Here is a 144,179-nt window from a genome sequence, read left to right as displayed (position 1 = left end):
TAAGAATATTATGATCAAATAGATAACATCTGAGTTTCCTCACAAAATTGATCTTTTGAGTAATGATTTATTTTTTCAACAAATATTTATTGAGTGTTAGCTATGTAGAACATCCTGTTTAAATTCTAGGTAGTTGGAGAGACTAAACTTCTGTCCTTATGTACCATATATTCTAGATGGTGAGGCAGGAAATAAATAAGTATATAATATTATGGGTAGCAATAAATGAAAAGAAAGTAGAATGGAGTGATGGGATAGTGAGTGATGGGGCTGCTATTTCAGATAAGTTAATGAGAGAAAGTTTTTCCCTGAGAGGTGCCTTTTGAGGAGAGGTGTAGATGAATATTTAGGGTGAGAGTGTTCAGGGAAGAAGGCACAGAAAGTCCAAAGACTCAGAGATTAGAATGTGCAAGGAGGCCAGGATGGCTCGAGGGGAATGGGCAGGGAGAAGGTGGTAGGAAATTAGGTCAGAGAGGCAGTCTGGGGTAAGCTGATCAAAAGCCTTTTAGGTCAGGATCACACAGACACATGCACTTTCAACTGCCTTGCCTCTCTTTTGTTTGTTTGTTTGTTATTGTTTGGAAAAAACATATTTCAGTTAAATAAAAATCTATGTCTACTTCAAGCCTGAATTGCTTTAGCTGAAATCTGGAGAAAAACATGAGCATTATTCTGACTGATCTCATTTTAAATCCATGGTCACCAGCTTCAGGTGAGTGGGATCAAGAATTCTGACATGAACTTGTTAACTATGAGATGCTTATTATAAATTCAGGTGGAGGTGTAGGATTGGATAAAAAGTGAGGAGTGTGGGGTGGGAGATGTGTGGTGATGGTAAAAAGTTGAAAGTTACTTCTGTGCAAATGGCATGTGAGGGAATAAACATGGCTAGAAAATAGTCCAAAGACCGAGTCCTCAGGGACACCAAAATTTAGAATGTAAACAGAAGATGCAGCAAAGGAGCCTAAGAGGGTGATGAGCTGAGTAAGAAGTAAATCAGGGGTTTCGGGCATCCTAGAAGTCAAGTGAAGACAGTGTTTCAAGTAAAATGAAGCGATCAACTATGTCAAATACTGTCGGGAGAGTTGGGTAAGAAGGGATTGATCATTAGATTTGGCAGTGTGGACATCTTTGCAGGGGCAAGTCTAATTGGGACAGGTTTGAGAGGATATGGGAAGTCGATAGGTGGAGTTTGCAAGTTTGAACAACGCTTTCAAGGAATATTGTTACAAAGGGGATCAAAAATAGAGTGGTAGTTAGAACAACATATAGAATCTAGGGAGGATGTTTTTTAATGGGAAATATTATAGCATGTTTGTATGATGATTGTAATAAGCCAGTAGAGAGTGTGAAAAAAGTGATGATGAGAGAGAGAGGGTATAACTTCAGAAGCAAGTTCTTTGAGTAGGTGAGAGGAAGTGGGATCCAGTGCCCAAGTGGAGAAGTTGGCCTTGGACAGGATCCCAGAGAGTTGCCTTTGTAATTGGACATTCCTGATAAAGGGAATAGCATGAGCAAAGACCTTGTGTAGTGGGAATGAACATGACCTGTTTGAGAAACTGAGACAAGAGCTATGTGGAAGGAACACAGAGAGAAAGGGGGCAAGTGGTTGGCACTGAACTTGGACTGGTAGGTACGGGACAGGCTATACAGGGTCCAGGTGTCTAGGCTGAGCTTATTGGTCATAATTCTAACATCAATGGATGCCATCAAAGGGTATTAACCATGGCAGAAGTATGTGTGACATGGTCAGCTTTGGCTGTATTGTGAACAGATTGGAAGCGGAGGAGTAAATGAATGCAATAAGAAGCAGTGGTGTGCTGTTGCTTTGGTTTAGGTGAGAGATCATGGTAACCTGAGAGAGTGGTCAGACTGGAGATGGTGAGAAGTGAAATATTCCAAATATATTTAGGAGGTAAAAGTCAAGACTTGTTGATGGATTGGATATGGAAAATGTCAGAGAAGAAGGAAAATTCCTTCTTCCTTTTAGGTCAAACTGCTTCTTACCTGTTAAAACTCAGTTCAGATATCCCCATTCAGGTTAGCATTTTCTAACTATTTCAGTAACATTAAAACGAGGTTCATGTCCTTCAGGTTCTTTTGGCACAATATTCAGATCTCTTTATGGCACATAAGGTAATTTCTCTGCTGAAGTAAGAGAAACTGTATCTTCAATTAACAGCAGGCTTCTTAAAAGCAGTGACCACACTTCATTCTTTGTATTCCAGCATGTGACATCATATCTTTCAAATAACAGATGTTTATTGAAATTTCTTATTGACTAGATGATAGAATAAATTAAAATGTCATAGGTAAATAAAATCAACATTCATTAAGTAAGCACAAATATTTCAATAACTAATGCAGATTCATTTTTTTGGTAGACATATCTACAAAGATAGGCTTACTCCACTGAAGGAATCAGGAGATCTTTAAATCTGAACTCTTAGAAAAAAATTTTAGTAGTGTGTACACTTTCTATAATTATGGAAGACAGCAAATTCACAATTTTCAGTTTTCATTCATTATCCCATATTTTTTCCAGTTCTTCTCAAAGATCTTTTTGGTTAACTGCACAAACAATACATTAGCAAATATAATAAAACAATTTTTTTTGGAAATGTATTTAAAAGTATTTATTCCACTGAAAAGTGATGTATTTCAAAGTCTTGAAACTGCTTTGGAAATCCTATTAAAACTATGAAAATGATATACATGAATGAATATGTTGTAATGGTGTTTAATTTTTCCAATATTCATATTCCATTTAATTGTTTTCCATATAAAGTAATTATATTCCCTTTAAGTATTAAATATTTTTATACTTAGGATTTTTGTGAGGAATTTACATACTTTTGTCTATTTTTCCATGCCATGTAAAATACAAGTTATTGAATATATTATGTTAGATATTTTGTTATTTGATATTTATTATTTTGAATTTTATTTACTAAAATTTATTGAGTGCCTGTTGTGTGCAAGGTGCTATTTAGGTGCTAGAGGTTCAAAAGTTTGGAGTCTCCAGGGGTAGGAAATAGAGCCTTCCCATTCAAAGGTCAAATATTAGCGCAAAGCATGAAGAAAAAGCTGTAGGAACATGGAGGAGGGCCTGGCTGTCTTACTCTTTCTGGGGAAATCAGAGCAGCTGTCACAAAGAGGTAACTCTTGAAATGTCATGAAGGAATAGAGGTCTATGAGGCGGAAGGAGCAGCATGGTCAAAGGCCTGTGTCATGAACTGTATATGCCCAAGTAATTAGGAAATGCTAAGTATGACGAGAACAAAACGTTCATATCGCTTAGTGTCAGAAGATGAGGCTGTGTATTCTTTTGGTCTTCTCAATAAAATAAGCAACACAGAAAAGAAAAATACTTATTATTTAATGAAATAGGATTAGTCTTTATCATTCAAAGAATTAACAGTAATGACAAAGATAGTCTCAACTCCAAACCATCGCCCATCAGCTGAACACTGAAAATAATTAAGATGTTATAGGTAGAATATGACAACATTAATTAAATATGCAGTCTTATTTTTAGTATTAGTGAATGTGGGCCTATATGAGAGAAGATGCAAAGAGATTATTCATAACTTCTTAGATCCCAGGTATGGTGATGTCTCTAAAAGTAAGTGCTTCAGTTCTGAAAGATTTCTTTAATACTTCTTTTCTTAGTTTAGAGTAACAAGATCTGAAGTGTAAAAGGGCTCTGGAAACATGGTAATGTCTCTAAAGAGACTTAGCTCTACACCATAGAAACCACAACATGGTTAGGGATCTACAGGGAGGGACCATGTCACCAACACACAATTGCTATCATCTTTAATGTAGCCTTCCACTGAAGAAGGATAAACAGCATCACTAGATTCAATATGAAAAGAGTGTGATTTAAGGAGCTTCCGTTAGATCGATCTCCTAAATTCTGAAAAGCAAGGTAAGTCATTCCCCTAGGAAGAGGATGAAAGAAGTTTGGTAGTAGGACATTCCTGACTACAAAAAAGAAATGTAGTTGTAAACCTTTCCAGGCAGTTCACTCTTCCTGTGCCAATCCCACATTTGTGGAAATAGCCAAACAGATGTCTAGATGGAGCGGGACATATTCAAAGAAAAATAAGATGAAATATAAGCAGGAAGGAATCCACAGAGGATCTACAAAAACGAAAGGGAAAGTGAAATGAAGGAAGAAACATAAGCAGAAGGGATGTTGACATTTAAAGGTAGTGATTTTATTGTCTAGTTTTTAAAAAATGATATACTGTAAGTGGGTCTCATTAACAGTGCTTGTGTGTTGAGATTAGACTTTAGGGTAGGGAAGATTGTTTTTGCTAGTTGTTCTCAGGTGTTAACTAATAGTCCATATTTTTTATATAAAAAGACAAGTCCTATCTAAATTGAAACCTCAATCTCTCTTCCATTTCCAACCCCCACTGTGTCCCCACCTCAGCTCAGGCCAGACCTTGCAGTCCTGCGGAGAAAGAGGGTGTGATCTGTCCTTTCCCTCTTTTCCACCTGTTCTTCCACTCCCTCCTCACCTCACCACATCCTTTCACCTCCAGCGTTGGGACAGGGAGGGGCCTAAGAGGAAATGGTACTGTTGTTATTTGGCTTTAGGCCCTCTGTCTGCCAGATGCATAAAAGTTAGCTTGCTTTTGTGGGACCTTTTTGTGGGTTCTTGAAGAACTCTATCTACTCAGCTTGGACCTTGGATCCTCTACTTCCTGATGCATTGACTTCTACCAGCTTCTCATGGCTCTTGCTCAACAGCTGTTGAGGTGGCATAGACCATGCTGCTTCTTTCTGCAGGTTATTATCCACAGCCGATTAGTATCCTGGAAGGACGTCCTTTAAAAACTGATCAAGCCTGGCTAAATTCCAGGGTATCCCTTTTGGTTTGTGGAAATTATGCATTTTCATGCTCCTCTGCCAAGCTCTGGAAGTTCAAGCCTCTCCCCTATACAAGGGAATATTTGTTGGAGAGGATAGTATTAGGCCTGGGACTTTGAAAATTGCAATATATTAAAGTTATCATATCTATTATATTTCATAATTATGCTTTTTTATGATTCAAGAAACATTTTCTCTTGGTTTGTGAGATGTACGATTAGACTATTCGAAGCATCCACTACAGAAAGTAAATAACTTCAAATGAGGGCAGTACTAAGGAACAAAGTCCTTCTTTCACACACATGGGAGAAGAGAATGCAATTTAGGAACAGTCATGGAAGTTTGCAATTCTTATTAAAACTAAGTTCGAATATGTACTAAACTGCAGAGCAGAGGATATAAAAAGCAGAGTAGGAAAACATTTTCTGTTGTACTTAGCAAAACTTAAGGAGAAAGATAGAATTTGGTGAACAACAGAAGAAAACATCTTGACCTATAGGAGTGCATACTGGGTCACATAATTAATTATCAAGCCAGCAAATATGTAGATAAGTGGCAGTCCCAATTTATGATCCACTTAGGAACAATTAATGATAAAAAGAGAGAATTAATTGAACTATGTGTTTCTGTAATTACAGGCTTAATTCTTTGTTATATCTTTGGGCATTATGTGCTTGCAGCAGGCTTTGCATTTTTTGGAAGGCAATTGAAGGGTGCCAGAAAGACATCTCCAAAATCTCTCTACCACCCAGATCCTATAATGCTTAGCATTTCACTATTGTGTAGTTGCTCCTTTTGGATTGAAGGCTTGCTCTCTCCAGGGAGAGGGAGTGGAACTCTTTTTAAAATAAACATATTAAATCACAATATCTTTAGCTGGATTTTAGCATATTGCTGACTTCTTTCATGGGGACTAAGAATAGCAAAAGAATACTGTGAATTCACAAGGGAAGCACCTCTGCAAGGGGAGATGATATAAAAAAGAAAGTTGGAAATTACTGACAACTTTGCCTTCTTTCTTACAAGTGGGGGGGACAGTGCCCTGCTCTCCTAGCCATTCAGATTTTCTCATCACTCAAGACTCAGAGCCACTCCAGGGAGTGTAGAATCTACCAGTCTCCATGTTCTTTCCTAAAGCTGGAAAAGTACTGGGATATGGGGCATTGTACAGGACTGGAAAGTATACCCAAATACTGGCTGAAACAAATATGGAATATGAATAGAGATGGAGAATTTATAACATGACATTTTCCCAACTATTTAAAATATGAATGCATGTGGACAAGGACAAGATCATAATATGGGAAAAAGAAAGGTATTAAGATAGAGGTAATAATTTTACTTTTTAAAAACAGTTTAATTTTTTTTTTTTTACAATAAAACAAAAAATGTCTGGGGGATGCATAAGAAAAACTGAAATTCTCAACAAACTCAGTTTTCAGAGCAAAAAAATCACCTGTATTAAATTCACTTGTATAAAGGAAAAGGCAGAAGGACAATTAAGGAGTTCTCAATAAAATTTGAATCTTGTTTTTCCTGAAGTGTAAGAGCATAAATATGAAAAATCAAAAAGACTGTTTCAGTGTAGGTCATGATTTCTTATAGAAATACTTAGAAAAATAAATATTTTGGAATATCTGCTCCTGGAGTTCAATTTTACTTTGTAGTATTGTTCCAACTCAGATATGTTAAAGTACATAATAATTTATTTATTAAAATTTTTTATTGGAGTATAGTTGATTTACAATGTTGTGTTACTTTCTGCTGTACAGCAGAATAAATCAGTTATACATATACATATAGCCACTCTTTTTTAGATTCTTTTCCCATATAGGTCATTACAGAGTATTGAGAAGAGTTCCCTGTGCTATATATAGGTCCTTATTAATCATCTATTTTACTTTATTTTATTTTTTATATATAGTAGTGTGTATATGTCAGTCTCAATCTCCCAATTTATCCCTCCCCACCCCTGCTGTCCCCTCTGGTAACCATAGGCTTGTTTTCTACATCTGTGACTCTGTTTTTGTTTTGTAAATAAGTTCGTTTGTAAAGTACATAATAATTTAAATTCTGATTTCCAGTATATGGGTTGCTATGGTTACACGTAAGAAAGAGTCTTAAAAATAGTCTGTATAGGAGAAGTGAATTCAAGTTTTCTTCCAAAACATAGAAGCATTTCCTCCAACAATGAATGAGAGTCCTGCTGCTCTGTAGCTTCACTAGTGATTATGTTGTCAGTTTGGGGGATCATAGCCATTTTATTATTAATTAATTAATTTATTTGATTATAGAGCAATTACAATATTAAGTATCAAATTGTATTATACAATTCTATATTTCTGTCATCTGAATTATTTTTTCAAATCGAAATTGGTTTTGGTCTTTTCACTGCTAAGGAAATTTATATTACCTCATGCTTAGTAGTAATTTAATATATACATGTCAGTTTAAATCCTCACAGTCACCATCATGTGAAGTCCTTTTTTCTCTTTCCCTATCACTTCATGGAGGGTCTTCATCTTCCATTAGATTATATTTTTTTTAACATCTTTACTGGAGTATAATTGCTTTACAATGGTGTGTTAGTTTCTGCTGTATAGCCATTTTAATAGATGTGTGCGTAGCTGTATCTCATTGTTGTTCTCCTTTGCAGTTCCTAATGACAAATAATAGTGAGCATCTTTTAATATGTTTGTTTGTTGTATGTGTATCTTCTTTGATGAAGTGTCTGCTCAGAACTTTTGCCTATTTTTAAATTCGGTTGTTTGTGTGTTGTTGAGTTTTAAGAGTTTTTTTGTATATTTTGGATACAAGAGTTCTTTGCAATTTTGGATATAACTCCTTTATCAGATATGTGTTTTGAAAATATTTTCTTCCAGCCTGCGGCTTATTTTCTCATTCTCCTTACAGTGTCTTTTGCAGGGTAGACTTTTAAACTTGATAAAATCTAAAGTCAATTTTTTCTTTCATGGATCATGTTTTTGGTATATGCAAAACTCATCACCAAACCCAGGGTTATGTAGATTTTCTTCTATGTTTTCTTCTAGAAGTTTTATAGTTGCACATTCAACATTTAAACCTAAGATTGATTTGGGGTTAATTTTTGTGTACAGTGTAGACTTATAAGTTTTTGACTTGGGCAACTAGGTATGTAATGGTAACATTTACTAAGATGGGGAAGACTGAGAGAAAAGTCAGTTTGGGGGTTGGAGATCAGAATCAAGAAATTCAGGTATGTACATGTTATATGACCCCGTTTGACAAACATTTGGTTATATCAAGTAGGAAGTTGCATAGAGAAGAGTCTAATTCTCAGTTGTCCATTCTCAGATGTCCATTCCTAATATCAGGAGGTTCAGGAATCTGGTTTATACCTTAACCAGCACCTTGAACTCCATTCTTCCTCACCTCTTCTCCTTCCTAATGTAATTGAGACAAGGTTCCAACTTTCTGTTTTCAGAAATTTTATTGCTTATATAAAGTATGCATAAGTTAGAGTCTCTCCCATCTGAGTCCTATTTTGGTGCTTAGTATGTGCTAGAGAAGCACTGACTAGTTGGTGAAATTTGACCTTGATGAGACCTATGGGATAAGAGCAAACCTTCCAGATACTGGGACAGGTTTAACCCAGAGGCATAAATCTTTGAAGGTTTGCTGTTTCATCTGCTGGTGAGGGGACAAGAGTGGAAGGATACCCAGTCAAACTTGTCAGGTGCTTTTGGATTACAGTTCTTTTAACCCATGAGATTTGCTCTGAGGAATAAAGAGATAACACGTGTAGAGCACGTGGTAAGCTCGTACTAACTGGTTGGTTCTCTCTCCTTCCCCATACATGCAACAATGTGTGCTCAACATCTGAAGAGCAGTTGTTCAAGTGGAAAAGAGTGGCATAATAGATTTCAGATCAATCTTATGAGTACAGTGGGAAATACGAGAAGTGCTAAAAGCTTAGCTGCAAAGATACAATGAAAGACGTTTGCTGTAGGCAGCAACTGAATATATGAGGACAATATTTTGGTACAATCATGGGATTCCTGTGGCTCAATTATAAGTTAGAAGTAAAGTATAATTTCTGTTTCTATTTATATATTAAAGTAGAAGGATACTATTATTTAATTAAGAAACTTGTAGTAGATATTTGTATAGTTGTACTAATGGCTTGGTTTGTCACAGCTTCTATTTTTGAGGGGTTATTGGGACAATACAGGTACTTTAACTACAACTTACATTGTTCCAGATATACCCATTAGTAGAAATAGTTTGAGAATGAAAAGGTAAATTTCTTTTTACCACTCAGTGAAAGAGCATTTAACTGTAAGAGCTCATCTCATGTATCCCTGTGGCTTCAATTTTCTTTTATATCTACCACATTCATATTTTTATTTCCAGCTGAAATCTCCTTTCTGAGTTCCATACCTGTATAGCTATGTACCACTAAACATCTCCACTTGAATTATTCACAGCCATCTTAAACTCAATCTGTGCAAAGTGGAACTAATGTTCTTGATGTTTAAATTTGCTCCTCAGTGTTCCCTATTTTGCAAATTGCACGACCATTTCCATTCAGTAGCTCCAACTGGACACTTATGATATATCACTGACTGTTCCCTCTTCTTTATATCCATCAATTGTTTCCAGTTCTTATTATGCTCTACAAGATTCTGCATAAAATATCCCTTTCTCACTTTTCCAGTTAGAGTAAACTAAACCACTATAACAGGTAGATCTCCAAAAGTAAGGCAGTGGAAATTTATTTCTCAGTCTTATAACAGTCCAGGATTTGTATTCCAGGTGAATTCTGCTCCACACTGGGACCCATGCTGATGAACTCAGCAATCTCTAATGCTTGACTTCCAAGGTTGTTCTGAACATTGCCTGGCAATGATGACTCCTGAGAACAAAGAGTGTAGAAAAGCATGCATGGGGTGTTTTATGGGTAAGGCATGGAAGTGGGACACCATTAGAAAGAATGTAGCTACATACCACACTTCATTCCAAGGGAAGATGGGAAATCTAATGCAGTTGGACATTCATATATCCAGAAACTATGGGGAAAAAGTGGAGAATAGCCTTGGTGAATCACTAGCAGTCTCAGCTCCATTTGTTGTTCTCCCCTTCTTCATTCCTTGTGGTCCAGAGACACTGTTTTAGTTCCTTGATTGTTCTTTCCTTCCCTGAGGGTTTAGCGTATGCCATTCTTTCTGCTTCATAAACCTTTCATCCTCTTCTTCACAAGCTGAAAAATATTCAGAATTAAGAGTACTTTATGTACCTGCAGAAAGTTGGTGTCTCCTTTGTAACACTAGGAGAACTTTAGTAACTGGTTCAATGACTGTCTGCCATGATGGAGTGTAAGATTCAGGAGTAAAAGAACTCTCAGTCTTGTTCTCCACTGAATCCCCAGCATCTGGCGCATAGCAGTTGCTTGATAAGTATTTCTCGAATACATACATGGATGGATGAATAGATGGATGGATCAGTGCAAACACAGGTAAGTTTAGGGATAAATGGGAAATAAGCTAACACAACTCCAGTGGGACATCTTTGGTTTTTGCCTATGAATGATAACTGCAAAGGAAGCGTAGGTGGTGCTGGAAGAAAAATTGAGAAGACTGGTAAAATTTTATGTAGTTACAAAGAAAAATGATGAAGGAAGATTAATGAGTAAAACAAAAACTAGTTGGCCAATAATGTTGAGTATTTAATTGTGGTTGAAAATCACAGCTCTGTAGTAGTAACTAACCATTACAATTTTCTCCAGCATTGTATAGTTTCAGAGACAATGCATTTTAAAGACAATATGGTTAGTAACGGCTACAATATATTGATTCAGGTATGAACTTAGCACTTTATATGTAATGTTTCATGTAATATTTTCAACATTTTCCTTATTTTATAGATGAGAACACTGAAAATCAGGAAATTTAAGGCCTAAGCACATGCAATTATCAATTAGAGAAGGTTTGATTTGTACTCAAATCTATCAGTCCTCCAGGATAGAGATTTACAAAGCAGGCTGGCAGAGGTGTGACTGTCACAGGAAAGTAACAACAGTGCTGTGAGGATGTCCTTGAAGGGCTGGTTCCTAGGGTCAGTTTGAGTAAAGAAGGTATAAGTTCTCATGGATTCTTAGTGGGAAGAGATAGTGGTAGAGGTGTAAACATAGGTGTGCCAATTATATTTTCAAACTGCAGATCATAAAATGAATTTGGGAAGATGACAAGGCCCGAAATATAGACCTTAATAATGTTTTGTCAGAGGGGAATGGGAGTGAAGTTTGTTAGATGGTTGTCCACGTGGACATTGTCTTTCAGAATAATGACAGGAGTTGGTAGAATAAAAGACTATAATCAGGATACTAAAGGTGATAAAAGAAAGTGGAGGCTAGTTAATGGCTGGGATGAAAGTGAGAAGCACAGGGTATAGCTGAATTATTAGGGTCTCAAATAAGGAGAGATTTTTGGATGAATATCAAATGTAATAAGAATGTAATTGCAGTGGGTAAACAGGAGAAAGATGAATGTATCTTCTCACTGTGAAATACAAGGAGAATTAACAGCTTCTGTGGAGGACCTTTATATCATTAGAGGAGAGCCAGGTTATAGTTAGGGCAAGAGGCAGAGGGAATTGTCAAGATGTTGTGTATTATAGAGGAGTTTCTTTAAAATAAGATGGGATTCCATGTAGTTCCAGTAAAGAGAGGTGGAAGTAGAATCAGCAAGATAATGATAGCTCTGGGAGGGAGAATATATACATTAGATGGAGGGGTTTGCAATGTGGACTATAGATCAAAGGCACTAGAAAGGCAAGGAATACAGAGGAAGTATTCCTCTGTATTGAAAGTAACTAACTAGCCTCAGGGTTCCAGCTGGGGCTTTGATGGCAAGTTGTTTTGTTGCCACTGTAAATTCAGATCCAAGCATCCTGGGGGAGCTAAAGAACAAGAGGCGAATTGCAAAATAATATGAAGGGCTACTAGAGTGACAAGAAACTAGGATAAAAATAGAGATTAACATTTATCTAGGCTGAATACTTTTGAAAAGGGCGTGGCAATTTGAGGGAAAAACGAGAAAAATAACACAATTTTGGTAGCTCTTATTAAGCACAATGTGTTTCTCATAATGTATCACCCATTCTCTCCAGCTTTGAGGCATTAGCTGAAATTTTGAGAAAACAGGAAAAATTCTATTTTCTTCAACTGCAAATTTGATTGTAAATTTGTTCTTCATTATCTTCTAAATATACAAACATGCTTAATTTTCATTTAAGTGTAAATAACTCACAAAGGGAAAAATTGGAAAAGATAAAAGAGAGATTAGAAGACAAACTCACATTAAAACAAAACAAACTTGGAATTCCCTGGTGGCATGGTGGTTAAGAATCCGCCTGCCAATACAGGGGACACGCATTCCAGCCCTGGTCCGGGAAGATCCCACATGCCGCAGAGCAACTAAGCCCGTGCACCACAACTAGTGAGCCTGTACTCTAGAGCCCACGGGCCACAACTACTGAGCCCACATGCTGCAACTACTGAAGCCCACATGCCTAGAGCCTGTGCTCCACAGCAAGAGAAGCCACTACAATGAGAAGCCCGTGCACCTCAACGAAGAGTAGCCCCCGCTTGCCACAACTAGAGAAAGCCTGTGCGCAGCAACAAAGACCCAAAGCAGCCAAAAATAAATAATTAAATTTATTTTTAAAAAAAACAAATTTAAAACTTAGTCTGCTGCTCTGCTTGAATAAAATGTCACAGAACTGGATAAATGTCTAAGAATCAAGGATTAGGTTATATAATCTCTACAAGGCATTCAAATATTACATTAATTACCTTTAAATCCTTTTTATTTCACAAGGGTTGAGTTTCATAGAATTCTTCTACAAATCAGAGAGGTTAATGTACTCAGAGAAGCTAAAAAATCAAACTCTGGGTGTGATCACCCTAGGACACCATTTGGAGCAAGCTAATGGTCTGCTCTGCCCTAACTAAGAGTTTGTTTTGCAGGGAAACACATCACTAGGGTCCATTTCTAAACCAAATCTGATTTAAAACCTATTTGAAAGTTGATATTTCTTGAGAGCCCACTGTGTGTCAGGCTTTGGCCTGCCTGTAAGGAGACAGCAGCAGAATGAGACCACCAACAGCAACTGGCTGAGAGGAGCAAAACACTGATGGGGAAACTAAGCATGACACTAAGCAACCGTGTGGCTGACAGGGTCTTGGTGCTCCAGCCGAGTGTCAGGCCTGAGCCTCTGAGGTGGGAGAGCCAAGTTCAGGACATTGGATCACCTCCCAGCCCCATGTAATATCAATCGGCTAGAGCTCTCCCAGAGATCTCCATCTCAACGCTAAGACCCAGCTCCACTCAACGACCAGCAAGCTCCAGTGCTGGACACCCCATGGCAAACAACTAGCAAGACAGGAACACAACACCACCCATTAGCAGAGAGGCTGCCTAAAATCATACTAAGTTCCAAGACACCCTAAAACACACCAGCGGATGCAGTTCTGCCCACCAGAAAAACAAGATCCAGCCTCATCCACCAGAACACAGGCACCAGTCCTGTCCACCAGGAAGTGTCTACACCCCACTGAACCAACCTTACCCACTGGGGGCAGATGCCAAAAACAACGAGAACTGCAAACCTGCAGCCTGTGAAAAGGAGACCCCAAACACAGCAAGTTAAGCAAAATGAGAAGACAGAGAAATATACAGCAGATGAAGGAGCAAGGTAAAAACCCACCAGACCAAACAAATGAAGAGGAAATAGGCAGTCTACCTGAAAAATAATTCAGAGTAATGATAGTAAAGATGATCCAAAATCTTGGAAATAGAATGGAGAAAATACAAGAAACGTTTAACAAGGACCTAGAAGAAATAAAGAGCAAAGAAACAATGATGAACAACACAATAAATGAAATTAAAAATTCTCTAGAAGGAATCAGTAGCAGAATAACTGAGGCAGAAGAACGGATAAGTGACCGGGAAGATAAAACAGTAGAAATAACTACTGTAGAACAGAATAAAGAAAAAAGAATGAAAAGAATTGAGGACCATCTCGGAGACCTCTGGGGCAACATTAAATGCACCAAAATTCAAATTATAGGGGTCCCAGAAGAAGAAGAGAAAAAGAAGGGACTGAGAAAATATTTGAAGAGATTATAGTTGTAAACTTCCCTAATATGGGAAGGGAAATAGTCAATCAAGTCCCGGAAGTGCAGAGTCCCATACAGGATAAATCCAAGGAGAAACACGACAAGACACATATTAGTCAAACTATCAAAAATTAAATACAAAGAAAAAATATTAAAAGCAACAAGGGAAAAGCAGCAAATAACATACAAGGGAATCCCCATAAGGTTAGCAGCTAATCTTTCAGCAGAAACTCTGCAAGCCAGAAGGGAGTGGCAGGACATATTTAAAGTGATGAAAGGGAAAAACCTACAACCAAGATTACTCTAACCAGCAAGTATCTCATTCCTATTTGATGGAGAAATTAAAACCTTTACAGACAAGCAAAAGCTAAGAGATTTCACACCACCAAACCAGCTTTACAACAAATGCTAAAGGAACTTTTCTAGGCAGGAAACACTAGAGAAGGAAAAGACCTACAATAACAAACCCAAACAATTAAAAAAATGGTAATAGGAACATACATATCAATAATTACCTTAAATGTAAATGGATTAAATGCTTCAAAAAAAACATAGACTGGCTAAATGAATACAAAAACAAGACCCATATATATGCTGTCTACAAGAGACCCACTTCAGACCTAGGGACACATACAGACTGAAAGTGAGGGGATGGAAAAAGATATTCCATGCAAATGGAAATCAAAAGAAAGCTGGAGTAGCAATTCGCATATCAGATAAAATAGACTTTAAAATAAAGACTGTTACAAGAGACAAAGAAGGACACTACATAGTGATCAAGGGATCAATAAAAGAAGGAGATATAACAATTGTAAATATTTATTCATCCAACATAGGAGCACCTCAAAACATAAGGCAAATGCTAACAGCCATAAACGGGGAAATCGGCAATAACACAATAATAGTAGGGGACTTTAACACCCCAATTTCACCAATGGAGAGATCATCCAAAATGAAAGTAAATAAGGAAACACAATCTTTAAATGATACATTAAACAGGATGGACTTAATTCATATTTATAGGACATTCCATCCAAAAACAACAGAATACACTTTCTTCTCAAGTGCTCATGGAGCATTCTCCAGGATAGATCATATCTTGGGTCACAAATCAAGCCTCGGTAATTTTAAGAAAATTGAAATCGTATCAAGTATCTTTTCCGACCACAACGCTATGAGACGAGATATCAATTACAGGAAAAATCTGTAAAAAATACAAACACATGGAGGCTAAACAATACACTACTAAATAACCAAGAGATCACGCAAGAAATCAAAGAGGAAATCAAAAAATACCTAGAAACAAATGACAATGAAAAAACGGCAACCCAAAACCTATGGGTTGCAGCAAAAGCAGTTCTAAGAGGGAAGTTTATAGCAATACAATCCTACCTTTAGAAACAAGAAACATCTCAAATAAACAACCTAACCTTACACCTAAAGCAATTAGAGAAAGAAGAACCAAAAAACCCCAAAGTTAGCAGAAGGAAAGAAATCATAAAGATCAGATCAGGAATAAATGAAAAAGAAATGAAGGAAACGATAGCAAAGATTGATAAAACTAAAAGCTGGTTCTTTGAGAAGATAAACAAAATTGATAAACCATTAGCCAGATTCATCAAGAAAAAGAGGGAGAGGACTAAAATCAATAAAATTAGAAATGAAAAAGGGGAAGTAACAACTGACACTGCAGAAATAAAAGTATCCTAAGAGATTACTACAAGCAACTATGTGCCAATAAAATGGACAACCTGGAAGAAATGGACAAATTCTTAGAAAAGCACAACCTTCCAAGACTGAACCAGGAAGAAATAGAAAATATAAATAGACCAATCACAAGCACTGAAATTGAAACTGTAATTAAAAATCTTCCAACAAACAAAAGCCCAGGACCAGATGGCTTCACAGGTGAATTCTATCAAACATTTACAGAAGAGCTAACCCCTATCCTTCTCAAACTATTCCAAAATATAACAGAGGGAGGAATACTACCAAACTCATTCTACCAGGCCACCATCACCCTGATACCAAAACCAGACAAAGATGTCACAAAGAAAGAAAACTACAGGCTAATATCACTGATGAACATAGACGCAAAAATCCTCAACAAAATACTAGCAAACAGAATCCAACAGCACATTAAAAGGGTCATACACCATGATCAAGTGGGGTTAATCCCAGTAATGCAAGGATTCTTCAATATATGCAAATCAATCAATGTGATACACCATATTAACAAATTGAAGGAGAAAAACCATATGATCATCTCAATAGATGCAGAGAAAGCTTTCGACAAAATTCAACACCCATTTATGATGAAAACCCTCCAGAAAGTAGGCATAGAGGGAACTTACCTCAACATAATAAAGGCCATATATGACAAACCCACAGCCAACATCATCAATGGTGAAAACCTGAAACCATTTCCACTAAGATCAGGAACAAGACAAGGTTACCCACTCTCACCACTATTATTCAACATAGTTTTGAAAGTTTTAGCCACAGCAATCAGAGAAGAAAAAGAAATAAAAGGAATCCAAATCAGAAAAGAAGAAGTAAAGCTGTCACTGTTTGCAGATGACATGATACTATACATAGAGAATCCTAAAGATGCTACCAGAAAACTACTAGAGCTAATCAATGAATTTGGTAAAGTAGCAGGATACAAAATTAATGCACAGAAATCTCTTGCATTCCTATACACTAATGATGAAAAATCTGAAAGTGAAATTAAGAAAATACTCCCATTTACCATTGCCACAAAAAGAATAAAATACCTAGGAATAGACCTACCTAAGGAGACTAAAGACCTGTATGCAGAAAACTATAAGACACTGATGAAAGAAATTAAAGATGATACAAATAGTTGGAGAGATATACCATGTTCTTGGATTGGAAGAATCAACATTGTGAAAATGACTATACTACCCAAAGCAATCTACAGATTCATTGCAATCCCTATCAAACTACCACTGGCATTTTTCACAGAACTAGAACAAAAAATTTCACAATTTGTGTGGAAACACAAAAGACCCTGAAACACAAAATACTAGCCAAAGCAATCTTGAGAAAGAAAAATGGAGCTGGAGGAATCAGGCTCCCTGACTTCAGACTATACTACAAAGTTACAGTAATCAAGACAGTATGGTACTGGCACAAAAACAGAAATATAGATCAGTGGAACAGGATAGAAAGCCCAGAGATAAACCCACGCACATATGGTCACCTTATCTTTGATAAAGGAGGCAAGAATATACAGTGGAGAAAGACAGCATCTTCAATAAGTGTTGCTGGGAAAACTGGACTGCTACATGTAAAAGAATGAAATTAGAACACTCCCTAACACCGTACACAAAAATAAACTCAAAGTGGATTAAAGACCTAAATGTAAGGCCAGACACTATCAAACTCTTAGAGGAAAACATAGGCAGAACACTCTATGACATAAATCACAGCAAGATCCTTTTTGATCCACCTCCTAGAGAAATAGAAATAAAAACAAAAATAAACAAATGGGACCTAATGAAACTTAAAAGCTTTTGCACAGCAAAGGAAACCATAAACAAGACCAAAAGACAACCCTCAGAATGGGAGAAAATATTTGCAAGTGAAGCAACTGACAAAGGATTAATCTCCAAAATTTACAAGCAGCTCATGCAGCTCAATATCAAAAAAACAACCCAATCCAAAAATGGGCAGAAGGCCTAAATAGACATTTCTCCAAAGAAGATATACAGATTGCCAACAAACACATGAAAGAATGCTCAACATCATTAATCATTAGAGAAATGCAAATCAAAACTACAGTGCGATATCATCTCACACCAGTCAGAATGGCCATCATCAAAAAAATCTAGAAACAATAAATGCTGAAGAGGGTGTGGAGAAAAGGGAACCCTCATACACTGTTGGTGGGAATGTAAATTTTTACAGCCACTATGGAGAACAGTATGGAGGTTCCTTAAAAAACTAAAAATAGAACTACCATACGACCCAGCAATCCCACTACTGGGCATATACCCTGAGAAAACCAAAATTCAAAAAGAGTCATGTACCACAATGTTCATTGCACCACATATATACAATGGAATATTACTCAGCCCTAAAAAGAAACTAAATTGAGTTATTTGTAGTGAGGTGGATGGACTTAGTGTCTGTCATACAGAGTGAAGTAAGTCAGAAAGAGAAAAACAAATACCGTATGCTAACTCATATATATGGAATCTAAAAAAAAAATAATAATGGTTCTGAAGAACTAGGGGCATGACAAGAATAAAGACGCAGATGTAGAGAATGGACTTGAGGACATGGGAAGGAGGAAGGATAAGCTCGGACGAAGTAAGAGAGTGGCATTTACATATATACACTACCAAATGTAAAATAGATAGCTAGTGGGAAGCAACTGCATAGCACAGGGAGACCAGCTAGGTGCTTTGTGACCACCTATTGGGGTGGGATAGGGAGGGTGGGAGGGAGACGCAAGAGGGAGGGGATATCGGGATATATGTATACGGATAGCTGATTCCCTTTGTTATACATAAGAAACTAACACAACATTGTAAAGCAATTATACTCCAATAAAGGTGTTAAAAAAAGAAAAAAAAAACCTCTTTGAGAACATTAGCTGCTTTCTGAGTCTCTTAAGACTCAAACAAACTAGAAGCCATATTTATTTTCTCTTTAACTTCCAATAAGCTTATGATATTTCTATTCTGGTCTTTCCAGTGTCCTGTGAGCTTGAGAACTCTGAGCAATGGACCCCAATTAGGACTTCATGAAACTGATTTCTGCATGCATTTAGGATGAGATTTTGACCTGTGTGGGTGTGTGTGTGAACTTAAGTTTATTTCTCTTGCATAAAGAGCCAGGAGAGGGATTTTTGAGTCATACAGTGTGTTTTAACTTTATAAGAAACTCACAACTGTTTTCCAGAGTGACTATGCCTCATGCATATTCTCCTTCACTTGGATTTTTTTCTCTATACCAATCATATGCTGATAACGAGGACCTCACAAGAATAAGAGAATTATGATAATGAGGACAGTGCTGTCTGCAGGATAGGATTAGAAGGGAAAACAGCCTTCCAGAGGTGGGTTCCTGGAGCTGCAAGCAGTATAGCAGTGGAAAATATATGCCCCTCACTTCCAGGTTAGTTCAGACTTCAAGCACGGACATAGCCACTGGTTTTTGGCATCCAAAAGAACTCTGCTAAATTTTCTTTTATAACAATAAGTAGCACAAGAATTATTATCAAGTTATGTACATTGGATTTTTTGTGGTGGAAGACTATATTATTTTTTAACTTAACATCTTGAGGCCTGGTTCAAGATCCTGCAATACGCATTTAGCCGTAATGAGGGTTTATCTTGGGACTTATTAACTCGAAGTACTCAAAATTTGTAATTATATAAGTATGCTTCATCTATACTAGAGTTCCATTGCATGGAGCTCCTTTAACTCGAATTAATGAACATTTACATAATGCTTAACAGTTTCACCCTTCAAAATAATCATTTTTGTTATTATCTCTTCTTGTAGGAAAAGTAAAATTTTGGCTCAAGGTAACTTCTGCTTGGAAGTCTAGCTGCAGGGGTCTAAGGAGGGCTAAAAGGAGGCCCTGATAAATGAGAGCTAAAGTGTCAGTTGTTCACATTGTGCTCTCATTTATTTGATCTTTAAGGGGAAAAGGATGATAATGATCTCTGCTAGATCCAACCAAGGTCATCCATGTAAGACATCAGATTAGGGTCTAAGGCACAAAATCAAGTCCATCCCCATGCTTAAACCCTTTACTCAAAGAAAGCAAGCTTTTATTGCAATTTTCTTAAAATTCTCCATGTTCATTTGGGGGTTCAAATCACCTTGTTCTTGCTGTGGTGCTGCCTTCCCCTCTTCTCTCTGGCTAATTCCTTATTTACCATGTTTCAGAGCAGAGCCCAAGTTAAGCTTCACGATGAAGCCGTAGCTCCTCTGCAACCTGACCATGTGCTGATTCATATTGTGATCTAACTTTGATTTCTACTTGGTGAGATTAAGATTCTATGTAGTATTGAGCACAAAATAGCTAGTCATTACATGTACGTTGAGTTCAAGAAAAAAATACCACTTCCAAGACAGTCTTCAGCCCTTCCTCCTTTGCTGAATAACATCAACTTTAAGTTGCAAGAAAACAAACAAACAAACAACAACAACAAAAGAAAAGGTTGGGGATAGAGTCTATGTCATTTCTACTTTCAAGCTTTGGTGAATGATAAGGGTATTTAAGTTTAACAGCTTTCTATAATTTGACTCATTATACTTCATAAATATCCCTATTGTATCTTTGAATATCTATGATTAGTCTAGAAAAGGTACTGACTAGAAATGAGATAGTATTTGAATCTTTATTCCAACTTCAGGTTTACTATGGCCCCCTTGGCTGCCTAGTTTTTCTCTCTGCCAAAGACTGCTGGTAAACTATTGAATACATCTTTCCCTCAATCTCTTTAGATTTACACTAAGTTAAAAAATGGCAAAAACTTATTTTCCTTAGCAATTATCTTCTCATCTTAAAATTACGACTTTTGCAGAATGAAGTTATCCAGGGAAGCACAAGGTAATACGTATCAGCTCATCAATATGTAGGCTTATTAGTAACTTTACTAAAAGTTTTAATTTCCTAAATTAAAGTAATAACTTTTAGCTTTCTGTGAAGGAAATAATTATTGAATTAAATTCATTAAATACAAAGAAATAATTGTGTCTACAGTTACTAAAATTTTAATTTTAAAATGTTAATATCCATGTAGTAAAACTATAATCGACCAAATCTGCTTAAGAGGCTGTCATATAATTCTTTCTCTTTTAGTAGAAATTGCTTTAGTATATATTTAGTATAATACTGATCCTAGTGAAATGCAATAAATTAATCTGCAAAGATCATAAAGTCTTAATTCAGTTTGGAGGCATCCTCAGTTAGATGACTTTGATTAATTAGTATCAGGTCATTGGAGTGAGGAGCTCTGGAATTCAATGCTCTGAATTTTACATGCCTATAATTTTGTGAATTTTGAAACACCTATTTTCTCTGAAACTACTTACTCTAACTTTTATTTCAGATGTTTTTCTGGAGGATAAATTAATTGATATGTTGATAATCTTTGAATATTATTTTCTCCAATAAAACCATTCCCCTGCACTGAAATGAGAGATTGATATTATCATTTTTGCTATTTCAGACATAGATTTCTATCAGAGTTTTCAAAATTTAATGCCCAGATCTCTCAGGAAAGAAAAACAGGAATGGTTGTATATCAGTTATGATACATTTGGCTTCAAATAACAGAGAACCTGGTTAGTAGTGTCTTAAAACATAAGGATCATTTTAAGTCTCTTTAATCAGAAGCTCATACATAGATGGTCCTAAGGTTGGTTCAAAGGTATATATGTCTTTCTCTGTGTGACTTATTTTCACTAAGCATAATACCCTCTAGGTCCATCCACGTTGTTAGTGGCAGAATTTCATTCTTTTTTAAAGACTGAGTAATATTTCATTGTATACATATATACACATCTTCTTTACCCAGCAGTGCTCAACCTGCTGATGAGCACCCAGGTTGCTTCCATGTCTTGGCTATTGTAAATAATGCTGCTGTGAACACTGGGGTTCATGTATCTTTTTGAAGTAGTGTCTTTGTTTTCTTTGGATATATTCCCAGGAGTAGAATTACTGGATCATATGGTAGTTCTATTTTTAGTTTTTGAGGAGCCTCCGTACTGTTTTCCATTGCAGCTGCACCAATTTACTTCCCCACCAACAGTACAAGTGTTCCCTTTTCTCTACATCCTCACCAGCATTTGTTATTTGTGCTCTTTTTGATGATAGCCATTCTGACAGGTGAGAGGTGATATCTCACTGCGGTTTTGATTTGCACTTCTCTGATGATTAGTGATGTTGAGCATCTTTTCATGTGCCTGTTGGCCATCTGTATGTCTTCTTCGAAAAAATGTCTATTCAGGTCTTCTGACCACTTTTTAATGATTTGTTTTTGATATTGAGATGTATGAGCTGTTCACATATTAACCCCTTATCAGTCATATCATTTGCAAAGATTTTCTCCCTTTCCCTAGGTTGTCTTTTCATTTTGTCGATGGTTTCCTTTGTGGTGCAAGAGCTTTTAAGTTTAATTAGGTTTCACTTGTTTATTTTTGCTTTTGTTTCCTTTTGTCTTAGGAGAGAGATCCAAAAGAATATTGCCGTGATTTATGTCAGAGTGTTCTGCCTATGTTTTCCTTTAGGGGTTTTGAACAAAAGACTCAAGCCAGCATTTCATAAAAGAACAGACCTGTATGACCAATACATTTTTTAAAAGGTACTCAACTTCATTGGTCATTACTAAAATACAAATTAAAACAATAAAGGACAGCTAATGTGAAAAACAGACAATCCCTAAGTGGTTGAGGATGTGGAGCAAATGGGACTTTTGTAGACTGCCAGTGAGAATATAAATTACTGCCACCACTTTTGAAAACTGTTTGGCAGTACCTACTAAAGCTGAACTTACATATGTCCTACAACTTTATGATCAAGGCACCTAGAGACAAATATAAGAATATTTCTTACATTCTTACTCTTTGTAATTACTCTTTGTAATGCCTCAACACTGGAAATACCCCAATGTTCAACCATAGGACAATGGAGTACTACATATACAGCATTAACCAATTTCAAATCTCATGCAGCAAAAGAAGGTCAGTGGTTGCTTTCAAATGTTACTTAAAGTCTTGAATCCACTGTTGGGTTTTATTTTTGGTGGTGAGCTATTGGACTTGACATAGTCTTATAACCTAAAATAGAACACCTTCTATCATCATATAGTACATCATATGTTATATGTTGGAGATGGTGTGAAGGAGAATAATTTGGGGGAAAATGCTCAACATCTGACACATGTTCGGTTTAAGTGTTATATATAAATCCATAGAGACAATCATGTTTCATGATAAAATTAATTTCCTTATTAACAAATTTTGTCAAATACATATTATGGTCATTTCTCAAGAATGTGAAATACATAGCATTTGCAGCTCAAAAGAGTGAGGCAAGTTAAATTGTCTTTCAGCTTTTTAAAACTGTGTGTTAGTTTGCTTCACTCTTGTGATCCCAAGCATCTATATAAATTTTCAATGTGGCACTACAGCACTATGACTTTTGTATATTTCTACACAATTGCACTGAGGCTTAAACATAGTTTGAGAGACACGATTTAAAATAAACAAGATTACAATTCAGTCAAATAAAGTGTAAAGGGAACACTGCCTCTCTTACATGCTTCTTATTTACACCTTACTTATTTTGCTATAATTTGAAGAATAGATTTTAACTAGAAGCTAAGGAAGTTATACAATTTCTATTCAATCCTCTTTAAAAAACTGTCTAGTAATTGAGTAATCTGAGTGAATTAGAATTTTGTAATTCTGATTTTACTTCCTTCTTCTGTGTGTTGTCTCAAGATTTGTTAGAAGCTGACTGAAGCCGACCATGTCTGTTTCATAACGGTTTTTATTATTATGTAGGTCCTACATTATAGGAATTGTTTAGAAACATAAAACTCCTGATATCTAATTTAATTCCCAGGAAACCCCTGTGAAACAGTTATTATTCACATTCTACGGATGAAAACTAAGATTCAGAAGGATCACACAGCTAGTGGGATTGGAACAAAGGCCTGTATTAAGCCGAACTTTATGCTTTAACAACTGCTTTCCTTTGCTTCATTCATTTGTTCTTTTAACCATTATCTATTAATTTCCCATTATGTATCAGGCAAGGCCCTGGATACTGAGATTACGCTGGTAAATAAGCCAGTCAAGGTACTTGCTCTCATCAGCTTCCAATCTGGTACAGGAGACAGATATCAAGTAAATGAGGAAATAAATAAACAAGAAAGATATCAGATAGTAGATGTATGAAGAAAATTAAAATAAGGTGATATGGTGGAGACTGAGAGATCAGGGAATATATCTAAGAAGAAATGTTTTAACTGAGATCTGATTGACAATAATTAGCCAGCCATGACAAGATCAGAAGGAAACTCTTTCCAGACAGAAAGAACAACTAATTTTATTTATTTATTTATTTATTTAGGCTGCGTTGGGTCTTCGTTGCTGCACGTGGGCTTTCTCTAGTTGCGGCGAGCGGGGGCTACTCTTCGTTGCGGTGTGCAGGCTTCTCGTTGTGGTGACTTCTACTGTTGTGGAGCATGGGCTCTAGGTGCACTGGCTTCAGTAGTTGCGGCACATGGGCTCAGTTGTTGTGGCTCACGGGCTCTAGGGCGCAGGCTCAGTAGTTGTGGCACACGGGCTTAGTTGCTCCGTGGCATGTGGGATCTTCCTGGACCAGGGCTGGAACCCATGTCCCCTGTATTGGCAGGCGGATTCTTAAACACTGCGCCACCAGGGGAGCCCAGAACAACTAATTTAAAAGCCCAAAAGCAAGAATTCTAGGGAGAGATGAAGAATTTAGTTCTGTGGTTGAAAGAGAGTGGATGATGCATAGCATAAGACAAGATGAATCAAGGAAGTGAGCAGAATCAAATAATTTAAGACTTTGTAAGCCAGGAAAAGAATTTATATTTTGTTTTAAGTGTGATGGAAAACTACTAGAATTTTTTTAAACTGGCTATTGTGTGAATAATGAATTTTTCATAGTAAGAGTAAAGGCTAAGAGTCCAGATAGGGGGTCACTGTGATGATATAGGTGAGAGATAATATTAGCTAAATATAGGAGGTAATGCAGATGGAAAGAAACAGACAGTTTTGGGTTACATTTTTGAGGCAGAGTTGACAGGACTTTCAAACTGATTAAATGTGGGTAAGAGGGAAAGAAAAGAGTAAAAGATAGCTTATTGACTTAAGCAACTTGTTGGATGGTAGCACTATATATTGAAATGTAGATCAGAAGGAGTTAGTTTTGGGGGTATTATGATGACTGCCTATCCATCCCGTGGCTGAAGGAGAGATCCTATGCCCTAAGTCATAGAAGGTGGTCAAATATACAACACTGACACTAGACAGATGAGATCGACAATTTATTAGTCATGTATTCTCACAGCCCAGGGGAAGAGGATAGCACATGCCATGCCAGGTCTAACAGGTGTTTCAGTCAGGGGCACAGTGAACCAGAAGGGGCTGTGGAAGGCAGGTCTTGTAGTAACAGGAGGGTCAATTGCCCCCTGGTTCCTGCAGGAGGATATGATTGCTTGCTTAAATAATTTCAGGGGTTGGCAGCCAGGTGAATTTGTTAGCTTGAGGACCAGGGTGTGGCAGCTAGTTCAGCTGATAGGGAACTAGTCAGGTGGGAAACATTTTCCACTGGGTAGGAGCATTTCTGGCAAGAGCAGGGAACTCACACCTAGACCTTTGGGCCCTGTGAAACTCAAAGATGTCAAGGCAGCACTTGAAATGTTAGATCTTATAATACAGCAGGAAAGTCAAGTTCCCTTTGGTCATATTATTTTTAAGATGCTTATGTGAAGATTCCATCAAAGTGTAGATGTCAAATTGTATATACACTTCTAGAACTATGAGAGGTCAAAGTTGGAAGTAATGATTTAGGAGATACGGGTATTTAAAGTGATGGGTCTGGATGGGAGAGTATATTGATGGAGAAGAGAAGGGGGCCCAGGACTTAGCTTTGGATACATTTCCACACTGAGAGAAGGAGTGTCAAGTAGACTAGGAAGAGTAGCTGATGAGATAGGAAGAAAACCAGGAGGCTGAAGTTTCTTGATCCAAGAGAAGCATTCCAAGAAGGAAGGGATCTCTGTGACAAACGCTCCTGAGTTGTCTTGTTTGTAGTGAGGTTATCATGTTTTAAATCTGATGATTACTTATCGTACAAGACAACTCAGGAGCGTTTGTCACAGAGATCCGTTCCTTCTTGGAATATGACGAGAGTCTCTGTGGAGTTGTGGGAAATGGAGATGGCATTGGATATTCTTTGTTGGTCCTCATTTAGAGTTTAGTGAAACTGGTAGTGTCTACTGTTCTCTAGCCTCTAGTTATTGTTTAATGTTGACAACAACAACAAATTCCCTGTGGAATCTAAGGCACACAGATACAGTAGATAAGCATGGAGTTTCCTTCCATAGGAAGTTAGTCTCATCTCTCTTTCAGAGATCGATGTAAGAATTTGTGGGTTGGGTCTTATCTTATAAGGTAAGTACTTATCACCTGAGAAGTCACAACAGGCAGAGGTATAGCAGCCAGCACATGGCCTTGCTTTCCTTTCATGTCATACTCCCTCAATGTTTACTCTGGAGCCTTGATAACCTTCTTTTAGTTTCACAAGCAAGACAAGTTCCTGCTTCAGAGTGTTTGTATACACTTTTTTCTCTGCTTGAAAAAAGAATCTCCCATTTTCTTCTGGATAATCTCAACAGGATCACCTTAGGTTTCTGTTTAAATGTCTCCTTTTCGGGAATCCTCCTGCCCCTCTCAAATGAGGTTTCTCTGCTATGCATTCTCACTGTGAATTTTTCCTTCACTACTCTTCCATGGTAATAATTAAATGCATATCCATGTAATTATTTGAGCACTATCTCCTCCACTTGACTCTAAGTTCTATGATGTCCTAGTCTCTGTTTTGTTCTTAATGATATTTGAAGTGCTTGGCACAAGTGCTGGTATAATGTGAATGAAAAATAAGTATTTTGATTATGGTCTTCTCAGTCTTAAGTGGAAATGGAAGCGATTCATTCAACAGTAAGGATAAGGACAAAACCCATTCTAAATATTTTTTTCATTTCACCTTATGCCTAGGATAGCTTTTTAAAAAATTGAAGTTTAATTTACAACGTTGTGTTAGTTTCAAGTATACAGCAAAGTGATTCAGTTGTATGTATATATCTATTCTTTTTCAGATTCTATTCCATTATATGTTATTACAAGACATTGAGTATAGTTCCCTGTGCTATACAGTAGGTCCTTGTTGTTTATCTACTTTATATATAGTAGTGTATATATGTTAATCCCAAACTCCTAATTTTAGGATAGCTTACTGGAATAATTTTATTGAAAATATTAATATGTACTGCTGAACTTCTGTGTTGAACTTCACCCTTTAAAAAAATCTATTTAAAGTTTGAACTGTAGTATTGAATTAAAAAATAATAATTCCAAGGAAGACTACCCTAGTTAATATAGTTCTTTATCAAAGTTATTTTATCTATCTATCTATCATCTCCCATCTCTCTATCTTTGTAGCTATTTTTATATTGCATCTATCTGCTAAATATTAATAAATGACAAATATAGGGAAATTTTATTGGTGTTGGAATAGTGCCTCAGAATTATTTCTTTTGTTATCCCATGGACATGAGTATTAGTAATCTACTCTTGAGCAGTAGAAAAGGTTCTGAGGAAGGGCACTTTGACCCTGGGTCCATTACCTTTACTCCATACATGGTCCTCACTCCAAATTTAACTCATTCTGAACTTGATGTCATTCCATTCTTGATCTCTGTACCTTTATTGCCTCCACCTTAAGCCCTTTATCTCTTTATTCATACCTGACTCTCATCTTTTCCTTCATTTCATCCCTGAGCTTAAGTAGTTAGTCTTAGACATGGTGTAAGCACATCTGTTTTAGATATTAAATGGCAATAAAAGAAAGCTGAATATTTTATATTAAAGTCTTCCTGAAACTAAAATGATTGTGTTAATGTTGTTGGGTTAAAATAAAATGTTATGTATCCAGTAGCTCCAACAGCTTGTACAAATAGTGTAAAATAATTAAAACTTTTTTTCATTACTTGTATTGATTTAGGGAATACACTGCACACTGAGTTTGATCTGAAATGTTACAGACAGGAAATGCCTTGATCATTTGTAATCAGATTAGTGTCCGTTCTTATGACTTTGATGCATGGTTGGAAGAACCTAAAGAGGATGTGAGGAGGGTGATTTGTGTGAATCTAAATTGATGTTATAAAAGGTAACTGGCTCTGCCCGGCAGAAGTAATTTATTATTTGACATTGTCAAGCCTCGAGATAATTTTAGTGTTGCCTAATGATGTACCATTAGCTTTTTTTACTTTTAACTTTGAAAATAATTTAGCAGTTAGTGGGGGAAAATGTGGATTTTTTAGGTCTCCTTGGCCCTTACACTCTGTTCTCTATGCATGACTTTTTCTTCTCTTTGGAAAAGACATTTATCCTTCGGGATTCAGTTCAAGCCTCACTTCTCCTGTGAAAGTTATTCTCTATACATCTCTTTTTTCCTCCCAATTTTCCCTGGCAGATAGAGGTGCTCTCCCCAGTCTGTTCCCAAGGCACCTTATACATATATTCTTTAATCATTTGCTATATTGTAGTGAAATTATTTGTTCACAAATGTAACTGGGGCTCAGCATTTTGAGGATTCAACAAGATAGATTCAAAAGAATAGATGCTATATTCATCAACAGTGTCTTAGTCATGGATAAGAATTGTCCAAGGAAAAACATATAGAGAAAACTAACAAAAGAAAATGACTGTATTATAACCCTTGTCCAGATTCCATGCTCAATCAATTTCCTGAATAATTGTTTTTCCATATAGGAAGCTAATATGCTAGTTAGCCAATATTATGATATCTTCTCCAGTTGCCTGTGAGATTTACTAATATTACTTAACTAATCTGATTTAGAGTCAACTCTGGGACACCACAGGCTTAGGATAAGAACCAGTACTGACATTTATTCCTTGGAATAACTAGACCTCAGAAGATGTCTCTCCATCTAACTGGTCAGGATCTTCTCTGAAAATACTACATGTTTTGGTGTTTGGTGGTAGTAGTTCATCTACTTCGAAACCACCAAATGCAATGTATACTATCCACACTTTAAAGATTACAATATCAGAATGTGTCAGGATTTTTTGTTTCCTAAGATTGTATCAGCATCAGAGACAGACATACATAGCCTTTACTGTACCAGGTTTATGTGGCTGGATCTGACAAACTACTAGTCAAAGGTGTAGGTAGCCTCTGGAGTCAAATTCCCTGGGCTCAAAGCTTACTTTCACCAACAGCAAGCTGTGTAATTTGGGGAAGATTGCTTAAATATCTGTGTTTTAATTTCTTTACTAAATTAATAAATAAATATGGGGATAATATTCTACTTCATAAGGCTGTATAAAAAATTAATAAGATATGCATGATTTAAAAATACAGTCTAAGTGCTTAAATTGGTAATAGAGGGTGAAGCTGATTGAAAATGATGATGAGATGAATATTATTTGCTGAAATAAATGTGTTAACTTTAAAATATTTTTTACTAAATTGAACACGATTTTCTCTTGCCTTCACACAAATGTTTTCTGTTGAAAACAGACAAAATAAACTGAGTAATTTATAAGTCTACATGGCAAGGAAATCCTTATGTCCTTGGTATAATATTATGGGCTATTGTGAATGTTCTATGCCCTAATAGTCTGTATACACTCACATTTTCTGAGGATGATCAAAATGATAAAATGAAAGATTACGGTTGTCTCAACTCTACTCTGAACAATGAAATTTCATATGATCACTGAGGAGTATTAGCAAAGCAATTATATAATGTTTAGATAATTTTTTGCTGCTTTCACCTCTATCCATACAGGGCTATCCTTAATAGTCTGCTCTTCTGTTATCATATGAGGTAGGTGGACTACATATTACACTTGACCATGATCTTCTTGGACTCTGACAGGCATAAAAGTGAAATGGTTGATTCTTGTTTGCTGGAGTTCCTTTGATTCCTGAGAGAAATCACGAGGTGAAATCTAAGAGAAGTTAAGCCATAGAGAGGAAGCAGCTATCTCTTTGAACTTGAGATGGGGTGATAGGTTTTTCAGCCTGAAGAGAACAGCTAGCATGTGTACTTTAGTTGTCATACTCAGGGTCAAAAGAACTTGCAAAGCTGTTGCTTGATTTTTGGCTCACTATGAATCTGGAGCTCCAAGTCTGAAAGAAGGTTTCCCATAATCCAAGGACAAAGGATACTTCCTATAAAATCCTTCTTGTATTCATACTTACAAAACCTAAAAACAAAACTTTCTGAAATATTTAAATCTTCTATATTAAAAGTTTTATTCTTCAACATTTAGACAAGATGTTAAAATATTTGTTCATAACCTAAGTACAGTACCTTTCAGTATGTAAGCGTAAGTGATCGAATTGCAGAACAGAATATTAAAGGAAAACTTCTGCATAGTTGGTGAAAGATAAGTGTAATTATTAATTATTTTGTACGCTTATACTTTTAAGGAGTATTTTTACTTATTTTGTGTTTTAACATCCATAGTCAATAGTAAAGGAAGCTAACAATATCTCATTTTTCCATTTGATTCTATACATATGTTTGTGATGCATGTGTTTTCAGATGACAGCCATTAAAATCAGATACTGAAATACTCCACCGCCAGGAACACACAATACTTTTCCTCTAGAAATTCATCATTGCAAGAACCAGTGCCTGCTGTGTGCTTCCATTCTTCCCTTTTTTGAATTTAAGTTTGTAGTTATATTTATTCTGTCCCTTCTCCACCATTGTGTGTTCGATGTGGGGTGGGACAAATGGCTTGTCATTTTAGATTGTAGATCACAGTACCAGGAATCACCCCATGCAGGTCAGATGAAGAGGGCTACACACCACCTGGATATCCTGATCTTTGAGCTGGATGCAGTAACTGGGTGCCATTTCGTGATGTCTGCAATGGAGTGTGTGGGGAGTACATTCTGTGTTGAGCACAAATAGTGCTCATAGACATTTAGTGGTCAGATGGGTCATCTGTGTCAGAGGCTAGATTTCCATCAGAGAGTTATGCTGTCCTCCCATAGTGCAAAGCTATTGCTGAGGAGTAGCTGCCTAGCCAAGGTCAATATTTCTCTAGCTCCCTTGCATTTAGGTGATACCATGTATCTAGCTCTTGTCTGTGGAATATAATTGGGGATCAGACATACCCAGACTTCTTTCCCTCATTCTTTGATTCAAGATAACACACTCACTTTGGAAGCTGAGTTTTGAAGATACCAGTGCCACAGAGGGAAAGAGCTCAGTTCATTGACTCAGCCTGGAGGAGAACCACATCTTCTAAAGTAGGAATTCTATCTTTAAACTTCATGTGAAAAATAAACTGTTTAAAGATATTATACATTTTTGGTATCATACATTTAATTGATCATTACTTAAACTAATGCAAATATGTGTTTGATATTTAGAAGTCAAATTCTTCAAATAAATACATTATTTAACTTTTATTTTTTAGCGACTTTGAATTGACTATGTTTGTGAGGACTATTTTCAATTTTTGTCATTAAATGTATAGCACATCTTATTTTTAAAACTATTGTTCACTTTTAAATTGAGGTAGTTAAGCTACCAACTTTAGCAAATTCATCACAGATCTATGTTTTCTATACTATCACCTTGTTCTTTACATTTTAGAGGACTAAGAAACCATTTGTCCCTTATGTTCTTTCTAAAGCTTTTGAGTTTGCAGACAACTATCTCTTTGCCATTTCCACTATTAGTATTGCAGACCCCAGCTTGGGCTAGTGTAAAGGTAAGATAAAAGCAGAGCACTGACTTGCCCAGGGCTGGTGCAGGATGTCTGGGTGGAGGATATGCAACATGAAAGGATGAGGTGGGATGAGATGGAATTCCTATGCAGCAGCAGGGTCTACTTTGGTGAGTAGGGAGATACATTTCACAAGTTTTTGGAGCACATTAGCCTGAATGACTATTCTTAAGTAAAGAAACAATGTTATTCTGACCTGTACTTTCAAGGCCTTGAAATGAAAGGGTAAAGATTACTGGCTGGGAAGTTATGTTCTTCTTCTCATGCCTTTATTGTGTACGCAGAAAAAGTGTAATTTCAGTCAAATCCCTTCATTCCTTAGTAAGTATCTGTATTTGTCAAGATTTGCATTTTAGCATCAATTCTTTGAATATATGAAATATTTTTAAGTATGCAAAATTGTCTTTGAGATGCCTGGATTCTTTCCCTAATACCCAACATTTCTGAGTCAGTTTCTCTTGCTTACAACCCTCATACTGCTTTTCACTGATCCAAGGTCCTCACTGGACCCCCACTAGGTCTGTTGCACTTGGTTTCAACTTGCCTAATTCAGGTTCTCCCTATCTTCATGGGTGCTCAGCATTTGTTGCTATCATCAGTGCATATTTTGAGATCAGTTCATTCATCTGAGCATCTTGCAAACTGTCTCCACCCACTACACTTGTGTATCTAAGTCTTCTTTTTTTTGGCTGTGCTATGTGGCTTGTGGGATTTTAGTTCCCCGACCAGGGATCGAACCCGTGCCCCCTGCAGTGGAAGTGAGGAGTCCTAACCGCTGGACCGCCAGGGAATTCCCAAGTATCTAAGTCTTAATGATGCTCTGCTAAAAAAAAGGGCCATGTACTTTTGGGGTCTGCCTTTTAGGAACACAAAGCTGAGGTTTTGCATGTTTTAGTGCTTTCCTTAGCCTAGTGCATAAACACATGCTCAGGGGTTGAATCCATTTAAAATGCATTCGTCCTCTCAGGCTAACTAGGACTTCCCACACAGATCCACTCTTAGGGTATTTGGAGGTTGGAGGAAGAGGAACCCAACAATTGAGACTTCTGGTACAGTTGACAATTCTCATATAGAACATAGGACAATATTCTGATGCCTTTTGATTCATGTACTAGAATCCTTTTCTACATCCTTTCCAATACATTTTAGAATGAACTGTGGGCATCTTGTTATAAACTGAAAAGAACATTTCATTGGTAATAAATCATAAAGTTAATTAAAAGAGGTCTTCATCTCATCCTGCTGAAATCTCAGACCAGGTAGAGGTTCAAGTTCTTTAGGAGGAGATTGGGCCATTCATCACTGCTTGTTTTGGCTTGTCAGAGTCACAGGAGTTCCTTTGTAATTTATACAGTGCTTTTATAATGTGACATTATATCTAGACAGTAATTATGTCAATTTCCCCTAATTGTGATATTATTTGACTATCAAAGCCAAATATTCTAACCTTTAAAAACCTGTAGCAATTGTTTTTCAAGTTTGCAAAGCATGGTAACAATAACCTTGAAAAAATAGAGACATTTCCTGTGAATTCAGTTAAAATAGAAAGTTTCACTCTTTTCCTCAGTATAATTCTCTTAAAATTTTTATTACTGGTGCCGTGTATGCTTACAAGGGAAAATATGGTTAACACAGAACAATAAAACAAAAATTGTAAGCTGTGCTTCTAGTAACCAAGAACATCTACATAATATTTACGTATATTTTATTTACTCAAGGCACTTAGACATCTGCTGTTCTTATTGAACGCCTATCTATGTTTGGGGAATTTCCACCTTATGAAGCAGATCCTGCCTCCTATTTTAGAAGCACAAAATCCATTACTCATTTTCAGCTGGCCTTGGAGTTAAGGGCAAGCACATAGCCTAGGCTACACCAATCTAATGCAGCCATCCTGGGCTTTGGATTGAAAGCTATTGAAGCAAAGCAGCACAGATGCAGGAGAACCCATTCTAATGAGGGTGGTACCTCAGTGGCACCAACATCCAACCTCCAGAGGCTGAAGCAGTGGTAGTACTAGCGGCAGCACTGGGTGCCTGGTTTTGGTGACGAAAGGTTTGCAAGTAACAGTGATTGTGCCCAGCAGTTCTGGTGGCAGTGTGGCTACTTTAATGGCTCTGGGATGCTATTTTATATATTGCCAGTGACTACACGGCCCCAGGCTTGTTCTTCCAGCTCTCAAAAGAGAGTTTGTGGGTTACCTAATATGTTTTATAAAATTCGTTTTGACTAAGATTACCTGAGTTATTTTCTATTGCTTGCAACTAAAGACACTGAATCAGTGGATTATTCTTTTTCTATACATATTTATTGGAGTATAATTGCTTCAGATTATTCTTTATTATATGATTGGAATTGTATTTCACCATGATCCTGAGTCTGGGGTAAATGCTACCTATGGGCTAGGATTTTTTGAAGGAAATTCTTATGTTCAAGTTCAGAGTCTTTTGGGTTCCTGGACCCATTTCCCATGTGCGTGTGTTGGTGGGGGCTGGGTGGGGGTGGGACTTTCCACATAACACCAAGCAATTCTCAGACACTAGGAGGGTATCTGAGAATTCAACTTAATTCAACTCCGTTCTGACACTGTCTACCCAAAGAGAACGTCAGATTCCACAGGTAAAGGGATCAGTTCTAAAAGACTGATCTCCCCGACCTGAGCACACGCTTCGGCTTCAGTCGCCAGCCGCAAGCCCAGAATGTTACGTGTGCTTCTGATCCACTGGCTGCACCCTGGAGGTTCCAGCGACCCCCTGCAACTCAGGATGCCAGTCACAAGTCCAAGTTGTTTCCTGTCCTTCTAACTGACTAGCTGTAAATGAGAAGTTCCCGTGACCTCCTCCCTTGCTTTTGATTAATTTGCTTGAGCAGCTCACAGAACTCAGAGAAACATTTTACTTACTAGGTCCCCAGTTTATTATAAAAGGATATAACTCAGGAACAGCCAGATGAAAGAGATGCGTACGGAATGTATGGAGAAAGGGCAAGGAGCTTCCATGTTCTCTCCAGGTACTACTCTCCCAGCACCTCCACATGTTCACCAACCAGAAGCTCCTTTTGGGCTTTTTATGGAGAATTCATTACATAAGCATGATTGATTAAATCTTTGGCTATTGGCAATTGAGTCAACCTCCAGCCCTTCCCCACTGCCAGGAGATCAGGAGGTGGGACTCAAAGTTCCAATGCTTTTATTACCTGGTTAGTTCTGGCAACCAGCTCCCATCCTTAGGTGGGGTCAAAAGATAGCTGATTAACATAACAAAGTAACTTTTTTCAGTCTCATCACTTTGGAAGTTCCAAGGGTTTTAGGAGCTCTGTGCCAGAAACAGGAATGAAGACGGGATATATATTTATTATAAATCACAGTATCACACAGGGTTACGGCCATAATAAGAGCAAACATTATAAAAAAGTCAGTTGCATTTGTAAAATAGGAACCAATCCTTCCACTGTTTTGTAAGTTGCCTGTTAAGACCTGTTCAGTCAAATGTTTTTGTGGCTGATTTGATGGATTTTTAAGGACTCTTTTAATGATACAGGTTATTGACTTTCCCATTAGACTTTTTGTCCATAAATTCCCTATCCTTTTTAATTTTTAATTTTTTTTTTTTTTATTTTTGGCTGTGTTGGGTCTTCGTTTCTGTGCGAGGGCTTTCTCCAGTTGCGGCGAGCGGGGGCCACTCTTCATCGTGGTGCGCGGGCCTCTCACTATCGTGGCCTCTCTTGTTGCGGAGCACAGGCTCCAGACGCGCAGGCTCAGTAGTTGTGGCTCACGGGCCCAGTTGCTCCGCGGCATGTGGGATCTTCCCAGACCAGGGCTCGAACCCGTGTCCCCTGCATTGACAGGCAGATTCTCAACCACTGCGCCACCAGGGAAGCCCCTTTTTAATTTTTAAAACAGTTTTATTGATGTATAATTTATACCTATTTAAAGTGTACAATCCAATGCTTTTTAGTATATTTACAGAATTGTGTGACCAACACAATAACCTAATTTTAGAGCATTCTCATCATTCCCCAAAGAAACCTGTACCCATTAGCAATCACTACCCATTTCCAGCCCTTCCTCTCCCATTTAGCACTAGGCAACCAGGCAACAGACAATCTACTTTCTTTCTCTATAGATTTATCTATTCTGTTCATTTCATATAACTAGAATTATACAATGTGTAGTGTTTTGTGACTGGCTTCTTTCACTTAGCATAATGATTTTGAGGTTCACCCATGTTTGTAGCACAAATCAGTATTTCATTTCATTTTATAGATTACCAAATAATATTTGACTTTATTGAAATACCATGTTTTGTTTATTTATTAATCAGCCAGAAGGCATTTGGGTTGTTTCCACTTTTTGATTATTATGAATAATGCTGCTATGAATATCTATATACAGGTTTTGTGGGGGCATATGTTTTCATTTCTCTTGGGTAGATACCTAGAAGCAGAATGGCTGGAATACCATATTTAGGTATTTACCATACCTAAATATGGTAACTCTATATTTAACATTTTGAGGAATTGCCATAATGTCTTCCACCACAGCTGCACCATTTTACTCTCAATTCAATTTCAGTTTATCCACATTCAATTCATTCAGTTTTTCCACATTCTTGCCAAAGTGTGCTATTGTCTGTCTTTTTGATTGTTTCCATTGATGGAAGAAATTTTCACATATTGAGTTATGGGGAAGTCAGTCTGGCTTATACATGATATGGCTTGCACTTTATGCTAACTAGGACAGCCTGTCATATGGCTTGTCAAACGTGCATTGTACATCTGCTTTAACCATTAAAGAAAAGAATGCATTTAAAAATCTCTATGGTTCAGACATTCAAAATGGAGCTGGGTGGCCATTGGGGATGTGGTTGCAGACACATTCTTGCATCACTGAGAACTTGAATTTTCTGAACTGTATCAAACTCAAGGACACTACCAACCATTTTAAAAAATATCTGCTAGCAGCTGCCAGCTGCAACGTTATGGTCTCAAGCTTTCCCCCTGTAACTGTGTAACTATTTTGGACCACAACCAATACCTGCTTAACAAGCACCCTTACTTCTTGCCAGCTCCAATCCTAATTCTTAACAAACAAGTTATGTAACTTTGAATTTTTTGCTTATCTAAGCCTCCCCTATTTGGTAGTATGGCAGAACACAATTCAAGTGCTCATTGGCTTGAATAAAACTCTTCTATTCCTATTATAGATTGTTTATTATTTGCATCTACACCATCCTAGTGGATGTGAAGTGGTATCTCACTGTGGTTTTTATTTGCATTTCCCTAATGATTAGTGATGTTGAACATCTTTTCATACACTTTTTGCCCACTTTTATATCTTTTTTTGGGAAATGTCTATTCAAACCCTTTATCCGTTTATAGACTGGGTTGTCTTTTTGTTGAGTTGTAGGAGTTCTTTATATATTCTGGATATTAAACCCTTATCAGACATATGAGTTGCAAATATTTCCCCCCATTCTGTAAGTTGTCTTTTCACTTTCTTTTTTTTTATATTTGAATTTTATTTTATTTTTTTATACAGCAGGTTCTTATTAGTTATCAATTTTATACATATTGGTATGTATATGTTAATCCCAATCTCCCAATTCATCCCACCACCACCCCCACCACCCCCTGCTTTCCCCCTTTGGTGTCCATATGTTTGTTCTCTACATCTGTGTCTCTATTTCTGCGCTGCAAACCGGTTCATCTGTACCATTTTTCTAGATTCCACATATATGCGTTAATATACGATATTTGTTTTTCTCTTTCTGACTTACTTCACTCTGTATGACAGTCTCTATGTGTCTTTTCACTTTCTTGATAATGTCCTTTGATGCACACAAGTATTTAATTTTGCTGAAGTTCATTTTATCTATTTTGTTCCTTTGTTACTCATGTGTTCAGTGTCATATCTAAGAAATCTTTGCTAATTCCAATGTTATGAAGATTTACCTCTATGTTTTCTTCTAAGAGTTTTATGCTTTTAGTGCTTATATTTGGGTTATTGATGCATTTTGATTTAATTTTTGTGTATGGTGTGAGGTAAGGGTTCAACTTCATTCTTTTGCATGTGGAAATCCAGTTCTCCCAGCTCTGTTTGTTAAAGAGGCTATTCTTTCCTCATTGAATTGTCTTAACATTCTTGTCAAAAATCAACTGGCCATAGATGTATGAGTTTATTTCTGGACTTTTAATTCTATCCCATTGGTCCGAGAAGATGTCTATTCTTAGGGCAGTACCACACTTTTTTGGTGACTATAGACTTGCACTAAGTTTTGAAATTGGGAAGTGCGAGTGGGGCCCTCCAACTTTGTTCTTTTTCAAGATTGTTTCATCAGTGTGAGTCCCCTGCAATTCCATATGGATTTGAGGACTAACTTTGTCATTTCTGCAAAAGAAGGCTGTTTATAATTTTGTTGGGGATTGCATTGACTCTTCATATTGCTTTGGATGTATTATGTTAATATTATGTTTTTCAAGCCATGAATATAGAATGTCTTTTCATTTATTTGTTTGCTTTTAACTTCTTTCAGCAACGTGTTGTAGTTTTCAGTGTAGAAAGTTTTCACTTTCTTCATTTATATGCTGCTGGATTCAGTTTGCTAGGATTCTATTGAAGATTTTGTGTCTATAATCATAAGGTACATTAGTCTGTAATTTTCTTGTGGTGTCTTTTCTGGCTTTGAAATCAGTTTAGTGCTGGCCTCATAGGATGAGCTAAGAAATAGTCCTTCCTTTTCTATTTTTTGTAAGAGTTTAAGATAAAATGCTATTATTCTTTAAATCCTTGGTAGAATTTACCAGTGAGGCCATCTGGTCCTAGTCTTTTCTCTGTTGACTTTTTTGTTTGTTTTCTAACTGATTCCATCTTTTTGTTTGTTGTAGGTATGTTGAGATTTTCTATTTATTCTCGAATAACTTTAGGTAATTTGTGTATTTCTAGGAATTTTTCATTTTAACTAGATTATCAAATTTGTTGATGTGCAATTGTTCATAGTGTTCTCTTATACTCCTTTTTGTTTCTGTAAGGTCAGTAGTTATGTCCCTGCCTTCATTCTAATCTTACTTATTTGCATCGTCTCTCTTTTTTCCTTGACAGTCTAGCTAAAAGTTTGTCAAATTTATTGATTATTTCAAACAACAAACTTTTGGTTTTGTTGATTCTCTCTGTTGTTTCTCTATTCTCCATTTCATTTATTTCCACTCTAATCTTTATCATTTCTTTCCTCTTGGTAGTTTTGGGTTTAGTTTGCTCTTATTTTTCTAGTTCCTCAATGTGTAAAGTTGGGTAATTCATTTGAAATATTTCCTCTTTTTTAATGTAGGCATTTACAACTATAAATTTCCCTCTGAGTACTGCCTTCACTGTACCCCATAAGTTTTGAAATTTGTTTTTGTTTTCATTCATCTCAGATATTTTCTAATTTCCCTTGTGATTTCTTCTTAATCTTTTGGTTGTTTAAGAACATGTTGTTTAATTTTCACATATTTGTGAATTTTCCAGTTTTCCTTCTGTTCTTGATTTCCAGGTTCATTCCATTGAGGTTGGAGAAGATGATTTGTATGAGTTCAGTCCTTTTAAATTTTGAGACTTGTTTTGTGGTATAATTTATGGCCTTTCCTGGAGAATGTTCTATGTAAACTTGAGAAGAATATCTGTTCTACTGCTGTTGGGTGGAGGGTTCTGTACATGTATGTTAGGTCTAGTTGGTTTATAGTGTTTTTCAAGTTCTCTATTTCTTTACTGATTATCTGTCTAGATATTCTGTTTATTATTGAAAGTAGGGTATTGAAGTATCCAACTATTGCTATAGAACTGTTTATTTCTCCCTTCATTTCTGTCAGTTTTTAATTCATATATTTTCGGGCTTTGTTGTTAGGTGCTTATATGTTTATAATTATTATATCTTCTTGATGAGTTGAGCCTTTTATCAATATATAAAATCCTTCTTTGTCTCTTGTAACAATTTTTGACATAAAATCTATTTTGGTTATTACATACATGAAAGATATTTTTCCATATTGAGTCATTTCTTGTTTTCAAAATTTTCTCTTTATCTGTGGCTTTCAATATTTTAACTTTGCAGTGTCTGCATGTGGATTTTCTTTTGTTTGTACTACTTGCAGTTCACTGATCTCTAATTAGTTTATTTTTCAATAAATTAGTAAATAAATTTGGGAAGTTTTAAATCATTATTTCTTCAAAAATATTTTTTGACCTATTTCTTTCTCTTCTCTCCTTCTGGTACTCCCATAATGTATATGTAGGTGTGCTTCATGTTATTTCACTTTTTTTCTGAGACTTTATTTTTCTTCACTTTTTTTGTTTCTATGTTCTTTAGGTTACTTAATCCCTATTGCACTCATTAAGTTCACTAATTCTGTGTTCTGCCAGCTCAAACATACTGCTGACCCTTCTAGTTAATTTTTCATTTTGTTTATTATACTTTTTAACTATTGAATTTCTATTTGGTTCATAATTTTTATTTCTTTATTGATTTTACCTATCTGTGCTCTTCCTGTCATAATCATCATTACTTGTTCAATATATTGTAATCCTCAGAATATTTGGGATTTTCTCTTTTGACAGTGCACATTCTTTCTAGTGAAAGGCCACAGGTCCTCTGGGGAAAGCCTTGATGGAATACTTACAATGTATACTTGTGGTTGTGTTGCAGGGTTCTTCCTCAAGGGAAACTGTCTTCCTCTTTCAGTGAACTATGAACATAACCGATGTTGTAATTCTGCAACCCACACAGTTAAATTTTAGGAGTAATTTTTAGTCATATCTGCTCTGTGGTTGCCTAAAATAAGAGATTATTTTAGGGCCCTCTTATAAGACTGATGGTCTTCCAATAATTACTTGTGAAAAAAGTTTAAAGCCCTAAGCTTGTCATTTTCACTGTGTATGTTTTCTAGTGTAGATATTATTAGAAATACTACTACCTCCCCTCCTCAGTCATTGTAATTAATAATCCCACAATAAATAAGTACAGCTGCCATTCAACTTCCCAAAGTCTTGCCTTCAGTAGGCCTTTCATCCCAAGTAACCAAAGGTGATAATTTAATCACGATGACATTGCATGCCATTGATTATTAAGGCCCAATTTTCCATTGACTGAGGGTTCAGATGGTATTCGAGATCAAAGACATAATTAAACTAAACCAGAATCCAAGAAGTCCAGTAAGGAAAAGGTAAATCACATTAGCTATTTCAAGCAGAGATTTTGGTTCCATAGATGTTAGAAGTCTGAAAGAGCAAAAATCAGGTCTTGATTCAATGCAGAAATTCATACTTGCTGAGGAATCTTGGGATACAAAAAAGTAAGAGGAGATATTGCTAGACTCTGAGAACTCAGAAGAGGGACCTCAGTGGGCTGGTGCTTGGGACTCTGTGAAAATGTCATAGACCTTCTGGTGAGGGAATGTGGTGTGGTTGGTATCTGATCATTAAAGGGGCACAGTACAGTTGCTACTGTTATCTTGGAGGGTGCATGGAAAGCTAGTGCTGGGGGTGTTGAAGAAGGTAGAGGTTTGCTGCTGCTGGAATACCACTGACCAGAATTTCTCTCCTTCTACACTCTGAGTTCCTTCTAATGACTCCCATTACAGAACCTAACAGAAAATCAGGCAATAAGGGAGTCTGGAGAGTGTATTTTACAAAATACCAGCACTGGCATCACAGTGAAGAGTGTACACAGGGGGCTTGATGGTATGAGACAGTAGAAAAATGTCATCTGACATTCTCTGACATTGAGAAATGATGGCTTTATGAAGAACTTCAATCTCCACTATACCTTGCATCAAAACTTTTTTATTCACTCATTCATTTAATGATTATTTAATGAGCCCATTCCCTAGTAGAGCTTGTACATCTATTCAGGGGAGTAGATACTAAATATAATGAATGAGTAAGTTATATGGTATTCTAAAAAATGATCAATGCTGTGAAAAAATAAAGAGCAAGATGGAAAATTGGGAGGAATAGTTTGGGGTGAGGGTAAGGATTTGCTATTTTAAATAAGGTAATCAGTATTAGCCTAACTGGGCAAAGATTTGAAGAAAATGATGGAGTTTGTCATGCAGTTATCTCGGTGGACAACAATCTAGACAAAAGGGATAGCCAGTTCCAGAGTCCTGAGGTTGTAGCATGCTTGGCACATGCTAAGAAAGAAGCCGATGTAGATGGATCCATGGAACTCAGTGAGCATGGAAGAGAAAAGCAGAAAAACTAAGAAGGGCCACATCACTAGGCCATTGTAAGGATTTTGGCTTTATTCTGAGTGAAATGGGAAGCCACGAGAGGGTTTTAAGCAGAGGTGAGAGATGATGTGATGCAGTTTTAAAAGAATCTCTCTGGTTGCTTTCTTGAGAATAAACTTTAAGGAGAGCATGGGGTGGAGGCTATTGCAATAATCCAGGCAGGAAATGATGGCAACTTGGACCATGTTTGTAGCAGTTGATATACTGTGAGTCAGTAGAACATTGGATATCTTTTAAGAGCTTAGAGGATTTCCCAATGCTTTAGATGGGTGGTGGGCTGGTGAAGACCCCTTGCTCTTTTCTCTCCTTCCCGCTTCTTCAATGAGTCGGTAGGATAGGTTAGGGAATGCTTGTATCTAAATGGGGTTGAGGGACTGAATCAAATAAGATGTCCTTGCAGCTGGTGGAAATGGAGAGTCAGTGTGGGTCATTGCTGCCACCTGACCTGGAATTGTCCCTGAGCACTCTTCCTCAGAGCATGGAGGAGGAGGCCCTGAGAGAGCAGTCAATGATGCTGCCAAGGAAACCAGAAAGAAAAATTTCTGGTTTTCCTCCGTCATCTACTATCTTCTGAAGTTCAACATTTTTATTTTTCAACCTAAAATGGCTGTACCTTTCCTAAGAAGTGAGTTTAGTTTCACATGTCTGAAGCTACTCCTTCTCTTAATTGGCCATTTCTAACCCTTCACCTGTGTAGCTTTCCCTGCTCAGGGCCCATGGCCAGATGGCAAATTTCCAGAACACTCATGTAATCCCTGAGATCTTGTGGGGACTCTGAAAACAGCCCAGGGCTCAGGGATAGGCGACTATAGGCTCCTTATGCCCCTCAAAGAGCTTTGGATGGGGGCAGAATCATATGGGTAACAAGGGTTTCTTTAATCCCCCCATGCACACAATGATACTAAAGATGTTTTTGAACATTTATGTAATGTTTGGCTCTGCCTTATTCATGAAGTGGCTCATTCAATCCTCACATTAGCACTTTGAAGAAATTATTATTTTCTCTTTTTTATTGATGAGTTAAATGAACCTCAGTGCAGAGAATCACTTGCCCCAGGTCCCCCAGCTGGCAGATGGTGGGGCTTGGATTTAAACTGGAGTCTGTCAGTTGTTATAGCTCTGATGCCATGGCTCTAAGATGCTCTGCTCTATACTCAGCCACATGCACTTTTCAGTCTATGTTCCAATTTACCTGCTCCTGCTTACTACTCAGAATATTCTTCTGCAGTTTGATACCTTTGCTCCGTATAGATGCTTTTTCTGAATCAAGGTAATTTAGGAAAACTAGACATTTTTATGAAGAAAAATAAAGGAGGAAGTGCAATATAGTTTTGAGGGATGGTTAGGTGAGTGTGTTTAGACAAGGTAGGACTTTCCATAACATATGTTTTGCTAACCAGTAGGAAAATATTGACTGCTTTTATTTTTAATATTATCTTTAATGCTTTTAAAGGAAAATAAAAAAGAAATCAAATCTGTTACATATTACCACATATACAAAGGGTAATGAATGTATTAAATCTACTCAGTATAATTATCACAACTTGAAAATACTTTATTCACTAGCTACAGACATTATATACATTTATTTCTTATGTACACAGAACTTTTGCCAAGCTATTTTACAACACACAGTTACTGAACTTGTTCAGAACTATTGGACATTATTCTCCATCCCTGCTTGGCCCGAAGGAAAATATTACAACCTGGCCAGTGTCATGCTTGAATTTTCTTAACTTTTGGCACACGGACAAAAATAAGTGGGAACTCAAATTGTTACTGGTAAATGTGAGAAATTGTTATAATTTTCCTGCCTTTGTATTTGATGGAGTAATTTACCAGACACTAATCAGAAGTTTTCTGATGAAATTCTGCATTAACAAAAATCAATTTCAAATTCTGAGCTGGCCAGCATTGATTTTTCACATTTATTTTGTTCTTCTGAGGTATGATACTAAGCTTCTTGGAGTTCTTCTGTGTGCATTGTAAGGGTGGAGTTCACTTTGAAGTGCATAGGATCTCTGTTTATAAGAGACTGGCAGGATCTGGAAAATAATATGAATTTGGCTGCTGGGTCAGAAATGTCATTGTCATGAAGTTGGGAGATAGAAAAATGCAGCAGCGTACTGAGCTTGCTAAAAAAAAATAAAAGATGTTTGATTGGATTCTATAGTAATCATGTTTGCTTTAATTTTTTCCCATGCAGGGAATTTCAAAAACACTTTGTCCAGATGCAAAATAATGAAAATACAATGTTTATTACTTTTGTCTTTAAAAACAGTATTTAAAATGATGCAAGGTTTTTTGAGTCTTTTAGAATTCTCTCAGAATAGTTTGTATTTTTCTGCTGTTGATCTAAGTACAAAAACACCTAGGATGTTTTGACCATCTGCCTGGTATTTCTAGCCACTGTTTGCCTACAGACAATGAAAAAGATTCACAGTGAACTTGAACATCAGAGGGTAGAGTGAATTTTGGAGGCAAATTCTTCCAAACCCTGACAAATATGAAACTACTGGCATAGCTTTATTTAACATGACTCCTACTAAAGCTGGTTTCCATTTGTATTATTCTACAGTTCTCAGTGTCAAAATTCAGACAAAAGGACTAAAATCTTATCTCTTTCATTTTTTCATATTGTATTCATTCATTTTATTATTATTACTTTTCAAATTTTTGAACCTAAAATATTCTGCTTCATAAGGTCTTGGTTTAAGAGTCATGAGTATTGAGTAAATGATGTCAGTTTTCCCTAAAAAGTATTAAAGATACTGTCTGGACCTCAGGTATTTCCATCATGCCAGAAGGATGATACTTGGCAAGCAAAGCAACAACAACAAAAAGAATACAAACAAAACAGCTGATTGGAGCAATATTTTTCCTTAGATGTCCTGCTAAATTATACTGAGTTTCCATAATGTGTGAAGGCAGGAGTTATGTTTTTCAGATGTATTAATGTATTTTTTTTTAACATCTTTATTGGAGTATAACTGCTTTACAATGGTGTGTTAGTTTCTGGTAACAAAGTGAATCAGCTATACATATACATATATCCCCATATCTCCTCCCTCTTGCGTCTCCCTCCCATCCTCCCTATCCCACCCCTCTAGGTGGTCACAAAGCACCGAGCTGATCTCCCTGTACTATGCGGCTGCTTCCCACTAGCTATCTGTTTTACATTTGGTAGTGTATATATGTCCATGCCACTCTCTCACTTCATCCCAGCTTACCCTTCTCCCTGCCTGTGTCCTCAAGTCCATTCTCTACATCTGCGTCTTTATTCCTGTCCTAAAAGACAACCCTCAGAATGGGAGAAAATATTTGCAAATGAAGCAACTGACAAAGGATTAATCTCCAAAATTTACAAGCAGCTCATGCAGCTCAATATCAAAAAAACAAACAACCCAATCCAAAAATGGGCAGAAGACCTAAATAGACATTTCTCCAAAGAAGATATACAGATTGCCAACAAACACATGAAAGAATGCTCAACATCACTAATCATTAGAGAAATGCAAATCAAAACTACAATGAGGTATCACCTCACACCAGTCAGAATGGCCATGTCAAAAAATCTACAAACAATAAATGCTGGAGAGGGTGTGGAGAAAAGGGAACCCTCTTGCACTGTTGGTGGGAATGTAAATTGATACAGCCACTATGGAGAACAGTATGGAGGTTCCTTAAAAAACTAAAAATAGAACTACCATACGACCCAGTATTAATGTATTTTGGTGAGGGATGATTACATTGATTTTGGGGGCCAGACTTCACATTCCTATTCTACCTCTGAATATGGTCCCATGTATCTAGAACGTTCATTAATGCTAGTCCCACAATCATTTATAAATTTAAGAAGAAGTGTTTGCTTTAAAATATTAGGCTTTTTCTTGACATTTTCACATTGTATGATAAGCATTTACATATTTTGGAATGAACACTTAAAAACATTATATTCAACGATTAGGTACTAAATGATAATACATTTGCTTATCTAAAGCATGCATACAAGCTTCACAGGCTTTATTGAACTGTTTGTGGCAACTCTGTAATGGCCACTACTATTTCAGCATTCAATTTTGAATTTAATTCTTTGAAGTTCTTACATACATTAAACAGACTGTATGTGTCTGCACACTTGCATGTGTGTGTATGTATGTATGTGTATCTATTTGTTTATTGGTGTAATCAGAAGAAATTCAGCTTAAACACATATGATGAGGGGTGTGTAGACTTTTTTAACACCTTGTAACAATTTAAATATTTCTGACTTCAGGTCCAAAACAGGGGGTAGGATTGGAAAATTTGATGTTGTAGGAGCAATAGACCATGATATTCTCTTGAAATAATTGCTTTTATCTTGTTCTTAAAAAAAATAGTCGGTTCTGTATTGATGGAGGCATAACAATCCAGTAAAGTGTTATAGGTAATTATTTTAGCTGGATAGCTTTAAAAATCTAACTGACTATTTTAAAGGCGAAGTCTGTACTATACAACCACATTCTCAGAAGGTTTCTGCTTTCTTGAGCAGGAGTGACAGTATCCCTAATTCAAGAAAAGATGGTTTATAAGCACTGAGGTCTGGAAGATAAATTCTACGCTTAATGGTGTACCTTGTTTTGTTATGGGTTTCAGAAATGTGTCAGTATATTTTTGCTTGTAGTAAAACAGATGCTTCTTTAGGACCATTAGCTCATTTCTTTCTGGAGGAATTTCTGAACTATCTAAGCAGACAAAAGGAAGGCTCTCTCTGTGGAAAGGTGTATATTATTCTTGTTCGCCTGGTATTAGTTCACATTTATCCAAGTATTGTCCAGCTTTCTATTCTAACAGTTGATTCAGCTTTCTACATCTTACTTGATTTACCTATAGGTACTAATATACATATAGGTAGTACATAAACTTTTTGTCCTAAGGCTTTGCATCTGAATATATTTTCTGATACTTTCCCCTAGTCCTTACTCTTTTTTTCAGTGGGGGAAGGGGAGAGAATAAGGGCACTGTACAATTATTAAGTTGACATCCACCTTAAACTTTTTCCTTGGGTTATGGAGGAGAAACACATTTCCCTTTGGAGCAAGTAGATGCTCTTGTCCGCTGTCGTAACTATGAATTACTATCTTTAATTCTTACCTAAAAATTGGTAGTCAGAGATTCTTCCCTTCTTCATTAGAAAGCATCTTTAGTGTTTTGTAATCTACCTATCTTTTTAAAAATTTTAAAAATATTTGTGAAAAATAAAATAGGGAGGATCATAAGGATTTGCTTTGTCATTTCAAGGTCCTAACTTTGTTTCTTAGCTTGGCACTTTAATATATGTAACGGTCAAAAAGTAAATAATTATTTTTTTTTCTTTTGAAGCCACTTTCCCAGAAAAAAATGTAAAGAAAATAATATGCACAGATACCTAATAATTTGATTAGATTTCTTTTTCAGTTACATTTCTTGGAGAAAATCTTTAAATCTCAAAAAAATTTTATTCCACAGAATTAGTTCTCTTTTGCAAAGATTTTCATTAATTTTTACGCCTGGAGGTTAATTTTCCATCATTCTAGTGGTAAAATTAGTCACATAACGTTTTTTCTGTTTTATAGCTATAGATGAAAACGTTTCATTTTATATAGGTTTTGTTTTTATTCATTCACATAATTATATTTTAAAGGTTCTTTAATCTTTTGGGAAAATCATGCCACTTTAGTGTCACAAATGTATATTGTAGTTTTTCAGTGAGAAAAATGGAACACTCTACAAGTATTTTTCAGTATATTTTTCTGTTACATATAATAATTCAGTTTTCAAAGCATAAATTTAAAGGCCATTTTACTTTTGAGGGGGCAAATATCTGAATAGTGTCTTTGTTACACTTATATGCTACCTTTCTCATTTGAAACATAGTTGCCTAAAAATTGCTCTTCTATTTCCAGAGAGTATGTAGGACAGGGCTGACCAACAATCAGGAGGGTGTGGGCCTATGGTGGCACCATGATGGCCTCACCCTACTCTTTTAGCTGAGGAAATGGATTTAGGAATATTCATCCACAGAAGTATAAGGTGAGCTTATGAAACTTGAAGTGGTGGAGGCAGATTTGGAATTCCGGCGGGAGCAGCCGTTGAAGCTTGGGTCTCTTGGAGGCACTCTGTTCTTCCGACTGGATTTGGTCTTATCCGCATCACTGGGGTCAAACACCACTGTCATGGACTCCATCCTGGTCACAGTGTACAGGCTGCTTTGCCGAGTCGGGTGAAACCTGGTGGTCTTGAGCTCCAGCTCCTCATAGCTAGAAACTCTGATGAAAGGACACCAGCGGAATGCTCTCTTGAAGCCAGCTCGAAATCTGAGGAGAAGCAGGCCATGGGAAGAAAAAGTCATGTTTTCAAGTGGAAATTTCCTTCAACTGGCGCAGAAAGCCCTACTTAATGCAGTTAAACCAACTCAGTTTTTTAATTTAATTTTCTAGTCAAACTCTTAGAATTTATGCCACAGTATTGGTACTAGTCTTCTACGTTCTTCTTGTTTGAATTGAATCTTAATTTTCCATCAATGAGAAGCAAGTCATCAAATAGTAAAAGCGCGTATCAGTAATCAATATGCCAAAGAAACAGTGTACATTTCTTCAATAATTTTATACATTTACATAAGTGAATTAAGCTTGCTGGGTAAGGCACTTAAAAATGACATATTTCAAAATAGCTTCTTACAGAAATAATTACACATTTATAAAGTCTCATTTAATATTAAAATTAATTGCTCATCTGGATGGTTTTTATCTAATCATATATGAAAGTGCAAAAATCCTTGGCTTTGTAAACCATTAAATGAAGTTGATTAAAAACAGATGTACTGCTTATGGGGTGGTTTGAATTGATATATGGCTTATGCACTTACTGAAAAAAAGTAAGAATTAAGTAGTTTTTAACAAACTTGAGGAACGGTGTGGTAGAGGTCCAGCTGGAAAGAGAGCTTAGGGTTTAGGTCATGTAGTTACTTACATGAAGTTCAGTTTCTGCTTGTGCTAAACCACATTGGTTTATTAAGGAAATTATTAACCCTATGAAATTTAACCCTCCTCCTCCATGTGCTGACCTTACAACTAAGGTGTTTTTTATCTGGAAACCACAGTTTACCTTTTTTTTTTCCAGTCTTAAATTTAACTGTGAATATTTCTACTTTTCTTCCCAACTTCACTTTAAAAAATAGCTCCCCCTCCTCCAGAGGCTGCACCCTGTCTAACTCGCTGACCTCATTATGCTGGAAGGAGGATTGTCATCCTTTTCCTTAGTGTTGCTTCTGTTGCTGTCACAACGCCTTCTATTTTGAAGTCTATTTGCAAAACCTCCTTTTTAATAGAGTCCGCTCACATATGCCATCATCTCTCCGTCTGTGCATTTCTACGAAGTGCCTTCATTTCTTCGAGGACTTGAGCACATTTTCAACCCTCCTCCTTTAATAACAGGGCATTTCTTTTTCTTTGGCAAGTATAATTCTAAAGGGTTTGGAGAGAGAATTTGGCCTATATAAAAACCACCCAGTTAGAGCCCCTAAAAGCATTGTTTTGAGGAGGTAATTGTTAAGGTGAGCTATTTCATTAAATAGGGAGGAGTCTAGAAGAATATCTAGCTCTGTGCTCCTCTCAGTGAATTTTTCAATTTTCCCTTCCTTTTGAATTTTAAATGTGCATCAGGGAGCTGGAATAGCCTTATATGCTTTCAGTGAAGTCAGAAGTGACAAGGAACTTGCATTTGGTAATCTTGTGTTTACCTCTGATTCAGACAGCAGTAGATGATGGGGTTGTACATGGTTGAGCTCATTGCCAGCCAAAAGCTAGCCAGGTAGACCTGCTGAATATATTTCCACCTATTTAGTTGTTGATAGATCGCGGTGAGGATGAAGTAAATATGATAGGGCAGCCAGCAGATGGCAAATGTCACCACGACAATAATCATCATTTTTACGACCTGGGAAGACAGAAAGAGGTCATTTTTGGCAAATATAAAAGTCATTATATCTATTAGTTCTAATAGCTTACTGCAAATCATATTTTTCTGCCAATACAGTTAAATACATAGCATGCCTAAGAAATAGTCAATATATTAAAAAATGGCAAGGTAATATAAGGATAGTTACCTAAGGTAAGTTTCAAGAAAGCGTGCTTGTGTCACCTAGTGAATGGGTGGCAATCACTCAAACAGAACCAAATATATTTTAATTGGCTTGAAGAAAATACGTGTTTATAAAACATCAAAAAGCCTGGGGGAGAAAGAAGCAAGAGCTAGGATTTGGCTGTGCTAGCCTGAACTGTAAAATAGTGAAGACATTATATCTAGAGAACTGACTGTTGAGTCACCGTGGAGGTATATCAGGCTGTAGTGGCTCAGCGTGTTCTTCAGTATTTTTTATAGCCTGAATATAGCTTATGACTATTTAGATTTCTTTACTCTAATACCATGCTCACTGGGAAACCGTCTGAATGTTACCTTGGTTTCTTTTCTAATCTGATATTGGTAAAGGTTCCTCTGGATAGTGATAAAGGATATTCACATTAGCCTGAGAAAATATCACTACTTTTAAATTTGTAAGTAGGCAACTGGCTTATACAACTGGTTTATATATCAATTTCTTTGAGTTTGGTAAGCATGGGTCATTTTTTCTGTTCTACACTTTTGAACCACAATACGCTGGAAAGCTCTAGTCAAAGTAGAATGTCAATATCTATTTCTCCTGCACTAGTCTTTAAATTCCTAAAAGACATAGAGAATGTCTTAATTATATTAACGTCCCCAGCATCTACCACAGTCCCTAGTGTATTGCTGGAGATAGATAATTAGATATAAAATGAATGAATAATGAACGACAATGTACAATTTGTAACAGGAAGTTGAATGGGAGGATGTTTTGTGTGTCTGTAAATAAGATAAAATCTGTTCCACTGTGTCTGTAAGAAAGGTAGACTCAAAATTATTGAACACCGTGAGCAGCTTGGCTTTCTATGTGAAAGGAAATAATAATAACAACATCCTCGGATAACCTCATTTAATATTTCTCATTACCAATCTGTCGAGTAAATTTGTTCATACTTCTTTTGGGAATTTGTAAAAAGTTTAGAATAATAAATACTAAATAAAATAATTTTGAGGCTTAACCACAGTCATATTAGAACACCAATCAGAGAAGGTCCTGATGTAAACAGCCTATGTAGCATCTTGAAACTATGAAAATACGTTGTTTAAGTACTGGACTCATTATTTGATTGCAAGTTGGGATTCAGATGAAAGTTGACAAGATTAAAAATCATAAGAGACATGATTCTAGAAATAGACAAGGCATGAAGTGGGTCAATGTGGAAGGCAAAGCTTTCCCAAGGGCCTAATCACGGTTAGCATCCAGGTATTTCGTATTAGCTGATGGTAATTGGCCATCAGAGCTGAAAATCCAGGTCAGTGGCTCACAGAATGTCATCATTGGCCACACCATGCAGTGTTTTGATTTCCTCAATGTTCTGTCAATTGCATTTTTTCTGAATAACTGTGTTCAGAATTCTGCGTTTTATCTCTCCTGTTTTTTATTCATATATTTGTAGAATACAAGTTAAGGAGCCTATTTGATTATAATTTTACATTTATACAATGTTTCACACATCTAACAACTTATTAATTGGTTTTCAATTGCACTTTAGGAAGCTGAGGCAAAGACCAAAGGATTTGATGACTGTGATTCATGGAATCTAAGATTTTTAAAACTCAGCCTCTTAAGTCTGTTTTTTCTGCTTACAATCAATAAGATTTATTGAATGTCTGTTGGGTCTAAAAAACATAATAGAGAAAAATAATGAGTAGAGAACCAATTCCTTATCCTGAAGAAGATTATAATATAATGAAAAATGCAAAAATGTAAATTAAAACTGCATAGGAATGGGGATGCAAGCATGTGTAAATAAATTGAAAATATTTATGAGAACTTACTAGTTTATTATAAGCAGGAATGAAACTTACTACTTTATTATAAGCAGGAATGACTCAATGCATGTTACCTGTAGACTCAGGGAAGTTTAGACTGAATGACATGGATTTGGTTGATTTTTTTCATTCTTGAATATGTGAACATCCTATTGCTCCTTGAACATGGTACACAAGCTCCTGTCCAAGATTATTCTCCCTGGCTCCTCCCTCTCCCTCTTCCCCCAGTTATTCTCACTGGCTAGCAACCTCATCTCATTCAAACCTTTGCACAGTTGTCACTTTTTCTATGAATCATTTTCTGACCAGCCTATTTAAAATTGCGATCTGTCCTTCCAGCACCCCAAACCCCTTAGCTGGCTCTTTATTTTCAGTTGGTTGTGTTTATTCTTTACTTTGTGTCTTCTTATGCTAGAATACAAAAAAGCAAGAATGTTCTGCTTGTTTTCTTTACCTATGTATTTCAGGCATGTAGACTGGATTTCACACATAATTGGTGTTCAAAGTTTTGAAAAATAAGTAAATGAAACTGAATACAAAAAGAAACTAAAAGACATGTAGTTGGTTAAGTGATGTTCACGGTTTTACTCTGTCATGAATTACTGGTATCATTTGTCCTCCAACTTTAAAATGAGCATGTGTATATAAAATGAACTATTTCCCTTTTCTAGGCAAACAAATTCAGGTAAAGCATATTAGTGCACAAACAGTATTACCGATATATTATTTTGGATGCATGAAACCATTGCATTTCGTTCTGAATAAATGTTAAGGGCAAGAAAAATATCTATGACAATGTGAACATAGTACAAGCTACTATGTTTTTTGTTTTTTTTTTTTATTTATTTATATTTATTTTTGGCTGTGTTGGATCTTCGTTTCTGTGCAAGGGCTTTCTCTAGTTGCGACGAGTGGGGGCCGCTCTTCATCGCGGTGCGCGGGCCTCTCACTGTCGCGGCCTCTCCTGTTGCTGAGCACAGGCTGCAGACGCGCAGGCTCAGTAGTTGTGGCTCACGGGCTCAGTTGCTCCGCGGCATGTGGGATCTTCCCAGACCAGGGCTCGAAGCCGTGTCTCCTGCATTGGCAGGCAGATTCTCAACCACTGCGCCACCAGGGAAGCCCAAGCTACTATGTTAAATACAGAATCAGCAAATGTACATAAAAGCTTATTTAATTGCTTCTATACAGACTAACCAGTTTCCCTTTGCATGAAACTGTCTTTCAACAATAGCTGAAGAGCTGCAAAGGCTATCAGAGTACTTTAATGTGACTTCCTATCATCAATGTGGAAGAAGTCTGGAATGTGGGAAAATTAAAGTGCATGTATAGAAACAGAGTATCAGATAACTTATAATTCACATAGATATGGCCTTAAGGACCCTGTTGCAAAACATTTAGAAACCTATTTGAAGATTTTTAGGAAAAATCTAAAAGAACCTAAAAGAAAGGATCTTTTATCGTGAAACAACAGCTATATTTTATTGATTTATTGTTCTCAAATACATTTTAACCATTACCTTGGGTCTCTGCTCATAAAATCTTCTGGAATGATTTCATATATCAAACTTTCAGGCCCCCAGGTTTGATGTAAATGCAAAAGTAGGCTCCTGGGTGGACAAAATTGCCTTAATTTGTGAAATACTGAAATCAAGAAATTGTAATCATCTTCCTCATAAAAAGGCAAGGGAAAGAGCACTTTGAAACACAAACCTTGAGCAATGATAGATGTGCAACTGCTCAGTTCCCCTGTGTCTCATGGCTGGACAATGGCACTAGCTCAGACAGGCTACATATGCTAAGCAGGAAAGTTGGTGGACTTTCTGAAACTCCTGATATGTTTTAGGCAAGATAAGAGACTGGGATAGAGATGACTCAAATCTTTCACCGTGCCTTAACAAATTTTATTGTAACTTGATACAAAGATTGATTGATGTTGGGTATTTCTTGAAGCTGAAAGACATATCCAGCTTCTGAGGCGATTGGATTTACTCTCCATGGCAACATGGATAGTTGCGGCCATCCATTGTCCTTGGCACAGGGACTTACCAGCTGAGAAAGAAGGGAGGTGGGACAAGGGAGGTAGCTCTTATAGCAACATTGCCTCTTCTTAATAGTTTGGAATCCACTTTACTCACATAGGCAGGATGGAAATGCATGTCATAAGTTAGTGAGAATAAGCTTTGGGCACCTTTTCTTCAGGTATCAGGGAAAAAAATCTTTGACTTTTTATCCTGTACAGGTTAGACTGGAATGCCTGCAGCTGTTCTTATCTATCATATTAAATTAATGCAGGATGGATGATTTTGAGGTTTTGAGTTATAAGAGAAAAAAGAATCAGTCTAGGAAATTAAATGAAATATTGCCAACCTTAAAAAAATCTAGGAATTATATTCTTCAAGGGGGAATTTATTCTTTTTAAATGTCTGAATTGGAAATGGTCAACTCTATGTGAGAAGAAACTTCTTGTTTTGATTAAAACCTCAGTGCATGTTTTGAAGAACCATCCCATGGACTATACCCTACCACTTCTCTGTACCTTTTATCTGCACAGATGTTCTTAAATAACCATTATATCTCCTTAGGTCAAAATTACAGGCCTGCTTATTCTAAATTAATATTAGCAAATTAAAATAATATTCTCAAGAGTAAGATATGGAAAAAAATTAATGACAAGCATCAAAATCTAAAGTACTACTTCTTGGACTATTTAGGTTGGGCTTTTGCTGCTTCAGTTTAAAAGAACATGCTTAAAAATTTCAGTCCCAAGTGAGAAAAAGAGAACTAAGTAGTAACGCTTGTGAAAAAAGTTCAGGATAGTCCAGAAGATGAGTTGAATTTTGCCAGTAATTTCAGAATTAGATGTGATTATAGGTGTATTTTGTTAGTGTCATCCAAGAAATTTGACACTGTTGCCAAATCCAACTAGCATGACTATCCAATTAACATTAGCTTAGAGCAATGCCTATAAGGAATTATGTCAAGGTGAAACAAATGAGAAAACCCTATGTGTATATACATGGAATGTGGAAAATATTTCTGTGTGAGTGTGTGTGTGTGTGTGTGTGTGTGTGCAGTATTGTGTTTGGATTCTACTTCTTTACACTTCATTGGTCATGCTTCATTTTTAATGTAATTTCACTTTTCCATTGGAAACTTAGAATTTTAAAGTATTGTAAGATTTCAGGTTTATGATGATCTGAAGACATAAAAAGGAATGCAGCCACAAAAAGGAAGACAGGAGGACATTAGAATAGGAAGTCCATTAAGGCAAGAGGAAATAAAGATTGATGTTATGGGATCATGGTTAAAGATAAAAACTTATAGAGGCTTATTATGGACTCAATTATGTCCTCACCACCACAATTTTTAAAGTTTATATACCTTTTTATTTATTAAAAGTTTTTTCTAGATTTATTGAGGTATAATTGGCATGTAACATTGTGCAAGTTTAAGGTGTACAAAATAATGATTTGATACATGTATCTATTGTGAGATGATTATCCCAGGTGGGTTAGTTAACACCTTCATTACATCACATAATTACCCTTTGTGTGTGTGTGTGTGTTGAGAACATTTAAGATCTACTCTCTTAACATCTGTGAGGCATCCCCAGTGGCTTGTGAGCTGGCTTCCTGATGGAGTCCATGATGGGTTAGTAGGATCCAAGTCCCTTTGATACGTTCAGTTTGGAGCCCTGCCTGCCGTTCTCCCAGCTGCTCACTGTTCCCTAGGTGTGCAGGTCTCCATAGTCCTCTGGATGGAGGGAGACAGAGATGGGCATCTTTGGCAGGGCCCCACACATCCGAGGAAGCCTGGCACGCCCCCATCACATGCTCTTATTGCCCACCCAGGGAGAAATCACAGCTGAGAAGGCCCTCTTGGCACTGAGCTGTGTCACCCTGGGGAAGAGGTGATGTGTGTAAAGTCAGTTTGCTCCTCTTACTCTTTCCAGGGCATCCAATTTCAGATTTTTTTGTGCTGGAACTTCTCTGTTGGACTCCTGGACTTCCACAAAGGCTCTCTGATCCGTGGGTGACTGTCTAAATCACTTTTTTCAAGGGACTCCTGGTTCACAGCTAAGGGAGGGGGCAGAGCTGGTTCACGGGCCACTCAGGGGTTCACAGCCAGACAGAGGTCTGTATGTCCATTATCTGTCTTCCTGTGGGCAAGACTTTCCCAGATATGGTGCTGGTGACGGAACCAAAGCCAGATGGGGCTGTAGCCAAGTCCTCAGAGGTATGGAGCTGTTTCTGGATCTGTAGCTGAGATCGTGGTAGGCGAGTCAGCCGCCAGGGTGCAGGCCATTCTTCTCAAAGTGACTCTCCTCATTCTTGGACTGCACTGCGGTTTCACAGTCTCCTACCTGGATCTCCCAGTTTCTACAAAGGCACTCTTGCCCATGGATAGATGCCAAATTGTTGTTGTTGAGTGGGGCTATGATGAGGGATATCTTGTTTGGCCATCTTGCTGATGTCACTCCCCCAGATTAATAGATTGAAGTCCTAATCCTCAGTACCTCAGCACCTCAGCATGTGACTGTATGTGGAGACAGGGTCTTTAAAGAAGTAATTAAGTTAAAATAAGGTCATTAGGGTGGGACCTAAACCAATATGACTGGTGTTCTTAAAAGAAGAGGTGATTAGAATACAGATACACAGAAGGAAGACCATGTGAAGATAGAGGGTTACAGCCATCTGCAACGTAGCGGAGTGGTCTTAGAAGAATCCAACCCTTGACGACACCTTGAACTCAGACTTCTAGCTTCCAGAATTTTGAGAAAATATTTCTGTTGTTTAAACTACCAGTCTATGGTATTTTGTTATGGCAGCCTGAGTAGATTAATACAATGTTTAAAATGCTAAGGAGAGTATATTGCATATGGCTTAATTCCAGCAAAGTAGGAGGCAAAATACTATACAAGTTCCCAGTGAAAATGGAGACTTCCAGAGAGGTTTTGATTGCCTGGAAATTGCTTTCAGGGAAGTAAAGGATAGACCAGGATCTCTACTTCCAACACTTGAGCCTCTCTTAGGTTATATATGGTCTTCCTCACAAGCACTGTTTTCCATGATAATTCCTTTGTAACAGAAATGACAAGCACATAGAAAGCTTACTTGCTGGGCAAGGTGATAGATTCTTTGTGGTTGTTATACAAGTCAAAAATCCAATTGAATCTGTCACTTGAGCTTAGACTGAAGAGTGGTTCCTTTGATTAAGGCAAAAGACTTCTTTGTTATCAAACTTAGGTATTCACTTCTGAAGGAGCAGATCTGGCTTGTTAGTAGAGGAAGATAGTTAAAATAGAAAATAGCCAGAAAAAATTTCTATGGTTTATAAAACAATAGAAGCAAATTTATTTACCAGTATTTCAGCTATTCAAATAAATAAGACCAATTTCAACAAGAATTAACAAAAAACAAATTGTCACATATTATGAATATTGGGGCCAAGTCATGTTTTTGAGGCTTCTTTTATAGTAGAAAAGGGAAGAATGTCAAAATACGGTTTAAAAATGTGGTTTACTTTAAAGGTATACATCTAGCTAATAACACAAAAATGTAATAAAATTATAGTACTCAGAACATATGGACAAAATATATAAAAGTATCATTCATAATGAACTACAAGGTGATAATTTGGTAATAGGACTGGAATTTGAAATTGTTTGATCAATTTCTTCTGCTCTTACTTATTGAGATGGCCTGGGTTGTTACACTGTAACTGGACAGCAATAGAGAGCCCATTCCTGACTTTACATTTCAAATTTCTCTCTCTTAAATTCTGGAAGGTATAGCAGTGTTTTACAATTTCTCATTCTGTGCTCTACTTAAGGACTTTCTTATCTTGTCCTTCAAAACTTCTATTTCCTTATCTTTCCCTTTACTACCTTTCTGTGCCAGTTTGTGATGACACAGTTTCTGTGCTACAGAAACAATGCTCGGCTTGCTGGAGTGATACACTCAGCCAGGTAGTTCTAACAGTCATTTTGAGAATCACTAAAGGAAAGTCAAGCTGATAGTTACATTGTCGTTTGAGAGAGGTATGGCCAGTGGATACATTTGAGGGCAGAAGTGGTGTATGAGTCAGTGCAGTTGTGTCCCTCTTTGATTTTAGTAAAAGGCTTAGTGCTTTTTATATTCATTTTAAAACTTTCAAATATATGTATTTATTTAAACTCCATGACAAACCTTTGACCATATAGTTTCTCCATTTTATGGATGAGAGACTTAAAACCAAGGAGGGAGATGACTTCTTAAGATCCCAAAGGCAAGTTCAGAGCTAGGATTACTGGGCCTCTTCATTCTTCATTAGCTAGGGATCATTTTGTATACATTCTGCTTCTCAAGACCCTGAAAAATAGCCTTTGCTTCTTTCCTCACGTAGCATTCTCAGGGGATGCTTAAGTGAAGGGTAGTCAAAGAATCTTACTCCACTAAGGGACAGCTCAAATGAGATTTATGTGATATGAGATATTTTTCTAAATCTGGAAGGGGAAAGAGTGAGAATATAAGTTGGAATGGTGGAGTGGGCCCGAGAATTTGAGGTTGGAACCTGGCTTATCTAACACTACATGAATAAGGACAGATTTATCTGTACTAAAACTATGAAATAGGGACTCAATACTTCAAATATTTTATGTGCTCATATGGTACCACTTACTTCCACATTATTTATTTATGTCAAACACAGTTAAAGACAAATGGAAAAAAAGTATAAATCTTTGACAATATCATATATTCATTATACCTAGAAACCATAAAGCAAGTCTGCTGAAAGGACTGTTTTAGTCTCAAATAAATAGTTACTGTTAGGGTTTAGGATCTTTTGACAGACAGAAGTGGGGGAGAGAGTCAAGAAGATTTCTGTCTCAGTTACCCTTCTGGGGAAGAGGGTGTAAAAGAGGAAAGAGCTGCAATCAACTTCCAGGTCATCTCATCCTTCTCTGTTCTAGAAGTTGCAAGGAGGGATCTGGTATCTTGAGAATGTGCCTGGCCAGGTGAAGGGCTAGGCTGACATCATTTGCCAGAACAGCAGATTTTATGTCTTGATATGTGTTTATATATCTTGTCCTTTTAGAAACACAGTGTTGTTAATAAATTGTGGTCTGAAATATTGAGCCAGCCAGTGTCTTTTGCAGTTGGCTTTTATCTTAAAGGTGTGCCTACTTTAATTGTTTTTTGAAACAGCATAAATCTAGAATATTTAAGATTACTCTTTTCTATATTTCTATAGAAGATAAGATCAGTCACTGAAAATTAATTTTTTTTCTCTACAGTATATGACAAACTAAGAAAACATGGTTTATAAATAAATGTTGTCCTTATTTGTAGTTACCTTGAAATAAATCTACATGATTTGCACATGTTTACCGCTGGAATACCCTAATCCAGTTTCTTTCCCTGTAAAATTTTCTCTCCATCCTTTGGGAGAGTACCTCAAGTTCACCTCTTGGAGTAGCTTCCCTCATTTCTTCATGCAGGTAGGGTTAGATACTTCCTAATTAGACTTAGCATATTATACTTATAACACAGATACATGTTACAGTCAAGCATGTTTCTGTTTTCTTCTGTCTGGATATGGGGACATGCATTATTCAACTTTGTGTCTCCAAAACTTAGCATAGTTCTTGACATTCAATAAATACCTATTGACTGAGGATATTTTAATTTTACCACCCATTTTATGAACACTTTAATTGCAAAAAATATCATTTATCTTTGTCTTACCAGTGTTTTGCCCTATCATGCACATAATAGGATTTCAAAAATATTATTTCAGTGAATAAAACAAAAACACCTTTATATATTTTAAACCGAAATTAAAATCATTATTATTGTCCTTGGCTTTTGTATTTAGCAGGATATTTGGAAAGAATAGCTATATGAACCATGTGAAGGTACAGCTTTAAGAAAGAAGTTCAGTTATGTTTGGTTACTTAATCTATTATATCCTTAAATTACAATTGTTCTACAATAATGCCACTTTTCTAAAGAAACCAAGGCCCTAGGCTCTCGAGATACAGTGCTAAATTAAAAAAGAAAAAAAAAGTTGTCTATTTTCACAGAACTTACATCCTATTAAAGACGTAGTCATTAAATAATAAATACACAAATACATATGAAATTACAAATTATGATGAATTCTATAGAGAAAAAGAATTATATCTAGGTTTATGGAATGCAATGGAAGTTCCATTTGAGGAAGTAATATTTAAGCTGGAACCGAGAGGATGTACAGAGAGAAGAATGAAGGGCACATCATTCTATGTCCTGATAATAGTGTGAGTGAAGACTGAGAAGTGGGAGAAACTTTGATGTTCTAGAGCAGCTGAGAGCAAGTGTCACTGGAACATAGTATGTGAAGAGTGAAGTTTCATAGAATTAGATTGGCAGAGTAAGTGGTAGCAAGATTCTGCAGGATCTCATAGGTTATTTTTGGGGGTTGCAATTGCTTTGATCTATTTTCTTAACTATATCGGGGAACCATTGAAAAACTAGGCAGATTGCATGAGTTGATTTAGAATTTAAAAACGTCATCTTGTACAGCATGGTGACTATTGTTAATAATACTGTACTGTATATTTAAAAGTTTCTAGGAGAGTAGATCTTAAAAGTTACCATAATAAGAAAAAATTATAACTATGTGTGCTGATGGATGTTAACCAGACTTACTGTGGTGATCATATAGCAATATATACAAATATTAAATCATTATGTTATATACCTAAAACTAATATAATGTTATATTTTAAATTATATCTCGATAAAAAATCTTGGATGCTGAATGGAGAATAAATTTGAAGAGAACAAGTGTAGATCTGGGGAAATGAGTTGGAGAGGCAGTTGTAGTGGACCTAATGGCTGTTGAAATGATAGTATCTTGGAGAATTATTTCAATGGAAGTGGAGAGAAGTACAGAGATGGGAGATATTTTTAGGGAGGAGACTCATTAAGATTTAGTGATGAATTAGATGATAGTGAGAGGGAAAGGGAAGTTTAAAAATGACTCTTTTCAGAATTTAATATCTAGGTGAATGGAAGGGCCAACTACTAATATTTGGATGACTGTAGAAAGAGTCTGCTTTTATGACAGACATGGAGACTTAAAGATCAGTTTTGTATATTATAATCTAAAAATACCTCAGAAATAGCCAAAACAAAGACATCAAGTATGCAGCTGATTATTGCATAAACTTAGAGCTCATAGAGGAAGTATTGATTTGGAATATATATTTGAGAGTCAGAGATCTATAGATGATACTTAATGTCATGGAAATGAATGAATATAAGAATGAATATAGAAAGATAGGAATGAATATATTCTGTACTATTGGTTCTGTTTCTCTGAAGAACCCTAATACTGCTATATATCAATTATACTGCACAGCTCCCTATTGTATACTCCATATTTTTGGCCTTCCTAGAAGTAGTCCAATTTCTGAGCACTTTCATTTTTATATAAAAATATATTTGATCTAGGGGAGAATACATTTTTTTCTGATCATCTAATTTATTCCTCATCAGTTTAGCTAATGGCATTATGGCATTGCTTCGTACATTGTTAATTCATTGATTCTGCAAATATTTATTGAGCGTTTTGTATATATATGCATATATATGGTACTGGCTCAAACAATTATCGAGGCCGAGAACTTCCACAATTTGCCATCTGCAAGATGGAGACCCAGGAAGGCTGGTGGAGAAAATTGATGTCACAACTTAAGCAGTCAGGCAGAGAGCAAATTCAACCTTCTTCTGCTTTTTTGTTGTATTTAGGCTCTCAACAGATGAGATGATGTCCACCTACATTGGGGAGGACCATCTGCTTTACTTATTCCACCAATTCAAATGCTAATCTCTTGTGGAAATATCCTCACAGACACACCCAGACATAATATTTAACCAGCTCTCTGGGTATCTGGTGGCCCAGTCAAGTTGACACATAAAATGAACCATTACAATAGCATAGGCTTCATTATGCCATTGAATTGAATTTTAGTATGTTACTAATAGAGCAAGATAGATACATGTCTGGATTGTTCCTTGCATTCTATTTCAATGGTGGCTAAAGAAACTATTTTCATACACAAACGTTTTTATGATGTGTGATATTATGCCAGTGTAGATTTATTTATACCCTAAGGTAAATATAAGTCAAAACACATATTCTAGAAGCTTGTGCTTTCTCCCCTTAATTTCAGCAATGGTAAAAAGAAAGAATTTGCTTTTTATTGAAAGGAATAACTCAGAAAAGATAACAATATGTAGGTACATTTAGTTTTATAAGACTGTTTAAGAAAGAGGATAATAAATAGATAAGTAAATTAATAAATAATAAATAAAATCTCAAAGAGTAAAAGTAAGGGACAAACAGTTGCCTCCTAAGACAGAAGGGAAACTAAAATTTGTTGAGGCCCTGTTATGTGCAAGGTACTGTGCTTGCATTGTATGCATTATATGCTCATTTTAGTTAATGCCATTGGTATGTATTGGAGGTACCTAGCTAACTGTGTTTTAATTAAAGTGAAATGTCTAGTAGGTAAGAATTTATTTTCTAACAGGGAATGTTGTCAAGAAGTAGAAGAGGCTGATTCTGGAGGTAAAGGTAAATAGAACATCTCTCTGTACATTAAATTCTATTCAAGTGAATGACTCCACATTGCTAAGCTAGACCTCTCCTCTAACCTTCTGTTATTTTTTCTCTTGTGATCCTTAGGTGTTTTGCATATCTGTTTGTGTTTTGATATATTTCTTCACTTTTCAATGGTGACATCTTCTATTTCAACAATTGGAGTTTTAAATTTAAAAATGATACATTTAGTCTCATGATTTTCATTCCATAATTAAGAGATCTTATCTTTTGTGTTTTAGTCCATGAAGTACAGATTATTCTAAGTGCTCTGCTTCTTTGTCTCGTTTCTAGCAGCTGGGTTCCCTAAGGTTTGTTTTTATTTCCTTTTGCCAAGTCTAGACCCTGTCTGTCTTTGCCTGTAAAGATAAACTGAGTGTTCTTTTCAGGACTGCAAATCCGACATGACAGAGGGAGCACGGTCTTCTCTCCTATTGGTCAGCTATGTGTCCTCGGAAGATGGAGAAAGACAGTCTAGTCTGCCCCGTGCGGCCCTAGTGGGCGTATTAGCACTTTCACAGTCTCAGGAATAATGAGGTTGATGCATAAAACCCTGTGCTTTTCTCTCCTTGATTGCACCACCTTCTGGCTTCACACACCCCTCTGAGCTCTGCCCACTCTCCCATCACAGTTGCTGCTTCACTCAGAAGACTTAGCATGTGGCAGATGAGAAGGTAGAACTCAGGCCACCATCCTCCCCAGATAGGTAACCTGTCTGAATATCTCAAAGACATCTCAAATTTTATGTATTAAAAAAGTTCCCTGCATTCTCCACTCCCCTTCCCCACCCCCCCTTCCAAGGCTGTTCTTTCTGTGAACTTCCCTATCTCTGTAAGTGGCACCACCACCCATCCAGACGCTTAGAAGTCATGCTTATTTCTTTGCATCCCCTCATTTTCACTGCTCCATTCAATACCTAGGCATATCCTGTTGCCCAAGTCACCAAAATATGTCTAAATCTTTTTGTCTTGTCATCTCTATTACTATAATCTCTGAGAAAGCATCATTATCTTTCTCCTGGACTAATGCAATAACCACCTAATTGGACTTTGCTGTCAAAGCTATTGTTATATTTTAATAGCTAATAATAAAATAATAATTGTCTTAATTAGCTCAGGCTGCTATAACAAAATGCCATCGACTGAGTGGCTTCAATAACACACATGTATTTTCTCACAGTTCTGGAGACTGGAAGTTTGAGTTCAGGGTACCGGCATGATTGGTTTCTGGTGAAGTTCTGCTTCCTGGTGTGTAGGTGGCCACCATGTGTATTTAAGGAGAGGGAGAGTGAGTGATCTCTCTGGTGTGTCTTCTTACAAGAACACTAATCCTATTGGATCAGGGCCCCATCCTGATGACCACATTTAACTGTAATTATCACTGTATAGACCCTATCTTCAAATACAGTCATATTAGAGGTTAGAGCTTCAACATATGAATTTAGCAGAGACACAATTCAGTCTTTAGTAATACTAAATGTAAGACATTATAATATCAAGTTCTTATTTGTCAATGTGTTTAGGTCCATTATTTTCTAGAGTTTCCCTTTGAGTTGGTAATTACCTATTGATATTTTCCAGAAAGTAACGTTTTTCTTTTATATTAGTTTTAATATTTCTATTAATATACCATAATTCATTGTTTGGCCTGGGAAGAATAATTCCCAAATTGGAAGAGACACACAACTTATTTAGGGAGTTGTTGAGAGAAATTCTTTCCCTGATATTTTAAAGTATAAGTTTTAAACTTGTTTCTATTTAGTATTGAGGCTAAGAATTTAAATGGCTTATCAGGTGGCTGATCAGTGGTGTACATTTAAGCACATAACTTTATGGAATAGTTAGAAGCGAACTTTGAAGTTCATTACACAGTAGTGTACAACAGTGTCAAGAGCACTGGACTCAAAGACTTTGATTTAAATCTAGGCCCTGATTGTAAACAGCTATGTAACATTGGGTAAATTACTTAAATCTTTCTGAACATCAATAGTCTTATTAGTAGAGATAAGAACACTCATCATACAAGGGATTGTGAGGATTAAATGGAAATGAGAATGCCAGGCTCATAAAATACTCAGGGCATGCTGAGATATTCATTTTTACTTCATTCCCAGGATCTGACTAACTTATAAGCATATTTTAAATTATTGGTACTGGGGCCTAAGTTGGTTATGAATGTGCTTTTATAAAGGCAATGGAGGGCTATGGTGGTGGGGTGGGGGACAGTGGGTAAAATGAAAATTGGGTACTGGAGAGCCAAGGTCTTCTATCAAATTCTGTGGGAGAAGATATGCAAACAATAGGAGTTTTAAAAACAGCTCTTTTAAAATCATAATTCCTGCTAATCTGAGTTTGTGTGTTTGTGTGATTGTGAATAGAAATAGAGATAGAGAGATATGACATCACTCCATGTTTTCCATTACAGCTTAAAACATAACAAGCCCAATCATTTTATAGTCACAATGGCTTTGTCACGTCTTCAACACAGCATATTTCTATAAAATAACAACATAACAGATGTTCCTTGAAAATCTTTCCTATAGGAAAAAAATGATTAAGAGTATTACCAGAGGAAGAAAAAGAATAATAAATGTTTTATTCTTCATTTATATTTTAGTTTTATAAGTGGAGAATTAAGAACTTGAAATGTATTTAATAAAATATTAATTGAACAATAAAAAGACCATAAATATTTTTAAAAAGTTAAAAAATACCTAGACTCTAATGCCCATTTAACTGTTAACTATAATATTTAGAGCATAAAATTAATCCAAGGCATATAATCTCAGTATCTTTTTTATTGGTATTTAAGATCTCAATTTGTTTGCAAAGTTCATCTGAGAAAAATAAAAATAACCTGTCTATATATTTACTCCTTTAGGTACATGAATAATTTCTGGGAAAGAGAAATATCCTTTACTCTAACAATTCCAGAAATATATTTTAAAACATCAAATTTAAGTCATCCTCATGATATGTTAGGAAAACTGGTGGTGTTCCAGAAAATTAAATTTTATGGGTTCAGTTAGACTAGTAATGTCAGAAATTAGTGACTTGTGCTAGAGGAAACTCCTAGAGAGGATATTGGGAGACTACTGAATTATAAGTGAAACATTAGTATAAGTTTGTGGGTCACTACAACGCATGAAAGATACAACCAAAGAAAAAGGACAGTATATATTATAAAGATCTTTCTAATATCAGAAACATCAGCATATTGTATAGTTTTGTATATACTGTATAGAGTATATAGAGTGTATATTGTATATAATATATACAGAGTAACTTGAGTGTGTATATGTATATCTATCTATATCTATCTATCTATCTATCTATCTATCTATCTATCTATCTATCTATCTTTTTTCCCTAAGAACAACTATAAGCTCTGTAAAAAGTATAAATTACAATAACAACTACAAAACTGTTTTATGGCACTGGAGAGTGGTCAAAAGTATGCTGAAACTGGAGACTACATAACCTGGGTGAGATTCGTACATATATAAACTTGTCCGAATTCCTTGGCTTCCCCTGCAATGCACAAGACAAGGCTACGAGCATCTTAGGAGGTGAAAAACAGCTGAAAGGCTGTAAGAGGGGAGAGATTTTAGCAGCTACTCCTCATAAGAGAGACAGAGTTTAGAGTTTGAGTATCTTCAAACTAGAGTCTCAGTAGACAACTTGGGTTTTCCCACAAGGTCTAGGCCTTAAGATTAAATACTATGCCTAGGATTAAGAAATTAACCTTAAAACTAAGGGCAAAACTAAAATAGATTCATCCTAACGAAGTACCAAACCTGCAAATTTGAATGATCTACCAGCAACTTAACTGCCTGCTCAGAGAAAGCACAGCATTTTTCAGATGAATGGCACCCTGAGTCTTAACATCATATCTCACAATACCCAGTATACAACTCCAAATTGTCGTACATGCAAAGAAATATAAAAATGTGACCCATAATGAAGAAAAAATGAGTCAGTAGGTTTTGCAATTAATAGGTAAGGTTTTTAAATAACTATGAAAAATGTTAAAGTATTTACAGAAACAGATGGCTTAAAAGATGGAGAATTTCAGGAGGTATATGAAAATTGTAAAACTGTAAAAAATTCAGATGGAAATCTTTGAACAATATCTGAAGTAATTTAATAAAGTATTAGATGTTTCATTTCAATTCTGACTATGTAAATATTTGATAAGTACTTGATAATGCTTGATCCATTTTGTCAGTATCTCTTATCACTTTCCAAGATTATACTCCTAGAATAAGACATTTCTTTTGTTTCTACAACTACTAGAAGAGAAAAATACTTTTTTAGGACCATTAAACTAGCAAAATCATTGAAGTGCTGAGTCCACATTAATTGCTTCTGTTTCCGGCTAGAGTCTATTTTTGCTAGCAACTCCAAAACATGAGAATTGATGTACAATGCCTTATCAAAAATGAAAACCAGATTTGGAGAGCCAAAATGAGTCATGATCTTTTAATATTAATATTTTATTTGAGTCATAAATATTAGAAGACTGTGAGTCATCTGAGTCATGGTTTAAGACAAATAAGCAAACAAAGAAATAGAGAACTTTAATTCATTTTGAAATATTCTGCCTTTTATAATAAGTATAAACTTTCATGTGTAATAATAATTATTTTTAAAGTAATGATTCACTTGAGCCCTTCAGCTTTGCAAAGTTTGTTGGAAGAGATAGTTAAGCAAATGGATGTTTCTTATGTAAAGTTGTAAGTTGCATGCTAGAGTTTGCTGTGTGATGTAATGGGAGCACATGGACGAACACTGAATGCAGATTGGGGGTGGAAGTTTCAAAGAGGCTTTCTAGAGGAAGAAGTGCCTGTGATACAGCTTTGAAGACAAATAGGAAATATCCAGGTGAGAGGAGCAGCAAAGGAGTGGGAGAGTGGGGGGAAGAGTGTCCTAGTCACATAAATAAAATATGCAAAGCTCACACCTCACTCTAGTACTACAAATAGTTTGACTGACTGGGGATGTAGTGCATAATATAAGATATGCTGATGAAGAAAGTAAGAGAAATGGATTGAAGTGAGATTAGGGAGGGCCAGAGAAGCCATTAAAGGATTTTAAGGAGAGTATTAATAAATTCAGATTTTAGAGAGATTACTTTGAAAGCAGTGTAGAATCGATTTTATTTGAATCAGATTTAATGGAGGCAGGAGGATCTTTAGTTGATGAGTATATTAATCTAGGTAAGAAATTATGTAGTCTAAACAAAAGTAGAGCAGGAGCTTAGGAAAGAAAAATATGTATTTATATTTGAGTGCTTTTAGAGTTAATTTGAAGGACTTTCTCATTGACTGAGTTTCAGTTGAGGAAAGAGAGATGTTACAGATTATTTCCAGTTTCTTTTTTCTGGTCACTCTGTGGATATTAGTAATATTCTATGAAATGGGAAGAAGACTTTCAAAGTCTCGACAAAGACAGTTATTTCATTTTGACACGCTTATTTTGAACTGTCTGTTATACATAGGGTTAGGACGAGAGATGGTTAATAGAATTTTAATCTGGAGCTCAGAGCCTGAACCTCAGAAGAGAAGTCTAGATATGGGCATAATGTTAATGTCGATTTGGGAGTAATTTTCAAAGATGTTGATGTCGTGGGAGTGGATGAAATTATCCAAATAAGACTGTATATGAAAGCTATAAAAATATGAAGAATGGGCCTCCAGGGTAAAGAGTAGCATTGAAGTCTAGGAAGAAAAGCCAGAAAAGGATACTAAAGAGGAATATCCTGCAGAGAGAAAGGAGGCAAATTCCATGGAAGGAGAGGCTTCTCAAGTGGTGAGTGATGAAAAGGTATCTACTGTGTCAATCTGATCAAGGACTGAATATATCCAATGAATTTACAACAAAGAAGGCACAGGTATCTTTGTCAAGGGTAGTTTCAGCAGAATGATACGTTGGAAGTCACAAAGCATTAACAAGAGGAGCAAAAGATTGGTAAACAAGAGGAGAAAGCAAATGTAAACAACACAAGATGGAAGAGATGTGAATGTGCTTACATTTTGGAAGAGAATAATAGTGAAGTGAAAGAGGTCATGGTTCAGAAGAGAGATGGTTTAATTGAGGGATGATTACTCTTGAGAAGGAGGTGCCAAGGATCTAGAACACAGGTAATGTATTGATGAAAAACATAAGAAGACAGTGATCAGAGGAAGATAGCAGTAGCTGGATGACGTGTGCAGACAGTGAGCCTAGTCAGCAGTCTGTGGCCACTTGAACCCCCATCCCCGCATTGAAGTGAATCCAAATATAATACTGCAGAAGAGCTGTGTTGTTGTGAAGATGTGGAGCTCAGTTGCAAGGAACAATCAGACCTGGAAGAGACCAGTATCAACGTGACTGGGGAAGGATATTCATCAGCTTTAAGGAATCACACTTATAAAAATAAAATGAAGTGCATATTAAAGTTTTATTCAAAATGAATTGTAGGGAAACATGATCGATGGGAATGTTGTGAGGTCATTTGCTAGATCTACCTGCTCTCAAATTGGAGTATACCTACAATTTTCTTGGATAAAGGATTCAAAATGAATAGATTAATTCTCTCTCCTACTACTTAAAGTTAATATAAATAAAGCTATAAGCTTTTTCCCACTCAACTAGTATAACTTGGTACTTTAGTTGGATGAAAAAACTGATCCATTTCAGAGGAATGAGAATCTGATCTGTGCTGTTAAATTACCCAAAGACAGAGATTCTGTGACTTTCGTCTAAAATTTTAAAATACCATTAATAAATTCCTGTGTGGAAAATAGTCCCTTTTGCTTATAACAAAATTTTTTGGTTTGTTATCACAGAATATAACAGAGTAGCCATTGATATGCCTTATATACATTAAGAAATGAGATCATTACAGCAAAATGTCCCTGAACTATGCCTCCATCTCAGGCTATGAGACTTGAAGAAGGTATGGGTATACACCTTTACCTTTGAATCATTTGCTCAAAGCTGCCTAAATTCTCAGATATCTTATAGGAAAAAGATAAGAGAGCAATAGAAATGGAATTTTAAGGCCTAGGATCTCCCATTCATTGTATTACAGATGATCCTTAAGTAAATGTAAGCTGATTTATTTATTGCCTCAAAACACTGGAGTTTGTGCTCACTGTACTGAATACTTCCTAGTGAAAATATGTGGTCTGATAATGAAATGTTCCAGGAGATGCCTCATGAAATCTTATGTCTAGAAGTTAGATTGTAATGTTCCAGGTATTGTAATGATGGAGACCTGGCCTGTATTCTCAGTCAAGTGAAAGAAAAAGTGTCTTCTAGTTCTCCATGAAGGCTTGTCTAAAATTGAACACTCTCTTGTTCAAACTGGATTAACTGTGGCATACAAACTTATTGTCACCAGTCATTAGTTTTCAATTTCCTTGAGGCACTGTGTATGAAGGGAACTATTATCTAATACTGGATCTTCTGCTTTTTAATCAGCATGGGGAGCATTTGAAGGACCTGTTGTTTATTCTAATTATTACTGGAGTTCCTATTCCCTTGGTTTTGCAACTACTATTCTGTCCATTGTTTTCAGTTCTTTTAGGATGCTTTTTTCCTTTACAGATTTAATATGTGAGGCATGTATGTGTTCCTTTAAGGTGTCAGTGAAAATCATTCTTTTCATCTGGGCTTAGGTGGCCGTGGCAAAAGGCTTTAGGAATTTCCATTTCAGAGACTTTATATAATTTTCATTTCAGATCATGTTGGAGAATGATGAAATAATTAGGCAGAAATAATCTGACGCTAATATCTGAGAGTCCAAAGGTAAGAACTATTTACAGTATATTATTTCACCTATCTAAATATTATTTCCAAATAAAAACAGGTTAAAAACAGGTTTGGGAGAAATACAAATAATTTGAAAAATCCATTAAGTTTGGAAATACACTGCGTGAAGCACATAGAAGTATAGAGAATCATAGTCCTTTGGGGGATCTACTACTTAAGCAAAGTAGTAGAGGTGAAAGTCTCTCTGAAATCTTTTCAGAAGTGAAATAAAAATGAAAGCAGCAGAAAGACATCTGAAAAGACTTGGAGCAAGTAATTAGAATCACATGCATAAAGGGTTCATGTGCAACCTGGTGTGACAGAAACAACAATAACAACAACAACAACATTAGTTTTCTATTTATAATCCTCTCCTGACTTGAAGGAGAGTGAAATTGGGTCTATGGAGAATATTGTGTTTGCTGAGAAGGGTAACGGATGTAGATGGGGATTGCAAGTTTGGAATTATTTGAATCATAGGATCTGTGCTACAGTTTGGATTATGGGAACTGTGCTGGATTTGTCTTGAAAAATAATGGGTGAATAGGCTTTCTGAGGCAGAGAAATAGATCGAGGAGAGGCTGCAAGAAGGAAAGGTGAAGAGGGAGAAGGAAAGGGGAAGGAGATGAAGAGGGAGAGAGAGACACATACAATTGCCTGGGAGCTGACTTGTAAAGAAACGCCAAAAGAGTTTTATGTTCTGAGAGGCAAATTCTCTCTTTGGGCTAATGTACAAAATCCTCAGTAAAATTTACACTTGTCATTCAGGATACATGAAAATGAAAAAAAGTGATATATATGAAGTTACTTAAAATCTGGGTCATATCAATAGTGGTAAATGAAAACAGTAGGTTATCGGGAACTAGCTATCATACAAAATCAAGAGTCAGAATCACTTACAGAGCACTATGTGAGGGGCAGACAGGTGTCATTCTAGGCACTTTTAAGGACTGCACTGTCCCTTGTTGCAAAGATTATGTAAAGATGGAACGGCAAAATAATTTCAAAAGGAACTGTCTCCTCTAAGGCAGGAATGAAGAAAGAGGAGTAAAGGAGAAAGGGGAAATAGAAGGGCTCTCAAAAGCAAACAGCCAACTGGGGATGAGATAAAGGAGTAAAATGTTCAAGTCAAACAAACAGAAAAACAGTTTCCTCGGTTTTCTTTCTGTTTAAGGTTAAGCCTGTTAGAATAAAGTGGAGAGGAACACTACCCTCATTAAAGAGCTGTCTCACTTGCCAGGAAACTTGCATCTTTATAGCAGAGCAGAAATCCTCCTCGGTGCCAGGAAGCCCTTGACTGTATCAACCCCTGTGTCCTAGCTGTCAAGAAAGAGATTATTCATGTATTCTTTGCATTTTAGAAAGGATTTTTGTTTTTAGGAAAAATATTTTTAGCTGATGTTACCAGCTGAGGGCCTGGGGTAGAATGGGAGGCTCTTGGAAATATCTCTATTAATTATTTTCTTGATCAGGCAGTTTATATTTGATGTTGATAAAATTAGTTTTGCAAACCACAGAGTTACACCTCCACTGGTGACTTCCTAAATTCAGTGCCTGTGGAACATCTGAATAGACAGCAAGTATTCCTGCAGCTGAGACAGGTCTGGCTTTAGCAGCTGTGGGCTTTGTGGGCATGTACATGCAGGGGTTGTGCCAGGCCAGAGTCTGAGCTGCCTCAATAGCTCCCACAGCAGATCCAGGTGCATGACTACTGCAGTCCTGGAACCTGACCTCAGTAGATCTGCACCAGTGGCCTGGTGAAAACAACACCTGTGAGTCACCAGGACCATCTGCCGGCATACCCAAGGTTAAGGTGGGACTGACAGCAGTGCCAACAACAGTGTACTTTATGAGCCTGCACAATGCATGAAAGGGGACACAACAGAGCACACTCATAGGTGAACAACCCCAGAGGAGGAATACTCAGAGGATTCTCTCCCAGTGGGAGTACTTCAATCCTGCCTACCTCGCATCGCAGATCAGAAACACAGCTAAGAAACATATCTCAGGGCCTCTACTTCAACAACTAGGGAGCACACCATACCCCTGACAGGGCAGTGACAACCGCAGAGCAAAGGGGAGGCCCAGCTCAATATCCAGCTCACCCACCAGGAGGCAGAAACCAGAAGCAAGAGGAACTGTGATCCTGCAGGCTGTGGAAAGGAGACCATAAACACAATAAGTTAGACAAAATGAGATGACAGAGAAATCAGTTGCAGATGAAGGAGCAAGATAAAAGCCTACAGAACAACTAAATGAAGAGGAGATAGGCAATTGACCTGAAAAAGAATTCAGAATAATGATAGTAAAGATGATCCAAGATCTTGGAAAAAGAATGGAGGCATGGATTGAGAAGATGCAACAAATGTTTAATGAAGACCTAGAAGAACTAAAGAACAAACAGAGATGAACAATACAATAACTGAAATGAAAAATACTTTAGAAGGAATCAATAGCAGAATAACTGAGGCAGAAGAATGGATAAGTGATCTGGAAGGCAAAATGGTGGAAATCACTGCCATGGAACAGAATAAAGAAAAAAGAATGAAAAGAAATGAGGACAGTCTCCGAGACCTCTGCGACAACATCAAACACAAGAACATTTGAATTACAGCGGTCCCAGAAGAAGAAGAGAAAGAGAAAGGGCCTGGGAAAATATTTGAAGACATTATAGTCGGAAACTTCCCTAATGTGGGAAAGGAAATAGTCACCCAAGTCCAGGAAGCACAGAGAGTCCCATACAGGATAAACCCAAGAAGGAACATGCCGAGACACATATTCATCAAACTAACAAAAATTAAATGCAAAGAAAAAATATTAAAAACAACAAGGGAAAGCAACAAATCACATACAAGGGAATCCCCATAAGGTTATCAGATGACTTTTCAGCACAAACTCTGCAGGCCGGGAGGGAGTGTCATGATATGTTTAAAGTAATGAAAGGGAAAAACATACAACCAAGAATACTCTACACAGCAAGGCTCTCATTCAGATTCAATGGAGAAATCAAAAGCTTTACAGACAAGCAAAAGCTAAGCGAATTCAGCACCACCAAACCAGCCCTACAACAAATGCTAAAGGAAGTTCTCTAGGCAGGGAAAAAAAAACTTCAAAGAGACCACAACTAGAAACAAGAAAATCACAAATGGGAAAGCTAACTGGTAAAGGCAAACATACAGTAAAGGCAGGAAATCATCCATTAAAAATATAATATTAAAATCAGCAACAGTGAGAAGAGAAGTGTACAAATGCAGGAAATGGGAATTGTATTTGAAACGAAGAGACCAGCAACTTAAAACAACCTTGTATATATATAGACTGCTTTATCAAAACCTCATGGAAAACACAAACCAAAAAACTACAATAGATACACACACAAAAAGGAAAAAGCAACCCAAACACAAGACTAAAGATGGTCATCAGATCACAAGCGAAGAGAACAAAAGAGGAAAGGAAGAAAAAACACCTATAAAAACAAACCCAAAACAATTAAGAAATTGGCAATAGAACTACATATCAATAATTACCTTAAATGTAAATGGATTAAATGCTCAAACCAAAAGACTTAGACTGACTGAATGGATACAAAACAAGGCCCTATATAGGCTGTCTACAAGAAACCCACTTCAGACCTAGGGGTACATACAGACTGACAATGAAGGGATGGAAAAAGATATTCCATGCAAATGGAAATCAAAAGAAAGCCGGAGTAGCAATATTCATATCAGACAAAATAGACTTTAAAATAAAGACTGTTATAAGAGGCAAGGAAGGTCACTACATAATGATCAAGGGATCAATCCAAGAAGAAGATATGAAATTGTAAATATTTATGTATGCAACATAGGAGCACCTCAATATATAAGGCAAATGCTAACAGCCGTAAAAGGGGAAATCAACAGTAACACAATAATAGTGGGGGACTTAAACACCCCACTTACATCAATGGACAGATCATCCAGACAGAAAATTAATAAGGAAACACAGCCTTAAATGACACATTAGACCAAATAGACTTAACTGATATTTACAGGGCATTCCATTTGAAAGCAGCAGAATACAGTTTCTTCTCAAGTGCACATGGAACATTCTCCAGGATAGATCACATCTTGGGTCACAGATCAAGCCTTGATAAATTTAAGAAAATTTAAATCATATCAAGCACCTTGTCTGACCACAACGCTATGAGGTTAGAACTCAATTACAGGAAACAATCTATAAAAAACACAAACACATGGAGGCTAACCAATATGTTATTAAATAACCAATGGGTCACTGAAGAAATCAAAGAGGAAATCAAAAAACACCTAGAGACAAATGACAATGAAAACATTGATCCTAGATCTATGGGACACAGCAAAAACAGTTCTAAGAGGGAAGTTTATAGCAATACAATCTTACCTTAAGAAACAAGAAAAATTTCAAATAAAGGACCTAACCTTATACCTAAAGCTACTAGAGAAAGAAGAACAGACAGAACCCAAAGTTAGTAGAAGGAAAGAAATCATAAAGATCAGAGCAGAAATAAATGAAATAGAGACAAAGAAAACAGTAGCAAAGATCAATGAAACTAAAAGCTGGTTCTTTGAGAAGATAAACAAAATTGATAAATCTTTAGCCAGACTCATCAAGAAAAAAAGGGAGTGGTCTCAAATCAATAAAATTAGAAGTGAAAAAGGGGAAATTACAATGGATACCACAGAAATACAAAGATCATAAGAGACTACTACAAGCAACAATACACCGATAAATGGACAACCTAGGAGAAATGGACAAATTCCTAGAAAGGAACAACCTTCCAAGACTGAACCAGAAAGAAATAGAAAATATGAACAGACCAGTCACAAGTACTCAAACTGAAAGTGTGATTTTAAAACGTCCAACAAAGAAAAGCCCAGAACCAGATGGCTCCACAGGCAAATTCTATCAAACATTTAGAGAAGAGTTGATACCTACCCTTCTGAAACTCTTCCAAATATTGCAGAGGCAGGAACACTCCCAAGCTCATTCTACAAGGCCACCATCACCCTGATACCAAAACCAGACAAAGATAACACAAAAAAAGAAAAGAACAGGCCGATATCATGGATGAACATAGATGCAAAAATCCTCAACAAAATACTAGCAAACAGAATCCAACAACACATTTAAAGGATCATACACCATGATCAAGTGTGATTTATCCCAGGGATGCAAGGATTCTTCAATATATGCAAATCAATCAATGTGATACCCCACATTAACAAACTGAAGAATAAAAACCATATAGTCATCTTAATAGATGCAGAAAAAAGCTTTTGACAACTTTCAACACCGATTTATGATTAAAACTCTCCAGAAAGTGTGCTTAAAGGGAACCTACATCAACATAATAAAGGCCATATGTGACAACCCTACAGCTAACATCATACCCAATGGTGAAAAGCTGAAAGCATTTCCTCTAAGATCAGGAACAAGACAAGGATGTCCACTCACCACTTTTATTTGGCATAGTTTTGGAAGTCTTAGCCATGGCTATCAGAGAAGAGAAAGAAATAAAAGGAATCCAAACTGGAAAATAAGAACTAAACTGTCACTGTTTGCAGATGACATGATACTATACATAGAAAATCTTAAAGATGCTACCAGAAAAATACTATAGCTCATCAAGGAATTTGGTAAAGTTGCAGGATACAAAATTTATACACAGAAATCTCTTGCATTACTATATACTAAAAACAAAAGATCAGAAAGAGAAATTAAGGAAACAATCCCATTTACCATCATATCAATAAGAATAAAATACCTAGGAATAAACCTACCTAAGGAGGCAAAAGAGCTGTACTCAGAAAACTATTAGATACTGATGAAAGAAATCAAAGATGATACAAACAGATGGAGAGATATACCATGTTCTTGGCTTGGAAGAATCAATAATGTGAAAATGACTATATTACCCAAAGCAATCTACAGATTCCACACAATCCGTATCAAATTACCAATGGCATTTTTCACAGAATTAGAACAAAAAAATTTACAATTTGTTTGGAAACAAAAAAGACCCTGAATAGCCAAAGCAATCTTGAAAAAAAAGAATGGAGCCGGAGGAATCAGGCTCCCTGACTTCAGACTACACTACAAAGCTACAGTAATTAAAACAGTAAGATACTGGCACAAAAACAGAAATACAGATCAATGGAACAGGATAGAAAGTCCAGAGATAAACCCACGCACCTATGAGCACCTAATCCATGACAAAGGAGGCAAGAATATACAATCGAGAAAAGACAGTCTCTTCAATAAGTGGTGCTGGGAAAACAGGACAGCTAGGTGCAAAAGAATGAAATTAGAACACTCCCTAACACCATATGCAAAAATAAACTAAAAATGGATTAAAGACCTAAATGTAAGACTGGATACTGTAAAACGCTTAGAGGAAAACATAGCCAGAACACTCTTTGACATAAATCACAGCAAGATCTTTTTTGATCCACCTCCTAGAGTAATGAAACTAAAAACAAAAATAAAATATGGGGCCTAATTAAACTTCAAATTTTTACACAGCAAAGGAAACCATAAACAAGATGAAAAGACAACCCTCAGAATGGGAGAAAATATTTGCAAATGAAGCAACCGACAAGGAATTAATCTCCAAAATATACAAACAGCTCATGCAGCTCAATATCACAAAAACAAACAACCCAATCAAACAATGGGCAGAAAATCTAAATAAACATTTCTCCAAAGAAGACATACAGTTGGTCAAAAAACATATGAAAAGATGCTCAAGATCACTCATTACTAGAGAAATACAAATCACAACTACAATGAGGTATCACCTCACACCGGTCAGAATGGCCTTCATCAAAAAATCTACAAATAATGAATGATGGAGAGCATGTGGAGAAAAGGGAACCCTCTTGCACTGTCGGTGGGAATGTAAATTGGTACTGCCACTATGGAGAATAGTATGGAGGTTCCTCAAAAAACTAAAAATAGAACTACCATATGACCCAGCAATCCCACTCCTGGGCATATACCCAGAGAAAACCATAATTCAAAAAGATGCATGCACCCCAATTTTTATTGCAGCACTATTTACAATAGCCATGATATGGAACAACCTAAATGTCCATCAACAGAGGAATGGATGAAGAAGATGTGGTACATATATACAATGGAATATTACTCAGCCATAAAAAGGAATGAATTAATGCCATTTGCAGTGACGTAGATTGACCTAGAGTTTGTCATACAGAGTGAAGTAAGTCAGAAAGAGAAAGATAAATATCGTATAATGTGGCTTATATGTGGAATCTAAAAAAATGGTACAGATGAACTTATTTGCAAAGCAGAAATAGAGTCACAGATGTAGAAATCAAACTTTTGGTTACCAAGGGGGGCGGGGGGAGTGGGATGAATTGCGAGATTGGGATTGACATATGTACACTACTATATATAAAATGGACAACCTACTGTAATGATAACCTACTGTATAGCACAGGGAACTCTGGTCAGTGCTCTGTGGTGACCTAAATGGGAAGGGAATCTGAAAAAGAGTGGATATATGTGTATATATAACTGATTCACTTTGCTGTACAGCAGAAACTAACACAACATTGTAAAGCAGCTATACTCCAATAAAAAATTTTTTTAAATTAATATAATCATTATCACCAATAATTAGCACCCGTTTATTGATCACAAAATACATGTGTTAACGTCTAGCAAACTGATATAGAAAACCCTTGTAAAAACAAAAGTATATGCATGGTGTAAATTCTTTTTACTAACGTGAATTTTTTGTTTACTGGAATACTATATCAATAATCTATAATGGGGAGAGTCCTATATTATTTTACTAGTGGCAGGGCTAAGAAATATTTTTATTTAACAAAATAAGGAAAACTTTCAAGAACAGTTTCATTTATTCAGCAAAAGATAAGTAGACCTCATTTTTGGTCCTGAGGATATAATATAATCCTGAAGACATGAACTTTGTCCTGAAGATTCAGACTAAAATCTTTCCTCTGTGTGCTGGGTCTAGGGGCAGAGTATCAGGTTGGAACTCAGGAAGCCTAATTTCCAGAACTAGTTCTCCGTTTAAAGATTTTTGACCTTTAGCAAGTCACATCACATGACTGCATTTTCTTATGTATAAAATGAGAATGCAGCTGATTCACAAAACTTTATTCTTTCAATCATTTATTAATTCACCATCCATCCATCCAGAAATCATTATGCTAGGCACTGAGGAGACAATAGTGAGTACAGCACTTCTCTTGTTCAGTAGTCTACAACAGATTTGGGAATTTACCTGTGATAAAATGCCCCACATTTCTTAGGGACATTACCAATCATCATTTTAATTTAACCTAATTTTAAAGTACCTTATTCTTTCCTCCTCTATTTTTTTGTATACTCTAACAGTACTTGAACTTATTTTTAAATGAGGTTTAATTATAAACTGAAGAATTGTAAATGGATATTAAATGATATATTGTTGTTGAGATAAGTGGAATTTCAATTATTCAAACAGTCTAGTTAAGTCTACATTAAGAACTACTAAAGCAAGGTAAAAGAGCTTGAGTTTCCTGATTTGTTAAAAATGGAAGAAAATAGTTTCCACCAGGCTTACCTCCTGGGGATATTGTGAAGATCAGTACAGTCTATGTATGAGAATACAACTTGTATAATATAAATACTCAGAAGTAAAGTATCATTCTGAAACCTGGTCCTTTGAGCCAGTTCTCTAAAAGAACTCAACTCTAAAAACTTTTGTCCAGGATTCAAGTCCAAGTTCTGCCACTTATTAATTTTGTGAGTTTGAGATTCAATTTCATTTTTATGTAAAACAAGAAAAAATCACATAGATACTGTGAGAATTAAATAATATTCATGTGAAAGTTATTTTGAAACTGTGACTCACTGTAAAATGTAGGTCAATATTATGTTTAAAAAGATAAATGGCCAGTTTTATACCTCTTTACTTTTCTACCACATGATGCTTTCTTATCTTCACAGTACTGGCATATATATTCACAGTAAAGTGCCTAAAGTAACAGGTACCATTTACTGAGAACAGTTCTATGTGCCAGGCACTTTTTGAAGTACTTAACACGTATTGCCTCATTTAATCCCTATACAACCACATAGTATATGCATTATTATTATTTTCATTTCAGCTTATAGGGATTGTAACCTCTCTGAGGCTCAGATAGGTTATATTCCCCAAGGTATGTGCCAGAGTCAACATTTGAACTTGGCACACTGAATAAGAGTCCCTGTTCCCAGTCATTACATTAAATTGTCTAAGAGTAACATAAAAGAATGCCATTTGTTTATCCATTCATCAACCCATTCTATGTTTCTCTGGATATGTATTTTCCAATTCTCTCAAAGTTAATAAATATAATCTAATTCCATAAACAAAAAATCATTTTTAACTAAACAAAATGATTTTATGAATTTTTATATGTAAAAATAAACAAGAATCACTGAGAAAATTCTGGGAAAAAAAGAGTAAATAGAGGTGAAGAGTTGCCCTATCAGATATTAAAGTACATATAAAGCTTCATTAATTTAACCAGTATGGTGATAATGCATGAACAGCCAGATAAAACAGAGTAGAAAGGCGACTGAGTCTCAAACACATTGGAGAACTTAGAATATGATAATTGTAACATTTTAAGTTAGTGTTGGAAAAGATGGGTTACTCAATAAATGGAGGTAGATATAACAGGAAAACATCTAGAAAATAATACTGGAGTCTCATTCCACAACTTACATAAATAAACTTCAGCTACTTCTAAATTTTACACAACAAACACATTATGAAACCACTGGAAGAGTTTGATTTAATCTAATCTATCCATATAAAGAGTGATTTTATAAAATCGACAATAATTGATACTATTCTCACACACAAGAGCATGTTCTGAAGTATTGAGAATTGTAAGATAGTGGTCCAGGTTCATTCTTTTATATGTAGCTGTCCAGTTTTCCCAACACCATTTATTGAAGAGACTGTCCTTTCCCCATTGTATATTCTTGGCTCCTTTGTTGTAAATTTCTTGAGCATGTATGTGTGGGTTCTTTTCTGGGTTCTATTCTGTTCCATTGATAAATGCGTTTGTTTTTATGCCAATACCATACTGTTTTAATTACTATAGCTCTGTAATATAGTTTGAAATCAGGACACATGCTGCCTTCAGCTTGGTTTTTCTTTCTCAAGATTGGTTTGGCTATTCGGTGTTTTTATGTGGTTCCATACAAATTTTATAATTATTTGTTCTATTTCTGTGAAAAATGCTATTAGAATTTTGATAGGAATTGCATTGAATCTATAGATTGCTTTAGGTACTATGAGCATTTTAACAATATTAATTCTTCCAATCCATGAACACAAAACATCTTTCCATTTATTTGTGGCTTCTTCAATTTCTTTCATCACTGTCTCATTGTTTTCAGTGTACGGGTATTTCACCTCCTTGGTTAAGCTTATTCCTAGATATTTTATTCTTTTTGATGCAATTGTAAGTGTTATTGTTTTCTTAATTTCTCTTTCTGATAGTTTGCTATTAGTGTATAGAAATGCAACAAATTTCTCTATGTTGATGGTGTAGCACTTGTTATTGATTTCATATGCTAAACTTAATTTTCTTTTGAGAAATCCACATTGTGTAAACTTGGTTGCAATCTTCCCTGCACCTATAATTGCAGCATGAGAAATATTAGTGGGTAATCCATAGAGGAATCTTTTCAAGTGATTGCCACGCACTAAAGGGCTGCAGATATTTCCTCCTAAAGTGCTATCTTTTCGTATATTTTTCGAAAGGAATAAACATTTCCACTTCTCAAGTACTGTAGCAAACTAGAAAGGAATACACAGAAACTTTTCTAGGCTTTTCAAAATAATTCCTATCCACTGCCACTTAGGGAGAAGATTTAATCAAAGCAAGTGACATTTGCAATCGATGCAAAGCTTAGAGGTAGGCGGTACACCTGATTGCAGGTTGTATCCCTGGTGGGGTAGAAGTTAGAGAGAGGGAATGAACAGCTGTTAGTTTTCTTTACACTTCACTGCTTCAATTAGAAGTATTTCGTGATAATATTATTCATATCTGTTATAAATTTTAGGTGTTTTTTGACTTTGTTTTGATTTTAGTTATTTTCCTTTAAGACGATGGGGTTTTGAAATACCCAGTTGGATAAATTTTCATTATATCCTGATGAATTAAACTATTTATATAATTTCAGGAGTATAAAAAGCAGATATGTTCTAATGGTGTTCTTTGATTTATCAGCCAAAATACAAACTTTTCTCAAAATATCTTAATGAAAAATACTTGGTAAAAAATTAGGAACTTCTATATAAAAGTGCTTACAATATTTATTTTTCTTTGTTGGGGAAATATTGTGTTATACATGACAGAAACTTAAAAAGATAATTTCATGGTTTTTGACTTTAATTTCCCTAGAAAATCTACTACTAAAATGTTGGTTTTATACCTGGATGATAATATACATTTTTTAAAACAAATTTATTTATTTATTTATTTTTGGCTGCGTTGGGTCTTCATTGCCGTGTGCAGGCTTTCTACAGATGCGGCGAGTGGGGGCTACTCTTCATTGTGGTGAGCAGGCTTCTCATTGCGGTGGCTTCTCTTGTTGTGGAGCACAGGCTCTAGGCGCATGGGCTTCAGTAGTTGTGGCACACGGGCTCAGTAGCTGTGGCTCGCGGGCTCTAGAGCACAGGCTCAGTAGTTGTGGCACACGGGCTTAGTTGCTCCGCGGCATGTGGGATCTTCCCGGACCAGGGATCGAACCCATGTCCCCTGCATTGGCAGACAGATTCTTAACCACTGTGTCACCAGGGAAGTCCCAATAATATACATTTTTAAAAGAAAGTAGAATACACAAGGTATGTATTTTTAAAGTATGGATATATTTTAAAAGGGATGTATGGTTTTATGATTAATAATATGACAAATTATTGGATAAAAATGCCTGGAAATAAGTGGTAGTGTGTCATGGAGATGTAGAAATGAGAGAAGGACACAGATAGGTGAGCTATACTGCATTGTATATAAGCTTGTACATCTACATAATGTATTACTATTTGAAGTATAAGTCATATGGATAATTCTAATTATTTTTTATTGCAACATAGTAAGCAAAGTACATAGAGATAAAGAACTTGGTTATGGGGAAAATTAGACAGAAAAATTCTAGTTTATTCTCAAGGTCAGCGTTTCGGCAGATTCCCAAGTACTCTGACATTTACCACTGCTGATATTGCACAGTAAGTGCTCTCTTAGAAAAATATATACATTTTATGTTACTTTATTTGCTACAGCTGGATAGTAAAGGAAGACAACGGTTAGGAAAAACACTCAGATTAATATCATAAAATGTGATGTAAATGTTAAAACACAGAAAATAAAATATGGTATCAAATTCTTGATTCACCTTTTTAAAATGGATATTCTCCAAGAGTAAGGGCTTTATAGGCTAAATCTGAAAAATTTGAAAGTAACTGTTTTTTTTTCCCTCCCTCCTATGGTTGAGATGTTTTAGCATTAGTTAAATGTCATCACAGGAAAATTGCCATTTGTATCTCTTGTTAAATTAATACATAGAAAAAAACAAGCAACTTTAGGTCACTTGGAAACTGATTTTATCCTTAATGTAATTTACCTTCACTATAAATCTTGATAAAACCTACGGCTGTCTTAAATAAAAATTCTTTATTAATTAAAAGAAGTAAAATGAGAGTCAGATATAAATGTCTGGAAATGAGTTCTACATTCAATTTTACACTGAATTTGATTTTAATTTAAAAATTTTAAGGTAAAGATAATATTGATTTGCAATATAAACAAAGTCCTGTTACTGGTTTGGGATATATATATATATACACATATATATATATGGCAGGTCACAAATTTCCTTCATAAGATCATAAAGCAAAACTGGCCGCCCTCTTGGAATATCCTCATTTACACAAATCTGATGCATTTTCCTGTTTTTTTTTTTTTTTTTTTAAGTAAAAAATGAGAGAGAAAGAGCACCATGTACAGGATGGAAGCTTTTTGCCAGTTTCTTGACTGTGGCAAGATTTTAATCTGCTGCCTTAAAGAACAGCAGTAAGGCAAGGGGTTCATGAAATTTTAGGTTCTGATCAGATATACCATTCTAGAATAGGTCTTTTCAAAACTGCAAATGTATTTTAAATCAGCTTATGAGTTGAACACTATATATTAAAATCTGACTTTTCATATGCCAACATGTGGTATATTACATAAAGAGAGAAGGTTTCAAGTTTTGCTGTATAATTATTATGACTTTAATAGATAGCTTTAATAATAATTTTCATTTATAGTATTTTAGCCAAGGTTTTAATAGGTAGCCAAAATCTGTGACTATATCTGACAATAAGTAAAATAAAATACACAAAGTTCAGTTTCTTTTTCTATGCACTAAATTATTCTCACACTGGAATGTAAGCATTAATACAATAATGCTCAGAAAAGAGGATAATGTTAGAAGAGCATTCTCTCCTAGAAATTTATAAAAAAATTATAATTTTAATTTTCAATTTGAATTTTATAGCAATGTACTGAATAGTACATATTTCCTGAAGGAGCGCTTTGGCAAGAATATTAACCAATTACCACCAAAAACAACAGAATTAACCTTAGCCAAGGCTTTGGGGATTGTGTGATATTAATTGATATTTTATATTTTTCTACTATCTGAAGATACTGTTATTTAAAGTGCAGGGATTCTGAAGTTAAAGAGGCATTATTATTTCAATATACATATTTAAGTAGACATATTTAAAGCCAATGGGTACATAGCATACAGGATCTTAAAACTCAGAAAACTTACTGTAAGTTAAGGATACCTTTGGTTCAGTTATGAGGTGTACAAAGTGCTTTGAAATTGTAAAATACATCATATAAGAAAGAGTATATTAGTGTGCTTGCTAACTCTTTTGGAAAGACTGGTTCTACATATGGGACTTAAATGTTAGACAGTCCTACAAATTGCCTCCTAGAGTTTAATAAGCTGCTTGCAGCCATAGAATTTTAATACTGATTTTCAGGTTCAACATTCCAATTTTAATGATAAGCACATATTTCTAGAGGTATTACCTTATTTCTCCAAACTAATATTTAGTCTTTTGACCTGGTACTGGCTAGAACCACTGGTATTATTTTCAAACTATTTATATACTTAGGCAAGACAAATGTAAAGTTTGAGTGGGGGCAGTTAATCTTAAATTATCTGAAAGTTTCATATTAGCTTCAATTTAAGACATGCTAGGTTCTAAATAGACCTGTAATTTAGTTCTGGCTGTTCTTCACAGAATTTAATCTACAGGGCTTGCAACTGAACACACTTCCTGAAGATTGTGGGAAAAGAGAAATGGAAGCAATGTTTCTCAATAGTTGCAAAGATCTTTTCAGTGATTTGACTAAAATGTCTTAAGCTTTTCTTTATTCTTGTTCATGTATATGTGGGGCTTCCGTCAACAACTGCTATCCTTTTATTAGTAGTACGCTGGCTCAGAGTTGTTTATGGAGTTGTTTTTCCCAACTGTCATGAGGAGTTCGCACTCTTGTAACCAATACTCTCTTAACTCTCAAGTCCAATCTGTTAATACCAAAGATGTATTCTCTAGGAGACGGCATATAATTAAATGGCCCATCCAGGGTAAGATGCATATCTTTGACCTAAGTAGTCATACTAAAATATGAAAAGAGCATGATTACTAGAAACAACTGTATTCCAATCCATACCAGACCATATTTAAATTTTAGATTAAAAAAGAAATTAAGAGAAGAGATGTCTTTATTGTGGAATTTTAAATTTTTGAGCAGAATTGGTGTTATTTCTGAGATACTGATGGTAATATCAATAAGTGACTGTGAAAGAAATACAAGGACAAAGTGATTTATTATGAGAAGTCCATGTCATAAATGTCATTTTATACTATTTCAGCCCAGAACACAATCTGAGAAAAAGAAATATGGACAAGAACTTTTAAATGTCTTAATTTTTTTTTTTAAAGATTTTTTTCTTTTTTTAAAATTTATTTATTTATTTATTATTTTTATTTATGGCTGTGTTGGGTCTTCGTTTCTGTGCGAGGGCTTTCTCTAGTTGCGGCAAGCGGGGGCCACTCTTCATCGCGGTGCGCGGGCCTCTCACTATCGCGGCCTCTCTTGTTGCGGAGCACACGCTCCAGACGCGCAGGCTCAGTAATTGTGGCTCACGGGCCTAGTCGCTCCGCGGCATGTGGGATCTTCCCAGACCAGGGCTCGAACCCGTGTTCCCTGCATTAGCAGGCAGATTCTCAACCACTGCGCCACCAGGGAAGCCCAAATGTCTTAATTTTTGAAATATTCTAGAAGAGTCACAGTCTCAGTTTGAATTGATATTTATACTTTGAAATTATAGAGTAATGAAGTAAAAATGTAATACTTATGCCTTACTCTCATCCGTTATATGGGGGCAAATGCAAAAACATTCCCTCTTTCTTTTGTTCCCTCTGGGACTCAACTCAAAAATATAAAGGAGCACTCAGATTAAATTTTCATTTCTTCCTAGAAAAATATTACATGACTATGAAGGAAAAGGAACTATAATCTATAATTACTGGACTTATTTTAATTTTACTAAAATTAAACAGGGGAAAAATATTTTAAAAATACTTAAAGTAGTAGGAAAGAAATAAAAGACAAGAAACTAGGTGGGAAATACAAAGACAAATTATTCTGAAAAATAGTACGCAGACCATCACATCAGTTATTTAATGTGATTATGCCTAAAACATAGCTGTTAGAAAATACTGCCCCCCCAAAGAGTATCTTGCAACATGAGTAAAATGTTAGATAATGAGGGTCAAAATTATAAGATGATCATGTTACTGAAGTTCTGCTAGTTCTATGATTTTTTTTTAATGTGGTAAAGACACTGTACACTGCATTTTTAAAATATTTTATTGAAGTATAGTTGATTTACAATGTTGTGTTAATTTCTACTGTACCACAAACTGATTCAGTTATACATATATATATGTACATTCTTTTTCATATTATTTTCCAATATGGTTTATCACAGGATATTAAATATAGTTCCCTGTGCTATACAGTAGGACCTTGTTCTTTATCCATTCTAAGTGTAATAGTTTGCATCTACTAACCCCAAACTCCCAGTCCCTCTTCTACCACCCCCCTTGGCAACCACAAGTCTGTTCTCTATGTCTGTGAGTCTGTTTCTGTTTTGTAGATAAGTTCATTTGTGTCATATTTTAGATTCCACATATAAGTGATATCATATAGTATCTGTCTTTCTCTTTCTAACTTACCTCACTTAGTATGATAATCTCTAGGTCAATCCATGTTGCTGCAAATGGCATTATTTCATTCTTTTTATGGCTGAGTAGTATTCTATTGTATATATGTACCACATCTTCTTTATCCATTCATCTATCGATGGACATTTAAGTTGTTTCCATGTCTTGGCTACTGCAAATAGTGCTACTATGAACATTGGGGTGCATGTATCTTTTCGAATTATAGTTTTCTCCAGATATATGCCCAGGAGTGGGGTTATGCACTTCATTTTTAATGAAATAAAATGAAATTATATATATATATATTAGGCTGAAATGACTAAATATACGTGAAAAAATATTTGTTTTCAAATACTAGACATCATGATAAAATGTTAACCCAACATAAGCTTTGTACACTTGTCAATAACAGAGGAAAAACATATTAGTGTTAAAATAGAATTCATTTTCTATACTAGATTTTTAAAACCTGATTGATTGTTGTTAAGTGAGTGTTTGTAGGTAAGTGTCCATGTCATAATTGGAATAAACAGTAATTGCCATAATCAGTATGTCTCGCTTATCCTTGGAAAAACTTCTCTGACTTGCACTAGGTACTCATCAATTGGAGAGAGGAAGATGGAATAGATGACTTTAAGATTACTTTTAACTGCACAAATTTATTAAAATATCTCACTCATTGAATCACATAATGATAGTCAGAAAAAAACTAAAGGAAAAAAATAATCCTAGTAAAATATCACTATGATAATTTTTATAGGTTTTCTTGTTTAATGTGAATTGTTCAAAAATAGGTTTTATCATGTCACCCAATAAGTTGTACAAGGGTTTTAATGTAACTTCATCTCTTAATCAGACACCAGATGAGGGAAGGGGGAGGAACGGTGAGGAGGTGTGGAGAAGGGAAGGAGGGAGGGATAGATAAATGGATATTACAGAATTATAGCACATACTAAGAAAGATACCATTCCTGGGATAAATGAAACTTCTGAAAGACTATATAGTACATCAGAGGCATTCTGTTCAATAAAGGACAAAGATAGCTAGAGCTGCAGAAATAAAATCCACTGGGACTCCAACAGTGAAATTTCAGAAGTTTCACGTGGTGTAATTGCAGAATACTCTGCAAAAGGTAATAAAAAGTCTTTCTGTGAGGAAGTAACAATATCCCAGACTGATATTGTACATGGCCAGTGGCTTATAGAAGATAAAAGGAAAGTAAAATTAAAAATTGATAAAAAGAAAAAAACAGGAATAAAGTAGGAGTCAAGCATCAAATCATATTATATTAAAATGCCATAACTGGGTTTTTTCCCTTCTTTTTACACAAATGCTGGATAAATTATATGAAACAGTACCTTCCTTTTAGCCTTTAGCTGCTCATGATACTTGTCACAGGTGTCCCCTGGGATCTCTCCTTCCCAGAGAGTGATTCCAACAATGGTGTATGTGATACCCATGATGAGCAATGGGAAACAGTACACCAGTATAATAACAATAATATGGTAACTGTAAGAAAAAAGAAAGATATATGCTGAAGAGCGTATTGGAATGAAATAGTAAGACTTTGAATTCATTCCATTTTAAGTCATAATTGAACATGCCAAAGATTATTCCCACATTTTCTTTAAGTCCTCATTTCACAAATCCATCACAATACTATGCTATTGTCACTTACAATCATCCAAATGCTACCAGTTCATCTTTGCCAATCTTTACTTTGTGTATGAAAACTATAGCTGAACTGTAGTGCTCATTTAAACTACACACGTTCTCCCTTGCATAGAAGCTCAGGATGAATGCCTTTTCTCTGCTTGGTAGTCATTGAGCTAACCTAATTAAATGTATAATCGGAGGAAAAGAGATGGGACAGATTAAACTGATCAATTGACATATTTTCTCCTGTGTAAAACTATTACATATATCCTACAACATCAGTCATATTTGAAATAAATCATTCTTCATCCAAATGAAAAAAATGTGACTAAATGCTCTGAGTCACACTGGCATTTTTCCAAAGTCATGGTACATTTGATTGCATCATTGAATTTGGTAAATAATACACAGGTGTGTTAGTCACATCAAAATTATTATACTATAAATTATAACTAAATTTTGGGATTTCATAGCTTTCAATAAAAATTATAAGGATGCAATTAGGGAGGACTAGAAGGGCAACCAATAATATAATAGCCAAATTAGAATTTGTATAAACTTTTGGGTGGCTTCTACTATCTTATGAAGGCTTTAAAGTAATTAAAGAGTTTGGTATGCTAGTCTTCTCAATCCCAGTTTTTTTTTTTTTGGTAAAGGGAGTCTTAAATCTTCTTGACTTCTGAAACCTGATAGCTTATTAAGTATTAACTTAAAGCCAATGGGGAATTAAGTCAACAAATAATTTAATTTTATTATTTTGATTAAATTAATTTTGTTATCATACAACCTAAGAATTATTAATAGTATATAATGGATAGAATGCAGTCCTCAGTTTAATAACTGCTGACTGCTTTTCCTTTAATAAGTACTTCTTAATGTTTTTCTTTAAAAATCTGGACTCTGAGTAGAGCAGAGTCTGATAAAATGGCTGCTTTAAAAGATGATCACTGTATTTGTGTCATTTGTTATTTTTAAAGGAAAAAATAGTTCACTAAATAAGAATTTTTTGAAATAAAATTTAAATGGTCAGCATAAAAAACAAAATGCAAACAATTGAACAATTATGTTTTTTTATTTGCTTTTCTTAAGGTGGGTTCAAATTATGAAATATCAAATTCTATCATATAGCATTCCTATTTCCTTTCTAACGTAGTGCTTAAGTTTCTTTAATGCTAAAACAAAGGAACACAACCAAGAACCTACTAAGACTTCCTTTCCCTTCAGCCAGGCTTCTTAGAAGAGCAATCTGCACCTTTGGTTTTCAGTTCCTCCCTTCTGGCTCGTTTCTCAGTGGATAACAACCTGGCTTTCCTTTGCACTTTCATTTCCAGTGATCTTATCAGCTCCTCCAGAAACTCTCCAGAGCTACCCCACATAGAGGTCTTCACATTTTTCCAGTTAGAAACCTTTGTAACTTATACAAACTAATTGACTATATCATATTGTAGTATAGTATTTTTACGTGTCTCTTTCCCAAGTAATGTGTGAGCCCTTGAGGGAAATGTCTATGGCTTATCTATGTAATTGTTGCTCCCAACCTGTAGTTCATTAAGTGTTCAATACATTTAGTTGACAATTGTAATAGAGCGTTAACTTACGTGAAATGTTGTTTGGGACCTTCTGGCCATTGCACATAGCAAAGAGTACGGCCCGGCATGACTTTGGTTTTGGAGTAAAGACACTGAGGGAAGGCAAGTAGAAATGCTAGAATCCAAATGCCTCCAATGACAATCTTGGTTGCAGTTGCAGACAGTCTGGGTTTCAAGGGATCAATAATGGCCATATACCTATATAAAAACAAACAAAACCATTTTGTTGGCCATCTTGTTAGTGGAGTTTAAAATGAGTTTCAGAGGAGTTTCCAGGGCCAGGGTTATCTCTCTTCTGGTAAACAAACTGAAAAAGATTTTGCTTGTATAAAGGCAGCATAGAATAATTATGGCATAGTCTTAGGAATCGGGCAGATCAAGGTTCAAACCCTATCCTGTCACTTATTTAACTTTTTGAACTCCATTATTTTTAAAATAGAAATAAGAACACCCCTCTCTTAGTGGTGAAGTAACGATCAATAGAAATAATGTAAGTGAAAGGTATTGATTATTTGCTGCTGTGCCTAACACATTATCAGAACTCATATGTCTGCTGGATGGAATTGGAAAGATGCGTATTAAGTGCTTAAAAATATGAATTCTGTACCCCAAGACCTCCATTTTTCTTATGTATGGTTAACTTTTTAAAAAGAAAATTCTAGACAACTAATATGGATAATGTCTACATGATTGACAAAATGAGGAATCCCTCAGAAGGATATTGTCAACATAGCCATTTAAAAGCATCCAGAGACAAGTTCAGGGTTTAGATAAGGATGAATAAATCAAGTTTGACTGAGGCTATGCTTTCCTATTACCTCTAAAATTGAATTCATATTGTATCATATAAATCTCCATAGTATTTATCTATGTAACTATATATAACATAATTGTTATAGGAAAATATATTTAAGGCTTTAAAATATTTACATATGATTTTTAGAGTGCAACTTTTTGAGAAATTAGAAACTGTTTGAATATGGTAACAGAAGTCAAGCTTTATTCACTTGGTAAAATAGAAAGAATATGTCTGGGAGAATTAAATTCCAGTTTTAAATTGGATAAAATGGCTAATTGCCAAATTATGGCTAATACTCAAAGTAGAAAATAACATACATCAAATGAATTATATTTTGGCATTTCTATCAATAAAACATTATTTAATTGTATTATTTTTACTATTGGCCATTTTGTGTTTCTCAAATATATTTTTATTTATGAAAAATTTTCAAAGGTAATATTTTTATCAAAGAATGAGTATTACTTAAACCAAAAACATTTAATCTTATGAATGTAACTATTTCAAAATAAGGATAATTCATTAATTTGCTTACTGCTCTTTGCTTTTGTAACTATTAGGCAGAATTAGATCTTCAGTAGATATATTGGAACTTATCTACCTACTATTCATAATATTAACTTTAGTTGCAATTTACTTAAAGGAAGTACTCTTAATTTATTATGTATGACAGCTATTAGGCAAAAGCGAATGTTAGATATGAAAAAAATAATCATAAAATGGTACCTTGGTTTAGGGAAATAAAGTGAACCATACAAAGAAAATAAAATACACATGTTTGAAACTGAAAACTGTTTAAAATTCACCTGTCATGCTTATGTTGGTAAAGATAATAATAGCAACATATATTGATTGCTAAGCATGACTAGACAACTTATTGCACACAATATATATACATATATATACATTTAGTATCCAGAAAAATTCAATAAATCAACTAATATTATCTCTATTTTACAGAAAAGAAAACTGAGGCTTAAAGATTAAGTAAATTGTTTAAAAATGTCCCAAATGTTAAGAATTGGAATTCTAAACCAGTTCTGCCAATCCTCAAAGTATACGTAGGTACAGATTATGGCTTTGAATATAATCATTCGTGTAAGGAATTGTGGAAGAAAAAGAAAAATATATAAGGTAGATGCCTTGAAGAGAATCAGAAGTCGCATCTTGTCTCTAAATTCAAAAGCATTTATGTGCAATATTAAAGACGAAAGTCAAATATATAAAGGCAATAATTGTGATTGGTCATTTCTGTTCCCATTGCTATGGACTATAGATCACCATAGCATTTCTCTCATTACATTGAACTGTTGTTTATGGTGTTTCCAGAGTCAGACACAGTACTTATCAATAAATTTTGTTGTACTGAACTGACTATTCCTCAATCTTATCATAATCTTTGCTTTTTTGCTTGCCTGGAAATTTATGAATGCTATTTGAATATTTAGACAGCTGATTTTTTGGGACTGTAATGAGAAGTTGAGTGACGTGAGCAGGTTTAGAGTCTTGTACAGCTACTACAGCATGGACAATTCAAAATAAACTGCAAATTTCTTATTGATTTTTTTGTCAATTAGTTTAATGTTAGAGAAATTCTTTCCTGACAGGTAGAATATTGTTTTATTTGAATTGTATGGAAACAGTCAATTTATGTTCTCAGTAACTAACACTTTAGTGAAAGTAGAAATTTTGAAACTTCAAGCTGACATTTTTGTCATTTCTGGTCTGATCTGTTATTCATTCATTCAGCCAACATTTCTTGGATGTCTACTGTAGTATCCCAGATACTGTAGTAATACAGCAATGAGAAAAAATGACCTTCACAGAACTCACAGTCTAGTGAAGTAGATAGATACTAATCAAATAATCTCACCAATAAACATAAAATTACAAATATAATAAGTGTTACAAAGGCAATGTTTATGGCTGTGTGAGTGCATTTACTGGGGAAAACATTTAGATTGTGAATCAGTCTTCCCTAAGAAAAGCATTCTGGGTTGAAACTTGAAAGGGTGACTAGGCTAGGTAGCAGAAGGGTGAGGGTTGCAAAGATTTCTGGGGGAACAAACAAGATGTGAAAAACTCCTGTGTTAATGGTGGGTTTTTATGGGTTGAATTGTGTCCCCCTAAAAAAGGTACATTGAAGTCCTAACACCCAATATCACAGAAGGTGACCTTATGTGGAAATAGAGTTTTATATAAGTAATCAAGTTAAAATGAGGTCATTATGATGGACCCTAATTCAATATAAGGTGTAAAGGAGAACTTTGGAAACAGAGAACCACACAGAGATTGCCACATGAAGATGGAGGATTGAGTGGTGTATCTGCAAGTCAAGGAATGCCAAAGACTGCCAGCAATCCACGAGAAGTTAGGAAGGGGCAAGGCAGAATTTCCTCATAGGTTTCAGAGGGAGCATGGCCCTTGCCAACACCTTGATTTCAGACTTCTAGCTTCTAGAAATGTGAGACATAAATTTCTGTTGTTACTCAGTTTGTGCTAGTTTGTTACAGTAGCCCTAGGAAACCAATTTGATGGGTAAGGGTGGGTGCATTGTGCACTTGAGGAACTAAGGGCTAATGTAATTGAAATGCTGAAAGTGAAGGGGGAAAGTGATTTGAGACAAAGTTGTAGTTCAGGTTATAGAATTTTGTCCTCTGGAAAGTAATTGAGGTGATTCAATCAGGAGGGGAGAGTAATCAGATTTTAGTCTGGAGAATGGATTGAAGGAGGGAGATGATAAGTTACCTCATTATTGTTTTGGTTTGGGTGAGAGATGATTGCTGCTTGGAATAGAGTATTACCACTGGAGATTGAATTACATTAATGATTGAGGAAAATAAAGAAATGTTGAAATATTGTAGAAAGGGAGAGCCAGTTGACCAAAGAGGTAGGTAGAACTTCCAGGCACTGCTGAAGACCAATTTGAAATTGGTGATTAGGAATTCACTGTGGCATCAACATTTCCTATTCTGTGGCTCTCTCCTGGAATAATAATTTGCTCAACAGTAGGCGTGAAGAAAATGGATCCTTAGGGTCAAATAAATACCCTCTGGACCTTGAGAAGAAATGATCAAACCCAGGATACAATCTCACTCAAATGATTGTCAGTACTTTATTCTTCCTTTAAAGAAATATATATCTTTGATATGATCACACTAGATTTTCCTAGGTGTTTGTCTGAGCTTCTCATTACCATTCTTCCCCACCAAATAGATTCTCAAATACGTTAGAGTCTCCTTAGTCTGACTGTTTCACAAAGAATAGCTAAGATTGGATTCTTTACTCTTCCAATTAGCATATCACCTAAACAAGTTTTAAAGTCACTTTTTGTTGTCTTTCATAGAGGAAGAAATTCTCAGAAATATCCATCAGAAGCTCACATTACAATGCCATCTTTTATTAGTTTTCCTTTTCACTCTAATACAGGACCAATTTCCTTTACCATGTACTTCTTTTCCTGACATAGTTGAAGGGGTCTTTTTCATCAAAAAGATGATGTCTTTTGCAAAACAGAATTTTTTGACATAATTTTACTACTCTCAGTAAGTAAGCCTTTCCATTTTGTAATTGTTCATGGTATATGGTATAATTTTTCCTTTTGGTAGCATTTTTATTAAGCTCTGTTTCTGGATCTTTACATGCTTATATACATTTAAAATTTTTGGTATAAAGACAGAGTGCAGTCTTCAGATGTTTACTTGATTATATTAAGTAATATTTGCCTGAAATAATATAGATTTTACTGTTTTCCAGTTTTCTTCTGGCCACAGTAGACACTGCTTTAGTCTGTAAATTCAGGATCCTATAATCTGAAGTGAGGAGATGAAGCCTTAGGAAGGAGCACTTGGTAAGAGATATGTATACAGCTGGAGACTTAGCCAATTTGCAGCAATCCTGAAAGGCAAGAGTGGTAGATATATCCCAAAGGCACTCTTCTTCCTCCCATCCCCTCCAGAGGTCTCCCATTAGGAAAAGCCAAGAAGAGACCCAAGAGTGAGGGACCCTATTGATACAGTCAGTCTACAGAAGTAGTCAGCCTGGTGGGCAGGGGCAGAAAAAAAGAGTGGAATAGATAGTGAGTAGATATGAACTGAAAAATGGAAATTATCCAGCTCAGATAATAATTTCATGTTTTTCACATGCTAGTTTCCTTGCTGAAGTGATTTTTCTTGTGCTTCATATGTTATTCTAAAGTTCTATGACTGGAAAACTTCTAACCATCCTTTAATTTCCACTCAGATTACAGACTGATCACTGTAGATTCTTCCCCTCTCTCTGTGCAGAGTTAGTCTTTACCTCCTCAGTGCTGCAACAGCATTATGCTCATAATGATTTTAGCTCATTGGAGATATGATTTATTCTTCTCTGTGTTCTGTAGCACCTAACAAAGTATCTATAGTAGTCAAAATCATTGTTGAATAGTGACTGCAAATAGTTGTTGAATATTTGGACAGATGGATGGGTGAATAATTGTTTACAAATAAAAACTTCAGTGTGTACACAATTTTTAAAAGGAATAGTTTTCTTAACTTTGCTAAAGGGGAATAATAAACATGGTATAGAGTATGATTATGAGGTTAAAATGACATTACATAACACAATGTATTCAAGGAGACTTAGGTAATATCAGGCACAGTAGACACTCAACCTAAATCACTCTAAAACTATATTGAATAAAATGAAATTAACACTTGAGAATTTAAAAAAAGTTGTTGTGGTAAGCTCGAGATAAAAATAAACAAAGATAACTTATTTAATGTGGTTCTTAGCTAGTTGTGATCAGAGTAGAAAGAAAAATAAGTTCACGCCAAAATTCTGATCTAAGGATTAAAAAAAAAACAAACTTCTTTTGATATTGTTATAACCTTTCAACAGAAACTGTTCCATCAGGGTAGTGCATTATAGGTTATTTCTCTTTCAGATCTCTCCTTTTAGAAGAATTTCTTGTATGGAGAGTACTATGGTCCTCTATGTAACGTCAGTCAAGGCAACTAGTGCTCAGTGGTTCAATGATTAAATAGAAATGTTCAATGTTATACTTGGAGACTCTGTAAGTTCTTTGGGTGCACTAGGAATTAATTTCCTTCAATTTTGTTTAATATGGCCTATACCAGATTAAACTCCTTTTTGAAGTGGCCTGTGGCAGTTCCACTCTGTTATCCTTAAACTCAGAAAGATGATGTTGTCCATCAAGCAGAAGGAGTACCCAATCTTCAGGTATTTAAGTTGTGATGATGTAAATGCTTATTTAACTGTGCAAATGGAAGAAAGAAGGTATAGATAACCTCTAAACTGGGATAATAATATATTCTTGGATATATACTTAGATAATAAATATATTCATAGCGTCTAGGATAATGACTGCACGTACTTGGCACCTGATACATATTTATTGTATGACTAAATTAATGAATGAATGGAGGTGATTTTTAAAATTGTTTTTCTGTCATTTTCTATCATTGAATAATTTGTGCTCAAATTACCTTAATAAGATATCATGAAAATATAATTAAAGAGAAAAATCAGATATGAAAAAAACAGCAAACAACAGCAACAATAACAACTACAAAGAAAAGAAAGAAAGAAAAGAAATAAGAGGCATCCAGATTCAACAGGAATACTGTCTTTATTACTGACAGAAGTAATACTGTTTTTATTAGCAGATGAAATGATCTTCCTAAGGAATCCTCAAAACCCCAAACCCATTAGAATTCATAAGTTCAGCAAGGTCACAGAATACAAGTTCAATGAATTGTATTTCTATATACTAGTTATGAACAATCTGAAAATGAACTTCAAAAAAGTCTATTCAGTAGCACCAAAAAGAATAATTTAATAAATATAGGAAGAAATTTAATAAAAGAATGGAGACATACATTGAAAACTACAATGCATTGTTGAAACAAATTAAAGAAGACCTCAATAAATGGAGAGACAGTCCATGTTCATGGATTGGAAGACTCAATATTGTTAAGCTGACAATGCTTTCCAAATTGACTGAAAAATTCAACAATTCCTTATAAAACTTCCTATTCTAATTCCAGAATTTAAAAAACTGATCTTAAAAATAATTTGGAAGTACAGACCTTCTAGAATAGTCAAAAAATTTGAATAATAAAAACAAAGTTGAAGGACTTATACTTTCCATATTTCAAAATTTATTACAGGGCTACAGTAATCAAGACAGTGTAGTACTGGCATAAGAATAGACATGTAGATCAGTGAAGCAAAAATATCAAGAGTCCGGAAATAAACACTTACATTTATGTTCAATTGATTTTTGACAATGTGCCAAGGCAACTTAATGGGAGTAAATTGTATTTTTTCAACAAACAGTGCTAGGACAATTAGATATCCACATACAAAAAGATAAATTATACTGTTATCTCACACCACACATAAAAATAATCTCCAAATGTATCACATATAAATATGAGATCTAAAACTATAAAACTATCAGAAAAAAAACATAGAAATGAATTTTCACAACCTTGGGATAGCTAATGATTTTTTAGAACTGACTACAAAAGCACAAACAATAAAAGAGAAAAATATGGTGTACTTCATGAAAATTAAAAATTTTTGTTTTTCAAATATGAAATGAAGAAAATAAAATGACAAACCACAGACAAGGAGGAAATATTTGCAAGTAATATGTCCAGTAAAGGACTTGTGTTCAAAATACACAATAACTCTCATTATTTAATAAGAAGACATATAACCCAATTAAAAACAGAAAACAATTTGAAGTCTATGCAAAAGACTATATGTGATATAAAATGATTCCATTTATATCAAATTCCAGAAAAGTCAAATCTGTAACAGGAGAAAATAGCTTAGTGGTTGTCTAGGGCTGTGCGTAGAATGGGGAGTGACTACAAAATTGGAAGTGAGGTTTCTTTTTGAGGTAATGGAAATGTTCTAAAATTATATTGTGTTGATGGTTACGTAACTAAAAACTTACTAAAAATCATTAAATCATATACCTAAAATTAGTATATTTTATGGTATGTAAATTATAACTCAATAAAGCTGTTAAAAATAAAATCTTAATAGTAAGAAAACAAACAATCCAATTTAAAAATGGGCAAATGGCTTGAATAGGCACTTCATCAAAGAAGATGCATTAATGACAAATAAGCACATGAAACTTGTCTAATATAAATATCCATTAATGAAATGTGAATTAAAAGCACATCAAGATACACATTAAAATGGCTAAAATTAAAACAAAAATACTGACAATACCAATTGCTGATGAAGATCTGGAACAAGTAGAACATTCATACACTGTTGGTATGAATACAACATGGTATAGCCACTGTGGAAAACAGTTCCACAATTTCTTATAAAGTTAAATATACATTTACCAAATGACCCAGCAATCCCACTCCTACTTATTTACTCTAGAGAAATGAAAACTTGTTTTCACACAGAAATCTTTAATGGATGTTTATGATCTATGAATAGATCATAATTGTTCAAAACTAGAAACAACCCAAATATACTGCAAAGGGTGGATGAACAAATAAACTTTGGTGCCTCCATACAAAGAATACCCTCAGCAATAAAAAATGAGCAAACTTTTGATACATTCAACAACTTAGATCTCAGAGATGTTATGGTGAGTGAAAATAACCAGTCTCAAAGTTCACATATTATATGATTATATCAATATGATATTTTCCCAAAAAGACCAGACTACAGTGGAGAAAGACAAATCAGTGCTTCCCAGGTTTTAGGGCAGAGAGAGGGTATGAATACAAAGGTATAGCATGAGGGAGTTTGTTTCCAGTAATGAAATTGTTTTGTGTCCTGATGGTGGTGACTGTTGCATGAATAGATTCATGCATTAAAAATCCTAAATCTGTACATCAATTAAAGTCAATTTTAGTACATGTTAATTTAAAAATTAAATAAAGTTATGTAATTAAAATTTACATTTCCACACATCATGGGATCAAATTTGTGACTTCTAATCATATTAGACATTCTTGGTGTTAAAATGTTTGTGTGAAAGGGGTTACCATGTAAACACTAACCAAAGAAAAGATTGGCTAGAGACTGTCATACAGAGTGAAGTAAGTCAGAAAGAGAAAAACAAATATTGTATATTAACGCATATATGTGGAATCTAGAAAAATGGTACAGATGAACTGGTTTGCAAGGCAGAAATAGAGACACAGATGTAGAGAACAAACATATGGACACCAAGGGTGGAAAGCTGGTGGTGGGTGGTGGGATGAATTGGGAGATTGGGATGGACATATATATACTAATATGTATAAAATAGATAACTAATAAGAACCCGCTGTATAAAAATAAAATTCAAAAAACATCACAAAAATTAGGCTTTAAGGCATGAGGTGTTACTAAATGTAAAGAGGGACATTTCATAATGATAAAAGGGATAAATTCATAGGAAGGCATAACAGTCCTAGATTTGTATAAATAATTGCTTCAAGATATACAAAGCAAAATGGACAAAACTAAAATGAGAAATACATTCCCAATCATAGTTGGACTATCACACTTTTCTCAATAACTGATAGAAGAAGACAAAACAACAACAACAACAACTAGTAAAGATAAAAAAAGATTTGAACATAACAAATGTGATGTAATTATAGAGGAGCATCCATTATTTCAACAATTCTTTCCATTTATTTTGAAACGTTGTATATGTTGCTTGTAGTTTTTCATTTTTTTTTGTTTTTACTGAATGAACCCTTTAGAATGTTCTCCCCTAAAAATTAGCAAATGGAAAAATTAACAAATTAAACATATCCAAATAGAAGATGAATGGAAATTACTACGCAAAGGTAATGAAGTTCAGGATGAGTTGTATGGAACAGGTTACAGCAAAGGCAGAATGATTGTCCAGGTTTCTACAAGTAAATCAACAACAGAATAAAAGAGTAATGAGGAAGCATATGAACATTTAGATCTTTCTACAAAGTAAAATTGTGGAAGAATAATTTTGTCCTGCTTTATAGAATGTTACATTTTCCCGTCAGATTATTAAATACACATTTTGGAAATATAGCAGAGGCCCCTCACAATACTGTGAGTTACTTCCAGGAACCGGACCATGATCCCACTGTATATATCAGAGAAGCACCCCCTCATGCTTCTAGCAGGATGAAGGGGAAAAGGACTATTTTTAAACACATCAAAGACTATTCTTCTTAACACAGATGTTTCTCTCCCTTTAGATGGGACAGATGTCTAGAGTAGGTTAGAGTTGGCTATTTCCCTTCACCCAAGTGCAAGGCTGATGCAGCTGGACTGGAGTATATCCTCCCCTCAGGACAGTTAGGCTCCGATAATAACCCAGCAGATTAAACTCTGGCCAACTAGTTTCCTCTGAGGGCAGTCCTTGTTAAGAAGAAGTAAAAAACAAACTTATGGTTATCACGGGGGAAAGAGCAGGGGAGGGATAAATTGGGAGATTGGGATTGATATACACTATACTATATGTAAAACAGATAACTAATAAGGACCTACTGTATAGCAGAGGGAACTCTACTCAATACTCTGTAATGACCTATATAGGAAAAGAATCTAAAAAAGAGTGGATATATGTATATGTATAACTGATTCACTTTGCTGTACAGCAGAAACTAACACAACATTGTAAATCAACTTTACTCCAATAAAAATTTTAAAAAAGATAAAGGGAGAGAAAAAAACGAGAAACACTTGTGAAGTTCACAGAACAGAGGCATAGGCTTACTAAATGACTGAGACCTAATTATAGGACTCTAGAATGCTTCCCCTTCCTCCATACTTCACCACCGCATTACTAACGGTCTATTTAGAGCAGTTCCTTTTACCCAGAACATCATGTCCAGCTATCAAAAGACAAAAAACAAAACAAAACAAAACCTGAAGAGATGAGGCAAGCATCAGAACCAGGCATAGAAGGGATGTTGGAATTATCATACTGGGAATTTAAAACAACTGGATTAATATCCTAAGGGCTCTAACCGATAAAGCAGACAGCATATAAGAATAGCTGGGCAATGTAAGCAGAGAGATGGAAATCCTAAGAAAGAAAGAACCAAAAGAAGTGCTAGAGTTGAAAAACACTGCAACAGAAATGAAGAATGCCTTTGATGGGTTTATTAGTAGACTGAGCATGGCTGAAGAAAGAACCTCTCAGCTAGAGTATATATAAGTAGAATCCATAAAAACTGAAAAGCAAAGAAAACAAAGACTGGAAAAAACGGAAGAGAATATCCAAGGACTGTGGGACAACTACAAAAGATTTAACATATGCATAAGTTTCCCAAAAGGTTCCAAAAACCTTAACAGACACCTCAACAAAGATGATATGCAGATAGTAAATAAGCATACAAAAAGATGCTCCACATCATACATCACCAGGTAAATGCAAATTAAAACAACAATGAGATACCACTACACACCTATAGAATGGTGAAAATCCATAATACCAGATGCTGGAAAGGATGTGAAGCAACAGAAACTCTCATACATTGCTAGTGGGAATGCAAAATGGTTCAGCCACTTTGGAAGACAGTTTGGCTGCTTCTTAAAAAACTAAACATACTATTACCATATGATCCAGCAACAGTTGTGCTCCTTGGTATTTACCAAATAGAGTTGAAGATTCATGTCCACAAAACAAAACAAACAAAACAAAAACCCACAAAAAACCAAAAAACCAAAACAACAACAACAAAAAACAAACAAAACCCTGCACATGGATGTTTACTGCAGCTTCATTCATAATTACCAAAAACTTGAAAGCTACCAGGATGTCCTTCATTAGATGAATGAATAAACTATGGTATTGGTTTGGCCAAAAAGTTCGTTCGGTTTTAAGTAAAACTAAAAGGCACATTTTTCATTTTCACGAATAACTTTATTGAACAACGTATTCACTAACCAAACGAACCTTTTGGCCAACCCAATACATCAGATGATGAAATATTATTCACTGCTAAAAAGAAATCTGGTATCAAGCCATGAAAAAACATCAACAAATCTTAAATCCATATTACTAAGTGAAAGAAGTCAATCTGAAAAGGCTACATATTGTTTGATTCTAACTATGTGATTATGGAAAAGACAAAACTATGGACACAATAAAAAGATCAGTATTTGCTAGGGGTTCAAGGGAATAGGGTTGAATAGGCAAAGCACAGAGAATTTTCAGGGGAGTGAAAATACTCTGGAGGAGACAATAATGATGGTTACATGTCATTACACATTTGCCTAAATGCATCGAATGTACAACACCAAGAGTGAAGCCTAATGTAAACTATGGACTTTGGGTGATTATGATGAGTCAGTTAGGTTCATCAGTGGTAAAAAATGTACCACTCTGCTGGGAGATGTTGCTAACAGGGAGGCTATGCATGTGTGGGGGGCAGAGGATATATAGGAAATCTCTGTACCTTCCCTCAATTTTGCTGTTAACCAAAAATTACTCTAAAAGTAAAGTCTTAGAAAAAAATATAAAGGTATCATGAGTAGTTTCAATAGTGTTTACTTTATTCTTTCGTATAACATATGCAGAGCCAACATGTTTTCTATACCTTGGAAGAGTGTTGTACTCCTTTGTGAGTTTGAATCAGCTTCCAACATTTTATCCTTGAACTTTGAAAGTGGTGAAGTATCTGAGAGTTTGTTTTTTTTTTCATATGAAGATTTTTGCCAATTCTCTTCCTCTGGGACATCTTCATCATTTGTCACTATCATTTTCCTCATTCATGTTGATAAATTCACCTTCACTAATTTCCTCTGGCTGCATATTTAGAGTCTCTTGTAAAGTGACTGTCAACATTCCCTTATTCAGCTATTCTTCTTCATCTTCACCTATATTGGTTTTGAATTTCACTTTCAGTGTTATCACTTTTTATTTCTTCCTCTTTGTTGGCAAGTCCTTCTCTTGATTAGCCATTTTTCTAAGGTGTCATTTGAGTTTATCATTGAAAGACAATGAGGCAATGCAACTATGTGCTTTGCTGTCTGTGCATGAACTGACTAAGATAATCAGTGACCAATCAGTAACAGATTTTGAAAAATAGGAATATGATTGGTCACTGATTATGAAGTGCATCTGTTATTTGTGGAGTGATTCATGAGAGCTTAAGAGCTAGCAGCTAATTTTTTACTTTATGCAAGTACTCACAGTTAATGTGACATGGTAAGAAAAACTTGAGCCATGCTGTTGAGGGGACTAGTGTTATATAAATAAATAATCTTGGTAACTGAAATTTGTGCAAAGCAAGGATTGCATGTATTGAATTGTGCATGCATAGAATTGGTTGTGTGTGTGTGTGTTCTTTGGCATATGTGTTCTATTTTTTTAGCTGCTAAAACTTTAAAATGGTGTCCTTTTATATATTTCTAAGGAGACCTGTTTCATTCTTGTCCATTAAAGATAGTCTCAGCAATGGTTTTGTGACTGGTAAATGGGGATTGTCAGTAATTTCTTACACAGGAAAGCATTGTAATCTGTTATTTAAAAAATATTATTACACTAGTTTGTTTGTGAAATACCACAGCCTTCAACATGAAATTTAGCTTATGTAAAATGTTGAAGAGATATTGAAAATATTTTTATTTTAGGAGTAAAACATTTTAAATTAATGAAAACATGATGTAAGTTTAAGAGTTTTGAATTTATTTTATACCATGTAGTTAACTTAATGGGGAAAACAGCCTTCATATATTTATTTAATTTGAAGGTATAAAAATCAATACATATGGCACCGTGACGTCTTTTAAATTCAGTAAGTTTATTCATCTAAGAATTCTGAATTGTGATTAATAGTACTTATTCAGCATAAACACTCAATTTGTGTTTTTAATTTCTTCAAAATTGTTTCCTATGCTCATTTGAAAATCTCTTAATCTTTTTCTTTATAGATGATTCAGTTTAATATGATAATCACATATTAGGTTGCATATAATATTTTAAATGTTTTGTTTTTATTTAAATAGTAACTACTCATAGCCAACTTATTAGGAGATGTTTTCTTTTTTTTTTTTCTAATTTTATTTATTTATTTATTTATTTATTTATGGCTGTGTTGGGTCTTCGTTTCTGTGCGAGGGCTTTCTCTAGTTGTGGCAAGCGGGGGCCACTCTTCATCACGGTGTGCGGGCCTCTCACTATCACGGCCTCTCTTGTTGCGGAGCACAGGCTCCAGACCCGCAGGCTCAGTAATTGTGGCTCACGGGCCCAGTTGCTCCGCGGCATGTGGGATCTTCCCAGACCAGGGCTCGAACCCATGTCTCCTGCATTGGCAGGCAGATTCTCAACCACTGTGCCACCAGGGAAGCCCCAGGAGATATTTTCTTTACTTCTATAAAATAAGGAACTTTAAAAATGCTTCTACATTTCTGAGTTTTTCTGCTCTAACACTATAAATGTGCTTTCCCCTGCTATGTGTTCCCAGTTACCATAGACTCTATCTATTCTTCATTTACTCAGTTGAGACACAGGTCTAGCCTTGTCCTCATGGAACTTAGAATCCAGGGCAGACATACAAAAAACAATAAACATTGCAGATGAGCTAATTATATAGTATTTTAGAAGGTGATACATGTGGTAAAGAAAAATTTAAAGCAATTTCAAATAGAGTAGTCAGGGTCCAGAAGTAGTACAGGTAATGAACAATGTGTCTGGAGTAAGAGTGTTTCACACAGAGTGTAAGATCCTGAGGTGGAAACACACTTAGTATATTGATGTAACAGAGGAATCCAGTGATGGTGGAGCAGAGCGGTGGAGTGTAAGTAGTAGGAGATAAGGTTGGAGAGTAACAAAGGACCAGCTACTATAAATTCTTATAGACCATTGTAGGAACTTTGATTTCTACCCTGAGAGAACTGAGGTGCCATTGGAGGATTTGTAGAGGGGATATATGATCTGACTCATTACAGGATCTCTCTGATTGTTGCATTGAGAACAAACCAAAGGGAAACAAAAGCAGGGGTAGGGAAACCAGTTAGGTGAGAAATGATATTGACTTGGACTAGGGAGGCAACGATAGACATCTTAAGGAGTGATTAGATTCTACATATATTTTGAAAGTAAAAGTGATTAGATTTTCTGATTGATTGGACATAGAGTATGAAAGAAGAGATGAGTGAGAATACTTCCAAAAGTTCTGACCTAAGGTTCAGATTTTTGACCTCAGAAGATTGTAGGAGGAGTAAGTTTCAGAGGAAAATCAGGAACTCAGTTTGGAGCATGTAAATTCTGAGATGCTTATTAAACTTTCAGATGTTGAAGTTCAGTAGATTATTGGATTTAGGACTCTGGACTACAGTTGAGGGACTCAAGTGAAGATATTAATTACAGTTTCATTAGGATATGGGACATGTTTGTCTTGTTTATTCCAGTGTGCCCCGTATCTATACAATGTTAATACTTAGAAGGTACTTAAGAAATAGCTATTGAGTGAATGACTACAAATATAGTGATTTGTGTGTTGGTAAATGTTTAACCACAAGCACTCTAAGGAAAAAAAAACACAGAAACAAAACAAAACTCATGACTTCTAGCATTTGCAAATTTCTATGGTGTAAATACTCCTACCATGATTTCAAGCTACCAAAGTAACATCACTAAATGCAGAGTTGAGAAGAAATGTGCACAATTGATTCCCTCTAACAAGTATAAATCAGCTCCAGAACACAATTGAGCCCTTTGTTGCTTAGTGATAAAATCAGATACACATTTTCCTTACTTACAGGTATGCGTAAAAGAAAAATTTAAATAACCTTGATACTTGGGCAGATTTGAAGGTAAAAAAAAATCATAGATGATAATACAAACTCAAAATAGGGGACTTCTTAAGCAAATATTTAAAAACTTTTGTCATATACCAGACTAAATAATAGAAATACTAAGCTAATTTATCCCTGTATCTTTAGGCAGTCTTCTAAATTACTCCACATAGGTGTGATATCTTTGCATAATTCCCAAGAAAAAGATTTCACAGTTTACAAAATAATCCATTGTAATGTTAACGGTACTCTTTTGCCGGAGATGTCTTCATGATTTCTAAATTAGCCTAGGAAGTGTGTTAAAAATGTTGCCATAAAACATCTATCACTAAAAATCTATACAAAGTTTAATCAAGTTGTTCTCTCCTTGAATCCAAACTCTTTAGCATGTATCTCAGAGTCATTATTAGGTCCTTAAACAGTATTTATTTATTTAATTAATATTTAAAATTTTTATAGTGATAAAATATACCAAACATAAAATTTACCATTGTAACTATTTTTAAGTGTACAGTTCAGTGGTACATTCACATTATTGTGCAACCATCACCACCATCCATCTTCAGAACTTTAATTAATTAGCAATGTATTTTGTTTCATGTAAAAGAAGTACATTTTGTTGTAGATAATTAGAAAAGGAAAAGTATAAAGGAAAACAAAATTACCCAAAATCTCAGCATTCAGAGAAAATCAAATCTATATCTATCTTATTGCACATATAGAATTATATCAGACTGTTAAATCCATAGTCTAAAAATTCATCATGTGTTAGAGATCCTGCTGAGTCTAAAGTGGGATTCAGACTCTGACTGTGTCTAATGAAGTGGTGGGGCTTCAAACCCCAGTTGTATATTTTGCACCATTTATCCAACGTACCAGTGAGCAAGCCTCAATAAGAATGGTTTATTCTCAAAGCAATGAGGCATAGGGAAGTAGGGAAACAATTCCTCATCCTGGACATGTGGTTTAGAGCTGAGCCCCAGGGAGACAGAGTTGCAAGCAGAAGATGAAGGAACACTGGTCTTTAAGAATTTGTTAATGGAGCAAAGATTAGGGACAAGATAATTCCTCCAAATTCTGTTTGGAACATAAATAGACATCACAAAAACTTCAGGCAGAGGGCAGTTTGTAATTTATGACTTCTGCAGATTTGGATGCAGTGTGCCCAAAACAACTGGAGAAAGGCATGCCTTTTTCCAGAGACACTATTATGTTCTGTACCAAAGTGTTGACATTGCTGTTTCTTTCTTTCTCTCTCTCTCTCTCTCTAGCCAGGGTATGGTGAGGAGAATGGAAGTGCTAAGGAGGACTACTGATGAACTCTCATCAGACTTTCCTAGGGATTCTTTGAAATAATTGGAGACTAGCAAGAAATGGTTTATAAGCAAAGGTTATGGACTAAAAAAATTTGGATATGCATGTTAATGTTAGCACATTTATATACATGTGCCTAGAGACTTGAGAGAACTGATGTTATATTCAAATGTAATTTTAAAATTTCTACATAGAATTTCATTTTTAGATGCCTCATCATTCATTTCTTTTTGTTGGGCTTTTTAGTTGTTTTCAGTTCTTTGAATTTTGATTTGAAAAATATCTTTGAACATGTTGGAAAATTGCACCCTGAAATATTTTTGACAATATATACCCAACTGTTAGATTAAACCATATGAAATATTAATTGACATTTTAAACTATAAAAACTGGCAATTACATATGGTTCAATCTAAAATCATGTGTTAAAATGCCACGTTTACTACAACTTAGCAATCTCTGCCGATTTTATTGGAAAAAAGTTATATCTCATCACTTTAATTTTTATTTGATTACTTTTATGATTCTTTTATTCAGGAATCTGGATTGTGTGCTTACCATGTGCAAAACACTATGATACGCATAAGGATACAATAAAGACTAAGAACAGAGAGAACTTGTCTTTATGATGTTTATAAGTTTATTAGAGGAAATTATTAATCAAGTATTCTTAATTTAACATATAAAAATGCTATGACTAACATGTGCTAAGAGAATCTACAAAGTGACATTTAATTTAAATGGGGAGGCTTGTGGAACATTTCCCTGTGAAATGAGATTCAAGCTGTTATCAAAATGAGGAGTACATTCAACTAATGAGGAATGGGCAGAAGGGAATTTGAGACAGAAGGAAAACTGTGTTTAAAGGCTTTATGGCAAAAAGATAGCATCGCACATTTAGGGACTTGAAAGAGGATCAGAGTGGCTAGAACAAAGATTAGGAAGTTGAGGTATGGTATGAGTTGAAGTTGGACAGGTCAAGGAACCAGGCTATACAAGGTATTATTATCTGGATTAAGAATATTCTTCTTCTCATAACAGCAATAGGAAAACATTGTAGCATTAAGTAGGAGTGCAGAAACATCTTCTTATATACACTAATGGATTAAGATTGGATGTGGGGAGACCAATTAGGAGGTGTTTTTAGTAGTCCAGGAAAGATATGATAGTAGCTTTGACTAGGGAAGTGGGGGTAGAGTCAGAAAGAAGGTAATAGATTGGGAGCTATTTGAACAACTGAATGGATGCTTGTACTGTTTATTGAAATGGGAAACACTGGAAGAGGAAAAGGTTTGGAGGTAAGATAATGGGTTTGGAGGACTTTGAGGAGCTTTTCAGACACCCAGGTGGAAACGTCAGGTACATGAGCAGAGCTCAAAGAAGGTTTAGAGGATTTTAAGCCGGTGATCCATTTACTTTTTGAGTTTTAAAACATATGTATGTATTATTTCTATCTTACATGTACTTACTGTAATTTAATCAATTAAAGTAAAAATGTTATAGAGTAAGATAAACATCTATATCTTCATAACATATAATGTCCAAGATTTATAATTTGTTCAATAAATTTTAATAACCCTGTATGGTAAATTTAAAATGACATGATAATGTGGCACTATTTTAGTAATTAAAAAATGTATCTTTATTTATGCATGTACATAATGTAATATGTGAGATACACATATCACAAAAAATGAGGGGAGAGTTGAAATGTGAACGTGAAGATCATAGGCTATATTTGGGGTGTAGGACAATTACAGGTAAATTTAACTTTCTAATATTTCTATTTTTAATTTTTTTCACTGTGCATGTATGATCCTTATAATGAATGAGGGGAAAATAAGTTTAAATAAGAGACTGGTATAGAGGATGAATCAGGATCAGAGATTGGGGACTGGAATGAGAATGATTTGTAGAGCTTTTGCCGTATGTTACAACTTTGAATTATCTGATTCTCTAGCTATATCCCAAGTTCAGGTGAAAAAAAATACTTTTGGAGGAAATACATTTTATCCTTTTTCATAGTTTTTTCAATGCAACAAACCAGACCATCTGGAAACTGTGCTCAGATACAGGTTTTACCCTGAGAACATCATTCACTGAGTTCTGCTTTGGCATATGTCTTTGGCCTACTCAGAGGAATGCTAAGCAAACACCTATGGGAAATCTTCTTTTGCATTTGCCACACTGTGGTTAAAGACACTGTCCTCTTAATTACCCATACAAAGAATTTCTTGAAACTCAAATATCAGAAATTCCTAAGCCCTTAAGGAATGTGTATATATTGTTTTTACGGACAGTGTAAACAAATTTACTAATTGTATTTCCTTTTTTGTGTGTTCACTAAGAGGCTCAGAGACATATTTGAAGCTTAACTTTCATAAATGATTGGGAGTCTTTGACCTGAATGTCCATGTTATAACTTCACTCCCATCTTGTTTTTATTTTCTCCCTTTCTATTTTTTCCAGTTTTAATTTTTCATTCATTTATATTTGTCCACTTTATTGTATGGATTGTTATGTGTTTTCTATAATTCAAAAGAAAACCAATTAGATAATAGAAAAAATGGAAACTGTTCATTCAAAAGTGAAAAATGAAGCTGTGGATTTGAATGAGATCACTTAGAAATAGAGAATAAAGTAAGGACAAAATCAGGTCCAGGATTTGGTATTGTGGAACCTATGCATTTAATTACTACATAGAGGCAGAGAATTAGAAATAATTCTAATTATTGAGAATTAATAATGCCATGGAAGAGAGGCTGAGGGGGTAGGAGGTGATCAGGACAGTCATAAGCCAAGAGGCAATAGCCACCTGTGAGGAACACTACTAAAAGGTCAAGGAAGTTGAGGACTAAATGCTCACTGAATTTCTCAATAAGGCTCTTTGGGTAGAGTGTTGGGAAAAGAGTTCAGATTTGAATGTCTTGAGAAGTAAATAACAGGTGAAAAATGGAGATACAGAATATAAGCAATCCATAATTTAATGTTTGTTAGACACTTTTATTTCTTCTTTTGTGAATTCTCTGTTTGTTACTTTTGTTCGTTTTATAGTAGAGGTATATATTTTTATTAGTGTGTAAGAATATGTTATATATTCAGCATTTTTTATACTGTGTCTGTTAAATATGATATAAACTCCTTTTTCTCCCAGTGTTGTTAATGTAACATTGATATCAACTGGAGTCTTGCTAGTTATCTAAGAGACACTTCTGATTTCACCTTACTTTGTCATGATTTTATGTTTCATTCATTCAATTAATACACATTTGTTGCTTTCATTATGTACTCAGGATTAATTTTATAAGAATTTGCACTTGAATTTGAATTTGTTTGATAGTTTTAATCGAACTTTCACAGCACACTACAGCAGTCATTTTAGTGACTGCAAATGGGATATTTTAAAATCCTTGAATAAGAACTACAAATTGTAAAAAGAGCTAAATATTCATAAAAAAATTTTCTAAAAGTAATCTTTTCAAAAGCATAGTTTTAGTTACTATTTTGCAAAGAATGCAAATGTAAAGCAGTTTATCTTAGGCTAAGCTCATGCAGTTTATCATCTGGGCTAAATAATGAGTCAAGTCTTACTGTAATAAAGAATATAACTGCATGGGCAGTGGCTCTCCCTAAAGTAGAGGGGAATGAGGAGATTGGCTCAGGCACTAGAATTAAAGACTGATAAAGATGTTTTTAAAAAAAATTTACCTAAGTATTTATAACCATATTATTTAAAGCAATGGTAAAATTTACCACAATACATTTAGATAATTTGTTACCACATTCAGGCCTTATGATTTTTTATGACTATATATATATATATATATATTTTTTAATTAATTAATTTATTTATTTTTGCTGTGTTGGGTCTTAGTTTCTGTGCGAGGCCTTTCTCTAGTTGCGGCGAGTGGGGGCCACTCTTCATCGCGGTGCGCGGGCCTCTCACTATCGCGGCCTCTCTTGTTGCGGAGCACAGGCTCCAGACGCGCAGGCTCAGTAGTTGTGGCTCACGGGCCCAGTTGCTCCGTGGCATGTGGGATCTTCCCAGACCAGGGCTCGAACCCGTATCCCCTGCATTGGCAGGCAGATTCTCAACCACTGCGCCACCAGGGAAGCCCATGACTATATATTTTTATCTGTCCATAATAAGCTTCAAAAGAAATAGAGGTTCTATGAATACTTTGCATAACAGCTTTATGAGAAGCAAATTTTTAAAAGTATAGCATATAAGATAAATTTTTATCTATTTGGCTAAAAATATAACTTCAGTTAGATTAAATATTTATTTTACTAATTATTTATGTCAGGTGTCCCTGGGTTTGAAGAATATACAGTACTTTTTGCTGTGTTTGTTAATGCTTTTAAATTATTAAATAAAACATATTAAATTACTTCCTTAAGGTTTCCAGGTAAAAAACAGTGACTGTCACTTAAAAAATTCTTTAAATATTTTAATCAATACTGGACCCTATGCCCTGAAATTGTCCCTTACTATATGTTAATAAACCTTCCTAGAGTTTCTAACTTAACTTCAAAAATGTGCTGAGAAAATGGAAGAAAATATTTTCTATTTTCTAATATCCCTGTATGTCAAGTGGGATATGCCATAAATTTTTAAAAAGATAATATTTCTATTATAAACTGTTCTATTAATTTTCTAACATCTGCATTCTCAATTAAAACATAGGTAATATATATGTAAGATGTGTTATATATACATGTAAGACATATAGCATAAACAAGTGCTAAATTCTAATTTAAACCTGTAGTCACCACAACTCCTTAGGAGCTATAAGAGAGTATAGAGGTTAAGAACAGTACAGGTCCTGGAGTGGACTGCGGTGGTTTGAAGCTCTACTGAATGATCTTGGAAAAGCTGAGCATCTTTTAGATAAATGTTATGTTTAAATGTTACATTTCAAAATGGCAAATTTGGGAAGGATGGTGGAGAGAAACAGTGACTCTTCATTGGCAAATAATTCCAGTGTGTTTGTGTGTGTGTATGTGTGTGTGTGTGTGTATGGTGAAGTAGCCTTACAGGCAAAAAGGAACTATGTAGAACTTAAAGGTGATTTCTTGGCCTATAAAAACATAATTTTGCAAGAATTTCTAACAAAGCAAAAGGACAGGGTGTTTCAGGTTAAGATCAGAACCTATGAACGCACATTCAAATCTTTAGTAGAGTTATCAATAGTACATAAAAAATGTGGAATTAGAAATCAAGCAATTCTCCCAGTGCAGAATGAGTGCAAAACACTTAAAGGAAAATAACGCCTTTACTCAACACAATGTGTGACTGTTGGCTTGAGTTTCTCCATTTGTAAAATACAGGTGTTCATTAAGGAAGCATATACAATCCTTTCAGGTCTAAGATTTCTGAGGTCATAGGAGGTTGCAAGCATTTTGCTGCAGCTGAAGGAAAGCCATAAGTGCCTGAGTCAAAGCTGAAGTAGTTTTAAACCTCAGAAGATCTTTTTGATTTTAGGCAGGGGGACACAGTGAGTTCAGTACATTTTCCATTTAGGCTGGGAGGATACAATTCAGTTTGCATTAAATGGGATTAGAAAACACTCACAATTCAATAATCAAGTGTTAGTATCACAATCTAAATGATGTATTCCTTTATCAGTTAAGACCTAATTAGGGTTTATATAACTTTATGGCTATTTCAGTAAAGCATGAATTATATAGGGAAAGATAATTTCTTGAGCATATACTGTTAACTATGTTCTATACGGGGCAGGGAGTCCATGCAACCATAACCAAAGGCACCATGACTCACCTAAACTTCCTAGGATGGGTCAACCTTGCCAACTTGAATCAATAAAATTACTGCAGATACCACAGGACTAGTATTTTCAGTTCATGTTTGATAAGACACCAATGCAGAAAGATTCTGTGGACTGGTAAACTATTGAGAATTCTGTTATATCTGTATACCTTTTGATTCTAAAAATTATCTCTATTTTTGTAATCCTTTTTTGTCAGTTGCTCAAAGGAAACTATTTTTTAAGCTCATTCTTTTTTTTTTAAATTAATTAATTAATTAATTAATTTTTGGCTGCGTTGGATCTTCATTGCTGCCCACGGGCTTTCTCTAGCTGCGGCGAGCGGGGCTACTCTTTGCTGTGGTGCGCGGGATTCTTACTGTGGTGGCTTCTCTTGTTGCGGAGCACGGGCTCCAGGCACGCGGGCTTCAGTAGTTGTGGCTCGCGGGCTCAGCAGCTGTGGCTCGGGGGCTCTAGAGTGCAGGCTCAGTAGTTGTGGCACACGGGCTTTGTTGCTCCGTGGCATGTGGGATCTTTCCGGACCAGGGATCAAACCCATGTCCCCTGCTTTGGCAGGTGGATTCTCAACCACTGCACCATCAGGGAAGTCCCAGGAAACTAATTTTTTAATTAACAGTTTAAAAAAGTTTTTCAGTATATGAACTGAGTATGCTTCAGATTTTGTTGCAAATTGTACGCTCCTAAATTTTGAATAGTTTTAGTAATTGAATAATGTTTTCTAGTAAAGAAATAGGAAAGAATAAGTAGTATTCATTGATTTCAAACCAGTGAGTGTGATGAAATAGCATTACATTATCAATTAAAATAACTCCAAGACCATTTCAGATTTTGTATAAATATTGGCAGAAAGTGATTGGGAAAATGACCTTTTTTCCCCTCGCAGACTTGAAATACCAAATTCACACACTAAATTTTCATCAAATTTCATAATGTACCATTAACATTTCAATAACATTGTGAGAATTTTATAACATGATATGCTAATGCCTCTCCTCCAGATCAGAACAAAGAAAAATAAAACAAAAACAAAAAATAAAGATGCTCAAACCAGTTATTTGTAGTGAGGTGGATGGACCTAGAGTCTGTCATACATAGTGAAGTAAGTCATAAAGAGAAAAACAAATACCGTATGCTAACACATATATATGGAATCTATTAAAATGGTACTGATGAACCTAGTGGTAGGCCAGGAATAAAGATGCAGATGTTGAGAATGGACTTGACGACACAGCGGGGGAAGGGGAGACTGGGATGCCGTGAGAGAGTAGCATTGACATATATACACTACCAAATGTAAAATAGCTAGCTAGTGGGAAGCAGCCTCATAGCACAGGGAGATCAGCTCCGTGCTTTGTGATGACCTGGAGGGGTGGGATAGGGAGGGTCAGAGGGAGGCTCAAGAGGGAGGAGATATGGTGGTATATGCATACATACAGCTGATTCACTTTGTTGTACAGCAGAAACTAACACAACATTGTAAAGCAATGATACTCCAAAAAAGATGTATTAAAAAAAAAATGCTCAAACCAAAGAAACATTCCTTTCTATCTTGGTAGAGCAAGATTAGAGGCAATTTCACTTGTTCTCCAGCTTGGGGCTAATTTTATTTCTTCTTTGTACTCACCTCTGTCCCTACAAAAATGAAGGGGTGAGATACTTGTGGAAAATCAGAGATAAAGGGGAAAGGAAGACTGGCAGTTTCAGAGGCTTTTAAAATGTGGTTTTATGCTTACTTATCCTAGTTAGTGGCAACTAACCACTGCTCCTTCAATTTACCCCCCCGGGCATGGCATTTGAAAATTGTTTCTAAAGCTTTATGCCATCAAGACCTCTGTGCTCACTATTTCAAAATAGTAAACACAGAGGATGGACTTATGGAAAAAAAAGTAGTTTTTTCTTATTTTTTTCTCATAATGGTGGCTTAATGTAGTAAGAATTAATATTAAGCCTCATTTTATTTTGAACAAGTTTGTTAATATAGAAAAAAAGTGTTTTTTTCTTTCCACAGATGAGAACATTGTTACTTGAAGTTAAAGTGACTTCAGTCCCCTCCCCCCGCCTCCATGCATCCCCCTTGCAAGCTGCCAATCACAAAATGAAGACTAAAATCAACTGGTGTGTTTGTTTTTTAGCATAATATTGAATTAAAATGTAACTATCAGTAACAGGTAGAGGTTTACCATTGTGTTAACACAGTATGCATAGTCCATAATGTTCAATATGAGAAAGAAAATACACACAGAAATTTCATAAACTGGAACATGAGGAAAACTGTTGGAGGTCTCTCCAGCTTCTTAAAATTGGTTGAGAATCTCAGAATCCCTGCTGTAGATGGGGGGACATTCTAAAAGATTATCTTCAACAGTTATAAAGTGGTGTGCCTCATTTCTTAACCACTTATTCTTTGGGCTTTTTGTTGCCCATCATCTGAATGATTTGGATGCCATCTTCCAGACACAGGGTTTACCCATCTCATGGCCTTCACAGATTACTGGAAGTGAAATCTACCTGAAACACTGTGGAAACTGCTAGCTGACGGCAATCATTTGGAGGGAGCTTGTTGCCTCTGATGGATCCTCCATGACTGGGAGACCAAACCAGTGTTGACCTTGGGGCAAGGATGGGGAAGGGGATGGGTGGTGATGAGGACCAGCAAACCAGAGGGAGGAGAAGGGTAACTTATCATTCATTTCTCTGACAGAATAATGACTGACAGAAGGAAGGCCAAAAAGTACATTTTACAGATAACATAATTTTTGTGGCAATTGCTTGAAGCCATCTGAGAAAATGTGGAGTACTAAGCGTTTCTAGCTGAGTTTGTCGTACTTGGAATGACAGATTTCCCCCGTCTCTCTCATTCACCTTCTTCAGTCCTTCTAGATGCCCTTAATGGGGATCAGGGGATTAGGGTGGGAGTGGGGAGGCCATAGAAGCAGAAACCAGTTCAGCCATTAGAGGACTACAAATGGGTTAGTGACCGCCTTTCTTCAAGAACTTTTTCCTGGTCCCTTTCCTTTTATCAAACCCATTTTGTCACCATTTCCTTTGTAACCTTATCCCACCGCCCAGCCCCTCTCTCTCCCTCCTCCTCCTCCTTCCTCCCGGTCTTCTCCTCACCTGTCCACTGCAATGGCTGTCATAGAGTAGATGCTGGCGAACACCGCTGTGATAGGAAAGAAGTTCTGGAAGCGACAGTAGTTGGCGCCGAAGTACCACTCGCTGTGAAGCGCATAGATGAAGTTGACCAAGGTGTTGAAGGCGGCCATGGAGGCGTCGGAGAAAGCCAAGTTCACGAGGAAGTAGTTGGTGACGGTCCGCATGCGCTTGTGGGCCAGGATGATCCAGATGACGATGAGATTCCCGAAGACCGCCACGGCCACCACCACGCCGTATGCTAGGGACCAGAGCGCAATGCGCCAAGACGGCTGCACGAACTGGTTGGTGAGGTTGGCCCGGAACTGCGAAGGCGCCGCGGAGGCCGCGGCCAGTCCCAGCGTGGAGGAGGAAGCGGAAAGATTGCCGGCTTGGACGAGGAGTTGCAGCCACTCAGGCTCAGCCTCTCCCGCGGCTGCCCCAGCCTCGAGCGCGGCACTCGGGTTCCCGGCGTCCGCACCCGCTGTTCCCCCGTCCGTCCAGTTCGCGGCTGCGGGGAGCGAGACCATAGCGATGGGTCGGCAACCCGGCTCCCCTGACTCACCCGCTGTCCGCCCGGGCCGTCTCCCTCGAAGTTCTTCTCTGCTTCCCGGTAGCTTTGCTGCTGAGTGGACCTCAGCCCCGCCCGAAAGCGAGGAAAGGTACCCACAGCCCTTGCTGGTTAAGGGATGCTTTGAACCTGCAGGTGATGGGGAGAAGGGAGGCACTTTCTTCGAGGAGTCTGCGAATCTAGCAGGCAGGAAGGATGAGACAGTCGGAAAAAGAGATGCTAAGGGCTGTCGCCCGCGGAGAACTCCGGGGTCGCCCCTGCGCGAGTTCCCGGGCACCGGCTGGAGCGCTGAGCATCGGGGTCTGCTGCGAGCTTTATAGTTTGTTATAGTGCCCTGCTTCCGTGACGTTGTGCGGAGCTGACGAGCCCCTTCTTGGGATACGATTGCCCTCCTTTCCTCCACCCCCGCCCTTTGGGTTTCATTCATTCGCTACTCGGCGGGTTGATACACTGAAGGAAGGGCTGCACTTTCTCATACGTAATTAGAATCATTACAAGATTGTTTTTCGTCTTTTAACTTCAAGATATTTTGCTGAGGTCCCTGCTTTCAGACATTTACTGTGGACTATTCTTTTCTAAACCAATTAAACCATTCACCCGTAAAGCAAAGGCACGGTCCCCGGAGATTTTTCAGCTAGTGCTAGAGCATGGGTGGGTGCAGCCTGCTGCGGACTGTGGGCACCGAGAGCCGCGCGCTTTGTTAGGTGCCACTGGTTTTTGGAATTTCACTCAACTTTCTGCTCGTGTGTTTCTATTCTCCCTTCTCAGATCCCGTTTCTTCTCGTTCCGCCTTCCCAAATCCACCCATTTCCCCTCTTCCTCTAATCTCTATCACCAGAAATCCGACCCCTCCCCTCCCCCAGGCAGAGAGAGACTATGGTTTTTCCTGGAGGATTCTGCTCAGGTTGGAATGCCATAAAACAATGAGGGTAAATCAGAAATTCCAAGATGTAGATTTTCTTGAAACACAAGGGCAAGACTTGAATTTCTTCATTTCTCTGGGATGAAAGTATCCTGTAAGCAATCTAAATACATACACATGGCTATACGGTTTTGGACATTTGGAGCCTTAGTTTTCAGGGCCTGACCATGAGGACACACTGATGAGGATGCAAGAATAACCTTAATTTCCTGGGCAGACAGGCAGGCCTGACTTCTGAGCTTTGGGTGAGAGCAGGTGAGCTGGAGTGTTCTGTGGAGTGCAAGCTGGAGCCTGTGCTTAGGTGTATCTCACAGACAATTTATCAAGATGTTCTGGGGCCAAGACTGTCTTTTATTAGTCTCTTGGGGGGACAGATGAGAAGAGATTTAGGGTTACACGTATTTTAGCAATCCCCCCAAAACACTTGAACTCTTTTGTTGTTGTTTTTTTTCCCACTTGAACTCTTTGAGCTTTGATTTCCTCACTTGAGAATGAAGATTTAAAAAAAATCTAATTTTCAGGGTAATGATGGGGATGAGTAGTTTCAACAGCCTTTCGACAATACCAGGCAGGAGGGAGACCTCAATAAATGTTAGTGCCCTTCTCTCTTGTTACAATGTGCATTTCATCTAAACATTTCCAGGTAAGATGTATTGGGGAGCAAGTTTTATTTGCTTCAAGAGAAAGTAGCTTGTGATTTGTGAACACTGTATTCTTTAGTTTCCCAGTTAAGTACCTATTCTTTAAAAACCCGGATTATTGCATAAGTGGACTTAAGGTGATTGGTAATAAATAATATTTTCCTTCTTATAGTTTTTATGACAAAAAGGTAGTGTATAGAAGTAAGTTTGAGGCAACCTGATAATTCTGTGGACACAACCCTACTTCAAAATAAATGCATGCTGAAAATGATAATTATCAAAGGTTATTATTTGCTATTTCTTCCCAGAAAGACCTGCAAAAACATGTGATAAATCATAAGTTAACAGACTCCACACTTCCTGCTTATTAATTCTAAATTAAATCGTTTTCTTCTGAAAGGCAAATTACTTCTTTCTGTTAATTCACCATCTTGGGAAATTACTTGAGTTACAAGTGAAAGCCTCTTTCTTCCCTAATGAAATCAATGGAGAACTGTTAAAAAAAAATTCCTTTGTATGAAACACACCATTTATCAAGATTACGAAATGGGTCATGATGTGGTTTGGTAATTATGCATATTTTGATCAAATATTTACAGTTGTAAAATTAGTTGTGTAGAAATCTATTCAGTTTACACTGCTGTTTTACTTATCCATGCAGAGCATTATAAGTTGTGATTTTGTCCTTATTGGACTTAAACATGAGTAGAAGATAGGACAAAAATTGATTGGTGATAGAATTAGAAGAAGTTACAATGAAAGGCGTTTAAAGAGTTGTTTTCTTTCAGAGGAAGAGAGGGATCCAGCTCATGGATTTTCTTTTAGATCTGCCTTACATAGAGAGGCTTTCCCTGTGTCCCAGTAGAGTAGTTATTGTTCATGCATTGCTTCAGTCATTCCTTCAATGTGTATTGAGTGTACTTCCTTCCAAAGCTGTACCAAATACTAGGGATGTAGCAATGAGACAACCAGATACAAACCCTGTCCTCATGGAGCCTGTAGTCTAGTAGTGTTTTTGACATTAAAGCAAGTGTTAAGGGTAGTAGAATAGGAAGATGCAGAGAAAAATGGGAGTATGTAACTAAGTAGGAGGATGTGTGCCTACTGGATTCTGTTAACTTCGCTTAAAACATTTCTTTGTGAGGATAAAATGAAGTGCCAAAAAGAAAGATAGACTTAGCAGAAACTTATGCCTTGAAAAACGGGAAGGTTTAGGAGATAATGGTTAAGGAGGAAGTTTCCCAACTAAGAGAATTTGGTGAATAATCTGGCCATAGTAGCTCCAGAATCTGAATCTTGCTCTTATCTGAGCCTACTCTTCTTGTTTCCTAATTCTTTCTCATCCTCTTTCACTTACTGTAAGAACTCCAAAAGCCTTAGCCTTGGACCACTGAGGAAAGGAGTAGGGAGGCTGAGAAAATGTTAACCCACTAGAAGGTAACTTAGAGAGAATCCTATACTCCCACATTTAAAACCTGGGAGTGTGTGTGAGTATGCACCTATGCAAATGTATGAGGATCCTGGAAAATAAGCCAAGCATGGTATCCTAGGAGACATTAATAGGTTTTAGATAATAGTGTGTAAATCTTGGTTTGACTGAATAATTGTAATACAAATTATGATCATTTATGTGAGTGCTTGCAGTTTATTCCTAATGACCAAGAAATATTTGCTTATTTTATTATGCATAATAGATTACATTTCTTCCAAATGTTATTTACTCTCCATATTTTTGCTTAGAATACATACTGGTGATGTGCCCCAGTAATTTGCTAACAATTTATATTAATAGAATGGATGCTGGTCATATATTATTTTTTCCCCTTTTACAACTCGAGGAAACAATATGGCATATTTCATGCTTGTGTTTTTATTTTAACAGGCCTCCTAAAAATAAACATATCAGGGTAGAATTTCAGGTAGTGTTGCTGGCTAGTGAAAGAGTTATTTTCGGAAAGAAAAAGTCAAATTTCCAGATTTCTGTCTCTGACAATAATCTTCCATGTGACAGTTCTCCCACACTTTTAGCTTCAGCGTGTTCATTGTTTCCCACTATGTTGAGATATTTTTTTCTTTTTACCAATGTCAGATTCTGATAGTCCACTCTTTGCTGCTTGCTTTATTTTTTTCCTTTATTATTTCATCGTACCTGCTTTGCAGTTACACTGGCTCATTTCCACCCTCTGAGTTATGGACTCCAACAATCAGGCTGCTGAGTATTGCTGACAATCAACAGTCGATCATCTCCACTTAATTGTGTAGACAGCTACTTAGCAATTCTTCCTGTCTACCGGACCCTCTTTCCATGTGGGCCTGTGATCGGTTCTCAGCTGTTCTGCAATTCTCTTTCTTCTCCATCTTCCTCTCTGTGCTCAGCAAATGATGTTATTTACAGTTTATCTGATAAAAGTAAGACCACCAGCCAAGAACTTCACATTTCTGTGCATTTCATCCATCTTTAAGTCATTTATTATTGTCTCTGTGAAAGTGGTTTATCTTCTTTCATCTGTACTATGTGTTCTTTCAACAATTCTTATCCTTTCTCTCTCTCTTGAACACCTCTTTTTTTTTTTTTCTTTAGGATTGAGGCATATCCAAGAATCTACATTAAATAGCCCTTTCCTGACCACATTCCATTTTAGTTACCACTTTTCTCTCTCTTCTTTTATTTCTAGATGAGCTTTTTAAACAAAATAGCTAAATTTAATATTTCCACTTCCTCACTCACAATATCTTTAGGTATTAAAATTCTTAATACTCTTTTGTCAGTGCTCTGTCCTATCAATTACCTGCATGTTAAACAGATTTCCACTTTCCATTCTTAACTTTCTTGACCTCTCTGTAACAGTAGCATTTGACATTTGCATTAGTTTCCTAGGGCTGTCATAACACATTACCACAAACTGAACGGCTTAAAACAGAATTTATTCTCTCACAGTTTGGGAGGTTGGAAATCTGAAATCAGGATGTAAGCAAGGCTGTTTTTTTCTGGAAGCTCTGAGGGAGAACCTGTTCCATGTCTCTCTCCTAGTATCTGCTGTTTGCTAGCAATCTTCAGTGTTCCTGTGTTTGTAGATACATTACTCCAATCTCTGCTTGTCATCACATGATATTCTTCTTGTGTGTCTTTACATCACCTCCCTGTGTGTTTTTATGTGTCCAAATTACCGTTTTCTTATAAAGACATCAGTCATTGGATTAAGGCCGACCACAAACCAGTATACCTCATCTTAACTTGCTTACATCTGCAAAGACCCTATTTCCAAATTATGTCTTCACCTATATAAAAGATGTTCACTTTATCCCAACACGCTCCAAAGTTTTACCTATTCCAATGTCAGCTATAAGTCCAAAATCTTATTTAAATATGAACTCAAAAGGCCCCAAATCTTATCATCTAAATCATCTAAATCAGGTATGCATTAAAACTCTGGGTATAGTACGTCCTGTGGCAAAATTCCTCTCCATCTGTGGACCTTTGAAACTAGAAAGCAAGTTATCTATTTCCAAAATACAATCGTGGGACAGGCATGGAATAGGCATTCCCATTTGAAAAGGGAGATAGTGGATGGAATAAAGGAATCACAGGTTTAAAGAAAGTTCACAATCAAGCGAGACAAAATCCATTAGATGTAAGGCATGAGAATTATCTTCTGTGGCTTGATGCTGTGTCCTCTGGGTCTGTGGAGGGTCCATCAGTCCCTGCCTCTGGGGCCACCAAGGCCCTATTGGTTCCTGCCTCTGGGCTCTTGGTGGTGGTCCTGCCATCTTAGCTTGAGGTGGTCCCATCCTGTTGGCCCAAGGAGGTGATAACCCTATTCTCTAGAACTGAGGAGGTGCCATCCCTGCTGGCCTCTCAGCCACCTTCGGAGTTGTTCTTCCCTTTTCCTGAAAGGCAACACACATTTACAGACTAGTATCTCTAGTAATCCATTTCCTTTTTCCTACCTACAGAATTCCAGAAGTCCAACTGCCCTTCTTCATTTCATCCTGTCTCTGTCTGCATCAGTCCAGGATGGCAGTGTTTCTGCTAAGATGGTTGTTTGTATCCATCACATGCCTAATCTTTCCAGCAAAAGTTTGTCCAGCCACACTCTTGGTGTTTTCTCCAGAGCACAGTATTCTCATCTTTTGCCATATGGACAGGCTGAGAATTTTACAAACTTTCCCAAGTTTTCTAGTTCCTTTTTGCTTAGCAGTGCCTTCCTCAAGTTATCACTTTCCTCTTGCACTTTATTACAAGCAGCAAGTAGAAACCAAGCCTGACCTTCCATGCTTTGCTTAGAAATCTCCTCAGCTAAATATCCAAGTTCATCAGTTACAAGTTCTACTTTCCAAAAGCAAAACACCATTCAGCCAAGTTTATAACAAAGATAACATTTCTTCCAGTTTCCAATAACCTATTTCTTATTTTCTTCTGAGATCTCACCAGAATCCCCTTTAACAACCTTATTTTTAACAGTCTCTTCAAGGCAATTTAGGTTTTTACTACCTTACTTTCTTCTGAGATCTCACCAGAATCCCCTTTTACAACCATATTTCTAAGAGTCTCTTAAAGGCAATTTAGGTTTTTACTACTGTGTACCTCAAAATTCTTCCAGCCTCTATCTACTACCCAATTTCAAAGCCAATTTCACATTTTTTAGTATTTTTTACAGCCGTACCCCACTTCCTCACAATGTAACCCACAATATTATTATTAATTTCTTCATTCTTAACTTTCTCTCCCTCTACAAGGAGAGAGAAAGGAGAGAGAAACTTTCCCTCTGCTGCTTTCTCCTTCCTCCCTACATCCAAACAATATATTTTAAGGCTTCACTTCCTCTGCCTACCATTTATTTTTAGTGTTTTCAAAGATTGCTTTCTTGATCCTTTGCCTTTATTACTCTATATACTCTCCCTGAGGTATCTACTTTATGCAAATGCAAATCTTTGCTACCATTAGTCTTGATGTCTACCAGATCTACTTCTCCATGCTCATATACTCAGCTACCTACTGGACATTTCCCTTCAGATGTTCTACAGTCACTTCAGACTCTACAGTACCCAAATTGAACTCACCTTCAAGATCTTAAACCTGTTCTTTCCATTTTTTCCCCATGTTGATAAGGAAATAAATCTGGCTGAATTTAATTCTCCAAACTAGAAACTGGGGAATTATTCTAGATTTTTTTTTGCATCTGTCTTTCTCTCCTTATTCCACAAATCCAATCTCTTACCAACTCCAGTAGAATAGATTCAGCATTCTTAGAAGTTCTTACATCCACAGAAGAAGTAATAGATATTTAAAGTAGGAAAGTGTCCACTGGTGGATTCCTACTTTCAACCTCTATTACTTCATCTGTGGATTCTGTGACAGGCTCATAATGGATCACTCTTATGAATGGATCACTGCTGATTTTAGTCAGTACTGCTCCTGTCAACTATTCTTTACAATGGCTTAGAGAGATCTTTCTAAACATAAATTAGATCAATCATTTCCCTGCCAAAAATCTTTCAGTGGAAAGCAACAAGGCCCTTTATTATTAGGTCCCTGTTTGCTTTTTTAACTTCATCTTTTACTTCTCCCTTGCATTGTTCTTCTTTTTAACTATCTAAAACTACTGGCAATTCTTCCAACATATCTTATTCTTTTATACATCATGTTTTCACAGTTCTGGTCCCTCTTCCTGGAATACCTTTTCCCTTCCTGTAATTTATCACCTGTTCTTTAGATTTCATTTTGATAATTTCCTTTTTTTTGGAGAAGCTTCTTATGATGGGGCAGTCTATCATAGTACCCTGTTTCTGTCATTAGATTGGCTCTTTTCACAACATCCTGTAATTATTGATTTACCTGTATGTCTTCCCAATTAAACTACAAGACATTTAAGAGCCAAGTATGAACTTTATTCAGATGGCTAGCTTAGAATCTATAACAAGTATATGTTATTGGAATTACTAAATGCTTAATAGACCAGCACTTCTTTTTATATATTATATGAAATTAACAACCCTAAATTGAGTTATTTATGAGCACATTCAATTTATAAAAATATGACCTTTCCGAAATAAAGTTTATTTTATTGGGTTTGTTATTTATAGGTGAAATTTATGTTGTATTGAAAATGGTAATTTTAGAAGTTAGTCCATGTTTTCAATGATGTTAGGAAGAAGTAATTCTGTTTTATGTAGGAAAATACACTGGTACATTTTACTTAAGAAATGATGCACTGGTCTTTTTTCCCCTTATCCCAGAGACCTTGAGGTTAATACTATCTACCATTATCACTAGATTCACAGAAGATCATATTAGATTTTATTTTGACAGTAAGTTCGTAATTGTCTCAAGATATTCTTGTGCACTTAATAGAATGGCATAACTTTATGAATTCATTTGATTTACACACACACGCACACAGAGTATTTGAATACCACATTTATTCCTTGTAACAAAATATCATATTAAATATTCACAAAACTTCAGTTTTGTTCCCCATTTATATAAAATATATATTGAAAGTGAGGATTTTCTTCTATTTCTGGGTAACCTCACTAGAAATATTTCTCTCACACCCTCTAATTGCATATTAGTAGAAAGAAAAAAACATGTCACCATACAGAGGACTATATTAATTTTATATTATAATTAACTTTCCTTGAAAATGTACAATTTTCACAAAACAGAACCTTATATTAACTTTTTTGTTTTACTCATTTTTGTCATTTTGTATCATGATTCAGTTACGTAACTCTTATTTCTCTGGTATAATTTTCTTTTTCTTTTCTTTTCCTTTCTTTTCTCCCTTCCTTCCTTCCTCCCTCCCTCCCTCCTTCTCTCTCTCTCCCTCTTTCTTTCTTTCTTTCTTTTTCTTTCTAACAGGACACAACAAATGCTCATAAGTTTGGATATTTACAAACAGATCTTTTTTTATAGGCTTTAGCTGGAAAGATGATTTTTTCCCCTGGGTTTATAAAAGACTTGAACCTCCAGTGGTGTGGCAAGAAGCTACTCAGCATTCACTCAGTCAGAAAATATTTATTGAGCTTCTATTGTATGCTAGGTGCTGTTCTAGGCATAGAAATTGTACAGGACTTATGCTTTGATGCAGCTTGACTATAGAGTTTTTCTAAATGTACTGTACCTTTTTCTTGGGGACAGATACTATGAAAATATATTACCTTTTAAAGATTGATTTTACATTTAATTTAATTAAAATAACTTATTTATGGAGCATTTATTCTGTAAGGCACTGTAGTGACATAGATTTTACTTCATCCTTAAATACTACTAAAGTACAGGAGGCACCTACTTTACAGATGAGAAAACGGAGACTTCAAGAGGTTAATTTGTGCAAGATCACAGAGATGGTAAGTAGAGGGAGAAACTTCACAGTATCCAGAAATTAACTCACTCACAATGTTTGAACAAATTCAATGTTGAAGGTTTTAACATATATTTAAGGTTTTATTTTAGAAGAGTTTTAAATTAGAGAATGACAACTCATCTGATGTGTATAGATATTACAAACCAAGCACTCGGTGGGAAGCAATAAGTAAAAAAACCATGAATCCCTCTCCCCTTCAGATTACCAAGTGCTCTTAATAGCCCTCAAAGCTGGTGTATAAATTATTAAGGAAATAGAAATTGGTATGATATAAAGCAATATATATCAGGAACCTTAATAATAATCTCACTCCTTGAGTTCAATAATTTCACTCCTAGTGATTTGATGTAAGGAAGTAATCAGAAATTCAGACAAAATTACACAAGAATGTGTATTGGAGCTATATTTACAAGGTCAAAAATGTAAAAGGCATACATGTAAAATAATTTTAACATGTCCAAAAACTGAATCCTGGTGTTTTCAAAGAGGGGCTTTTATCCTGTCATTTAAGAGCATGTTTTAAATATTCCAAAATTAGAGATGATGGTTGCACAACTTTGTGAATGTACTAAATACCACTGAACTGTACACTTTAAAATGGTGGATTTTATGTTTTGTAAATTTTGCCTAAAATTTTAAAACATAAAATTTTATGTTATGTGAATTTTACTTAAAACAGGAAACCGTTCCTAAAAAAAGCTAGAGTCAGAAAAATTCATTATGTCACAACCAAAATTTATACAAAAGAATCAATTCAAGATGTATTCAAGTGAAATTACTAGACCACTGGATTTCTGGATAAGGAAATAACATTAGATGTAACAGGCAAAAAAAATTACCTATAGGTTTAATAAATCATTCTGGTCTCAAAATATTACATAATAACATTGCTTGCTGGAATAGAGTTGAGGAATTCTTAAAAATTCTTAGGGAAATAAAAGTGTGTACGAAAAAATTTATCCCATTGATTAAATTCTTTTCAAATATAAAGATAACAGAAAGACATTTTCAAACATGCAGGGTTTTAAGTATAGCACTGATGAGTGTTTTGTAGAAGACAAACAAAACTCCAACAAATCAACAAACAAACAAGCAAACAGATAATTTCTTTGGAATTAACCCAACCAACAAAGGCAGACTGGAGTAGCCACGGTTTAAAGACTGGGACCATGGACTACAGCATATGGATATGAGCCACAGTGATGACTCAGAAATGATTGATACCCTCACTGCCAATGTTTTTAAGCATATACATGTACAACATAGTCACAGATTACATGGGGATTGGCTACTACAATCTGAAGAGAAAGTCACATTATTAAAGTCACCCTTGAGAGTCCTCTATATCACCTATAAAGTATAATATGTACACACACCATATTTCCTAACGAATAAAATAGCTAGTCTTCAAGCTGGAATATATTGCATCTTCTTCAGTTTAGCACAAGATAAAGTATTAGATTGTATTTAAAGTCCAGATGGTATAAAATGCTCATTTATAAACATTACAATCATACTTGTTTGTACAAAACCTTTACACAGTGAGAGTTGAGAATGACTAAATTGAAGATTCATGTCTCCCATCTCCTCTTCTCCCTGGGATTATGCTAACTGAAAGAAATGAGAAGTGTATTTTCTGAACAATGTAAATTATTTCTCTCCCTCCTTTCTTTTCTCCCTACATGTCATTCCTTTTTACCTTCTTTATTTTCCAAATATATTTATTGGAATTTTAGAAAATTAAATGCGTATTTGATATAATTCCATAGAATTATATAGTGATGATAATTTTGCCACCTGCATTTTTACTTTCAAGTAATTTGGAGACAATTTTCCAAAGAAATAAAAACATATTCATACAAATGAATTAAAAAATAATTCTAGCAACATTAGGATTTGTTTACTTTTTTGTGTAAGAGGAGAAAGGGTTATATTCAAGTAAGTATGTGTGATAAGTCAGACATCTGCTGATTATCTGCAGACACTGGGTTTCCCATGTTTATTCAAGAGATACAGGTGACATAATTAAGAGAAAAATTAATCTTTCAAAACCATTAAAGTATCTATTACTATAAATTTAACAACTGCTGAATTTGAGGGGGGGTGTAGTGGAATAATTCAGCTTCTTTTTAATACTCAAAATAAGAGCTCCTTGGAGATCTCCTATCTGTTAACTGCATCAGAGTTAATTATAATTATAATTAAGTATAATTATAGGATTGCATGATTGGTATATAATTTCTGTGCCACACATTCATTTAAAGGAGGAATCAGAAATTATTATGTATAGGAGGTGCTGATATCTTTATTCACATATGCTTCATTTATGGCTGGCATAATTTTTCATTTGAAATCTGATCACTGCACAAGCTCCACAAAAATGGAAGTATATTAAGGAGAATATAGGTCAAATTTACTCATAGTAGTGCACAAAATTTTCTGGATACAAATTTATTCCCAGATGTTCTTAGTGGTCTAAGAAGATTTCTAAGAACATAATCTATAAGCAAACCAGCATTTGACATGGTTTAATCTAAGCATGGTTTAGATTAAAAATTCAAATATAACTAACTCTCTCAGGTACATATTACATTCTAATCTTTGTACTATTATATGCTGACTAGTGTAGTATTCTACAAGTTATTGATCAAGAGGTGAAAAGAAAGCATATACTGTCAATAATGTATCTTTATTTATTTACAAATTATATATATTGCATGATTGCATGAATATATTATGTACATTTAAAATATTCAAAAATAAAAAGGAAAGATGAGGCCATTGACAATAGTCTTGAAAATATACATGTAGCACCTTAGCATGTAATCTCTATTTACACAAAGTAGCTTTGTTCATAGATATGAAAATTCTCCTTACTTCCATAATTAATTAAAAATGATAGTAATGATGCTGCATAGCCATTTCCCTCGCAAACTCTACAAACTAGTTGTTAGCAACCTTGCTACTTCCATGGCTGCCTATACAGTTGGGAGTCAGCAGGTGTATGCAGAAATGGCTGTCCTAGGTTTTATAGTATTGATATATTTTCTAATTGACTGAAACATAGATATTTTCCCTTTTTTTCTTCCCACAAAATCCTATCTTCTATCGTGAGAATGTTTGAAGCTCCTCAGTATTTCAATATCTAAAGATATGACACTTGATATTTGTGGGTGCTAGTTCACATATGTTTGGCAAATGAGGGAATGATAACTATATTGGGAAGTTGGTACATTTTTTGTATCTGCTGAGGCTGCCTCCAGTCATGCTGAGTCATGCCTCCAGTACTGATTGCAACTTTTGTTAGTGCTCTTGTAACTAAATTATATAAATTTTGAGAGGTGTCACTAGTCCTTTTCCCCCATATGTGCTGTTTTTATTAATGCAACTTTTAAAAAGTGCCATAATTGTTAATAATGTCTCTATTTTATGAGTGAGGAAAGTGAGAGAAGTAATTTGAAACTTAACTAGCAGGACCAGGATTCAAATCCAGATGTTTCAACAGCAACATATATAGTCTTAATCACCTACTCTCTGACCTCAATTTAATTGGGAAGTCAGTGGAAGAGGCTAATGTAGTTTTCTACATCAAAACATCACATAGAGAGTGTAAAATAGACAGGGTGAAACAAACAAACAATACACCGATATTTCTTAAAAGTTAACAAGATGAAAGGGAAAATAAAGGGGAACAATTTTAAAACTATTTACAATTCAATTTATATTTAATTTATACTCCCATACCAAGTAGATATTTTCAATGGAAATGAGTTCTTATCAATTTCCCACAGAAACAAAACACCTATGAGGGTATTTTACTCCATGGTTTCATTATTAATCTGAAAAATCGGATTCCTGATAGGATCAAATTACTTGACTGAAAAAGATCAGGGATTTCTAGGAAACAGGACAAATATCTAATGGTGGTAGAATCTAGGATTTACAAAGTTATGTGATCAAGGGCAGGAAGTATTTCTCTCTCTCTCTCTCTCTCTCTCTCTGTCTTTAATTAACAGGAGCATCAATCTTAATTTTGTAGGTATATTTTAAGAAAAATGCATTTTCTAATCTATGAAGTAAATTAGTTTTAATTTGATGCTTATATATGGGAGAATTATGTTAACCTTGAAACAACCCTCATAGTCTCATTATTGTTGTGGTTTTCTGTGGCAAAGCAAAATTCCCAGAGTAGTTGAAGCTCTAGATTCAAAATTCTTGTAAGGTTTTGAAAATATATTAAGTTTATATAAAACAAACCAGTATGAAAATATGAAAAGGCTGAGAAAAATAACATTTAAAAATCTCTAGGAATAACAATATTTATAAAATGATGAAATGGGAAGCATTATTCCATCTAAGTGAATATAAATGGTTCTAACCCTAGCATCTCTTCCTTATACCTTTGGTCTCCAAGTGAGGTACACATACTCCATGTAGTGCTAGAGATGGTTCATTAGGATGCGGGAGGACCTATTCGAACTTTTATTATTTTTATTCTTTATCTTGTCCTTTAAATGTTTTATGTTATTAGCACATATTTTTAAATTTACATGTTAGTAAAGTAGAACAAAGATATAAATTGTACATTGATGATTGTGTGTGTGTGTGTGTGTGTGTGCTGCATGCACTAATTTTTCAATTGGTGGAGTTCTGTTATGAAAGATCTTTATGCTGTACTTCCCTTCCCTGTCCATTTTCTCCCACTGACACCACATTCCCCAGCCACAGAGAAGATGCATTGCTTCTGCCCCTGACATATTTCCCTGTTGGCTTAAATTAGCAGGACTACAAGGATGTCCGGGTAACAGAAGACCACATTTACCCTCTTGTTTGTGCCATCTTCCTGAGTCTCAGTGGTGGTATGAAAATTAGGGTTACATAATATTTTTTTTTTCTTTTTACCTTGGGAGATTATGCTTATAATTTCCATTCTACCTGGCAGACCTTTAAGCTAACCCTGATGTCTTGCATTCTATTCAGCAGGTATTAATCCTTTATCCAGATGTATAAATTATTTCTCTGGAAATAACAGACTAATAGATTCACTGAGATTTTTTCTAGTTTATTATGTTAAGATAGATCATGTGTAAGTGAGATGAAAAAGTCTGAGTAAATCACTCTTAAAATGGGAAAATTCTGATCATAGCCTTTGCAGTGATTACCATTCTCTTTTTCAGGTGCTACAATTTGTTGTTTGACAATAAAAAAATGTCTGCTGAGCTATAAATAAGACTGTGTCTCTGAAACCTTAGAGAGTAAACTTATAAAAAGATGCAGTTTATTTATAGAAATATCTCTTCAGACAAGAGTTTATAACTCTTCAGACAATTGTTCTCTGTGGGCTTAGAAGAAACTGATTGTTTCATCTACATAAAAAATTTCCTTGGATGGCTGAAGAAATAACATCAAGGGAGAGAAAAATTAACTCAAAGTATTCAAAGGTCTCTTATTTTAGAGGGACTGTAGAGATCACTTAATCCAGTTCCCTTAGAGAAGGAGCAATTGAGTCACCAGGAGTTGACAAGCCATTTGTGTTTTTATAGATAAAATGGCTTGGGGGATAGTGAAGAAACTTTATCAGTGTTGCTGGATAAAGCAACAGTTAGCAATTGCTAGGCATGACAATTGCTAACTAGGCATGACAATTGCTAACTAGTTCTTCAGCTTTAATTAAAACTGCTTCTATTGTTGAATAACATGCAGTTATTCTGAGACCTGAAATACCTGTTGTGGCCTGTGTTACAGCAAATCATCATCCCAACAGGGTGGGAAGTACACAGAGTCTTTCCCCAGAAAGTGGAAATGGTATATTCAAGAACATGCAACAGGGGAAAGCACTGAGGGTACCAACCAAATAAATGAACACATGACTATTATTCTTCAGGTCCTTCGTTAAATCTTCCTGAGGAACTATCTAACATTCTGGCTAAATGGGAGTCACCCAATAATCAGTTATCTGCAGATGCTAAAAATTCAACATGGTTTACAAATGTCTCAAGAGCAGAGGGTTGACACTTCATCTGGAAAGCATCTGTACTGTGACCAATCAATGATAATACAGATTTTTAACATTTATAGGGCAATAGCCAGTGAGCCAGCAATATATCTAGAAAATGAGCTTTAGATAACTGATAGATAAAAAAAAATCTCAGCAGTGCTGTTATAGAAAATGTTATGGATTTAGAAGGGGAAAACTTGCTTATTCATGCATCTGTGATCATTTGTCCATCATCTAGGAAGCTAAGAAGCAGCTGGCTGGCTGTCAAACAGGGTTGATAGGCGTAACTCAATTTCTTTCTCCTCACTCTCTTCTATTCTCTCCCCTCTTCAGCATTGTTCCAACTTCTTTGTTTGATGAGGTAGTTTAGTATTTTTGATCTTTAATTTTATTTTAATATCCCCTGAAGTATAGCTCTCTGTTTCAAGAAAACTAGTTGTCAATTTTAATGCACATTATTTGTCTGTTGATGAATATTTTTATCTCATTTTATAATATATTGTAAAATTTATTTCTCACCACTGTTTTTTCTTAGTTTTCTCCATCTTCAAGTTTCATGTGTTGCATCCCACTTTCATAGTACTTTGTAGATACTAGTCTGTTTTTTAGCTTCTAGTATTATAAATAAAGATTCCAATATAAATTTCTTGTTTCATTTTTTGTAGATAAGTATTTTACTTCTATTGGTAAACTTCTGTGCTTATTATTTTTTTATTCCTAGAGTTCAGATTCTTTAAAATTCAGAAATGACATGACCAGCTGTGAGTTTTTTCAATCTTCAAACTTTGTTTCTCTCCATCTTGAGGACATTTTCTTCTATTCATAGCTTAATTTTTATCCTTCTGCATCTGTGCCTTCATTAAAAAAATTTAACTACTATTATTTATACTTCATGTGCCATTAATATATTCTCCAATCTTCTCACCTTTTTCTTCATTATATCCATTTCTGTATAATTTTGCTCTATGATTTAGATATTTGTTCAACTTGATTTTCCAAGCCACTAACTTAAGTTACAGCTGTTTCTGTCTCCTCGTTCAATTAATCTCCTGATTCCTTAAGCTGGTAAGCCACAGCAAAACGTTCTCAATTCGTATAATCACCATAATAATCATTTTTAAGTTCAAGTTTCTCCTGTATTCAAGAGCCTCTTCCATCAGCTCTATTTTGCTGGATATTCTTCTGTTTAACTCATCTTTCTCTCCCTAGGCAACTGGATCTTTCTGAGGCAATAGAAGAAAGCCTATTTCCTTCTACTTTTCTATCCTAAGAAGCAGAAATAACAGAGTAACTCCTTCCAACTCTTAATTGCCTTCTTGGGGCCAGAAAGGCTAGGCATAGTCAAGCTGCCAGATATTATTCTATTCCCAATGGCACCTGCAGATCTCTTAGAATAAATTTATGTCCAGATAGTGAATTGTGGCTTTGCAGTATAGTATCTTTTTCAAAGTGGTCTCCAAACACACCCCCTCCCGTAGGTGAGAATACCTATTCTCAGTAGAGATTCCAGAACACCTGAATGAAACACTCTGAAGGCCTCAGAAACCATTTGGTTCAAGAGAGAAGGCTGGAAGGGAGAGAAAACAGGGAGGAAGGAAGACCTCCTTGTTCAGTTAGTTTTGTTCTCAGAATCCCTTTACACCTACCTCAGTAGAGCCATTATAAGTGAAATGTAAAATATAAATTCAAGAATATGCTAATAATATTCCTGAGAGCAGAGAATGAACTTTATAACTTAAAAATGTCTTCAGCATATGCGTGTAGGAGATACACAATGCACAGTATAAGAGCTAAATAAATATTTAATTGATTGCAGAGGCCAGCATTTCAAAAGAGTACATGTGAAGATCATTCTGTGTTTTACAATTTTTTAAGGAATTGTTTGTTAAACCTCTGCTACCTGAATGTGAAACAAATTTCTTCCTCATATAATATAAATCCCTTTAACTTTTGCTTTCTTTTTTTTTTATGAAAGATTAACATTTAAAAGAAAACCATATATATAAACAACTATTTATATTTAGAAATTTTGCATTTTCATTTCTGCTTCAAAGAACAACAAAAAACTGCCTGAAAATATTATATTTTAAATGTTTAAATTCATACCAAAACGTGAAAAAAAGTCCTCAGTATTTTCTTTGAAAAACAAACTCAGTAATGAAAATCTTTTACTCATTTGAATGATTTTTATTTTTTATTTTTTATTCATTTGTTTTTTCAAGTGAAAGCTTTTATTTATTTACTTATTTATTTTATTATTTTTTTAACATCTTTATTGGAGTATAATTGGTTTACAATGTTGTGCTAGTGTCTGCTGTACAACAAAGTGAATCAGCTATATGTATACATATATCCCCATATTTCCTCCCTCTTGCATCTCTCTCCCACCGTCCCTATCCCACCCCTCTAGGTGGTCACAGAGTACTGAACTGATATCCCTGTGCTATGCGGCTGCTTCCCACTAGCTATCTCTTTTACATTTGGTAGTATATATAAGTCCATGCCACTCTCTCACTTTCTCCCAGCTTACACTTCCCCCTCCCCATGTCCTCAAGTCCATTCTCTACGTCTGCGTCTTTATTCCTGTCCTGCCCCTAGGTTCTTCAGAACCATTTTTTTTTTTTTTTAGATTCCATATATATGTGTTAGCGTAAGGTATTTGTTTTTCTCTTTCTGACTTACTTCACTCTGTATGACAGTCTCTAGGTCCATCCACCTCACTACACATAACTCAGTTTCATTTCTTTTTATGGCTGAGTAATATTCCATTGTATATATGTGCGACATCTTCTTTATCCATTCATCCGTCGATGGACACTTAGGTTGCTTCCATGTCCTGGCTATTGTAAATAGAGCTGCAGTGAACATTGTGGTACATGACTCTTTTTGAATTATGGATTTCTCAGGGTATATGCCCAGTAGTGGGATTGCTGGGTCGTATGTTAGTTCTATTTTTAGTTTTTTAAGGAACCTCCATACTGTGTCAATTGACATTCCCACCAACAGTGCAAGAGGGTTCCCTTTTCTCCACACCCTCTCCAACATTTATTGTTTGTAGATATTTTAATGATGGCCATTCTGACCAGTGTGAGGTGATACCCCATTGTAGTTTTGATTTGCATTTCTCTAATGATTAGTGATGTTGAGCATCCTTTCATGTGTTTGTTGGCAATAGGTATATCTTCTTTGGAGAACTGTCTTTTTAGGTCTTCTGCCCATTTTTGGATTAGGTTGTTTGTTTTTTTGATATTGAGCTGCATGAGCTGCTTGTATATTTTGGAGATTAATCCTTTGTCAGTTGCTTCATTTGCAAATATTTTCTCCCATTCTGAGTGTTGTCTTTTCGTCTTCTTTATAGTTCCTTTGCTGTGCAAAAGCTTTTAAGTTTCATTAGGTCCCATTTGTTTATTTTTGTTTTTATTTCCCTTTCTCTAGGAGGTGGGTCAAAAAAGATCTTGCTGTGATTTATGTCATACAGTGTTCTGCCTATGTTTTCCTCTAAGAGTTTGATAGTGTCTGGCCTTACATTTAGGTCTTTAATCCATTTTGAGTTTATTTTTGTGTATGGTATTAGGGAGTGTTCTAATTTCGTTCTTTTACATGTAGCTATCCAGTTTTCCCAGCACCACTTATTGAAGAGGCTGTATTTTCTCCATTGTATATTCTTGCCTCCTTTATCAAAGATACGGTGACCATATGTGCATGGGTTTATCTCTGGGCTTTCTGTCCTGTTCCATTGATCTATACTTCTATTTTTGTGCCAGTATCATACTGTCTTGATTACTGTAGCTTTGTAGTATAGTCTGATTCCTCCAGCTCCATTTTTCTTTCTCAAGATTGCTTTGGCTATTCGGGGTCTTTTGTGTTTCCATACAAATTGTGAAATTTTTTGTTCTAGTTCTGTGAAAAATGCCATTGGTAGTTTGATAGGGATTGCATTGAATCTGTAGATTGCTTTGGGTAGTATAGTCATTTTCACAATGTTGATTCTTCCAATCCAAGAACATGGTATATCTCTCCATCAATTTGTATCATCTTTAATTTCTTTCATCAGTGTCTTATAGTTTTCTTCATACAAGTCTTTAGTCTCCTTAGGTAGGTCTATTCCTAGGTATTTTATTATTTTTGTTGCAGTGGTAACTGGGAGTGTTTCCTTAATTTCTCCTTCAGATTTTTCATCATTAGTGTATAGGAATGCAAGAGATTTCTGTGCATTAATTTTGTATCCTGCTGCTTTACCAAATTCCTTGATTAGCTCTAGTAGTTTTCTGCTAGCATCTTTAGGATTCTCTATGTATAGTATCATGTTATCTGAAAACAGTGACAGTTTTACTTCTTCTTTTCCAATTTTTATTCCCCTTATTTCTTTTTCGTCTCTGAATGCTGTGGCTAAAACTTCCAAAACTATGTTGACTAATAGTGGTGAGAGTGGGCAACCTTGCCTTGTTCCTGACCTTAGTGGAAATGGTTTCAGTTTTTGACCATTGAGAATGATGTTGGATGTGGGTTTGTCATATACAGCCTTTATTATGTTGAGGTAAGTTCCCTCTATGCCTACTTTCTGGAGGGTTTTTATCATAAATGGGTGTTGAATTTTGTCGAAAGCTTTTTCTGCATCTATTGAGATGATCATATGGTTTTCCTCCTTCAGTTTGTTAATATGGGGCATCACATTGATTGATTTGCATATATTGAAGAATCCTTGCATTCCTGGGATAAACCCCACTTGATCATGGTTGTATGATCCTTTTAATGTGCTGTTGGATTCTGTTTGCTGGTATGTTGTTGATGATTTTTGCATCGCTGCTCATCAGTGATATTGGCCTGTAGTTTTCTTTTTTTGTGACATCTTTGTCTGGTTTTGGTATCAGGGTGATGGTAGCCTTGTAGAATGCGTTTGGGGTTTTTCCTCCCTCTGCTATATTTTGGAAGAGTTTGAGAAGGATAGGTTTGATATAATTCACCTGTGAAGCCATCTGGTCCTGGGCTTTTGTTTGTTGGAAGATTTTTAATCAGTTCAGTGTTTGTGATTTGTCTGTTTATATTTTCTATTTCTTCCTGGTTCAGTCTCAGATGGTTGTGCTTTTCTAAGAATTTGTCCATTTCTTCCAGGTTGTCCATTTTATTGGCATATACTTGCTTGTAGTAATCTCTCATGATCCATTGTATTTCTGCAGTGTCAGTTGTTAATTCTTCTTTTTCATTTCTAATTCTATTGGTTTGAGTGTGCTCCCTTTTTTTCTTGATGAGACTTTCTAATGGTTTATCAGTTTTGTTCATCTTTCAAAGAACGAGCTTTTATTTTTATTGATCTTTCCTATCATTTCCTTCATTTCTTTTTCATTTATTTCTGATCTGATCTTTATGATTTCTTTCCTTCTGCTAACTTTGGGGTTTTTTGTGTGTGCTCTTCTTTCTCTAATTGCTTCAGGTGTAAGGTTAGGTTGTTTATTTGAGGTGTTTCTTGTTTCTGTAGGTAGCATTGTATTGTTATAAACTTCCCTCTTAAAATTGCTTTTGCTGCATCCCATAGGTTTTGTGTTGTCATGTTTTCATTGTCATTTGTTTCTAGGTATTTTTTGATTTGCTCTTTGATTTCTTCAGTGATCTCTTGGTTATTTAGTAGTGTATTGTTTAGCTGCCATGTGTTTGTATTTTTTACAGTTTCTTTTCCTGTAATTGATATCTAGTCTTATAGCCTTGTGGTCGGAAAAGATACTCGATATGATTTCAGTTTTCTTAAATTTACCAAGGCTTGATTTGTGACCCAAGATATGCTCTATCCTGGCGAATGTTCCGTGAGCACTTGAGAAGAAACTGTATTCTGTTGTTTTTGGATGGCATGTCCTATAAACGTCAATTAAGTCCATCTTGTTTAATATGTCATTTAAAGCTTGTGTTTCCTTATTTATTTTCATTTGGAATGATCTGTCCATTGGTGACAGTGGGGTGTTAAAGTCCCCAACTATTATTGTGTTACTGTCGATTTCCTGTTTTATGGCTGTTAGCATGTGCCTTATGGATTGAGGTGCTCCTATGTTGGGTGCATAAATATTTAAAATTGTTATATCTTCTTCTTGGATTGATCCCTTGATCATTATGTAGTGTCCTTCTTTGTCTCTTGTAATAATCTTTACTTTAAAGTTGACTTTGTCTGATATGAGAATTGCTATTCCAGCTTTCTTTTGATTTCCATATGCATGGAATATCTTTTTCCATCCTCTCACTTTCAGTCTGTATGTGTCCCTAGGTCTGAAGTGGGTCTCTTGTAGACAGCATATATACGGGTCTTGATTTTGTATCCATTCAGCTAGTCTATGTCTTTTGGTTGGAGCATTTGATCCATTTACATTTAAGGTAATTATCAATATGTATGTTCCTATTACCATTTACTTAATTGATTTGGGTTTTTTCTTGTAGGTCTTTTCCTTGTCTTGTATTTCCTGCTTAGAGAAGTTCCTTTAGCATTTGTTGTAAAGCTGGTTTGGTGGTGCTGAATTCTCTTAACTTTTGCTTTTCTGTAAAGGTTTTAATTTCTCTATTGAATCTGAATGAGATCCTTGCTTGTTAGAGTAATCTTGGTTGTAGGTTTTTCACTTTCATCACTTTAAATATGTCCTGCCACTCCCTTCTGGCTTGCAGAGTTTCCGTTGCAAGATCAGCAGTTATCCTTATGGGAATTCCCTTGTATGTCATTTGTTGCTTTTCCCTTGCTGCTTTTAATATGTTTTTCTTTGTATTTAATTTTTGATAGTTTGATTAATATGTGTCTTGGCATGTTTCTCCTTGGATTCATCCTGTATGGGACTCTCTGTGCCTCCTAGAGTTGATTGACTATTTCTTTTCCTATATTAGGACAGTTTTCAAGTATAATCTCTTCAAATATTTTCTCAGACCCTTTCTTTTTCTCTTCTTCTTCTGGGACCCCTATAATTTGCATATTGGTGCGTGAAATGTTGTCCCAGAGGTCTCTGAGACTGTCCTCAATTCTTTTCATTCTTTTTTCTTTATTCTGCTCTGTGGTAGTTATTTCCACTACTTTATCTTCCAGGTCACTTATCCGTTCTTCTGCCTCAGTTATTCTGCTATTGATTCCTTCTAGAGAATTTTCAGTTTTATTTATTGTGTTGTTCATCATTGTTTGTTTGCTCTTTAGTTCTTCTAGGTCCTTGTTAAACGTTTCTTCTATTTTCTCCATTCTATTTCCAAGATTTTGGATCGTCTTTCCTTTATTACTCTGAATTCTTTTTCAGGTAGACTGCCTATTTCCTTTTCATTTGTTTGGTCTGGGGGGTTTTTACTTTACCTTGCTCCTTCATCTGCTGCATATTTCTCTGTCTTCTCATGTGTTTAACTTACTGTGTTTGGGGTCTCCTTTTAGGAATCTGCAAGTTTGTAGTTCCCGTTGTTTTTGTTGTCTGCCACCAGTGGGCGTGGTTAGTTCAGTGCCTTGTGTAGGCTTCCTGGTGGAGAGGACTTGTGCCTGTGTTCTGGTGGGTGGAGCTGGATCTTGTCTTTCTGGTAGGCAGGGCCATGTCCAGTGGTGTGTTTTGGGGTGTCTGTGAACTTAGTATGATTTTAGGCAGCCTCTCTGCTAGTGGGTGGTGTTGTGTTCCTGTCTTGCTAGTTCTTTGGCATGGGACATCCAGCACTGGAGCTTGCTGGCCATTGGGTGGAGCTGGGTCTTAGCTTTGAGGCGGAGATCTCTGTGAGAGCTCTCGCCAAGTGATACTACGTGGGGCTGGGATGTCTCTTGTGGTCCAGTGTCCTGAACTCAGCTCTCCCACCTCAGAGGCTCAGGCCTGACACCCAGCCAGTGGACCAAGACCCTGTCAGCCACATGGCTCAGAGGAAAAGGGAGAAAAAAATGAAAGAAAACAAATTTTTTTTAATAATAATAAAAAAAATTATTAAAATAAAAAATTTTTAAAATAATAATAATAAAGAAGAGAACAACCAAACCAACAAACAAATCCACCAATGATAACAAGCACTAAAAACTATACTAAGATAAACCTAAAAATCAGAAACAAATCAGTCGCAGACAGCAAACCCCAAGTCTACAGTTGCTCCCAAAGTCCACTGCCTCAATTTTGGGATGATTCGTTGTCTATTCATGTATTCCACAGATACAGGGTACATCAAGTTGATCGTGGGGATTTAATCTGCTGCTACTGAGGGTGCATGGAGAGATTTACCTTTCTCTTCTTTGTTCGCACAGCTCCTGGGGTTCAGCTTTGGTTTTGGCCCCACCTCTGCATGTAGGTCGCCCTCAGGCATCTGTTCCCTCCCAGACAGGATGGGGTTAAAGCAACAGCTGATTAGGGGGCTCTTTCTCATTCAGGCCGGGGAGAGGGAGGGGTCTGGTAGTTATAATTGGAATGCAGGACGAACCTGCAGCAGCAGAGGCCAGCGTGACGTTGCAACAGCCTGAGGTGCACTGTGTGTTCTTCCGGGGAACTTGTCCCTGGATCATGGGACCCTGGCAGTGGCATGCTGCACAGGCTCCCAGGGGGTATGGATAGTGACCTGTGCTTGCACATAGGATTCTTGGTGGCTGCAGCAGCAGTGTTAGCATTTCATGGCAATCTCTGGGGTCTGAGCTGTTAGCTGCAACTTGTGCCCATCTCTAGAGCCCGTTTAGGCGGTGCTCTGCCTTCTGTGGGCAAATGGGGAAGGAGTCCCCACTCCTCATGCACCCTGAAACAATGGTCTCTTGCCTCTTAGGCAGGTCCAGACTTTTTCCCGGACTCCCTCCTGGCTACCTGTTTCTCACTAGTCTCCTTCAGGTTGTGTTCATACAGCCAACCCCAGTCCCCTCCTGGGATCTGACCTCCAAAGCCCAAGCCTCAGCTCCCAGCCCCCACCGCCCCAGCGGGTGAGCAGACAAGCCTCTCAGGCTGGTGAGTGCTGGTCGGCACTGATCCTTTGTGTGGGAATCTCTCCGCTTTGCCCTCTGAACCCCTGTTGCTGTGCTTTCCTCCATGGCTCCAAAGCTTCCCCCAGCTCACCCCTCTGTCTCCGCCAGTGCAGAGTCTTCCTAGTGTGTGGAAACTTTTCCTCCTTCACAGTTCCCTCCCAGAGGTGCAGGTCCTGTCCCTATTCTTTTGTCTCTGTTTTTTCTTTTTTCTTTTGCCCGACCCAGGTACATTGGGAGTTTCTTGCCTTTTGGGAAGTCTGAGGTCTGCTGCCAACATTCAGTAGGTGTTCTGTAGGAGTTGTTCCACACGAAGATGTATTTCTGATGTATTCGTGGGGAGGAAGGTGATCTCCATGTCGTACTCCTCCGCCATCTTGAAGGCCCCCCTCTGATTTTCAAATTTTATTTATTTATTTATTTGGCCGTGCTGCGTGACTTGCAGGGTCTTAGTTCCCTGACCAGGGATCGAACCCCTGTCCCCTGCAGTGGAAGCACAGAGTCCTAATCACTGGACCACCAGGGAATTCCCTGAATCATTTTTTAAAAATCGTATATTTTTTTACACATTTTTTTAATCCATGGAATTGGAACTAATAGTATTTTGAACAAAATAATATTTCCACTAACTTACTAGAATAGCTTTACTGAAGGGAGTCATATAGTGAAGAAAAGAAATAACAATAAATGCTCTTGAAGCTAGAATCTATGATCTCAGAATGCATGTTATCCTTGGCATTATTTATAGCCAACTTTATCTCCCCACTTTGTTCAGTATTTTTGTGTGATGCCTCCTATTTTAGTTGGTGCCCACCAAAGAGTCTGAATATAGCTTGCTTATAGTGGAAAGGTATTTTCTCATTAGTTTTCAGAAGCACACAACAGAAAAGCAATATATCAAGAACTATACTGTGAAAAGCAAGATAGCAAGAAAACAGAAGCTATGATAATGCTGTGTGAACTTGTTTTATTTCTATAAATGCTCAAGGTTTTCAGTATAAATTTTTGTGGAAGCATAATCTAATGAAACATAAAAATAGCTCTTCAGATTATACTTATATTTAATTGGCTAGGATCTGATTTTGGATGGCATAGGTAGTTACAACAGCTATTGGATGATTTGGAATAAGATGAAAATTTTCTCTACATGTATGTGAATTTCTAAGTCTTCTTAATTGCTCTAAACTATTTGTTTTCTCACTGTGTTTTTCACCACCATAGTGCTGCCATAGAGAATTTATCTGAAGCCTGAGGGAGAAAAAATAAGAGAAAGTGATTGAGGCCCTTCTTTCTCTCTTCAATATAATTAGATATTATCTTTAAAGATTTTATTTAAAGGAAGAAAAATCCATCAGTACAACGTTTAAAAACACTGCTCAGGAGGGCCTGGTGATCTCAAGTGAGAGAGGTTATGATGACCAATTCTAGTAAGAGACTGTCCAGATTGGGTTGAGTAAGTAACAAAACCCACTGGTCATAAGTGCACATTAATTGCTTTGAATATATTAGAAAGCTAAATTATTAATTTGCATTTTGGAGAGTTGAATGAGCTCAAATTGGATCAAATTTATTCTTCCTGTGAAGTGATTACAAGATAATGCCAATTTACTCTTTCTTGCAAAAGGATGTTTAATAGTGTTATTTAGAAGTGTTTCATAGGATTATTACAAGGTTGGGTCATTATGTTTTCCACTAAAAATTAAGTCATTTCTTTCCAAAGCATGTAGATAAAAACACAATTTACAGAGAATACCCCATCCACTGAAGAGTAGCACAGATGTAAGATGGAACTCTCAGATATAGAAACAGAGAAAGCTTCAGCAAAACAAAAATGATTTCATTAACTGCAAAGCAGTTGACCATCTTGAATTGGAGAGTTTTAGTCTAAAGCAAAACTTTAGTAGATAACAATGGCAGAACAAGGAAACAAACAAAAAAAAAGACAACACTTAAAGGCTCTATTTTGAGCAAGAACATAGTCAAATAGTAAGATATTAAGTCTGCGCAAACTTAGTGGCCACTTGAACCGCTAACAATCATTGACAGAAAGACACTGGAACTCACCAAAAAAGATACCCCACATCCAAAGACAAAGGAGAAGCCACAATGAGATGGTTGGAGGGGTGCAATCACAATAAAATCAAATTGTGTGTCTGCTGGGTGGGTGACTCACATACTAGAGAACAATTGTACCACAGAAGTCCACTAACTGGAGTGAAGGTTCTGAGCCCCACGTCAGACTTCCCAACCTGGGGGTCTGGCAATGGGAGGAGGAATCCCCAGAGAACTGGACTTTGAAGGCCAGCAGGATTTGATTGCAGGACTTCAACAGGACTGGGGGGAAACAGAGACTCCACACTTGGAGGGCACACACAAAGTAGTGTGCGCACCAGAACCCAGGGGGAAAGAACAGTGACCCCATAGGAGACTGAACCTACCTGCTAGTGTCAGAAGGTCTCCTGCAGAGGTGGGGGGCAGCTGTTGCTCACCACAGGGACAAAGACACTGGCAGCAGAAATTCTGGGAAGTACTCATTGGCATGAGCCCTCCCAGAGTCCACCATTAGCCCCACCAAAGAGCCTGTAGGCTCCAGTGCTGGGTTGCCTCGAGCCAAACAACCAACAGGGAGCGAACACAGCCCCATCCATCAGCAGACAAGTGGATTAAAGTTTTACTGAGCTCTGCCCACCAGAGCAACACCCAGTTCTACCCCCCACCAGCCCCTCTCATCAGGAAGCTTGCACAAGCCTCTAGCCTCATCCACCAGAAGGGCAGACAACAGAAGAAAGAAGAACTAAAATCCTGCAGCCCTCAGAGCAAAAACCACAACCACAGAAAGATAGACAAAATGAAAAGGCAGAGGACAATGTCCCAGATGAAGAAACAATATAAAACCCAAGGAAAACAACTAAATGAAGTGCAGATAGGCAACCTTCCAGAAAAAGAATTCGGAATAATGATAGTGAAGATGATCCAGGACCTCGGAAAAAGAATGGAGACAGAGATTGAGAAGATGCAAGAAATGTTTAACAAAGACCTAGAAGAATTAAAGAACAAACAAACAGAGATGAACAATAAAATAACTGAAATGAAAACTACACTAGAAGGAATCAATAGCAGAATAACTGAGGCAGAAGAACAGATAAGTGACCTGGAAGACAGAATGGTGGAAATCACTGCCATGGAACAGAATAAAGAAAAAAGAATGAAAAGAAATGAAGACAGCCTGAGACATCTGGGACTACATTAAACACACCAAAATTTGCATTATAGGAGTCCCAGAAGGAGAAGAGAGAAAGGACCAAGAAAATATTTCAAGAGATTATAGTTGAAAACTTCCCTAATGTGGGAAAGGAAATAGCCACCCAAGTCCAGGAAATGCAGAGAGCCCCAGGCAGGATAAACCCAAGAAGAAACACCAAGACACACAGTAATGAAATTGACAAAAATTAAAGACAAAGAAAAATTATTAAAAGCAACAAGGGAAAAAAGACAAATAACATACAAGGGAACTCCCATAAGGTTAACAGCTGATTTCCCAGCAGAAACTCTGCAAGCCAGAAGGGAGTGGTATGATATATTTAAAGTGATGAAAGGGAAGGACCTACAAACAAGAATACTCTACCCTGCAAGGATCTCATTCAGATTCGATGGAGAAATCAAAAACTTTACAGACAAGCAAAAACTAAGAGAATTCAGCACCACCAAACCAGCTCTACAACAAATACTAAAGGAACTTCTCTAAGCAGGAAACACAGAGAAGAAAAGGACCTACAAAACCAAACCCAAAACAATTAAGAAAATTGTAGTAGGAACATACATATCAATAATTACCTTAAATGTGAATGGATTAAATGTTCCAACCAAAAGACACAGACTGGCTGAATGAATACAAAAACAAGACCCGTATATATGCTGTCGACGAGAGACCCACTTCAGACCTAGCGACACATACAGGCTGAAAGTGAGAGGATGGAAAAAGAAATTCCATGTAAATGGAAATCAAAAGAAAGCTGGAGTAGCAATACTCGGATAAAATAGACTTTAAAATAAAGACTGTTACAAGAGACAAGGAAGAACACTACATAATGATCAAGGGATCAATCC

At 36.0% G+C, this 144,179-nt stretch overlaps 1 protein-coding gene across 1 annotated transcript; it reads right to left on the bottom strand.

Annotated features, from left to right (window-relative positions):
• Positions 1 to 47,906: 47,906 nt before the first annotated feature.
• On the bottom strand, positions 47,907 to 116,186 carry TACR3 (tachykinin receptor 3). Its single transcript, XM_061191198.1, has 5 exons — positions 115,642 to 116,186; positions 89,863 to 90,051; positions 87,967 to 88,117; positions 49,644 to 49,840; positions 47,907 to 48,219 (listed from the first exon to the last, which is right to left on the bottom strand). Exons 1-5 carry the CDS (start codon positions 116,184 to 116,186, stop codon positions 47,907 to 47,909), a joined length of 1,395 nt encoding a protein of 464 aa, XP_061047181.1.
• Between the last annotated feature and the right edge of the window lie 27,993 nt (positions 116,187 to 144,179).

This window comes from Eubalaena glacialis, chromosome 5 (assembly GCF_028564815.1).
Source record: "Eubalaena glacialis isolate mEubGla1 chromosome 5, mEubGla1.1.hap2.+ XY, whole genome shotgun sequence".
Taxonomy (NCBI): domain Eukaryota; kingdom Metazoa; phylum Chordata; class Mammalia; order Artiodactyla; family Balaenidae; genus Eubalaena; species Eubalaena glacialis.
Note: the sequence above shows the minus strand (reverse complement) of the source record. Positions and strands in the feature narration are given on the sequence as shown.

Coding starts and splice junctions, on each gene's coding strand:
- TACR3 (XM_061191198.1), bottom strand. CDS start 116,186: ATGGTCTCGCTCCCCGCAGCCGCGAACTGGACGGACGGGGGAACAGCG. Junction 88,118..89,862: donor GGTCCCAAACAACATTTCAC/GTAAGTTAACGC, acceptor TTTTTCTTACAG/TTACCATATTATTGTTATTA. Junction 49,841..87,966: donor AGCTAAAGGCTAAAAGGAAG/GTACTGTTTCAT, acceptor CTGTCTTCCCAG/GTCGTAAAAATGATGATTAT.